The sequence below is a fragment of the Panicum hallii genome, chromosome 2 (genome assembly GCF_002211085.1).
Source record: "Panicum hallii strain FIL2 chromosome 2, PHallii_v3.1, whole genome shotgun sequence".
Lineage (NCBI taxonomy): Eukaryota > Viridiplantae > Streptophyta > Magnoliopsida > Poales > Poaceae > Panicum > Panicum hallii.
This window is the reverse complement of record NC_038043.1, coordinates 48130781-48236535: the sequence shown is the minus strand read 5'-3', so window position 1 is coordinate 48236535 and position 105755 is coordinate 48130781. Positions and strand designations below refer to the sequence as shown.

The window sequence follows — 105755 nt, the reverse complement described above, 5'->3', positions numbered from 1 at the left end:
AACCTTATTAGTGCTAAGACCTCATCGTCTCCTGTTTTGTAACGTGGGCCACAGTACCTCTGTTCTTTGTTTGCTTGCTGACAACTGACGAGTCTTTGATTCCCAAAAGCTAATCCTTATCTGGATCCCCAATTTTGCGTTTTGGTTAGGTAATCTACCGGGACTTCAAGACGTCGAACATTTTACTGGACAAGGACTTCAGAGCCAAGCTGTCAGACTTCGGACTAGCCAGGGAAGGACCAACTGGAGCAAACACCCACGTCTCAACTGCGGTATGTCCTCCTCAGTCTTTACCTGGAGTAATCTCGCTTCATCCATCAATTCCAGGCACTGATGGTGATGGTCAATAGTTGGCAGCCGACCATTGCCCTAGTACGTTGGCAACACAATGCACCTAGGCTTCCATTGTCAATTGCGCCTTCGCTTTCTTTCGACGCGTTCCATGCACGGCACTGGCATTTGACTCTGAAAACAGCCTGCGCTAGATGCCATGCTGAGTTGCTGACGCAGGACGTGAAGATAGCATGAATCTGTCAAGACCGAGCGTGCTTTTGTGCCCGTGAAAGTTGCCTACCGCGATAAAATCTGTCGGGTTTTGACAGCTCCGTGGCGTGATTTCCGTGTCACAGGTCGTCGGGACACAAGGGTACGCGGCGCCGGAGTACATCGACTCGGGGCACCTGACGGCGAAGAGCGACGTGTTTAGCTTCGGCGTGGTGCTGTACGAGATCCTGACGGGGCGGCGGTCGCTGGACCGGAACAAGCCGGCGGCGGAGCAGAAGATGCTGGAGTGGGTGGCCCAGTTCCCGCCGGACAGCCGCAACTTCCGGGTGATCATGGACCCCAGGCTCCGCGGCGAGTACTCGGTGAAGGCCGCGCGGGAGATCGCCAAGCTGGCCGACAGCTGCCTGCTCAAGAACGCCAAGGAGCGGCCCACCATGGGCGAGGTGGTCGAGGTGCTCAGGCGCGCCGTGCAGGCGGCCGAGCCGGATAGCCGGTCGCCCGGCGCCGGCGCCGGCGCCGTCAAGGGGAGGAGAGCGGACGCGGCCGCGCCGTCCAGGAGGTGATTGCTACAGATTCGTCGCCGGCGAAAGCTCTGATTGGCTGAGTCAAAGTTGGTCAGGGAGGGGGAGACTGATATGCTGTCGTCAGACGTGACAGCACGCAAAGAGTGTTATTTTTGGGTGTGTCCGTCAGTGGTGGGGGCCACATTACTTAGATGATTTGGCGGATTGAGGTTTTCCTTTCCCTTCCGAAAGTGAGAATTTTAGAAGAATTTTGCACTGGCTCTAGAAAATCGATTTTGCACTGAGGTTGTTCTCCTGTAGTCATGTATGCTGAGTTGTGCCAAAAAAAAGATAAAAAAGGTAAGAGTCCATCCCATAACAAATGCACATTTTCTGGTGAAAAATGAGTGTACTGGCAACTGAAAAATACACAATTCCTGATGTTTTCTCTTTTTGAATCACAGCTCACAATTGATGGGGTGTTTGGTTCCGAGGGGCTAAATTTTTAGCTTTGTCACGTCAAAATGAATCGAATCTTATTTAGAAGTATTAAATAAAATCTAATTATAAAACTAATTGTAGAACCTCTGTACTCATTCGCGTGACAAATCTAAAAAGGTATATTAATCTATGATTAGCGGAGGGTTACTATAGCTTCACTATTGCAAATTATGGATTAATTAAACTTATTAAATTCGTTAGCACCTATCCGTAAAAATTTTATAAATAAATTCTATTTAATACTTCTAAAATTTTTTTTGACGTGGCGGGTTTCTCCGCGAACCGAACGGGCCTGAGAGTACCCAACAGCTAGTTCCGCTCTCGAACCTTGGCGCACCCTGTGAGCAGAGCTTCAGCGACAGTCCGGTGAGCACGGCGATCTGTCCACGTCGGAGAGGAAGCACGAAGGAGATTAGGAGACGGTACCAGATCGGGACTCGGGGCGGCGGGTCTTGGGCCACTCGATGAGTCTTGGGCCTAAAAACACCGAGCCTGCAAGGCCGCGAACACAAAGAAAAAGTCCGCGCTGCGGGCCAAAAGGCCCATGGACGGTAGGCTCAGCAGGGTCGAATGAAAAGAGCCCGCTAATGAAAAACCTGCTGCTGTTGGACTTGGGATGTTGCTACCGCAGGGAAAGGGATGAGAAAGAAGTACGAGAGACGGTGGAGCCGTGGGCTCGTGGCTGTGGAGGCGGCGAGAAGATGATCTACCGGGGCTGGTCGCTGCTGTCGTCGACGGCAACCATTTGGGGCGGAGCGGCCGCCGCGGGGCTCGCCGGCGTCTTTCTCTTCGGCGGCAAGGTTCCTCCTTCCCTCGTCAGCACCTTGTTCCATCCGATCCATCGTTTTCAGTAAACCTGAACTCATACCGAATTGTTAGGAAATGGCCCGGTCCCGTTAAAATTTGTTCGAGATCTAGAGCTTTCCTTTTGCGATATTCTTTTGTTTTTTACGGTCGTTTTTGCGATCTGACCAAGATTGTTGTTAGGCTAGGTCATCATTTCAAGCATTAGAAATTGAATTAAACAAGTTCAGCCCAATGGTGCCTTCACTGCCAGAGAATGGATTGGACCAAACTACCAGAGAACTGAGGACAGTTGCTTTCTGCTCGAGGGAAGATGCTTGGAGCAGTGTAACGAGCGATGGGGGTTTGATGTGTTGCCTTGATCTGAGAAGGGAATGTGTAACTAACATTTTTCTCTAAAAGAAAATGTGTAACTAACATGAAAGACATCGAGATAATTTCCTTGAAGACGCGAAAGGGGGTTGAGCTAGCACCTGCAGCAGAGCTCCCAAAATAGCAATTTTTAGCGCTGCCGTGGTATGTGTTCTACTAAAGTTTGTTGTTGGAACTTCATGGCTGCCCTCCTAGTATAGTTAGTTGGAAAAGTAAGATTTCCAAAAGTTGAAGAACTTGATTAACAAAACTGAAAGAAAGGGATTTCGGACATCATCCTTGGAGACAAGCGGGGACCAGAAGTGAGTCTTGCAGATAGGCCAGATATGAGTGATATATGCATTGTATCAGGAATAAAGACGTGACTTTACTGCTAAGCACACAGGCTGATCTTTCACATGATGCTGAGTCAGTTTCTCGCCTCATCGTGTCAATGTCACATGCCAAATCTCCCAAAAAGAACTACAGAAATGGACCAAACAAAGACCTGATTTTAGCACCTTTTCCCATGGGAAAATGCTGTCTGCATTACAGACTCCAAGTTGTGCATTGAAAGCCTACCAACCTCACACAGTCGCAAGTATTATGGTGAGCTGTACGCAGCCTGATATCTACGTGGAGGAGAGAGAAATGAAGAGAGGGGAGGCGGGCATCTCGCGACGCGTCCGCTGAAGCCGGCGGAGAGGCACTACGCCTGCTGCTACTGGGTGAGCTTGCTGCTGTGCATTAAATACTAACGGGTCCGCAATCATCAGGGGTGACCTAGCCTGTGTTGCAGACTTGCAGCCCGGTAGCCGGCGAAATCATAAGCCTTGCTCCAAGCAAAAGTTTTGTCTCAATTTTTCCAGTGTGTTTTGTCTCAATTTTTCCGGTGTTCCTTTCTGCGTATTTTTCCTGATCAGCAGTGACGGTTCGTTGAAGAATGCCACCTCAGATAATGAACGAAACATTATGCCTCCTCAGAGAATGAATGAAACATTATGCTTTAATGGAGAGTTTCATTTCGATATTTCCAAGCTAGTTGATCTGGTGTGGCATGTATATCTGTAACCAGTGTAATTAAGTGTAATTAAATGAGCACAGGATCCCCTATGAAACAACGGCGGTCACAGTGGTCGTTTCACGCCATTTCCAACGTCTTTGGAAACGAGTTAGTATAGTTTTGTGGGATGAATATGGTTTCTTCTCTTTTCTCACTAAATCAGTGCTACATCATTAAAAATGCTGATGTGTCATGGTAATTAATGCTACGAAACTCGCCGTAAAACCTGTTATGATTAGCTTTGATGAGGTTTCCACTTTCCAGGAGGGGTTTCAGGACTACCTGTGCCGCGAAGGTGAGAGGCTCCGGCGCCAGGCCAGAGGGCCATGATGACCGGCGCCCATGGACCGAGGAGAGGGCCGGGCCTACGGACAACGAAGTGAATGGATGTCGCGGATGCATCTACCACCATGCTTTAAACATGATGCGCTTTGCTGCCGTCATCCAGTGATCGTGGCCGTAGCATCACTTTACACTATCCGCGCGCTTGATGAACTCCGCTTTCAGCCTGTCAAGTGGCAGAAGCCCATCGGCTTCTCGTCGACAAGTTGACGTGTTGCCGCACTACTGTTCCAAATGTCGACGAACTGCCTCTAGTTGCGTCACATGATTGCCAAATCACACCCATCACTTGCGTCATCGCGTGCTCTTCTTCTTGTGGCCGTCCATGCATTCAAATTGCTGCTTGCGTTTTCTTCCCCTGAATTTGGGTGGAATTTCCTAGTGCGGCGACGGCATCCGCAACCTGAAGTCTTTGATTCTACCACCTATCATTTTTGTATTTGAGTTGCTGCAGCTGCATGACTGCATCTGGTGGATCTTACCTTGAGCTTCAAGTCTCTTCCCATAAGATAAGAAGGCATGATTGTGCTACCGGATGCTATGATCAGCCGTGGACTTGCTCGAGTCGTCGCGCGGCCATGGAGCTCGTGCTGCAATATTTTAGATCGAGCCGCCGGTCAGGTAAAGTCTCCGTCGGCGTGCCTGTCAAGCTGGTGCTGATGTGCAGCCAGGCCCGTTTAGATCGCAACTTTTTATAACATTTGGAACTTTTTGCTACTGTAGTGTTTTCGTTTGTATTTGACAAATTTTATCTAATCATGGTCTAACTAGGCTTAAAAGATTCGTCTCGTCATGTACAATTAAACTGTGCAATTAGTTATTTTTTTACATACATTTACTGCTCCATGCATATGTCCCAAAATTGATGTGACAGAGAGAGTGTAAAAATTTGGAACTCTGAAGTGATCTAAACGGGGCCCCAGTAGCCACCCAATGCATCCGATTGATTGATTGGGCGTGCAGGCTGACACGTCCTCGCTGTGAGCTTTTTGTCCGTCCGATCCCGTCCCCAAGTATCCACCTTGTTCCGACTTCTGCGTACGGTTTATACCCATTGCACGTGTGAACACAGAATACGTAGGGACGAAGGGTCCAACGACTCCGGCTGGGTTCAGAGTCAGTCTGTGAAGTGTTGTATACGTTAGAGGTGTGGCACTTGCTTTTGGTTTTTGATGCTTGTCGTGAGTGATGTACTAGATGTCGATTGAGTGTATAATGTTATATTTGTTTTAGATTTAGATCATGTGGATTTTAAACGTTCTAGTCTTGTGGATGAATCATGCTAGCGTTTTGTTCTCAAATTAAACTATACGGCTTGTTCGGTTTCATAATACAACAGTTATCCTCCTCCATCTTTTTCAGTTGTTGATCTAGGTTGCCTTAAATAATCTTACTCAATCAAGATGCAGGTAAGGTCTATTTGTTTCAGCTTCAATCCATGATCTACAAGCTGTTTTTTCACAATAGCTGAAACAAACAGAGCATAAACGCCTATAAAAACCAATTACATAAACCTTTCTTTCTCCACATTAACTTTAGAAAGGCACCTTGCTAACCTTACCATGAATCCTAAATTCCACATCCTGGTTTTATAGGAGATATGGAAGAAGCACTATTTTCAGCAAGCGGTGGCACCCAACAATGCCGCAGGGGGCTCCTCCGAGTGCCGGAAGGCTCGACCGGAGACGATGATGGCCGGCGGCAAGGATCTCTTCTCATCCAGGGGCAACGCGGCCAATGCTGGCCGGCTTCCTCCCTCTCCTCCTTGTCGACGTCCTCCACGGCTCGTCATCACGCCGTTGGGATCCGGTTCCTCACTAGCCGGATCTGGCGGAGGCAGGTCTCGCGGTGGCGGATAGTGCCAGGCGGGTGAGAAGCCCGGATGGAGGCCGGCACCAAGTGGGTGGGTCCGCTCGGCCGCGGACGGCGACGGCCGATCGGATCTGGAGGAAGCTTGTCCCGCGGCGGTAGCGAGGCGCCTAGGCGGAGGCCGACGCTCTGCGGGTGGATCCACCCGAATATGATCTGTGGCAGCTACAACGAGCATGGCTCGGCTCTGCGGCGGTGGACGGAGGGCGGCGACGGCAAGCGGCCAACTTTGGTAGCAACCAGCGAAGTTTGGTGGTCATCATGGTGTCCAGGTCCTTAGACGAAAGCCATGACCGGTCTTCACCGGTGCCTGCGACGACGGTGCCATGATCCATCGTTCTCGGAGGCGTTGCGGTGAGGATCTTTGACCCCTGCGGATTCTTTTAGGTGAAAACTGAAGAACTGAAACAGGTTCGGGCGGTGGTGGCATCTTTTCTTGAGGCGCCGTTTTGGAGTCCTTAGGATGACGGTACCCGATCAGCTTGATGGGATGGCGGTGCACAGATTATTTCGTGCACTTGATTGGATTGACAGTGTGTATGGTAGAGATTGACTAAGTGTAGTTTCTGCGCGACAGGAGAACAACAGTGGCCGTCAAGCAGGACTATCCTAACTTCTAAAGTTTCTAAGAAAATAGCAGATGTGAGGGATTAGTTGCTGCATAAGCTCCGTTGCTAGGCAGAAGCAAGAGCATAGAAGAAGTGTGAAACTTAGTCATTTTAACTTTTTTTTCTTAGTTACTTGCTTTCTTTTTTTTCTTTTTTTCCTCGTGTTGAGGTGTGAAGCTGTATCTCCAGACTAGGTGGCCGGATTTGTTTGTTTGTGGTCGTAGACAGCACTCATGGATGTTCAAGACCAAATAATTTCCTTAATCTATTTTTTTTAGGCAGAACAAATGTGTGTCATGTTCTTAGCTCCAAATTAGAAAAAGAGGCACAAGCGTGGTGCATTGGCGAGAGCTAAATTTTCCAGCGAAAACAAACGGATGATGCATCCCACGCCCCAAAAACCAGAGAGCAAGAACGAGCGTGGTGCATTGCTGAAGTCCAATGTTTTTAAAGGCTTGTAAATAACTAACTTGTGCATAAACACACTTATTTTGGGCAAGTCCAACAAATCTTTAATTGGGAGGATATTAATATATGCAAAGATCAACAAATCTTTTTGCCCATCTTGTGTTTTTCCCAATGTAAAAAATTATGCGTTCCGGACAAGCTCTTCCACGTGTATTAGAGGTGTTTGGATTCAAGTTCAAATGTATAAAAGTGTTAAACTTTAGTATTAGCATCTCCAAACAGAAGTACTGATGGGATGAGCTAAACTTGAGTCAATACTCAAAATTTTAACATGGAGTATGAGTGCTAGTTTTAGCACCTACTTACCTCGTACAAACAGGCCCTTAGCTATGTGTTGGAGTGTGATATTTCACTTGATTTCCGTGCAAATTAAGTTGTTCTACGCAGATTCATGCAACATTTTCTATCAAAATCTTGCTTTTGATTACTTGCCCATAAATAGCTTCACTATCTTATAACCCTTATCTGTTAATGCATACGGATTGAGATAGAAAACTAACTTTCTTCTTATACATATATAAATTGGAGATGATCATGAAAGTATCCAAAATGAAGGCTAATGGCAAATTCTCGAGCTCCTAAAAGAGGCAAGAATGCCATCTGCATCTAGCGACAAGCTTCTAAAATTATGGTACAATGTCACTGTCCTCCCATCGACTTCCAGCTGAGCTAGGCCGGAGGCGGTGATTGCTCAAACTAGCACGGGACGATCCAATCTGTACGTTCCGGATCACATGGTACACATGGCACAAAGAAGGCAAGAAATACCCACGTGCACGCTTTACAGATCCGTGACGTCCTTCGCTTCGACCGCCCACGAACGTACGGCCCTGATCTGCCGCCGAGCCCGTGCCGTTTCCCAACCGTTACGGCCGTCTGAACGAGCCCGCACCACACGCATCGTCGATATGAGCTAGCCACCGCACACGGATCCGAATCCACCCGTTCTCCTCCACGTCAGCATCCCAGACGAACAGTCCTCCTTTCAGCCAACCCCAACGCGAAGACGATCGGCCACGTCCTCGTCTCCCCGCAGCCGATCCCACGGCGCCACCCTTATCTCCACCAGCGCGCCACGTCCACACCCGAGCCGACGCCCTTCGCTGACACCCGGGCCCGCCGGCACCACCCCTGCCCGGCCTAAACGACTTGCACCCGGAGAGCTCCTACCGGCCGTCCGGGCCCACCACCAGCACCGCAAAGCAACCCTTGACCCAGCCTGAATAGAGCTCGGCTCGGCGGGTCCCATAAATATCCTCGTCGTCCCCCACCTCTCGCCTTCTTACCCTCCAAATTTTCTTCCTTTTTTTTATTCTGCTGCGCCGTACGCCGGTGCGCCTCCCCCCCACCTCGTCTTCGACGCGATTCGCGTGCCCGCCATGGCGGACTCGCCGGTGGAGCTGCCGGGGCGGCTCGCCATACTGCCGTTCCGCAACAAGGTGCTCCTGCCGGGCGCCATCGTGCGGATCCGCTGCACCAACCCCAGCAGGTGAGCGCGCAAAGTCCGCACCGGTAACAACCGCCGAGAGCTTCTAGAGACGCCCGATCAGCCGCGTTGGGATTCGAGTTTGGTTTTGGGGCTTAATTAGCTGTGCTCTCAGCGTATTGGGCGCAGGGTTTTCAGTTCAGGGACATTGTTTTAAACTCGTTAGGTTTTCTCCCCATCTGAACTGTTTATGAGGCACGTGTCAGGTGTGGCATCTAATTACCTCCTCTTGCTACGAATTTGCGACTCGTTATGCTTCAATTTTGGAGCAGTATGTGAATTAAGTAGAATTTGGTTATCTGGTTTGAGAGGGGGCAAATTTATAATTCCTTGTTCCATGCTCTCGTTGAATTCAAGTTTGGGTTTTCAGTGGGCTGTTGCTTTTGAGGCTGACAGATCCTGCGTCCAGTTTTCCACCTTTCGGTTAGCGCCCGACTTTTCTAGGTGCAGTTTGGTCACTTTTGATTGAGCTTCTTTTCGGAGGCGGCTTACTGTAGTATCGACTCGCGCGGAGAGGGCAAAATGCAGGTTGTTTTGGACTTTGACTTGATTTCCGACTTCATTGGCGTGATTGTTTCGCTCTGCAGTGTGAAGCTGGTGGAGCAAGAGCTCTGGCAGAAGGAGGAGAAGGGCCTGATCGGGGTACTTCCTGTGCGGGACTCAGAGGCTGGAGCTGTTGGATCGTTGCTGTCTCCTGGTGGGATAAAGACTGCAGCTTCGAATTTTGTTATATGTGCAAAATGGTAGGCACTGTGGACTTACTAACTTGCTATTACTTTTGCAGGTGTGGGCAGTGATTCAGGTGAGGGAAGCAGTAAGGCTGGCGGTTCTCCGGGAGAGACGTCAAAGCAGGACATAAAGAATGGGAAGGAGCCCATTCACTGGCACAGCAAGTGTGTGACATCAGTATCTTTGCTTATCTGATCCATATATTTTATCAGGAACTAGGTTATGAACATGTTTGACTGTTGGTAGATATTACTATGTGGTGTTATGCTGCATTTAGATGGAGGCAAATTGTTGTTTCTTTATTAACCTACAGTGGTCTAGGATAAAGCAAATTGACTGAATGGATTGGCAGTGAGCAATATTCTTCACATGGTTATCTGTCCCAGGAACTTTTTGCACATTTTTTGTTAACAAGTTTCATCAGAGGAGAGTGCATTCCACTCATGTACAATTAATCATAGGTTAGCACGTGTTTATTTGTGCTCAACCTACTTCCTCCTACATAAGATTAGTTGAACTCTGAACATTTGTCATTTCCAGCTATAACTTAAGCTACGTTCAACCTATGATTACATAATAAGATGAAATATGATGGCTTATAGATAACTTACATTATGCATCTTTTATCTATTCTGATACACCTTATGCATTTTTTTTTGTTTCAATTTAGCCTTAACTTTTCTTGTACCTCCATGTTCAGGGGAGTTGCTGCTAGAGCTTTACACCTTTCCAGAGGGGTAGAGAAGCCAAGTGGAAGGGTCACATACATTGTTGTTCTTGAAGGTCTATGTAGGTTCAGTGTTCAGGAACTAAGTACAAGAGGATCATACCATGTTGCCCGTGTTTCACGCCTTGACATGACAAAGACTGGTAAAATTTTCAAACAAAGAACTTGTTTTATTCTCACAATTTGAATCAACAAGCATCCTCATAAATTCATAAGTTTGTGGCTGCTAGTAGAACCATATCATTTTTTCTCGAAAGTACAACCATATCATAAGTACAGTGTCTTCTCATGCTATAACTTTTTTTTAGCTGCTAGCGTATCTAGAAAAGTTATTTCCTAAATAATTATGTGATTTTATCTGTTTTGTCTTTTCAAATTTACTATTTATGAAACTGACTTTTACATCTCTAATATGTTTAGAATTGGAGCAGGCGGAGCAAGACCCAGATCTTATTGCTCTTTCTAGACAATTTAAAGCTACTGCCATGGAACTGATTTCTGTTCTAGAACAGGTAAATAATTTGAGCAGAAATTTACATATTTTGTTTACTTGTATAAGATTTTAAGTCTTGGTTTGTCCGCTGATGTTACAGAAAAAAAGAAAATTCAATGGAAGTAGTGGGTAGTGACAGGTTAACTTTTGTGCATCTGCATCCGTATGAGATGGTGAAACATTAATTCTGAGAGAAGTATTTCTCTATGCCTATCAATGATGCCAGCTGTCTCTTTATGTGATCCATGGTGCCTGTGTTCTATGTTAGTGAAATACTTGAAATTATGATTGATCTTTGACTTACCACGATACTGTTTTTTCCCCCTAACTGCAGAAGCAGAAGACAGTTGGTAGGACAAAGGTGCTTCTTGATACCGTTCCTGTTTATAGGCTAGCTGATATTTTTGTTGCTAGCTTTGAAATAAGCTTTGAGGAGCAGCTTTCCATGCTGGATTCAGTTGACTTGAAAGTTAGGCTTTCAAAGGCAACTGAACTTGTAGACAGACACCTGCAGGTGAATATGCCTTGTAGTTTGCTGTTTAATGATTAATGTTGTAATTGACTTCTGTCGTATAAGGTAATCATTAATTTGTTTAATTTTTGCTTGTTATGGGTTATGGCAGTCGATTCTTGTTGCCGAGAAAATAACACAGAAGGTTGAGGGGCAGTTGTCGAAGTCGCAAAAAGAATTTCTACTGCGCCAGCAGGTTTGTTAGCTAATCTCCAATTATCCATGCCTGAAGGTCTAGGATTTTTGAGCTGTTTGTATGTTCTGCACATTTGCAAGGGGATGTTAGTAGCTTTAGTTTTCAGGTCCGTTTATTTCTGATGTGATGAGCCTGCTAATTTGCAGATGAGGGCTATCAAAGAGGAACTTGGTGATAATGATGATGATGAAGACGACGTGGTTGCATTGGAAAGGAAGATGCAGAACGCAGGAATGCCTGCTAATATTTGGAAGCATGCTCAAAGGGAGTTGAGGTAACCTCTCCTGCCATATCCTTCTCTTTTCGCATACACATGTGTTACTGGAGCTTTGTATATTTAGCCAGCCTTCTTTTACAGGCGCCTGCGAAAGATGCAACCTCAGCAACCTGGATACAATAGCTCTCGAGCTTACTTAGAACTTCTTGCTGATCTTCCTTGGCAAAAAGTCAGTGAAGAAAGGGAGCTTGACCTTAGAGCTGCAAAAGAGAGTCTTGACCGGGATCATTATGGGCTAACAAAAGTTAAGCAGCGGATTATTGAGTATCTGGCTGTTCGTAAGGTTGGTAATTTGACTTGTATCTTATTCTTATGTGCAGATCTGGTTAATGTAGTTTATGTCTTTTTTTGCGGGTAATGTAGTTTATGTCTTATGGAGGTCTATCAATTTGCTTGCAGCTTAAACCTGATGCTAGGGGTCCAGTGCTGTGTTTTGTGGGGCCACCTGGTGTTGGGAAGACATCTTTGGCTTCCTCCATTGCAAAGGCCCTGAATAGGAAGTTCATAAGAATCTCTCTTGGTGGTGTAAAGGATGAAGCTGATATAAGGGGTCACCGAAGGACATACATTGGAAGCATGCCAGGGAGACTTATTGATGGACTAAAGGTTCGATCCTGATCTTCCCATTTCTGGAGTAGCAATACAGGCAATACCATTGGGAGAACCAATTAGTGCTGTAATTATGCTTATTATTAATACCTGTTCTCTCTAAACTATCTGTTCTTCTAACCTACACTTTTTGAGAGATGCTCATCTAGCCTATTTATATTTATATTACACACTCAACAGCTACTTCAAAAAGATTTGCTGACTGCTGTCAGTGTTAGGTCCCTCTTCCATTCTATTAAATGATGGTTGGTAGCACAGTTTACAAAGTATCAACTAGAAGCCTAGATATGACCTGGATTTTTCAGGCGATGCCATGCTCACATGCTATTGATTAAATAAAAATGCAGAGAGTATCTGTCAGCAACCCAGTGATGCTTCTCGACGAAATTGACAAGACCGGTTCTGATGTACGTGGGGATCCAGCGTCAGCACTACTAGAAGTTCTTGATCCTGAGCAGAACAAAACATTCAATGATCAGTATCCTTTCATTTATCTTTTTATAATAAGTGGAGCTATGACTTGTCTGTTCCTTTTTGAGCGAAGTAGACACAGGTGTACATCTAGATAATTTTTACAATTGGCATGTGTGAGTTGTTCGAGCTCATCATGTCTCCATGACTCCATGTCACTTAGTGTGAGGGTTGCAGATTTAGTCGAATACTTACAATTTGCCTGTGAGATAGTTTATTTATGACTCTAATACTCACATAATTATTTGGCTGAGATAGTTTATTTGTGACTCTAATACTCGCTAGATTCTTTGAGATTGTGCTTTCTTGAACTGTGGTCTTATAGACAATAGTAGAATTCCTTAACGTGTTCACCAGCTATTTGAATGTTCCGTTCGACCTGTCAAAGGTCATATTTGTTGCAACTGCCAACAGGATGCAACCTATCCCCCCTCCTCTGTTAGATAGGATGGAGGTCATTGAGCTACCAGGTTACACACCTGAAGAGAAGCTCAAAATAGCCATGAAACATCTCATACCGAGGGTATTGGAGCAGCATGGCTTGAGTTCGGCATATCTTCAGATTCCTGAGGTATGTAAGAGCTGCAGTTTTTGCTGCACCGTTCCTAGTCTGCACTCTCTGTATTGATTGATTTTGTGTTTCAGAAAAGTAACGAATGCCAAAATGCCTTCATTGCAAACATATTATTCATGCTGCTCCTTTTCTACTATAAAACATGTACTGTTTTGATGGCAAAGATAAGGGTGTCTATGGTCACTTGATAGTGACAACTGCAGATGCTATTCTTTGGCTTATGTATGGGGGCATATTCTATTTGTGGTGATAAAAGTATGAGCAATATTACAGTGTATGTATGGAATGCTGTTGTCCAGTTGATGCTGGAAAATTTTGCTGTATCTTGAGATATCTTTTCATTACTTTTAATTCATTTGGTCACAAATTGGAAATTGTGCTATATTCTACCTTTTTGACATGTTTACAACAAATGAACTTCTACTTCACTATTCGATATAACTGATTTCAGTGTCTACTTCACTGCTACTGTTACAATGGATTGCTCTGCATGGTTGATTTATATGTCACATCTGCTTGTTATTGTTTAATTGGCATGCTTGATCTCATGCATCCCTGTTGCATGGTTCCATCATGTGTGTAGGCTATGGTCAAACTGATCATTGAGAGATACACGAGAGAAGCTGGTGTACGTAATCTTGAGCGGAACCTAGCTGCATTGGCCCGAGCAGCTGCTGTCAAGGTTGCAGAGCAAGCTAACACTCTTAGACTTGGCAAGGAAATACAACCAATTACTACAACTCTGCTGGATTCGAGGCTTGCTGATGGTGGTGAAGTTGAAATGGAAGTTATTCCTATGGGCCATGATATATCAAATACTTATGAAAATCCATCTCCTATGGTTGTTGATGAAGCTATGCTAGAAAAAGTGCTTGGGGTATGTTATTATCTTTAGACATGGTTTAAGTCTTATTTCATGGACAACTTCAAATGCCTAACCTTCTTTTTGTGGTATATGAATTTGTACTTGATATTGTGCTTACAGCCTCCTAGATTTGATGATAGAGAAGCTGCAGATCGTGTAGCAAGCCCAGGAGTTTCAGTTGGGCTTGTTTGGACTTCATGTGGTGGGGAAGTTCAATTTGTGGAGGCTACAGCCATGGTGGGTAAGGGTGACTTGCACTTGACTGGACAGCTTGGTGATGTTATTAAGGAGTCGGCACAGTTAGCTTTGACATGGGTATGGATCTTCTTATCACTTATCTGCATTGATAAAATCCTACTGCTATTTCTGTTTAAACTCTGCTAGCTGAACCTGCGGAATCTACAGTATGTTCCTTTGCAAAATGCTATTCGTAGGAAACATGAGAAGCTATATAGTTCTGTAATTTGTTTTGTTTATTGGGGCATCTCAAACGCCATTTTTGTGTTGCAACTAAGAAAACGATAAACGACCTTGATTTTTTACAGGTGAGAGCAAGAGCTGCTGACCTGAACTTATCACCTACTTCTGATGTCAACTTATTGGAGAGCCGTGATATTCACATACATTTTCCTGCTGGTGCTGTGCCAAAGGATGGCCCTTCTGCGGGTGTGACATTAGTAACATCACTAGTATCACTTTTTAGTAACAGAAAAGTCAGAGCAGATACTGCTATGACTGGAGAGATGACTCTAAGGGGCCTTGTGTTGCCAGTTGGTGGTGTTAAAGATAAGGTAAGCGGCCATTAGTATCGCTTCCTTGGTTTCTTGTTCACTTTAAAACTGTGGAAGTTTTAGTCATTTTTGTATGGTACTCTTCTGCTTTATTAACTTCAATTTTTTCGTGGAATACAGGTACTTGCGGCACATCGTTATGGAATCAAGAGAGTAATTTTACCTGAAAGGAACTTGAAGGACTTGACTGAGGTTCCATCACCCATTCTGTCTGGCATGGAGGTACGCGGTTGCATTGTTGCTTGCTTGAGATTGCTCAGGCCTCCTGTTTGTTGTAGTTTGGTCAATGTTGTGTTGATTGTGGATACTAAGCTACTAACACTAACTTGTTTCAAAGTGCATTTTTCTCATACTCGTGTGTATGTTGTATGAAGTACTCTAACAGACTAACAATACGAAATGTATGAGTAAGGTAGTTACAGAAGAAGTTTGTCATATTCTTCAAACATTCGGTGCTGATTTATATTTATTTTGCTGCTGGCAGATTCTGCTTGTGAAGCGCATCGAGGAAGTACTCGACCATGCTTTTGAAGATGGATGCCCGTTGAGATCGCGCTCCAAGTTATAGCACCGGCTCAGCGTTTGATATGGGTATTTTCTTTGGTGAATCATCATCGTCACGGTACAGGTATCCACGGACGAGCAATGCTGTGAGACAATGAGGGCTTAGCTCTCTGGCCAGCGCAGGTTCTGGCACGCCCTTGTCGGTTAAGCTTCACATCTGGATGTGTATAGTGATCAGAATTCAGAGCAGTAGGGAGATATGCAGACACTTCCACTGGGATTCCCTACATATTTATTTATAGAGATACCAGCTACTGATGGGATACAAAGCTGGGAGGTCCAGTTGTTGGTTTTGCTGTTGTTAGTTTGGGTGTATGTAATCTTTTCCAGGGGAAATATAGTTAATACGCGGTTGTGGAACTACTCCGTCGAAGTTGAATTATGCTGGACGCATTTTGCCTTCAGTGTATATATACCGATGAACTACTTCAAATAAATAAACCGCCCCCCACCTTTGCCATTTCATGGCACTCTGTGTCGGCATGTAACCAGGAATTTATTTATGACAAAGGAAAAAAGTTAAGGGAAAAGCTCGTGAATCTAGTAGGAATGCCGATGTAAGAGTATATTAGAGTAAAAAATTTCAGAAACTACAAACTAACTCACAAAGCTAGAGGCTAACGAGTGGGCCTATGGTGTGAAAGTTTTTTTTTAACCAAATGCTAAAATGGTTGCAGTTTTTTCCCCCATTGGATTCTAAAACTAGTTTTTTGTCCTTAGTTTTCTAACGTGTCAAAATAGTTGTAATTTATTTTCAAAATAATTGCAAAAAAACTATCTACAAGCTAGGGTTTTTCACACCCTCAACTTGTCATTAGGCACCACAATCTGTTATCAAAAAGAAAAAAGCATCACAACTAACACTCTCAAATTTTATTTATTTTCATATTCCCTCTGGACACTATAAATGTGGTTTGGCATTTAGCATCGCCCAACTCATCTCACATACCATGCGAATATGTTAGAGATGCTCTTTTGGCGAATATTTGTACCCAAATTTGATGAAAACAGGGCCGATCTTCGCTCCTTATGGTATTTGAAGACATATTAAATATGTGGATGTCGTAAATAGATGAGATGTAGGTGTGTATTTAAAAACCGCCTAACTTGAAGTTGAAGGTAGGCTTTTCATTATTTTTCTTGAAAAATGTTTGCAAGCACAGCCATTTGAGTGGAAGCAGAGGGAGACTTTTGTTTATGTAATGCTTTGTTTTCAATTCCTCCAAAGCTCTCACAAATATAAAATGTGCAATATTAATCATGTAGGCTTTTCCTTTTTGAAGACTAACACTTTGTCAAGAATGTCATGAGAATTAGCAGCATTGACATTATATTTAATTATGGAAATATCAAAGGTGTTTATGGACATTGTATAAAATACTTTTTTCTTTTATATGTTCATAATAATGCAACTGGGGTTGGGTTCTTTGGGGGGGTGGGGGGGGGGGGTGTATCTTGAAAATAGACGAACCTTATACTCGCTTCTTATTTTCTTTACTCCTATGTCGCTCACTCATTTTGAAAATCGTGCCCCTACCCCTACTCAACCGGCCTCCGACATTGGCTCCCACAACAACTCCTCTCTTTCCACCCATGCACTTTGTCAAGCCCTCCTCCGCCACAATCATCTCGTCATTCTACAAACGTCCTACCCCCAACGTGGGGCCGCCGACTTCTAGAGGTTGGAGCACCGCTGTCATGGATAGATTTGGAAGTTAAGAGTGCTGCAGCTGCCATGGACAGATTTAGAGGTCGAAGAGCAGCTGCCATAGACAGATCTAGAGGTTGGAGTGTTGTTGCTGTCACCAAATCTGGAAGTCGAAACATCATGATCGTTGACGGGTTTGAAGATTAGGGCATCAAGACCGTCAACGGATCCGGAGGTTGGAGCATCATTGTTGTTGACGGATCTAGAGATTGGAACACCGACATTGCGGACTGGTGCAGAGGTTGAAGCACCGCCGCTGTCGATAGATCTAGATCTCGAGGTCAGATTTTTGTTTCTTACTTTCTCATTCCTTCTAATTTTATCCCTTATTTTTTCCATTTTTTATTTCCTCCTTTTGTTTCCAAATACGGGGGGTCTCAATCCGTTGTGATTTTCTTATATATTTAAGTTCAAGACTCAAGATTTACACATTTCAACTAGTATAAATATAAAAAATTGACTAGATTTGTCACATGAAGTTATAACAATGGGTTTTCATAAAAATATTTCTATATCATCTGTATAAATTTTTACTAATATACGTCGAAAATTAATGATCTAATTATGCTTATTGAACCCAGTTACATATAGTCATAAAACAAAGCTACCCGTTCTGCTTGCATCCTCGCACCTGATTGGCCGAATTAAACCTCCCACGGATCACCCCGACGAACTCCATCCCAGCCGTCCATGTCCCTCCCGATCCGGTCGTTCATTGCGTTCGCACGCGGATCGACGGGCCCACCGCTCCTTTCCCTCGGCGCAGACGCGCAGTTTAAAACAGCCCATCCCCCACCCGCATCCCCCACCTCGCATTGGTCCCAGACTCCCAGGCAACCTCTCGCACCCACAGGACTCTCCTCTTGAAGCTCTCGCAGCGCAGCAGCAGCCAGCCATGGACGTTAGCGGAGCTGGAGGCAGTGGGAAGGTGAAGAAGGGAGCGGCCGGGCGCAAGGCCGGCGGTCCCAGGAAGAAGTCGGTGTCGCGGTCCATGAAGGCCGGGCTCCAGTTCCCCGTCGGCCGCATCGGGCGCTACCTCAAGAAAGGCCGGTACGCGCAGCGCGTCGGCACCGGCGCCCCCGTCTACCTCGCAGCCGTCCTCGAGTACCTCGCCGCCGAGGTGCTGGAGCTCGCCGGTAACGCGGCGAGGGACAACAAGAAGACGCGCATCATCCCGCGGCACGTGCTCCTGGCGATCCGCAATGACGAGGAACTCGGGAAGCTGCTGGCCGGCGTCACCATCGCCCACGGAGGTGTCCTTCCCAACATCAACCCGGTGCTCCTGCCTAAGAAGGTGGCGGAGAAGGCGGCCGGCGCCGCCGCCAAGGAGGCCAAGTCGCCCAAGAAGGCAGCCAAGTCCCCGAAGAAGGCCTAGAGGGGCTCTCCATTAGTGCTATGCTATCAAATGTTCATGTTTGGCAGATCTGTAGATGGGATGGTTTCTGAACTTCTGATGTAGGGTACTTGCTGTGAGTGATCTGTGCATTATGTTGGAAGAATTCAGAAATCAGAGTTTGTTACTTGCAAAGGCTCCAATGATGTTTCGTTTCTTGCCCAGATTTGCAATTTCGTTCAGAAACCTGCTTACGGTAGTTTAGAGTATAATCGAAGACAAGAATTGGGAGCATTTTTTTTCCAGGAACCGGTATGGCAACAGTTTCTCGGCAGTTTAGAGTCAATCTCCTTGTGGTGCCATGGAATTAGTAGAAAACAAAGTTGAGAGTTTTCTGAATACTGATGCCTGAAATAAACAGTTGTTTCATTCTCACTTGATTGGAACAAAAATGGTACATCGGATTTCCTGCACAAAAATGATATGTGACAAATGGCAACGATGTGAACATATTGGTGAGACCATCAATTGCCAGCGCAACTGATCCAGTGAAACTTTCAGTGACAAATCTACACACTTTGTGTGCTCCCAAGAACATGTACAATTTTGAAGCTGAGAAGATGGCAAATTTCCATGTGGTTGGACCTCATGTTCCAATTTTTCACAAATCCACAAAAAACGTATTCTATGTACATCATGACAATTTTTCTTTTTGAAAAATTTGCTATGGGATATTGTTATCTTTCGATAATTCCAGATGATATTATCTCTTGGGTGCATTACTTTATCAGTTGGCTTCATACAAAGAAAGAATATTGAACTTAATACAATTTAGATTTTAACTAATGATTACCTGTAAACTACTAGCCTCCGTAACACATAAAATGGTCATTGCAAATGTTAAAACAACAAATTATGGAGCGCCCAAGAACATTGTATTGTACGCCGTAATTTGATAATCATTCATTCATCTGCTCGTATATTTGTTGAAAAACACTGCTAGTTGTCCGTTCTGCTTATTTCCTCGCACCTGATTGGCTGTGCTATCCCTCCAATGGATCGCCCCCCAGAAACCCATCCCTGCCGTCCAAATCCTTCCCGAGCTGGCCGTCCATTTCCTCGCGCACGGATCGATGGGCCCACCACCTCTTCCCATCCCCGCCATTCCCCTTAAACAACACCCCCCACCCCGAATTTGGGCGGCATCACACCTCTCGAGTTCTCGCGCCCAGATTCCCCAATTTTCCCTCCTCCAAAGCTCTCCTGAAGCGCGGCAGCAGCGACCATGGACGCCAGCGGAGCCACCGGGAAGGTGAAGAAGGGGGCGGCCGGGCGCAAGGCGGGTGGCCCCAGGAAGAAGTCGGTGTCGCGGTCTGCGAGGGCCGGGCTCCAGTTCCCCGTCGGTCGCATCGGGCGCTACCTCAAGAAGGGCCGGTACGCGCAGCGCGTCGGCACCGGCGCCCCCGTGTACCTCGCGGCCGTCCTCGAGTACCTCGCCGCCGAGGTGCTGGAGCTGGCCGGGAACGCGGCGAGGGACAACAAGAAGACGCGCATCATCCCGCGGCACGTGCTCCTGGCGATCCGCAATGACGAGGAGCTCGGGAAGCTGCTGGCCGGCGTCACCATCGCCCACGGCGGCGTCCTCCCCAACATCAACCCGGTGCTGCTGCCCAAGAAGGTGGCGGAGAAGGCGGCCAGCGGCGCCGCCAAGGAGGCCAAGTCGCCCAAGAAGGGCACCAAGTCGCCCAAGAAAGCTTAGGCAGTAGAGACTCCATTAGCACTGTGCTGTAACATGTTCGTGTTTAGATTTGTGGATGGGATGTGTTCTGGTCTAGTTTCGTCGTGGCTTGTGATCTGTTCATCACTGAAAGATTTTCAGAAATCAGAGCTCGTTGGTATGTTCTGTTTCTTGTCCACATTTGCAATTCGTGTGGATATACTTGCGATTCAGTTTAGAGTAGTACGGAATGAGCAGTGACAAGAACTCTGCGTCAGAAGAGGCTCAAGAGAAGTGAAAAGAATCGATGTAATCATACAGTTCGATCCTGAAATCACTGTCCCGGCATCTGATTCTGCACAGATTCGGTCAAGTTCAAGGAAGGGAATCCGTATTGGAACATCCCACGTTCACATATCATGCCAAAAGGAGTGCATGAGAGTTGAGAGACCAGTAGCTTGGATCGCACTTGAAAGATGTTGCCAGTAGCAATACATGAGAGATGAGAGATGGGACTACAACGGAATTGCATTCGCGTTTACCTTTGACCATTGCACTGTAGTTGGGGACACTTGTAAATACTTGACAGCTGCATTGAATTACAATTGCTCCACGACGTGTTATTTCCTAACTAGGGAAAAATACAACTGAAAAACGTGTGTACGTGTAGTATATAACCTTCCTTTTCTTCCCTTCTGCACATTTCTGCATTTTGCGACTCTGATAAATTGGCCATCCAACAATACACATCTATGCAGAGTCCAATACGGTGCTCCATTTGCTGTCCACATCATGAGTTAACTACCGTCAGTATTCTTCTTGCGCCTCCCTGTCAATTGGCAATTCCTAAATTAGTTGCCGTGTCAAAAAGAAATGAGTCTGTGTCATCGGTTCATAAATCATACATCTAACATCATATTAGTTGTCCTAGTAACCCTTTTCATTTTACAATAATCATTGGTCGAAGGCACCCATAGTCTCGGACCCTGTCTTACCATTAAAGCCTCTGTTCCAGAGGACCTCAGAGTCAATTGTGCTGAGTTGGGGATCATCAAGCCTCTTCCATGTCTTGATGGACTTCACTCCTTGCCATTCACCGTTGTCTGTCTTCTCAAGTTGCACAGACACCACCCTCGCTCTCCTTGACCACCCAGCCTTCCCGTAGGCATGGTAGCCAAATCCGCCAGCATAGCATAGCTGAATACCTCCGAGCTTTCCGCAGAAGTCATTAAGGTGATCATGTCCAATAAAGGCAGCCTTCACATCTCCAGCCTCCACCATGGAGGCAAAGAACCCAGAGTTGATTGATGCTGAGCTAATTCCCTCCTGTTTTACTCCAGTGATATTGGCTGCTGTAAAGCTGCTGAACTCCGGCAGTGGAATATGGAAGAACACAAGGCCAGGTGCTGGCTCCTTCTGCTTCGGGGTTTCATTCATATACTTTCTCTGCATTTGTTTTAGATGAACGTTTGTGATGAGTAGAATTAAACCTTGAACATAATGATCTTTCTGAACAGAATTTAATGTATAAGCATAAAATCCTGGAGGTTTTATCTGGTTATATTTAATTTAAATTGATCTGACATTTAGAAATGAACAATTTTGGGAACTATATCATCACCAACCATAATTACAATTGTTTCATGTAGCAATGTACTTACTGATTTAAGACATCTGAATGACTAAAGATAGCACTCTGCACAGTTAAAATTGGTACATCATACGAATCAGTATATATTTCAGGAAGCTTGTAATATAAGATATGCTGCCCTTCGATTTCATCGTTTTCTCTCAGTTGATTCACAATGATTTGTTTCTAAAATATAATAGATGTCACAAAAGTGATCCAATTTATATACTAGGAGCAATAGTCCTGACCTGTTTGAGTTATTGAACAAGACAAAACAAAGAGCTAAGATAGATTTTTTTCTAAAGGAATATCACCAACTTACCTGTAGGCTTGAAGATGTTTGTTGGAACCAAACTTGCTGTGAGGCCTTGATCCAACCATAACCTTTGATTGACGGTACAGTAGAATAGTCACCGCTGTCTAGGAAATACAGGTTGAGCACTGATTTTTCACCCATTGATGTTCCATTAACCCCAGAAACTTCCAAATTGTAATTGCCATAGCCATCAATTTCAACTCCTTCGGGGTTGAGTCCTGAAAGGCTGTTCTTCATGCTCACAAGGTGACGCATTACACCCTCACGCGACAGCGTACCCTCTTGGTCATGGTTCCCAATCACAGCAGCCCAAGGAAGTTTCATGTCAATGGCTGGGGCAATCGCTGCATCCATAGACTTGGCTGCGTCAGTTGAATCCGCACCATAGATGTTATCACCTGCCCAATGAAATTGTCATAATTAGTGCTTAACCATAGTCTAGTTGCAGATCCATTAGAAATTTGATTAGTAGTTTATCACGGTGAAGTGTATGAACTGTGGACATCTCTGACATAATTGAGCAAACAACAATAAAAAAGCTAGTTGTTCGTTGCAATTTTGGTTTCCCCCAAAATACATTATCTGCACCCAGCTAGCTTTGCAAAAGTTGCAGATTTGGAAATGTCAAACACAATTGCCCGTGAAACAACACGACAAAGCATGACAGCAACTAGAGAAGATCACAAAGGGGGATGCATTGTACTGTTCTCTGATCCTTTCAGGTCCGTTTGATGCAGTAGTGCTCATTGCCCTCGATCCCTTATGGAGACATGGACACAGCCATCCCAGGCCAATCAACAACCGGAAACTCTAACTGTTTGGCCACGGCGCCATGCGACCGGGCCCCTCGGATAGGATAGGGAATTCCTGAATCCAGTCTGAACTCTGAAACACACAAGCTTCCACTTGCCCTGCCCCTCACGTGCTGTCGCTTGTGAGATGTGAAACCCGTGACATGCATCGTGTTCTGATCAAAGCCACTGGAGCTACGCTTCATTTTTTTTCCCATAACGGGATCTCGACCCCAAAAATTAACTTCAACACGCTGAAGACCTCTCTCATCAATCATCACCAAGCGCACCCTGACTGACTAATCTTTTCACTTATTCTATCCGACTAAATTTGCAAAGCTACTCTATCCAACTAAACCGCAGCGCCAATCTAACCACCAGCAATAGCGATACTGATCCGGATGAAAGTGAGATGAAGAAGAGGTCAAATCGATTGGTTAGCTAATTGTCTAGGAATAACAAGGGATTGGGGGGGAGAGCGGCGTGTGTACCCACCGGTGAAGACGACGAGGTCGGGGTCCTCGTCGCGGAAGACGCGGTAGAGGAAGGCGGTGGTGTTGAGGTCGGAGCACCCGGCCACCTGGGACGGGAGCACGTCCTCGCAGGCTGTGGCCCGGCCGTCGGCGTAGTGCATGTCCGCCACCTGCACCACCTTGAACGTCCCGCTGTCCCGCCGGAACCGCAGCCTGGTGCTGGTACTACCGTGCGCCCCCTTCCCCTTCCCCTTCCCCGCGGCGGCACCGGCCGCCGCGGCGACGAGGACCAGGAGCAGCGCCAGCGGCAGCTGGGCGCCGCGCCGCCGGAGCCCGAGGCCGCCGCCCATGCTGGCGCGGCGATGGGGACTTGGAGTGGTGCAGTGGGACTGAGATTGCAGGGACGCAGTGAGATTGATGCTGCGGCTTTGCAAGGAGGAGGAAGGAATCTGGTGGCTGGCCTGGCCGGGGGTCGTTGGATTTTTTATAGAGGGGGGTTTGGACGCTTCCGATTTTCTTATCGCAGGCGCGTTCTTGGCGGGCTCGGCACGCCTTGACGCGGCCTGGCTCGTTCTGGCTCCTCGCCGGTGCGGTGCGTGCACGAGGCGCCGGCGAAGCGGACCACACTGACGGTTCCACACGTCGAGGCTACTACTGGCGTGGTCCACACGTCGATCGACGCCTAGCTAATAACCGGCTGCGTCCCCAAGGTCCCATGTGCAAGGGCTGCAGGGTCACGGTCGCACCACTCCCGCGCCTGGCCTGATGGTGAGCAGGCGTCCAGTCGCCGGTGCGCTGACCGAACGAAAATCAGAACTCGGGACGCAAACTCGACGCCGCTCGCCGGCAGTGGACGCTTGCCGCTGGCACACATTTGGCCCGGCCCGCGGAGGGGCGGCTATCGCATCTATTCGGCCCAAGAGCCAGGACCAAAGAAGGGCCCAACAAGTGCTTCGCTCCGCCGAGGGAGTTCCGCTGCTTGGGAACGGGGGCGGCTGGCCCTTCCGCGCCAACGGCTCTCACCTTGCGTTTCGTGGATCGGTGCGCGCGTACGTGTACGTTCGTCCTTCAGCGGCCATGAATGCATCTCGTTCGCTCGGAAGAGGAGAGGAGGGAGAAGGCAAATGATTGTCCGGCACTGTTCCTTCGCTCCCCGTACAACGGTGCTGTCGTTTAAAAAAACCAACGGCTATCTATCTATCTATCTATGTGTCAACGGCTACTACCCAAACCGGCCACAGAAAGCATCAGAACCCCATCACGTCTCACTGTCTCGGCCTCAACGTCCACCGTCATCTGCTAGTATAACTACCATGCGACTCGAATCCTACTATTCTTGGCAAGGCGAAATCTATTGTAAATCTTAACGGCGACAAGCATATCCCACATCCCGTTCCCTTCTTCGCCGATGGCGGCCACGAGACCAGCACTGTGCCTGCTGTGCCACGTCCTCCTTGTCGCCGTCGCGGCGGCCGCGGGTGACGACCGCGGCAAGATCGGCATCTGCCACGGCCGCGTGGGCGGCAACCTCCCCGCGCCGCAGGCCGCGGCGGCGCTGCTGCGGCAGAACGGGGTCACCAGGGCGCGGCTCTTCCTCCCGGACCCCGCCGTGCTCCCGGCCTTCGCCGCGGCGGGGATCGACCTCGTGGTGGGCGTGCCCAACGAGAACCTCACCTTCCTCGCGTCCTCGGGGCCCGAGGGCGCGGCGCGGTGGCTGCGGTCCGCGGTGCTGGCGCACGCCCCCGCCGCGCGCGTCCGCTACCTCGCCGCCGGCAACGAGGTGCTGTACGGCGACAGGTCCTACGCGCCGAGCCTCGTCCCCGCCATGCGGAACCTGCACGCCGCGCTCGCCGCGATGGGGCTCGAGGGGAGCGTCAAGGTCTCCTCCGCGCACGCCTCCTCCGTGCTCGCCGCGTCCTACCCGCCCTCCGCAGGGGCCTTCGACGCGGCGGCGCTCCCCGTCCTCCGCCCCATGCTGCGGTTCCTGGCCGACACCGGCGCGCCCTTCATGGTCAACACCTACCCGTTCATCAGCTACGCCAACGACCCGGCCAACGTGCCGCTCGACTACGCGCTCTTCGGCGCGGGCGCGACGCCGGTGCGGGACGGCGCGCTGGCGTACACGAACCTGTTCGACGCCACGGTCGACGCGCTGGTGGCCGCGCTCGAGAAGGAGGGGTTCGGCGGCGTGCCGGTCGCGGTGACCGAGACCGGCTGGCCCACCGCGGGGCACCCGGCCGCGACACCGCAGAACGCCGCCGCGTACAACGCCGAGATCGTCGGGAGGGCAGCGCGCGGCGTGGGCACGCCGAGGCGGCCCGGCGTGCCCGTGGAGGTGTTCCTGTTCGACCAGTACGACGAGGACGGCAAGCCCGGCGCCGAGTTCGAGAGGCACTTCGGCATCTTCAGGGCGGATGGGAGCAAGGCGTACGACATCAACTTCGCGTAGAGTAGAGTGGATCCTGGTAGGACTGACGGGGGCGCTGATGATTTGTGAATCAACTGGTGGTGTATTGTCCAAGCTTTTTAAAAAATCTCTGTACGCCTCTGTAACTTTCGTTCTGCTGTCTCATGGTTCATGACTGGTTTGCAAACCTCTGTGGGTGTAAGAGCTGCTGTTCGTTCTGCTTGATTGCTTGTCTACTCTGTCAGCCTGTTCTATTTAACTAGCGAGTAAATTACAATGGTGAAGAAGTCTTCTCAGGATTGACGGGTGAAAAACTCGTGGGCAACTAATAACATAACACATGCATGGATTAATAACTGATTTTTAGGAAGCATTGTCTTAGGCAACATTTTATAAGATTGATTCGAGTTTGGCGACAATAGCTTCCCAGCATCTGAGTATGCTACTTCAGCCCTGCTATGCTGCTAATGAGTCCTCACTTTCTGTGCATATTCGAGCCTCCTTAAACAAGAGCTCCAGCTTGATTATGTTGTTCAAGACAGTATCACAGATACGGAAACCTGGTACATTGGACGGATCATTCGACGTATGCATGTTTCTTCGTCTAGTCGGGTGCAGATGAACCAACTCAATTCTGCAAGTTGCTGCAAGATGGTAAAACTGAAAAATGGTGAGAAACAGCTATTAATCTATTATGTATTACCCGGCTAGAAGAGCAGATACCACTTTGCTAATACTACCAAAATTTAGCAATGTCGTGGCAAAATGAAGTAGTTTGCATTACCAAATCCTCCGCAGTCACTGCCATGTTGTTAAGAAATGGGTTCAAATTTACAGATGCAGTCATATATATTTCCATTGAAAAGCTTCTCTGCCAATCTCTGATTCTTCACCATAGCAAGCTGCACATAAAGCTCTTGTAAGCTTTTCGACAATATACATGATTAGGTGTAAAGTATCGCTGATCAAAGATTTTGCTCTTTAGCTTGTTCCAGCTCAGCCAAAGTCGCAGATGCAAAACCTTCACTACATCAATTTTTTAGTCTTGCTAAATTCAATAATTACAGTAAAGTTAAGCCACAATGGAATTTAAATCATTGGTTTCCTGTGCCGCATGTCTGGACATGACATTACAGCCCTATGTGTAGCACGACACTGCGACTGATTACAATTATATTTGCCATTGAAGCCTACGACTCAATATAGATGTAGTCTGATTATACCGACTAAATCTGATCTAACCAACAAATATGCGCATCCTTACCTCTCTCCTGAATAAAACCTATACAGTCTCTCTTTTTTAAAAAATGAGGAAATTTCTAGCCCTCAGAACGATCAAGGTTTTAACTGTGAAGCAACTAGTGGGTAGGGTTTGCAGAAAAAAGCACCTTTAGAGCATCACACTTAAACCGGGCATTGAGGTTGGTATGCAGTGCTCGCCCCATGCCCTCTAAAATTAACTGCATGATAAACCAAACCAATATTACAACCACAGAACTATGCAAATGATTATTGCATGAGAAAGAGCATTCAGTTCAAAATGCTATAGCCTTCTTACCAGATCTGCATCTTTTGCAGCAGCAGCTAGTTCTGAGCTAACCTGCCGGAAATCAATACATGGACTGCCACATCCATTCTCAACAACCATTAGAGGCACTGACTCTTGTGCATCCTTGAGATCATCTTGGATGCCAGCCATTGCATCAACTAGCAATCCACCAGCTTCTGCAGCTTTCCGAAGGATACCGCAGTGCTGTGATACATTGAGTTACGTGATCTGAGAGCTAACAACAATAGATAATACAAATAGATGGTTAAGGAGCACAATTTTGTATTTACTTTGTACCTTTGAGGCTTCAGCTATAATTTCTGGAAGTTCATTAGCAGTAACATCATTCAAAGCTGGTAATGAATTTGCAACAAGAACTACCTGTACATACATATTTCATCACCAGATCACGTTAAATTTCTGTATCAGTAGAAGATTTATGGCAATAGGATATTTCAGTATGTAATTACAAAATGGGACAATACTAAAGGTCCGCTTCAATTCCATCGTTATTTCAGAAGGAAGGTCGGACAGCTAAAATAATCTCTTTTACCAGTCTTGTCACAATTAAGCTGTTTGAAAAATAATCATTATCACAACATGCACCAAGAAGGATGATATCCATTTTGCCATGCACATAAAGGAAAACAATAGAACATAAATGCAACTTATATATTAGCATGTAATATATTGTGTGGTCCGGTCGCTTGATAGAATCTCTTCAAAAACATCCTTTCTGCTCTATCCATTTAAATTAAAAACGGATTAAGCCTGAAAATGCAAAAATTTATCAGCGTTTCAATTTATACCTCTGTTCCATGGCGTAAAAGCTCCCGGGCTAAAGGAAGCATTCCAAGGACCACATCAGCACCTGAGTTATCAACAAAAAGCAGTGCTCTTTTGTATGGTTGGTCCTTCCTGTCAGTAAGCATTCTCTTTTTGAACATATCAAAGTCATCAATCTGCAAGAAAAGTACATATAGTTATGATCTAGTTTGTGCTAGCACATCTCGTAAAAAACAATTTGGATAACTCTCATAAGTTGCAATTCAACTGCAACATTTTAAATTTTCAGACTTGGAATACTTGCCCTCCAGGGACGTTGCATCTTCTTGCGGCTCATGCGATAGATTTCTATTATAGTTCCCTTGTGATAAAGTTCCACACAAGCTCGAGATCCCCAATCAAATATGTTTGCAGCAAGGACACCTTCAATTAGCGCAAGCAGCCTAGCTTCCTGGATATCAAGCATGAAATGTACACTCAGCTGAATTTCGAGAGTTGAAGCTTGACTACATTGACAAAAGAAAATAACAACAGTGACAAACTACCCTAACTGTGACAGTGACAAGGTTTGGCAGTAACACATTAAGTGGTATTTTATTAAATATGAACTTATGATTGATACAAACCTAGTTTCTCATAATCTCTATGTATGTGCACTGCCATAGAAAAATGGCATGATTGCAAGTATGATAACCCATGCAGCCATGCTATCATAAAAACAAATATTAAGACGACTTCTGTAAGTGCAGAATTAAGCAGAAAGAAGCCCTGCTGTCATATACCTCATTCATACTATCAAGTTCCATCAGAAGATCAGGTAAAACAGCCAGTGAAGCTTCATTTTCCCTTCATGCAGAAAATATCAAAACATCAGATAAATAGGAGCATGTCTTTGTGCATGAGCCCATATAGAGAAAGGAGGCTAACCTTTGCTTGATGCTAATATATGCATCAACAAACTGAAATTCTCTCAGACATTCTTCCCTCAATTCCAATAGGTTGGCCAAACCAAACTTTCCATACGCAGCAGGCTCCTCCATCAATCTAGACTTAGACACAACACACAAGTTAGGTAGCAAAGAGATAGAGCATATTTGACAGATAAAGAGACTAGCATTATATCCATGCCCAATAATGGTAGACAAAGAAACAAAAGCGTACAAACTAATGCCATGCAGTAGCAATTTATTACCTTGCCAGATGAGCAGAAAAGGCATGCGCAAATGCATCTCCCCTCCTTTTGGCATCGTCAGTCCCACCTTCACTTGCAACTGCCTACAAATGATAAAATGCACAAAGTATTAAAAAAAATATATTACTCAGGATTCCACATACTCCCAAACAGAAAAGAATTAAGCATCCCAAATTCATAATTAGTTACTAGAAAATGCAAAACTGTCCATATACTATCTCAGCCTAAAATTTGCAATCTCATGGTAAATTTGATTGTGATGATAGTGAATTGTACTTACATGTACAAGTGGAAATATTGCCTTAACTACAGTCAAGGAGCTAAGCTAACTAAGCTATGGAAACAACTACTAGTTACTTAAGGAAGCATCCACTAGTCACTTTACAAGAGGGGGATTACTGCTTGTGGAAACCAATAAGGGTGGTACATTTCAAATGCTGCAAACTAGTTACAAGTAGCTGCTAGTTTACAGCCTGATATACTTACTTGTAAGGACCCAACGATGAAACAGATGGATTTTTTTTAGAAAGTGGATTTGGATAACATAAGATCAAAGGTGATAAAATTTCTGCTCCATAAGCGGGCATACAAGAAAGGATAGAGTCCGGAACGAAGAGATTCGAGATAGGGTAGGGGTGGCACCTATCGAGGAGAAGGTGATTCAACATCGGTTGAGATGGTTTGGACATGTACAACGGAGGCCTCCCGAGGCGCCAGTGCGTAGTGGAGTTTTAAAGCGGGGCGATAATGTAAAGAGAGGTAGAGGTAGACCTAGACTAACTTGGGACGAGACGGTTAAGAGAGACCTTAAGGAGTGGAATATCGCTAAGGAATTAGCTATGGATAGGAGCGCTTGGAGATTAGCAATTAACGTACCTGAACCGTGACCTTTGTTACTTTTTGTTTAACCCCTAACTCTTCCTTTGGCTTGTGCCCTTTTTGTGTTTCTTATTCTTGTTTTCTGTGGGTTTCATCTCTAGCCTACCCCAACTTGCTTGGGACAAAAGGCTAAGTTGTTGTTGTTGTTGTTGTAAGAGATGTGATTCTAGTGTTCTGTGGTTACAGACTACTCTATGCTGACTGTACCAGATATGCCATTCCATAGCCTGATTCAGAAACTGAGGAGATACATCCGATTAAGTTGGCAAGTTAGAAACACAGTCTCTGATTTCTCAATTCTAGTAGTGTGTGAGAGGGAATGACAAACATTCAAAAAGCATTTTTAACACCATTTCATGTTTAAAACAAAAGGAACTATGCAGATATCTTTGCAAGAATGAGATCATACCTTGTCCACAAGGTCCGGCAAATGGTCTGACAAAATCTTGAACCAGTACCTAGCAAGATGATCTCAGATGTCATCAAATGAACTCGATTGCTATTATATATCTATAAATAAGAGAAATAGAAGAATACTTAAACTCATCCTGGTCAAGATCAATTGTGTTTGGTTCATAACTGCAAAACAGATCAAATATCAAAATTTACAAGGTCAGATATATGCTGAAACTTTCTGCATTGAGGAAAAAGATTGAAGAAATTTGTTAGTTACTTTAGGTATCATAGCTACAAGGAAATTCTTAACAGAATGGTTATCTGATATGGGAAAATCATCTACCACTAATTTCTGGAGCTTTTTAGGAAATGAAAGTTGAACTCCGATTTCTGCACTGTTTTTACTGCAACAATTTTGCATTATTTGATCTTTTCTGGGTTGAGAAATCGGATTAAACTATGTAGGAAGAATTCCCTATTGATAATCTGAAATTTCATCAACTTTTGGAACAGACAAAACATGGTAGAGATTAAACACATGAGCTAAATAGTTCTCTTACGTCTTTGGGTCCTCTAACAATGGAAACACATCCAATGTGGGTACAAGATGAAGGACACCGACATTTAGCGCTGCACTTGCATCTGAACGCAAAATGTCACCCTTAGAAGTAGGCCTTTCAAAGCCTCCCATACCTGTTGTCGCTGGAACTCCCATAGGTACAGGGGCTATAATCTGAGTACCCTTCTGCACAAACTTCTCCATCCATGATATCTGTAGAATTTTAAAACAACCTTGTGATCCAAGAGAATTAGATTTAATATACAAATGTCAAATAATAAGAAACTGTTAACTCATTCCCGCATAAAGTAATAGCAAAAAAGATATCAACTAATTCCAGCAACCTTTTCAATAGAGTATAAAAAAAATGGGTGATCTTTTTGGTGTTTGAGCACCTCTGTCATGTAGTTAGACTGAATGACATCCATTTCAACTTTTCAAAGGTGCAATTTTATCGAGAATCAGATTTGTCTTTATAAAGGATGGCATAATGAACCATGATCAGAAGAAGATGCCTTGCCTTCTCATTAAGATCTCCAAGAGGTGGCCCATGAATCTTTCCACCAACATATGGAGCACCCATTGGGAAGCGTTCAACCAAATGATGTACCCTTAAGTCATCAAGACCATGCTTCTCATAACTCATAAATGCACCAAGGGCTCCTAAAAAGCCCTCATGGCGCAGAAACATGGCTTGTGCCTCTCCTTTTGACCTTTACCAATACAAAGAAAATGGGCAGGACATTATTTTCAAAATTAACATAACTAATTAGCCAATCATAAAAAAAAAGTAAAAATAGTTTCCAATTTTTACCAGAAATTTACTGCAAAAGAAATTGTGTCCATGGTGTAGGCATGGCCACGGATGAAGAATCCACCAAAAAATATCCTCTTGAGTCCATAACGAAGTGCATTAAGATAGGAGATCTACAAAAAAGAATGAAGAAACAGGATCCATAGCTTCAATGGAGCTGGAAATAGTCAAATAGATCACAATAAACTAGAGAAAGGGGAAACACGCCTGTCTTGGTATAAATTGATACAGTACATCCTTAGACCATCCTTAGACTGAGAGTTCATGATAAAAACAACAACAACAATGGCACTTTGGAGCTTTAAATCAAATGTATTTCTTCCGATAAAAAAAATTACCTAATCATAAGTTCAAAACCCTATACATGCCAAATGACCTAACACTAAGGTTTGCATTTTAGTAAATTAGCATGCAAGAGCAAGTACAAAAAAGAAAAATATCTGAGTACTTAATGTAACAAGCACCATGAAATGCCACTCAATGTTGGGCAAGTATAGGGGGACAGTCTAGACCGAGGTCTTTGGCCCGTGATGTTTTGTTTTTAAACTCCCTTTCTAACTATAATGAAAGGCAGAACCCTGCCAATTTGCTTCAAAAAAAAATGTTGCACAAGTTTCCTGGAGAAATGAAGCGCGCGCACACAAAAAAAAAGAAAGAGAGAAAAGCTCCATGTTTAGATAAGCTTCATTCACTGCTTGGCTTACTTGTTCACATTTTCAAAATCTTTAGACAAACTTGTCAAGTGTGCAAATCTATAGAAAAGTTCTGATGAAGACCACCAAACCATTTGTTTTGGACAGTTATCTCATTAGTCATACACTATTACTTTACCATAGCATATACTGACAACATTGTCATACCTGGCCAATGTTATACGAAATCATCCGTAACAAAGAGAGTGATATATCCTCAGGTCTATAATCCGATAGCTCCTTGTTTTCTGAAATTGTCTTCCCAAAACTAGAGGCAATTGTAGATGCTGAAAGGCCAATCTGCCATACAGCAGGAGCATGAATAATTAATACACAGAAGACAAGAAGTTTAAGAGCAATTGGTCCAACATACTATACACACTGAATGCCATACCAATAACAGGTCAGACTAACAGCTTTGAGCAGTGCACACAATAAGTTACGGGAAACAATAAAATGTTTTAAGAATATTTCCACATTTTATGCTAATAGTAACCTTGGAGTAGTCAAGACCACCGTATATGTCCCCCACAAGCATGTCAATGGTACTGTTGTCTCCACGCTGGCTCAACTCTAGCAACTCATCAAAACTGAAACAAAATTACTAAGTTTAGGAGAAATCAAACTTGTATACAGAAATAGATGTCCATGTCTCCATGAGCAGAAGAACAGTACCTCTTGCACTTTGTCATTAGCCTCCCCAATCCCCAGTACGTACCACCACCAACATTTGTCCCACTTACTCGCTGAAACTTCCCATGCCCATCAACCTTTGAAAAAGAACAGTAAGAAAAGATCCAGTGGCGCTCACAAGAAGAATAAAATACAAAGCTAACCTCAAAGTTACCTTGATGATACTAACACCAGATCCGACATTAACAAGTAGGAAGGGAAACAAATCATTCTGATCAATCTGAACATATTCCTTGTGGCCATCCATGTGTGTAAAAGCTTCATGACGTATAGCCTGCCAAACGCAGAAAAACTGTGTTATTTACTTGCCTGTAATGTGAAACTCAAATGTATGAATGTTACCACAATTTAATGGATTAAGAAACATTAGTTAGCTTGATACATCTCCAATGATTCATCACATACAAGATACAATTGCACAGTAGAATATATCCTAAATAGTGATAATGCAATCCTAAAATTGGAACCTTAAGTAAAAAGTTTGCTCCAGATACAAGGCAGTCCATTTCATCTTCCTTTTCAAGGCTGACTCCCAATCTTTCCTTGAAGATATCCGCATACTTGTATGCTCCACCACCTGTTGCCTTTCCACAAAATACTACAATCAGCAACAAAAATAATCCTAATGCCATAAATTAAATAAGGGCGACTAATTGTGTGTGCAAAACATCAAGTATGTAGTATGATATAAAGAAGGAAGAATCATTAGTGCAAACCCAACTAGTAGTTACCTCCATTAACAAGATAACATTAGGAAGAATTGATTGCATGCTAAAGTATTTGAGTATTATGATATTGAACACTATCAAACATTTTCAGGTACATTTAACAAACTAGCCAAATCGCATGCACATCTGTGCAGTAAGGTTTAAAAACTGCACTTCCATTCACTATACAGCTATAATATCTACAGTTGAATTTATATAATTTGACATGTTAAACAATTGTAAGCACTCTAATTTAGGCAAACTGCAGTTTGGCCCCACCAAAAAATAATAGGTGTGGATCTCTCTCTTTTCCTTTCAATCAATGAGAGAATCTGTAGTTCTTTCCCCATTTTTTATTTGTTCTTTTTTCCTTATTTAAGGACGATTAAGGTGACTTATATTTATATAGTATCAAGGTTGCAAATAGCTGGCTATAGCTCTGCTATAGCTTCACTATTACTTTTTCAGAGGCATGGCGCTACGATATCACCAATTGTTCCGGTATTGCCGCTAACGATGCTTCAGCACCGCTAAATACCACTATTTGGCTTAGCCACTAAATCTTTTTATAACCACTAATCCTATTTTTCAGTACGCGTACTGATGATACATTATTTCCTTGCATTAAAGGCCTATAAGCCTATTACTGTAGGCTAAACACGATGCTGCCTGCTTAAAGTCCTAACTAAATTCCTGGTTATGAAGTAATGGATATGAAGACTTATACTTATAGAACCCAATATATATATATTAAAAGTATTTGTATCATATAAAAGTTACTTAATTCCAAATTTCTATACATAATCAATTGAAAATTTTTATACTTTTGCAAAACCGCTAAATGAAATAGCTATCGCTATATCCTGCTATAGCTTTCTATAGCCTCTAGAGGAGTCCGCCGCTAAATGTTATAGCCCGCTATTTGCAACCTTGTATAGTATTGATCAGATGTATCAATCATGTTGTCTCCATGGTTTTTACCTTGATTACAATGTCATCAGGCTGAGCTCCTGAGCGCCACGAAGGTGAATCAACACCTGCAGCATACAACTAATACAGGTGAACCATGATTTATAGGTGCACAGAAGCAATTGAAGGATCATAGAAAACTGACAGAAACAATGAAGATGATACAAGATTCAAATTATTTACAATCCAAAGCATTGTTTGCATACCACCACGATGTAGTTGTTTGGAAGAAATGAAGTCCAAGCATTCATTTAGCTTCTCAGTCTCAAACTTGACGAAGTGGAGCCTCCCTCCAAGAATTGGGTAGCTTCTCCTGCCACCATTGAACATCCCAAGTCTTCTCTTGGTGGATATCTTACGCTTATCCTCAGTTGAAAGCTCAGCATGCCGCGAGAAGTATACCAGTTTTATAAGAGAACCTAGACGCAAAACACAGAGTTCAAAGTACGAAATGTCAGTACAAATGACAATGAAGACAATACTGTGGACGATTTCAGATTGACAGTGAGAAAAAAAACTTCAGAACCAAATACAGAAAACCGACTGGTATCTCAACAATTCAAAAACTAATTTGACAAGGAACAAAAGGAGTTGCAGGCCACATGCACAGTCCCGCCACGACAGTTTACTGTATTACTGTTGCAGATGGCAGGTTATCACCATGAGCAATTCGCAGGTACACCAGTAAGGTACTTCACATTCCACAATGGTCAGCACTAAGTGACACAGTCATTCTGAGATGCAGTAGCAGCCTGGAACGGCTCAGTGAGGAACTAGCAAGGGAAGTGCCAGCTTCTAAACATTCAACGACCAGTTGGGTTTTTGGGTTCACAAGCTAAGTTGCTAATTATTTGGCATCTCATTTACTTTGAAAAACCACCTGGACACAGAAGTACACTTCTACCAAGCAGCACACACTCTGTTGATGGCGTTAATTGGTGAATCCAACAGTGAAGTGGAGGCGGGGAGATGCGCGTGGCGCACGCACGTACCGCCGATGTCAAGGGCGAGGTGGGAGATGTCGTCGGACTGGTTGGGCAGCAGGATGGTGGGGTTGCGGTCCTCCAGCGTCCCGTGGATCGCCGCGCCGCTGAGGTCCAGTTGCGGCCGCGAGCTCGACCGGGGCAGCATCGTCGTCGCGGTCGCCTGCGCCGCGGAAGACGACTTCCCCTCCCCCTCCTCCGCCTCGTGCTTCACGCCCGCTCCTCCTTCCCCCAGCTCCTCCTGGATCGGGTCGCTATTATTGGCCGCCATTTGGATTGGACCAGTGCAGTGGATGGCGTGGAGCCGCCACCAACAATCCACCAACCAAAATCTTCCCCCGGCGCGCTCGGCGCTGCCGGCTGCCGCCTTTGGGGGGATCGAAAGCACCAAACACGCGAGACGGAAACGGAGAAAGGCGAATCGGCGATGGCGAGTCGATGGCCTCCTCGATCGTCCACTGGGTGGAGACGAAGGCGGATGCGAGGATTCGTTGCCTGTGGTTGTGGGCTTGTGGCTATGGTAGTTTGGGAAATTTTCCTGGGGGAGATGCTGCAGAAAGGTCAAAATCTGACTGATGTTTGGACTTTGGATTCCCTCGGGCTCACACTGCAGTCTCTGTTGCAGGGTCCACCGCACTGTGACCAAGAAACACTGGCAACTGGTTATGAAATGCATTGTGCGTTGTGCCGTTTCTAGCTGAAATTCAAAGGTTGCAGTTTGAGCATAATGCATTGTGCAGTTTCTAGCTGATACTCTTTTAAACTCTTTCATATTAGCGATTGAAAATTTTAGGCTTATGGCTGCATGGTAAGTCGATGTTTGGTTACTAAGGTGCTTTAGGTGGAGGTTTTGTTTTCTAGCAAATATGCTCGTGCGTTGCACGGTTAAGGATCCTGTACGGAGTGGTTTATTTTTTATGGGTTTTCTTCAACACAGAGTTTATTATATTTTCATATTATTATTATATTCGAGTCCATTTAGATTAGATGGTATTCCAGTCCGTTTAGATTACAATATAATATTTATCGATTCTCATTATATATGCTTCGGATCCACCCGTCAGTGACATATATTGGACTAAACTAAAATTTTACATGGAAACGTTCCTTGCTTTAGAATTAGATAAAGATTTATTCAACTCGGTGAAAGATCATGGCTAGGATAAAATTGAGGCTTTCTTTGAAATAAAGGAGAATAGATGGATTTCATAGGGTTGCAAAAGAAATACATTGAGCCCTTTGAGCAAATGCTTTAATCCTCTATAATCCCTATAAATTTTCTAGAAATACTTGTTCCATAGCAATTTTGGAGTACTTGTTCCATAGCAATTTTGGAGTGTTTCTAGAATGAGATCTTACCTCCTAAAAAATTTGTCTAGGTTCTCTCTCTCGCTCACCCTCGTAAATGTGCTATCTATTCAACTGGCTACCGTGTTCTATTCTAGTCATTAATGGAAAGGCTCGGGAGGTTATTCAAAAATATCAAGATTGACCCATGACATGCTACAATCACTATTCTGACCTTTTCTTTATGCAATTTTGAATGAAACAGTTTTTTATTCCTCTCTGTGTTCGAAATGAACCATAGTGAAAAGATTACTCAAAAAGTTGTATGATATTGCATAACTTTTTTTGGTACGAGCACAACTACACATAAACTCCAATCATGAACTTAATTCTAAGTTTCTAACCAAATTCGGGACTATGACAATACTCTCTCCGCTCCAAATTGTAAGTTGTTTTAACAAATCTAAATATATAGATTTTGTTATCTATCTAGATATACGATATGGCTAGATACATAGCAAAATTTGACAAGTCAGAGCGTTTATTAATATTTTGGACCAAGAAGGTACTGAAAATTGATGTTATTTCCTTAAGTTTGCCCATAATGAAGTGATTTATTCAAAGATGATCGAACCCAAAATAGCTCGAGAAATCCAATCTAAGCACAATCATGGTAGAAAAAAAACTGTTTCCTATGCTCATTACTGGAAAACAAAGGTAAATGTATATTTTTATGGGCGCAATTGTTTTCTGCCAAGCTCTCTCTGTCTTGAGTTTAATAAACCGCTTTTTTCTGTCTTCTTAGATGACCGTTGATATTTGTTGATCGGACGATCAATGGTGTGACTTATCCGGCCGAAGTGCCACTTGGGCAGTGGGCACTGACACCAAGACCGTGAGGCACGACCCGGCGAGGGCCGAGGCTGCCCACGCCCGCACCCGGCACGATCTCAGCGCCGCCGGTTTCGCCGCTTCCCGCTCGCCCGTCCGCCGTATCGGCGATGAGCATTGGCCTGACACTCAGCCGTTCCCACCGGTTCGCGCGTCTAACTGCGCCGCTGCCGCCGGGGCTCGCCACTTGACCACTCGCCAGATGCCCAGATCTAGCGCGTCGCATAAGCGGTCGTGCCCGCGCGGTGGCGATCAAGTGACGGCGGAGAGGGAATGTACGCCGCCGTCCCCCTCCTCCCCATTCCCACCGCAGCCCATGGACAGGAGAGGGTTCCCGGAACGGAAGCGACGCACCAGCGGCAGGTATACGCAGAACTCTTTCCCCTGCCTGCGCTGCCGCCTTCTCCCACTCTCCCTTGCAATCCCACAAACCGAAAAGATGACGCAATTCGCTTGGCATTTCCAATTGGAAATACAAAGGGACCAAGCCATAATCTGATGAAATTTGCACAGCGCTGTCCCCAATCCGCCACCGCCATCGAAATGCGGGCGGGCGTTCAGTTTGCTGTTGCGTCCGTCTCCGTGTCACCCCTTTGAGAGGCAGCCGTGGGCCGCGTGGCGGCTGCTGGCGGCCAGGGAATCCGCGGTTGTGAGGTCTTCTTCATGGCCTCCTCCTCTGGTCATCCTGACCCAGTTTCTGCGAGCTCTCGCTTCCGCCCTTTAGCGCCATTCATCTGCCCCTGTCGCTCTCTCATGCTATATCGACGTCTTAATAGTCATCTCCTGCAACTTTTCCTTCGCACTGCAAATTGGCTGACGCATAGCTGTCTTACAATACGATCTTTTCTCAGTTTCAAGCATCAATTCAATAGGCATTCTATGCTGTATGACAATCCTCCCATAAACTGGATGCCTATAACATTCAATTCTTCTTGTACTATATGCCCCCAGCAGTTCTCCTCCTGTGCTATCCTGTTTGAACTAGCTTGAAGGTGTAAGTCAAACAGCTCGGGAGTATTGCCAGTTGTGCTAATAATGCCTTCATACACAATTTAGCTTGTCTTGAGAATGAATTGAGGTATCCTGATCCTTTGGCAGTGTCACATTCTTCGCGATCTTTGTTGTGCCACACATGTCAACTTCCAGAACAAAGCCAATAAAGGCTTGAGAGGAAAGCACTAACTCGAGTTATGTTGCCTTTGCTGCTGTTTTTGTTACAATAGGTTCATCATGAAAATTTAATTGAGCAAGCTAGATTGAATCATTGAGCTATCTGATAGAATCACCTCCTGTCTGTCTGTCAAATATTTACTAATCATCATTTTCTAAGCATAGTTAATTATCATGATTAGGTTTGTGGGGGCATGCCTTACTGAGGAAGATGCAAATAAGCTAAGGGAAGGGAATGAAGATTGGTTTATTTCTCCTAATCAAATATATGCTCTCATTGTCAATCCACATCGGGCTATGCAGTTTCTAGCTGGAAGGTTTGTAATCCAGGTTGTTTTTCATTGAATTTACTGATAGAATCTGATGAGGAAACACCGGGCAATTACTTTCGTCCAAAATTTCTAATTTAGCAGTCTTTTCAAAAAGGTAATCTCCGCAACATGGGCTCCAACCATTTGGTTTGATGTTAACTTGAAACTTTAGAAAAAAATTTGTTGCGTAGCTATAAGACATCTCACTGTGATCTTGGTGCACTCGTCGGTAAGAGCAGGAACAATAGATACCAATTGGTGTTATGAGATGTTTCCTATCACTTTCTAGGTCAACCTTACCATTTACAAATGAAGTTCCCAGAACTTGCGAGCAGGTTAGCTATTAGCTAATATGAGTTTATGCTCAGATAACATCTTTGCCATTGGTTACATGATGACACATATGATCTAGTACAGTTCTTGTCATGGAATAAGCTAACATTATTGATTGGTTATTGTTATTCTTATGGGCAACCAGCATAGATGTTGGGTTTGCAGGGAATCAAACAGTAAACATGCATTTCTTGTCTCTGTCTTTGATCTTGTAGTACAAGTCAGACAGGATGGAATCGACCTACCACCTAGAATAATCTCATTTTTCTAGTGCCATCAGTACTGAAAAATTAAGTTACCCTGCGCCCCCCCCCCCAACCCACCCACCCACCCACAACACACAAATTGGTACAGATGCAAAAATGTTCACAATCTTAAAATGCAAAAGGGAAAACATCATCAGACTTCCACCTTCTAATTTCAATGTACTATGATCAGACTGTCCTCATGAACATTTGCTAATTTGCATTGTGACGTAGCAATGCTATTAGATGTTTAAAAGGGCATCTGCTCTGGGATTCGCAATTTGCTTATGCTATCACTTAACGATCACAGTTCTAGCAAGAACATCTCTATTTGACATGGATGTTTTTAAGCATTATTTATTTCTTTTATGTTTAACATCACCAAGTTTACCCTATGTGATAGGCTAACAGCAGACATTTTCAGGAATGAATGACACCATCCATGCAGGTTTGCAGGACCAAGCCCCCATAATATATTGTTGCAAAATAAGACTATTGATCATGTTCTGGTGCGATGATTATAGTTCTATGAAGTTTCAACCAAAAATCTCTCAAGATGGCAGAATACACAAATAGCATTCAAGCCTTTTTCATCAACGGAATGCAGGTTTTTCAAGATTCGTTCTGACCCTCTTATATAATTGTCTACAATGATCTTGAGGATAGTTACTCCATTTCATATAGATGGGCAATGGCCAAATATTTGTTATTCTACAACTTCTAGGCAACTCTAGCCTATTGTTTCTAGTCTTACCCTTCCTTCATTGCATCATAAACTTACTTCTCTCTGTGCATGCACACTATAGAGAAGATTATTTGAGAGTAAGATGGTCATTTTATCTACCTCCTTAATTGAGAGCAAGAGAGAGTATTATCCATATGTGCTAAAAGTCATTAAATTGTAAAAGGGCGTCATGATTTGTAGAATTCCTCCTGTAGATAGACATGTATGAATAAGCAGCATAAACTTGGTTAGGCTTTGGCTCATAATGTATCTATTGACACATCTGTCTGTACTTCAAAAGCATCTTTATTGCATTCGATAGTTAAGAGTGTTGGTAAGGATGGGCAGAGCCACTAACAGGGATATAGTGCTCGTTCAATCAATTACTTCTGCATCCTAGTGTATTGTATTGCATTTCTCTTGCAACTTACATGAGATTACCAAGGTCTGTAATGCTCCAATATATAGTTTTAAGCTTTAGCTGCAGATTGGTCCAGAACTTGAATCACATCAATCAACATGATCGTGCCAAGGATGTCCTGAGAGTGCCTTCTCATCTAAATTTTCCAAAGCACATATCACTGAATTGACATTTTCTTTGTTACAGAGCCTAGCCATTTCGCCCCCCTTGTCATCAGAATGAGTTACATACCTGCAGAAGGCTACATTTTTTGCCGACCATGTTTCTGACCAGAAGTGAGTCCTGGCCCACCTTCCCTCTGAAAAATTGTGCCGAGCCATTGAGTTAGGAGTTTCTTTCAGGGGCAAATTGTTGATAACTGCATTTGTTCTAGTTCATGGAGCTGCCTTCTTCACCTTGTGAGTTGCATTATAGTCAATACTTTTGTGTTCGCCACAGACTTTGCCTTAGACTGACACCCTTGATGGAATAGTTTATCTGAAAAAAATTACTGATATTCTTCAATACATCCTTCCAGCTACTGCTTCCTCATAAATGTATCATCGTTTTCTTGAATCTTGACAGCTGAACAGAGGCCAGGCCCGTGGTTGGCTCACCGATTACAGGATGTCAATTAGTAACTACAGTTGCGAGCAAGGTAATCGGCAATGTGGCTGATATGCGACCCTGTCTGATCATGGTTCCTCGCACCTTCCAGCTGGCGTTGCCATCGTGTAAATATATTTATGCAGAAGCTAGTGAGACATAGGCACAAAGTAGAAGTGCCGACCTACCACTCTTTTAGAATTTAGACACATCACACCGGTCTCAGCCCTAGTTGACAAGACATGAACGCTGAAACCGTTGAATCTGTCCAGAAGTGGCTCCAGTCTCTTCTCTGTTCCCATATCCTTGTTGGGGATTTACTCATGCACTGATACCAGGAGTTCGGCTCCTCATCCAGCATGAAAACAAGCTGGATTATCCTTGCACATCATTGGTAATAAGCAGTAGTAATTGTGGCCCTGTATTTCTTGAATCCTGGTGCAGTGACAGTGAGTCATCATCTGGTTCATCTTCCGATGGAACATTATAGCTGACAATATTAAAAACTAAGGATAGTTCCCTACAAGTTTATCCAGTATCTGATTTAACCACTGTTCTGCCGAATCTTACGTTTGTTTCTGGACATTGACGCAGGAGCAAGGGGGGCGTCCGACTCCGAGCTCGGTTGGTTGGCTTGCCGGTTACAGCAAGTCAATTTGGTAACTACAGATGGGTGGAAGGCGACGGACGGTATGGCTGTCACGAGACCCTGTCCAACTCATGTTTCTTCGCTGCTTCCTTCGTCAGTCGTCACGTCGTCGAGCAAAGTTACCCCGAGCTAGCTAAGGAGGACGAAACCAGCAAGTGGCGGGGCTCCCGTGCCGACGTCGCGCCAAAGCTTCACCGGTGGTCGGCAGCCGAAGGTGAGTCCCGCCATGCACTGAGCACTGACGGAGTCGCCGCCGGTTCTCTCCTCGTCCCTCTCTACGGCAGATGACGACGAGTGCACCGTATGGTAAGCGATCAAGAGGGGGCCGGGCGGGGTTGCTTGAGCGCCTTGCGCGCAAAGGCATGGCGGCATCTGGGCCCGGAGCCCGGGTGTGCCGTGCGTGCGCGGCGCGCACCTGCACGAGCGTGCAATCGCGGCGCGCGGCCGCAGCCGGGCGGGGCCTGGGGGAGCTCGTGCCGTGTGTCCCGGGCGACGAGGTGGTGGTCTTGCGGCCGGATGACGGAATGGTTGATGGAATCCTTGCGTAAGGATGCAACCGGCCGAGGCGCGCGCGGCAGGCAGGGCCCCCCGTGGGAAACGGGAGCGGCAAAGCCTCGTGGCACACCAAACTGTAGCTTTTGATCGTGCATGGTGGGGCGCGTACCTGACTGATGCTGCGCCCCTGCTGAAAGTTGCGTCACAGCTTTAGTTACCCTGCGAAACAGGGCAAGAAAGCTAAAGGGGTTTGTTTGGAAAACGTCAATTTTACTGAACTTTCGTTCATAGGGGAACAAACAGTTCGATTCCCTTGGGATGTGGTGGGGATTCCGGCGTGTCGTAGGGGTCAATTCATATGTAACAGTTGCACTAGAGAATAGAGATTCATATCTGAAGGCTTCATTCAGAATGTGATTTTTTCCCCTGCATACCAACCCGTATGTGAATTGGACTGGTTCTTATGAATTCGCTGGAATTCATTCATTCAAAGCAGGCACCCAATGACCAGTGTTTCTAAGGATCCTCCACAAACACGACACAGGATCGTTTAAAAAGTCGCGAAACGATTCATGACGTGCATGGAAAACGCCAGTGGCCTCTTTTAATGTTTGTTAGTGTTACCTGTCCAGCGCAAGGGCAGGTAGGAGCTGGCGAGATCGACCAAGCAAGTACTAACCCTAGCTAGGCTAGGCCCGGCTCCCCTTGTGGGCGCGGTCTGCCCCCTCTTTTTCCATTGCGCACTTGCGCTCCGTCGCCGTCGCCAGCAGATAAAAGGAACAGGCTTCGAGGAACTATAAAAACACCCCCTCGCGCGGCGCACGCACGCACGCACACGCTCACCTCGGCTCGCCGCTGCGGTTGCCGGGCACCTGTCACTCGGCCCTCCTTTTTTCTGTCGATGCAGCTACTTGGTTAGCCGGCCCGTCGTCTACCGCCTGGCCCTGCTGCCCCGGCCAGGCCGCGACCGCTATTGGACGCCGGCCGGCCGGCCTCGCTCGCGCGCGCCGCGGCGGCCTTTTTAACAGGACCTCGCCGCGAGCTCACGGGCTGCTGCTCTCGGCGGCGGCGGCGGCGGCGGCGGGGTATATATCTAGGTAGGATAGATGGGGCGGCAGCCTTGCTGCGACAAGCTGGGGGTGAAGCGGGGGCCGTGGACGGCGGAGGAGGACCGGAAGCTCATCAGCTTCATCCTGAGCAACGGCCATTGCTGCTGGCGCGCGGTGCCGAAGCTGGCCGGCCTGCTGCGCTGCGGCAAGAGCTGCCGCCTGCGCTGGACCAACTACCTCCGCCCGGACCTCAAGCGCGGCCTCCTCACCGACGCCGAGGAGCAGGTCGTCATCGACCTCCACGCCAAGCTCGGCAACAGGTACGGTGCCTTCATTTCGCATCCATCCATCCATCACGCCATGCATATGCATGCATGCATTCGTCTCTGGATGCATCTATCCATCCATCTACGGAAGAACATTTTCCACTACAAATTGAGTTTTTTTTAGCCGTGCACCGTATGATTTTGGTAATCACGGTAGGTGCGAGGAACACGTACTCTATCTGTCTCGGTAGTACTTCATTCCACATACTTAATTATATAATTAAGTACTAGCTAGCTTAGCTTGTTGAATTATATATGTGATTATCTGTCGCAAACCACGCCAGTTGACTTGACAAGGAACACGTACGTGAGCTTGCACAATAAGCAGAAAAAAACATGCTCATGATTACACGATCATCTGTACGTAAGGCATACGTACACGTAGGTAATAAGTAAAAGCGAGCAGCTTTTTCATCACGCGTACGGCAGCTACCGCGTGCGTGCGTGCTGTTATTTTTTTGAGCAAAACTACCGCATGCTTTCGCACGCACGCAACGCAACGCAAGGTTGGATAGATTTGCTTGGCCGTGCGTGTGCGTCGTCGATCGTCCGATCCGTCGACGTCGAGCAACAAGGTAAACTAGATCGATCATTGACCAAGGACCGGACCAGTACACATGTCACCTATCATTGCGAAGAAATAACTGAAGCCCCTCGTGGACTCCTTTGCACACGTAATAAGTAGGTTGCTTGTCAACACACTCAATTAGCAGAGAAGAACTATCGCCCTCTGATTGGTAAAACAGAAGGACAGGAATTTTGCCAAGTGTGCATCCATCACACAAATTCAGAGTAGAGCCCGTGCATCCTCAGATGAGGAGGTGAGATCGCTGTCAAAGCGTGAAATATAGGCTAGTAGAACTGTTTGGATGCTCTCTGACGAGACAAAACATGCATAGGTAGTAGTACGAGATTTTTCAACTTAGATGCTTCTTGGAGTGCATGGTAGTCAACAGTTTACAGCTTCATCTGTTCCTGTATACATCTGATTTATCCTCAACTTCAGGCTTTTAGGCAATAATATATAAAAGAAGAGTTGCATGCATATGCATATATGACCACATGTATTTAATATCGTCACTGCTAACAACATGCTTTGAAATCTCCATGCAAACCTGGTGAATGATTAACTATATTTTTGGAGTTCTATTCCGCAACAAAAACTTACACTAAGTACATCAAACATCTTTCATTTTTCATATTTATCCCGGCCGAGGTTGGACCCAGGACTAATGTAGACATTAATCCCAGATCCAATGGCTAGAGGGTAGGAGGGATCTTTAGTCTCGCTTGGTGTCACCAACCGTGACTAAAAGTCTGAACTTCTAGTTTCAGTTGGTGACACCAACTGAGATTAAAAGATGACCCTTTAGTTCTGGTTGGTTTAAAAGGAAAGTATCCCGACTAGAGTCGCATGTGCTGTGTCGGTGTAGGGTGGCAAGGAAGAGAGATCTTAGGTTCGAGTCCTGCGGACTGCAGAGTTTAGGTTGGCTTGAACAATTATTTTTTTATCCCTGCGAACCCTTTAGACCGGGACTAATAGGGCTGAGCCTTTAGTCCGGAAATCGGGATTAAAAGGAGTTGTGGATCGGGACTAGGCCTATTCTGTACTAGTGTGTACTTTTTTATCCCCTTGTAAAGGAAATAGCCCATGTGTGTGTGTTTCATCCATGCTCACAAGTCACAAGTAAGGGCAAGATCATTTTTCTAGCTACGGGAGTCTAAAATTTTTTAGATTATTAATTGCAGTGCTCGTCAAATTATATATATGGTGCTCTAAAAAAGTTTCATAATTTTGTCTTGAGAAGCGATGCATAGAATCAGGACATGCTGGTGATCTATTGCCATCGTACGAGGAAACATGACATGTCACATGACATTAATTAGCTTCTTGTAGAGATTAGCGAAGTATGAACATGTTTCTTTGTGGTCCTTGGTTTTGGTGCTCTAGTCATGTATCAAGTGTGTAGTTTTTTACTTTTAGCAAAGGCAAATCAACGTCCTCAGTCACAATCATGTACCAACTGATGTAGATATATTTCCCCCATAATTTTGGTTCTATAGGATAAAAAATATTTTTAAAGTGAATTGAAAATTAGAAAAGTTAAAATAAATTTTCAAATTTGAATTGTGGATACGGTAGTTTGTGATGATATATCCTTCAGTTTAGAGGTATTATTTCAATTTGTGATGATTATATTTCTTGCATGTATAGTTGGTTCACTTTGTAAGGGTACATCATTTCAAAGATTTGATATATATTTTCTAAAAGTTTTTCAGTTATGTGAGAACTCTCAGTTTAGTGTTAATATAAAATCTTTTAGTGATTCAGCCAATTAAAATGGCAATTAAACCATATCCGTTGGATCTATGACCTTAAATTATATACTATTGGAAAAACCTCGAATAAAAGTTCACATATTTACATTTGATTAAATAGTTTATAGTAGGCTTCCTCATGTTTACACAAAGACCATTAAAGTTTTATGAACTAGACTTATACTTTTTGGATTATTAATTTTTTTTTCACTGCTTCTCAATGATGAATAAATTTGAAAGTGATAAAAAGTGTAATAATATGTAGCCTAGGTCCATATGGCCGGCACTTATATGTAGGCAATTCTCAAGTCGCTTATGGTTGTTCCATAGCCATTGAGAATTCACCAATGGCCATTATAGATTTCCTGGATCACTTTCTTGATGTGTAACCTAGGGCACTGGCCACTATCTTCGCTTGTGTGGCTAATAAACCCTACACGTTGGATTTGGAAATCGCAAAAGCATCGCACTTTGGTCCACTTGCCTCATTGGAAAAATGGAAGGAGCTAGAAGTTTTTTTCTTGTAAAGGTCACTCTATGCACCAACCACTTTGTTGTTTTGTCAGTCACATAGCTTAAAGAAACCGATGAGATTGAAAGGTCGATAGATTGTGACCTTTCATATTGCACTTCAAGCCAGAGAGTAGTTTTCTTTTTAGAAAAAGCAAAATCATTTGTGCGTGCGCAAGTGATGATTCATCATCGCAATTTAATTTCCACGGCAGTGAAAACATGCATATTGAGGAAATATTTGGCTGAAAATCACGTGTGGAGGCAGGTTAATCTCACACACTGATATCTCCCTCAGATTCCCATGATTGAGTAACTCAGTGTTGCTCTGACAAAACAATTAATGCTTTCTTAGCATATTTTTTTAAAAAAAATTCTAAAGCGAAAGTGTCAAAATTTACTTAGTTAAAACCGCCACTAGCTAGATGATCTTTAAATAGTTTGGAATTTGCATTCTTTCCTTTTTCATTTTAGCAACACGTTAGCATACCCAATCTGTTAATTCTCATTCTTAGGCATGCATTCATTCATGGTATGTATGGTACTAATTTTTTTGGTCCTATGTGCGTTGGTGCAGATGGTCAAAGATTGCTGCTAAGCTACCGGGAAGGACTGACAACGAGATCAAGAACCACTGGAACACGCACATCAAGAAGAAGCTGATCAAGATGGGCATCGACCCGGTCACGCACGAGCCCCTCGACGGGAAGACCAGCAGCCCGGCCACAACCTCGCAGTCCGTCGTCACGGCGGATTCAACCAAGTCCGACGAGGCGACCAAGCAGCAGAGCCCGCAGAGCGACGCCGTCAGGGACGACGTGTTGGCAGACGGTTCCAGCCCGACGGAATCGAGCGCGAACACCGTTAGCACGGGCGGAAGCAGCAGCAGCAGTAGCCACGACCAGGACCCGCTGGTGAAGTGGCTCCTGGAAGAGGACCCGCCCACCGGCGACGAGCCGTGGCTCAACTTCACCGGCAGTGTCGACGTGGACGAGCTCAGCAGCATTGCCGCCGGCGGTCCGGAGTTGCCGTGGGACGGCGCCACCGACTGGCTGCTCGACTACCAAGATTTTGGATTGGGGGACGACTCGAGCTTGGTCGATGGCTACATGATCAACAGCTCAAACGGAGCAAACTAGCTAGCTACAGCCGGTGAAGATGATGATGCATCAGCTTGTGTTGCTACCAGTGTAGATAAGTAATAAAAAAACATGCATATGGAGGTTGTGAAAGGTGAAATGACCAGATCGAAGGGTGATCAAGAGTTCTTGCTCTCCTTGATCGATCCAACCAACGGCTGGGATGCATTTGATGGGGGTGTAGTAGAGAGAGGCGTATACGTAGATTTAGCTGTGTTGCTTTTTTTTATCCCTTTGAGGTTAAGGGGTTTGTGTTACTTGAAAGATGTGTTTCTTCTCAAAGAGAAGTCGTAGAACTTCTTGCTGTTGTATGTATATATACATGCTTGCAATACAAAATTGGTGGGTGGTTAGGTGCTGTAGTTATACTTTGGTGTGTATTATTGTTAAGTCGCACCTTACGAATAGGCATTATTGTCTATGGATTACTAATTAATGAGCAAATAAAGATGTGTTTCCTTCTCGGAGAGCAGTAGTTGAAATCATCTATATCGTTTTATGCTGTTGTGGATGGTGTTAGTTGAATTGCTCTGGTATCTTTAGTTTAGTTTTGTAAGTATGTTCAACAAAGATGTGCGCTGTGGGAGCAGGTAGTGTGGATTTGGTCAAACATCGGTGTATTGTTAACTGTAAGGCATTCTTATGTGCAAATTGCATACACATGTGGTGTTTTACTTAAAGATTAGTGATCAAAGATTCAAATGCACATAAGATTTGTTTCTGTGCATGGGTGGTGAGATTCTTGGTCCGTAGTTGGTCTACATATGTTTTCTTAGGTTGAGATACTGTTGAAGTGTTAACGGTTGAGTAGGTAGCTCTTCTCAAGTTCAACGGTGCAGTTGAGTTGGCAAGATAATCAAAGTCGCTTGTATACATGGCACTAGTTGATGAAGACGCTGTTTTTTACTCAAGGAGTCTTGACAATAATTCAAAGGGTGACAAAAAAAGAAAGGGGGTAAATGTACGAAAAGGAGCGAAAATAAGTTGGCAAAGAACAGAAAGCGAAAAAGATTCGCTCCGACGTGAAATGTAAAAGTCTCAAAGATGCGATGGATTTTTACCGTTGTCAAAAGGAACTGAAAAGATAGGAGACAAGACTCGCTAGTCGTGACAATAAGATGAACCTATCTAGAGTCTATAGACCAGACCCATTTTTGTATATGTATCCACCCTAAGCTTCACTTTGGTTATTGACTAATCAAAGTTGCAGGTTTTGCTACGTATTATGCCAGTAATAACACGGGTATTTTTAGTGGCAGACTCCATTGACCAACTCCAGGGAAATGCTTAGGTACGCGTGCTGACAATAACAATGCAGGTTAGCAGCGTACGTCAGTGTGGGCAGTGCCGGCAGAGCCAGAGTTTCATGCAAGTATTATTCGAGTTGGTGGAAACAATGATGGGTGAATAGCTAGATCAACTGACGCAGATTTTATTCTTTGAGCTTGGTCCACTGTTTCGCTGTCAGCCATGGTGCTAATCAACCACCAAATGAACCCTATTCGAATTAAAACTCGCTGCTCAAATGACCTCATCCGATCGAGATTAGCGCCTTAACCTTCTTTTTAAGGAACATACAAAATAAATATATATATATATATATTTACATATAATTGAATGCTGCAACTTTAAATGCTATCCACGTCTGGCGCCAATACGTGCATATGCAGCAAATCGACGTGTCGTCTGAAACTGAGTGAGCGGTTCAACTGAAGTTATGGCAAGCCTTTGCATGCAAGGAAAATGCATGCTGCACGTTCAGTGATCAGATAGCTAGATAGATGTATCCTCTTCTTCTTTATCACGGTTGCTGCTATGTCTTAAGATGCATAAAGATACGTGGATTCCATTCATGCCAAGGAATACAGACGTGTACAAACGATGCAATTACCTGTTCTGCTGATGATTGTAAGATGGCTCTCGAGAAAGAAACATCTTATTCAGTGTCTTTCATGAGTGTTGTGACTTGAAGCAACACATCTTTCCCTGCCGTTTGTTAATTGTTTTAATATGAATGGAGTGTCTGAGTTAACTGGCAGGTACATATGGTCATGTCACACTCAATTCACAAAAATATATGTTTGTTTGATTTGAAGCAAAACAGAGAGCTCGGAAGTGCGGAAACTTGTGAGCTCTACCATATCATTGTGATAGTAACAACTGCTAGAGTAAGAAAACTTCACGGCTTCACCACATGTCCATATCCATTTTTTTTAAAGGTGTGCCCTACTACACTGTACTGTGGGAGAGCTCCAGAAGTTTCACCATCCGGCAGCGCATTTGCCCGGATTCTGTCGCCCAATCTGCGCCAACACACGTCGGTACCCGAGGCGCTAGCGTAAGAACTCGCCAAGAAATCCAGCGACACGAGGGCGCACTCGGCTTGAAGCGGACAGCAAGGGCGCAGCAGCTGGTGGCGCACGAGCTATAGCTTGTAACATCCCCCGGGCGATTGGACCAACGGGACACGGGCGACAGCAACAGAATCTTTAACAATTCCGAGGAGGCTTGTAGAGCGAGCAAAGACGGGGGAGGGCAGCAGGAGTGGTACAGGACTGGACTCCAAGTTGTGGCCATGGACGGGTGCAGGCGACTCCCAGGGCCTATCATTAGAGCGAAGAAGAAGAGGTCAGTAGCCTTGTCGAGATGACGTGGTCACCTGCAACCTGACATCCTTTGGAGGCGGCCATGGACGGACTGGGCGCGTGGCTGTCAGGTTTGGTGAAAACCAGGACAAGGGCCCTGGTGAAAGCTTGCTGAATAGATAAGGTGGGTTGGTTGGGTGATCCCAATCAGAACTTTGTTTTATGGCCTCGTTGATGGGGTGTCTGTGCTCGCCCAAAGATTTTTCAGATGCCCCCAAATAAAGCATTGCGAAATGAGGCTGGAAATAATCATGCTTACCAGGGCTCGTGAGTCGTGACTAGTGGAAGCACTGCCGATTTGCTCCGGGAAAAGGCACTGAATATTGGGCAGCAAAGCGAAAGGGGGGCTAAAGAAACAGTGACAGCATGCGTGATGCGGGGCTGTCATGAGGTGATATCACTCCGGAGAGCAGTGGGGGTGAGTCGCTGTCCGGGAGTGGGAATGCTCGGGTTCTTTTGGCTGGGAGAAGGCGACCAAAGTGACAGTGCCGTCTCATGACCTTGCGAAAGGATGGAAGCACCGGTGATTGGTAGATGGCGTTGAATGGTGCTGAAGCTTCCCAACTGATGTAATGCATACTCAGGATGATGAAACCCAGCTCCAGTGCCGAGAAAGATTCCTTCATACAAAACAAAAGGATTGTTCAGTACGGAAGACGGAGTAAAAATACCATACCAAGGCTTTTAGTCACAAAAGAACCTTTCAAAAGCATCGTGGACCTGGATCCCAAATGAAACATCAAAAAAGAACATGAGCTACTAGTCACACGACTACACGAGATTTGAGAATGAACCTGTAATTTCACAGGAAAAAAAAAAGAAAATACAATGCAAGCGAGAAAGGAAGCATCGCCTCTTCGACATCGAACTTGGTTTCTCTACATGCAATCCAATGTCTTCTGATTAACACAACTAACTTGGATAGTGAGAACTGAATGGCTAAAAAATATCACAGTAAATAGTGTAATATTTTGCATCAAGCATATGGCATGTGCTGATGCAGAAGTTTTGCTCAGTCTTATGTGGATCCAGGCATCCTGCTTTGATCACAAGTTTGAACTTTGAACCCAGATCAAGCTCTGGCGAGTTAGGGCTTCCATCTTATTCAGTACTAACTACTAACAGAGCTAGTTCAAATCCTTCAACAGAAGTTCCAACAACTCACCATGCAGTTGCAGGAGAATAGTTCAAGAGGTGATTACAGTTGGCTTCTCTGAGAAATTTGCACATAAAGGACAAGCGAAAGCACCAATTGGCATGAGACAATAATTAATTGTGCCGCTAAGCTATCCCAATAAAACAAGTGGAGTAGATAGAATGCAAGTACAGTCGTACAGGAGTAACATGATTAAACATTACTTACACAATGGGGGTCAAAAAGCGTAACTATTAAGGGGACCAGACCCAATATACCTTCCCAACCAATAGAGATCTGCTCTAGTCGTCAATCCAAACAAGCCCTAAGTAGGAATCATAGTAAGTTCTCAGCAACTGTAAATTGCATATCATGTCTCCTAACTTACCCAGAAACATGCACAGCTGCTTTTTATTTCTTCTTCTGATCTCATGTATGTTTCATCTCAATATCAGCTGCCAGAAGATGGCATGAAAGCTTAAAAGCCAAAAGTGGTATACATAATTCTGTACAGGGTTAACAACTCACAATACTTTAATCACACAAGACTTGAAGAATTGCTGGCAGCACACTGATAAAAGATGTTACAAAAGTGCTTCCGAAGATCATTTTAAACAATCAACCAATGTTTAGTGTCCACAATTCTAAATGTTACCTATACTGCCTTGGTCTTCTCCAGGGCTGGTTTAACTTCAATCTGTTTCGTCCATTCACACAGTAGGGTATTTACTTCATCTGGAATTTCATCATGTGGAGCATGACCTGTTATATTCACCATAAAAAGAAAAATATAATGATGAACAACACAACTTTTGAAAATGAAATCAGTAAAAACATTAGGATTGTGGGGGGTACCTGCATTCAACTCTCTGATTTGAACCTTGCTGCAATGCTCTCGGAGCATGGTAACAAACGCCTCAGATTTTGTAAGGGGATCTTTCATACCCTTTGTTTCAAAGAAAGTAAATAAAAACAAAATTAACCTCCCACACATTAACCAACTAATTTGGCAATAGTTATAGATATGTCATTAGTGGATGATTCTTTATTGACGAATGATTGTCCATGTATGGTATAAGGTACGTACCTGGATAACTAATATTTTTCCTCCAAAAGAATCAAATAAAAAGTTAAGAGGAATTGAAAGATTGAAGCTGAATACACTCTCAAGAACTGTTAAAGCACCAGGATCATAAGACTGAATTTATTTGTCAAGGAAACTTTCTGCAAACTGCGTTGCATAGACTGAGAGTTAAATGTATGCCAACTATACTGTGCAATATGAGGATACAGCTCTTATAATCTGGTCCACAAGTGGCTTGTCCACCCGTCCCGTTCTCTAAACAGGAAAAAGTATTACATAAGAATGGAAGGTACTGTTGAATTAAAAGAAAATAAAAGTGACTTCATAGCGCACATACAGTAGGATAATATTCTTTAAGAATGCCCTCTACTCTTGATCTCAAGAAGAGCAAAAGAAGCTGTGCCTGCAACCTGGAAAGCCAAGATGTTTTTCTTTCCTGCAGGTGTTTGCATTTACAACAACAATATATTTCAGAGATAAGGGTTCGATGTCAGAGATTTTGTGTTTTCTACACATCAAATGATCATTTCTGAGAAGTATTGTTTTAATGCATGCAAGCACCATATATATCTTGGTCGTGAAAAATATAAGCCTCACCTAGGTTCATTTCAGTGTCACAAATGATTTTACAGTTCCGTATTCAACAAAAAAAAAATCATAGTAAAGGTTTCAACAGCTAGGCTTTTCACATCGACACAGATAATTAATATTACCAGCCAACAAATTCAATTTGTAAGGCACATTTTTTAGATATCATTTGTAGCCAACACGGGCATGGAAATGTATGAGCCAGCTGCATGCATAAATCTATTAGCTCTGCAAATTAATATGATGGAGGTTTCAACAGCTATGTAAGGTTGATGTGCTACATAAAAGCACATCAACACGGAAAATTAATATTACTAGCCACAAATTCAATTTGTAGGGAAATTTTTTAAAATCCCATTTGTAGCCAACAGGAACATGAAAATGTATGAGACAGAAGAATGCATACATCAATTAGCTCAGCAAACAAATATCATGAATGTTTCAATAGCTATGAAAGGTAGATGTGTTACATAAAAGCATAATATTACCAACCAACAAGTTCAATTTGCAGGATTTTTTTAAAAGAAAATGTATGAGACAACCATAGCTCAGCAAATTCATATCATAAAATATTGATCAGCTCAGCTCACAGGTAAGCACTAGGTTGGTTTTGTAATAAAACCATATACGAATGTGAAATTTCAATATCATATAGTAGAGAAGAAGTAAATCAGAATGCAAAGATAGGATACAGAAGATCAGTTGCCTTACTTCATTCAATGGGACAAAGGGGTAATTTGGAACAACCGAACCAGCTGAATTTAAAAGAACCAGAGACTTTGCAAGAGAAGGCCATAAACCAGCAGCAATGGCACAGATATAGCCTGAGAATATTTGAGGACGGTTATGACTTTATCAGGATTTTTTTATAACTTCATTAAGATTGTTCTGTGCAAAAGTTGTATTTCCCTTCATCTGTATAGTAACTTTATAATAGAATCGGTACCTCCAATAGAGTTGCCAACAAGATGAACAGGTTCCCTCACAACATCAATAATAAAGTCTCTCAGTAACTCTGACCAGAAAAGTTCTGAATAGTTGACATTTGGTTTCTCTGATTTCCCAAACCCAACAAGAGTAATTGCCCAAACTCGGTGGCCCATATCAGCAATGTTGTCTATATTGTCACGAAAATGCTCCAGGAAAGCTCCAAAACCATGCACAAGAAGAACGGCTGGACCTTCGATGCCAACAAAAGTGTACTGCAAAGTAGGATTGAAATAAGGAATTTGCGGTAACCAACATAAATAAAGTTGTTTACATAGAAAAATTTAGCCCACAAGCACAGAAAAATATACTGTAAATAATGGTTGAAATAAGGAATTTGCGCTGACCGACATAAATAAAGTTATGTGCATAGACAAATTGAAATGCATAAGCACAGCAAAGTAAGAAGAATACCTGTACAAGATAACCCTTCCATCTCCAAATTCTTATAGGACAATTTCCCTCAACAGATACTTGGGATTTTGATGCCAAGAGCCAATACCACTGTCATATAAACAAATAGATTGTTAAGGGCAAATGAATGTGATGTCTGCTTTCCCTATCGATTGAGCCCAACAGAGGAGAACAAGCTAGGAAAGATATAAAATAAAAATACCTCCATCGAACATATAGCATCTACTGCTGCTTTCACTGTAGGTGTTGAGTACCCAAATGGTGATAGGAAACCAGCATTGCGATCTTTCTCGTATTGAATAGTATCATTGTAAGCTTTCCTCCTGGATATGACTCCAAGCTGAATTGCAGGACCAAACAAGGTGTAGAATGAGGCACCATCTCTGGTTTCAGCTAAACGCACTTTATCATGCAATCTGGATATGGAGTAAAATCAGATCAGCTACGAAAACTCTAGGGATTCGTACAATATCAATGACTGTATTCATGAATAAAATGGAAAAAAGAAGTGGTGGTCCTCCATTGGAATCTAGGCAGCATTTCTAATGGAAGCACACTGTGGATATGTAATCTTTGTAATTTAGATCAAGTCCTTGGCAAGAATTTGATTGAAAGAAAAAATTAGTTGGTGACACATACTCTTGCCAACTAGCATTTCCTGTGCCTTCGAGGTATCTTAGGTAAGCAGCCAAGGCATCCAAAGTAATATCTGTTCCACCCCTAACTTCAAGTGAGTTTTCAGATGCAAACATTGAATTCATAATTCTCCTTCCTGATGCACCAGAATCCATGGGGATATCCTCTATGTTTTCGCCATTGCTGCTGGTGCTTAATGTAGTGTTACTTTTGATCTTTCTTTGACTGAGAGTCCTTTTTAGAATAGATATTGCAGACGTGTTCTTGAGAGGGACCCAAGTATCCTCTCGTGTTCTACTGTCTTTCAGGAAACCTTTTAATTCTTCCAGAGTGGGTAGAAAACCTGATAGGAAATCGTTATAGTAGCTAAAAGAGAACACTAAGATGCTCAAAGAAATGAGCAAAAAAACATACAATCCAAAACAAATAGAATTGAAGTGCACCTGTGCCTAACTCCAAATTTAGAGCAGGCAAAGCTGTAGCAGCAAGAGGTGTGGCCATTGGTAGTTTTGTCTTTAAAAATTGGTCGTGTGACGTTGATACTTCTTCCAAATTCTAGTACAATGTTTAGAGGATATTAGCAAGTCGTACATATTAAGTTATTAGAGGATAACATGAGAGGCTGTAACTAAACTACCTTATAGTCATACAACGGGGCACTCCAAGCCACTATCTTGGGAGGGCTTCCCCATGAGAATGACCCATTAGATAAAGATGATTCAACATTGGCCAGAACATTGCGCACTCTATATTCAACTTCCTCTTCTGTAAAAATAAGACCTGCTTGCACCTGTTATGCCCCATCAATGCATGCCACCAGAAGATATGTATGTTAGATAGCTAGATGTGAACCTACGTGCAAACTCTTAAGCTAAATTTGTAACATAAACCTTGCATAGTGACCTCATTCACAAGCTTCAGCACAACATCTTCAGCATTTCCCAAGCCTATGAGCAGATCAGACTCCTGAGATTTCAACGCCATCTTAAGATCTTTCAGAGCAAATAGCAGCAGTTCCAGCATTTTATCTGAATAACCTGCAAGTGATGAGGGGGAATTATACAAATGCTTTCTGTCAATGTGATTCACTAATTGGTAACACTACTAATTTTAACACTGCAGAAGCAGGGCTGGTGACCAATTAGTCACTAACAACCCCATCCTCATTCTGCCAACCTAACTATTTGAAAAGCAGCAGACGGGTGAGTTCCAGACATCCTATAAAAGTTGAATGTGATTCCTGTGAAGTGTGTAGAATCACTGCTACTTAAGAAATTGCACTACCAACCATCAATCCAAATCCAACAGCACGAGCCACTCCAAAAAAAAACACACAGTAGCGAATTACTGTGCAAATGTCCTGTGCCAAATCCTTGTACATATCCTACTGTACCAGCCTAGCAGGAAATCTAGACCAAACGTCCCTGAAACAAAAGATTGAGGTCGCATGCAGCCTTACTGTCTTAAGTTGTGGGCTATGGCCCAAGCTGGACAGTAACTTATGGTCCTGATTTGGGTGAGAATGCTTCTAAGAAGCAGCAAGAGCGTTGCAGTCTAAGGCAGAAATGGTTTCTACATTTAATGAGTAGCTTTTGATGTAAAGCAACCGAATGTTTACTGCTGCTGAACTTCACGATTAGCTGCAACTAACGAGTTCCACAGTGATTGCAGTTGCAGACAACCCGGACTTATTATTTCGAGTTAGCAGCAGACACTGTGCTCAGTGTTCAACTTCAAACCCCACAGGCCCCAGCTGCCTCAACGATGAACGCACGAGAGACGGTACAGAAGCAGCACGAACGAGCAGTCGATCAAACTACCGCACGAGCACGAAGGCAATGCACCGATCACGCCACGCGCACTATTCCCAAATCCCATTCCTCAGCAGTCAACCGGATCACGGGATCAGACGGGTAGCAGCACCAAACCAGCAACATACCTGCGAGGATGCGTCGGTCGAAGACGTAGAGCGGCACGACGGGGCGCCGCGGCTCCGCGACGGCGGCGGCGAGGCCCGGGTGGTCGTCGATGCGGAGGTCATGCTTGAACCACACCACCGCGGCCGCGCCCCCGTCCCTCACGAGCGTGGTGGCATTGGAGGCGACGATCCGGCCCCGGCACCGGTTCCGGAGGACCCGACGGCGGTGGGTTGGGGCTGGGAGAAGCGGCCCCAAACGGAGCGCGAGAAGAGCCATGGGAGGGGCAGCGCGGCGGCGTCAGCGGCTGCAGCAGCAGGAGCCATAGACGGGGATAATAAGGGCGGGGCTAGGGCGCGCCCATGGCGAAGTTGTGGCGGAGGACGGCTGCTCGGAGGCGTCGTGAATTTTCTGTGGCGGAGGGCGGCGGGGCTACGCAGAGGCGCAGCCTGCGCAGCAGAGCGCAGGGGAATCGCGCAAGGCGCAACAGAAAAGTGGGGTCATGGTCGCTGGGCCGGCGCCGGTAGAATAGTGGCGAAGAAAATGTTCGTATCTGTGTCACTGGAAGTCTGGAACCGCTGATAAATTCAGGCATTGGCCTGTTTGAAACCCCAGTAATTTTTCGCTGAAATCGGAAATCTGCAGGGGACAGTTAAATTCCCTTTGATTTGGGAAAATTACCCTGTTGCAAAGAGCTTGCTATGTTACTACAGGCAAGAATAGCAGAGCAGCAAATCAGTACCATGCGTTCCATCCACGGGATTGAGCCGAAAATGAAATGCGAGAATCACCTGGCACTCATTTGCAGGGGTCCCAGTGCTATAGCATCAATCATGTAGAACTCATTCTTCAGTAGTTAGCTTACTGGGAGTCTGCATGTCGAAGATTGAATGAATGAAGCATGGTTAGCACACAAGATATCACCAATTGAGATCGCTCATAAGTTACAAATTTGCATTCCCCACTCCTTGAATAACTATTATTTTATCCAGCAATCATGGAATTAATCATAACTAAGATGCTTTATGTACTCTTTGGCTCTTTGCAGCAACCATACTATGATTCAGCAAACTATCATTATGGAAGCAGCTTGCGACAGCTTTTTTCTGTTCCTAGCCAGCAGGACCCCGCTGCTTGGCAACATCTCGTCCCTGAAGCTTAAACTCCATACAACTTTGCAGACCTCACAAGTGATTAGTCATGGTAATTTCACAAGAAAAAACAAATATTCCTGTAATGTCCACCCCTCCCCACAAGAAGCAAATGTTGGTGGATAGATGTCCTGCTGATAAATGCAGGTTTTGTTTCTCACAGAGACCATGTACAAGCTTCTTTCTAAATCCAGTAATAAGATGAAACTTCACTTCAACAAATCAGCAGCAGCTGGAGTCCCGTGCGTAAGATCTCTTACACTCTTGGTGCATCAATGCAATGTATTATTGCTGTGTTATCTCCTTGATGGTTGATAAAAACCACACTTGCCAGAAGCCAATGAGGATTTATACCTGAGAAGTCAAAATGTTTCCAACTCATTGTTCGGAAAAAAAAAAATGTTTCCAACTCAGGCGCACCAAAAGCTTTATCTGGGTATAAGAAGATTGGCAAAGATGTATTAGGATGCTGCTGTACTCCATGCAGAAGAGCACAAACACTGCGGTACAAGGAATAGGAGGCAAATGATAGGTTTGGTTCAGAAATTTTATCTCCACAAATTACTGTATGAACAGATCCAACCAAAAGTCTCAACTCTCAACTACCGAGCTAATGAAAATGCCAAACAAAACAAGTTCAAGAATTTGTTTTTACTGTCGGTATAGGATACAGGAATGCTTTAGAACATAACACTACATAGTAATTAGGCTTTGTCCATGCTATATTATGATTCATATTATGGGTTATCAGGAGAGCGCATACCTTCTTTGAAGCTAACCAGCAAGACAAACTGGATAACGCTACCACACTACTCCACTAGAGGCATTTAAGCGAGAAAATTCCAGTTTCAAGATACCTACTGCTATTTTCTTGCAGTACTGTTTCTTTATATCCATCAGAAATTGAAGCTCGCTTGTTTGTTTTGCATCTGTCACGTGACCTCATTTTAAGGTACACCTAGAGATTGTTCTTGAACCATGCCGCTTTCCTGTCACCATCTGCAACAATACTGCCTCAATACAGTCCTCGTTGTTACAAACACACCTGATCACTGAACTCCAGCTCTCAACATGTGGAACCACTCCAAGGTCAAGCATCCAACTCATGATTTCTGCAGCCTCCTTAACTTTGCCAACTGCACAACAGCCCTTGATAACTGAGTGAAACACAGAGAAATGTGGCACAAGCCCTTTACCCACCATATCCACCAGGTAAGCCTCCGCCTTTTCGTATAATCCGCTTTCGCACAGCCCATTCACCAATGTTGCATATGTTGCTGCATTCGGTGTGCATCCACTCTCCACCATATCACCAACAACCTTGCAGGCATCCAGTGGCCGCCCCTCGCGGCACATCCCAACAATGACCGTGTTGTAATGCACAATGTCAGGGGAAACTCCACGGCCCCGCATGAGACAGAGCAAGCGATATGCCTCTCGGAGCTGCTTCTTGCGGCACAGGGCGTTCAGCACGGTGGTGTACGCCAGCGGATCGGCGGGGATGCCCCTGTGCAGCATTTCGTCGAGCAGTGTAGCCGCAGTGCGGACCTGGGCCTTGCGGCAGAGTGACTGGGTAAGGATGCGGTAGGTGTCGGCGTCAGGGGATACATTAAGTGAGCGGAGACGGTGGAAGAGGGAGAGTGAAACGGCGACGTGACCGGAGCGAGCGGCGGCCTCGATTAGCAAGTTGTGGGAGGCGAGGACGAGCGGCGCGGGGAGGGGCAGCCGCGAGGAGACGAGGCGGAGGAGGTGTAGCGCGGACGGGAAGTGGAAAGCGGTGGAGGAGAGGACGCCGAGGAGGCGGAGGAGGAGCTGGGGGTGGAGCGGCAGGGGGCTGGGGCCGGAGACGAAGAGGGAGTTGAAGGTGGAGAAGAAGAGCTGAGGCGGCCGACGGAGGCGGAGCACCGCGATGAGGACCGGGAGCAGGAGGCGCGGGGACGGCGGGGACGGGAGGCGGCGGAGGAGCGCTAGCGCGTGGGGTAGGTGGTCGCGGCGGCGGGCGAGGCGGAGCAGGAGGGAGTGGAGCGTGGCAGGGTGCGGCGTGGTGGTCGGGGAGGTGACGGTGACGAGCTCCAGCGCGAGGAGCGGGTCCGGCTGCGAGGTCACCAGCTTGTGCAGCCGCGCCGGCGAGATCGGCGGCGGCGATGGGAGCATCGACATCGGCGTGGCTGTAATTGGCGGCTTGGGCTGGCGATGGGCTACAAGCCTACAAGCGAGACGAACGACGGGAACAAGACTGGGCCGTGAGGTTGGTTTGGGTTGGTGGAGGCATGGACCGGGCTGAAAAGTGGATCAAGTTATGTGTTGGCCTCTTACGTTCCGTGGACCGCTGTTGTTATAAGAAAATGGAATAAGTCATTTTTACCTCCCTGGATATTTTGAGACGAGCCCGTCTTCCCTCTCTGAATAATAAAACTTCTGGACTCGTCGAACTCGCAAGAAACATGACCTTCATAGCTGATTTTTCTCAGTGATTTTTCTTTTTTTATATTTATTTTGGTTAAATCTTTAAAGAATCATAATTAATTATAAAAATTTTAAAATAAAAAATCTAATTTTGTTGGACTCCACATGAGTAGATCTATGCAGTGAATATATGATATGATATAATTTAGTAAAAAATTATATTATAATTTTAGATATATATTTTTATAATTAATTCATATCTACAGTTTTCGGGGTCCAATTATGATGTATTTTTTATGGTCGGTTAATCATTATATTATTGACCTACAGTAAAAGTTTCATGCTCATTATATCATGTGTGCTTGAGCAAGTGAAGAGCATTGGATATAGCTTGGAATTTAGTTACTCAAGCATACATAATCCAATAAATATTAAATTTTTACGAAATCTCAAGCATATAATGATTAGCCCTCCATAAAAACTTCACCATAATTGGATCACGGAAACTGTATCTATGAATTAATTATAGAAAAATATATATATCTAATAGCACAACAAAAAAGTACTAATTCAATGCATAGATATACTCGTGTGGAGTCTAACAAAATTGGATTTTCTATTTTATAAATTTTTTATTTAATATAATTTTTTCAAAGATTCAGCCAAAATAAATATAAAAGAAAAGGAGAAAAACCACTGAGAGAAACTAGCTAGAGAGGTCATATGCCCGGTATCGCGAGTACAAGGAGTCTAGATGGACGGTTTTATTGTCTAAGAAAAAAAATACTAATTCGTCCTAAAGATTAGGAGGTAAAAAGGATTTTTCTTCTAAAAAACTTCTTGTTGTTACGAGGTTTCGTATCCTTAGGCTTCTTCTTTTTGAGTAAATTCCCTGGTTGCTACTAGAATTTACATTGATCTCTTCATTGTCACTGAAATTTCTTGCTTCCCACCGTTACCACTATTCTAAATTTGCATTCCCTCGGTTGCCATTTTCGTTAAAAACTGTTAACTTGCCACGGCGTGCCGGTGCCGGTGCCGCCTCTGTAGCCATCGCTATCGCTGTCGCCTGTGCCGCTCTCGCCCTCGCCCCAATCTCAGCCAAATCCATTCTCACGTCCTATCCGCCACTGACGCAGAGGACACCGGGGAGCCGCAGCCTGGGCTCGTGCCCCGAGCTAAAAAATCTCATCAGTTGAGATGGACAGGCCACTCGGCACCGAACCAAGCTCCAATTGAGCTCCCATGAGAACCTCTCATCACGGAGAAGCGAGGATCAGTAAGTTGCTACCCCTACCTAACAGCGCGCAGATAGATAGAGAGGTCAAGCGGGCAACATGCAAGCGAGGAAAAAACTGCATGGGTGAAGAATCCATTGGTAGTCTGGAAACAAATAACAGTGAGAGAAGCAGGCAGCTATTCGGCCGCACCGCAGCCTCCAATGCTGGGTGGCGACTGGGGAGGAACGAACGTTTGGCTGGCCTCCTTGCAAGTTAGCACACGAACGGCGCGGAGGGCTGTTCAGCCAGGCCTCGGCTCGACAGACGCCCAGGACGCCGTGGCCACTGCGTGTGCGCCCAGGCTGCACGCTTGCTAAGGGCGCCGGCGCTCGCCAAGATGCTTCTCCGGCCGGGGCCGGTCCATCGTCAAAATCGGATGGGTTTGCCGTGCAGCTAGGAAACGATAACGGAGGGAAAAGTTGCGGGCCCTAGCGGCCAGCGAGTGGAAGTTAACAATTGTTAACGGAAATGGTAATGAAGGAAAACGTGAAATTTCAATAGCAATAAGGGGATCCATACAAATTCTAGTGGCAACTAGGGAGTTTACTCCTTCTTGGTATGTCTGAATCGTCCGATCTTCCCAGTACTCTCTTTCTCTTTCATTTGGATTGTCTGACTTCTTCTTTTTTCCGGCCGCGCCGGATATCTAGGAAAACTATCTGCCTCGGAAGATATTTCCTCGCCATCGAGTATCCACGGCTACTTGTCAAGGAGCTCCCACCGGGGAGAGGCGCGAAGATATTTTCGCTCGTCGTCGCCTGAGCGTGGCGTATCTCCGGAGATACGCATATGCTGAACAGCTGAGGTGTGGTTAACCACTACCCCACCCGTAAATAACAAAATCCGTCTCCGCATCCGGCCTCCACGTCTCCGCCGAGGACGCGCGGATCGCGAGCCGGTGGTGGCCCCCCGGCCAGCCGGCTGCCCGACGCCGCCCCGCCTCTCGTTCCGCTCTCCTTTTCCTCTGGTCCGCGCTCGGATCGGGGCGCCTTTTTCTTCCACCACCACCGCCGCGCGGCGCGCTCTCCTCTCCTCCCTCGAGAACGTTCCGCGTTCGCACGGCACGACGCCGAGCTGGAAAAGTAGAGATGGGTCTCGCTCTCGCCCTCGCCTTGTACCACGGTTCAACCCACGATGGCGACGTCCGGCGCGAGCCCGGCCACCAGTCCGGCCTGCCCCCCGCCGCCTAAAGCGCCGGTCGGGGAGAAAGATATTTGCGTCCCGTCCGGGGGAAAATATCTAGTACGCGCGCGCACGCCGGCGGACCCAGCTGGGTAACCCTCTCAAGTGGCGGCAACGGATCGAGAAAGGCAGCGTCGCCCCTGCCTCGCCCGGGTGGTGCTGGAGTGCTGACCTGGAGTCAAGGATGGCAACGGGTATGAAATACCCGCGTATCCGCGGTTACTAAATTCGGTGGACGTGGGTACGGATTTGGATTTATACCCGCGGGTACGGACGCGGGTACAGATCTAAACCCAACAGATATTTTCTAACGAATTTGAAAAATTAACACCCGAACCTGCAAACCCGCCAAACCTGCCGACATGTGGGTCCGAGTGGTTATATATATACACAATTTTAGATTTCCATACTTCCCATCCGGCCATCCCCGACCTCCCAATTCCCAGCCGCCACCCCGTCTCCCCGACCTTCCAATTCCCAGCCGCCTGCTCGCCCCCATCCCCGCCGCCGGCTGCCTGCCCGTCCCCATCCGCCCCGACGCCGGCCGCCCGCCCCCATCCGCCCCGCCGCCGGTCGCCCGCCCGTCCCCGATCCCCATCCAGCTCGAGCTATTTCAGGGCGCTTGCTGTACCCTATTGGGTAGTTTGCTCTGTACAGTTCTGCTAGGTAATTTTGGTCGGTGCATGTGTGCCAGGTGTTTGCAGCATTAGTCCAATGATCCTGAATCGAGTTGCAGCTGTTTACTTGGGTAGATCATTAGATTTGGGTATCGAGTTGCAGTTGTTTGCGGGTACACGGGTGTGCCCGCGGGTACGCGGATATCCGTGGATAGCGGATACGGGTGTCGTTTCGTGCCTGTGACGGGTTGCGGGCGTGGGTGCAGGTACGAATTTTAGTTCGCAGATATGGACATACAAAATTAATATCCGCGAGGATATTACCGTTGCCATCTGTACCTGGAGGACGGCGGCGTGGCTCGGTGGTTTCGCGACTCGTCTCCTCCCATCCACTGAGGCCACCGCGAGATATTTTCCGCGAACGGCAGCTGCATCTCTCGGCCCGGGGCGCGTCCACCGCATGTCGCCGGCTGCGGTCGTGCGCTCGTGGTCGTGGGCGCACGGGAACGGCGCCGCGCGTATGCTTGGCCGGTGGTCCAGCGTCATCCGCGGGATTCGGGTTGAACGGACGCTTCGCATCGGCGCCTCGCCGGCACAGGCCGGAGCCGAGACTTGGAGCCTCCGGCCTGCATTTTCTTCCCGTCGAGCTCTTGCCAAACCTGCTGGTGCTAGACTTGCTGAGCAGAAGAATAGTAAAAAAGAAGATCTTTCTGTTCGCGCGGACACGACGCTAGCCGTCTGAATCTGAATACGATGTTCTGAGCTGCAGTGTCATGGTCACTTCAGGAATGCTAATCAGAGCGACAAAGTCCATGCCGAACCACGTGATCGCGCTAGGCGCCGCTCATTTCCGACTCGACCGATCGCCCGGCGAGATCTCACTCAATTCTCACATCAGGTATGCCGAGCTCACGGAGAACAGGATTCGAACGCGTGGTGAGACATCCCATCTCGACCTGCTGGTTCGTCCGAGTTCGCCGCAACTTGCAGCCCAAGGATAAGGCAGTCGGGTACCATGCCACTACGACCACGGATCGGGTAGGAGGCATATCGGCGCGCCACGTCGGAGCCCGCGATACCTTGGAGACCCAGAAAGGGAGAGAGCTAGCGGGCGAGGAGAGCCAGACGACGCCGAGCTGCTTTCGGATTGGGACCCCACGCCCGCGGGCCGCGGCGTTGCCTCCTCGACCGCCCACTGGCCGCCTGCCCGGCCGCGGGTTATCCGCCGCCCGCCTCCGGCCAATTGTCTCCGCCCGTCGGCGGCGACCGCGCCAAAATATCTTCGCTTTTTCGCAGATCAGGCTCGAGGGAGAAAATATCTAGCTGCAGTGCGCGCGTCTCGGTTTCTCCGTCAAGTGATTACTACGAGCTAGTGGATGTGGATTACACCTAGTGGCTAGTGCCATGACTTTGCATGGAGCTCGTGGTCGTGGCGCGGGCTCGAGAGTGCGGTGGGAACGGGATAGAATCTTGTTTCGTGGATGGTAGTGTTCTGGAAGCATCGCGGCGCTCCGTGCTTGCCCGTGAGCTCTGGTGTTTCCTTTTTATTCCTTTTTTCTACTGTGCTGATGCGATGGGCGAATCTCCTCCATTCTTTTTCGCGGTCGTCTCTTCACCGCAGGGATGCACCTTTTCGTAGTTTGCTTGCTAGCTGTCGGCACTTGACAAATGCCATTTCGCATAAGATAACGGAGATTGGGATTTTTAAAAGGTCTATGTTTTACTATCTCGGATAATTCGATTAGTCAACTTGAGCTCTAAATTAAGTTTTGGCTTGGGTTACTTCTAGTTATTTCAATTGGTTCAATCAACTCCTCTGTAAGAAAAAATGTGAAGGGGAAAAAATAAAAAGTGATGTATATTCTAACATAGTGTATCATATCATGTATCAACACCACCAAAACTCAAACTTCAAACTCAGATTTTTTTTTGAGAAACAAAATGAGGCATTTGCAAAATGAGACTTTTCCTTTTTTTTTTGGCGAGAATGCCATTTTCAGATGATGACTAGTTTTGCAAATTTTCAACGACAAATGTATAATGACGATTTTCCAAAGATGTGACAAATTTTAAATTACCTCTTTCTTCTTTATTCAACGACGGTTTCTTCTTCGGTGAATGCTACGTGCAGCTCTTATGCTAAGCACATGCATCTTCAGAAAACTAAAAGAAGGATCTGTAGGATGCGCGGGTGCTCAGTCTTCTCCTATACAGATAATATCATATCACTATACTTTAAAACGGTTGGTTGGATGTACACTCAGTACATTCAAAAACTTCGTGGTCCTGCTCCGTAAGCCCTTCAGGCCGGCAATTTTTAAGTTGACAAAAAGTTTGTGGAGAAAAAAAAAGATCGGAGGCCTTGAGTAGAAATTCAGCGATATCCGTAGCTATATATGCGACACACGCAAACAACACAAAATCCATAAAAAAAAAGGCCATCGCCCCAGCCACTCAAATGAATCCGCATCCGCTAAAACCATTTTATTTTGCCACGTGTTAAGGGCTCTTTGGATTCCGAACTAAACTGATTTAGTTTAGTTTTCATCATATTGAATATTTATATACCAATTAGAAATATTAAATACAGCCTAATTACAGAACTAATTGTATGGATTGCAGACGAATCTATTAAATCTAATTAGCTCATGATTTAGCAATATTGTGCTACAGTAAATATAGATTAATGATGGATTAATTAGACTTAATAGATTCGTCTTTATTTATGCAATTAGTTTTATAATTAGCTCATTTTTAATCCCTTAATTAATATTAAATATTCAATGTGATCTAAATTAAAAATTAGTCCAGATCAAACAAACCAAAAAGACAAATCTAACACCAACCACGAGTTCTTCCAGTCCCAGGCTCCCAGCACAGCCGCAAGATATTATCGCCGCCGAGGCGAAACGCCAACCACCAGTGCGTACCTGACACCCGCGAAATAAACATTCCCACCCCGCCTCTCCACCACAACCGCACGATCCAACGAGGCGAGGAGGCCACCCCGTCCTCGGCCACACGATCCCCCTTCCCGGCCTCTCCTCCCACCACGTGTCGCTGTCCCAGCCGTAGATCTGGTCCTTTAGCTCCGGGCCTACCACGTGTCCCTCCCTCGCCGGAAAATATCGGCTCCCGCCCCCGCGCCGCGGCAAATATCCCAACCACTGACCAGGCTCCCGCCACGTCATCGCGAGGCCACGAGGGTCCGTGGACCCATATGGGTCCAACCGCGCGGGCTACAGATCGATCACCTGACGTGGCGGCCGCGCCCGCCGGTCGAGTGGCCGCAGATATTTCACGGGCCCGCGGGAGCTCACGCGCCCACCCGCCACCGCCTCCAGCACCACTGATCAGCGGGGCTAGAGAGCTCCTGGCCCACTTGTCTGTGGAGGGGGTCGTGTGTATGTATATAGCCCGCGGCGCTTCGGCTTTGTCGTTCTCTCACACATTGGCATTTGATTTCGCAGCCCACCAATTCCGGTCTCTTCCAACTCCCAATTCCAATTGGCAAGCGCTAAGAGGGAGAGAAGTGGTTGCCGGACTCCACTCCGGCGAGGAGCGACGAGGCGAGAATGGGGGAAGGAGCGGATGAGGCGGTGAAGGTGGTGGATTTGGAGGACGGGGAGGGGGAGGAGGCGGCGGCGGAGGGGTCGAGCAGGGAGACGCGGATGCTGCCCAGGATGCCGGTGCGGGTGCTGCTCGCCGAGGGCGACGACTCCACGCGCCACGTCATCTCCGCGCTGCTCCGCAAGTGCGGCTACCGAGGTGCGCACCGCCTCCGCGCGCGAATCATCTCGCTTGATTGCCTGTCCAGCTGGTAAATGTTGTAGGCTGTGCGTAGGGTTAATTTGGGGTTAAGTGCAGCTAACCAGTAATCAGACTGGTATGATGGTGAGCTGAGTCGTCTGTGGAATGGAGTTGCTGGTATTGGTTTGTTGGGACGGAATCCATGCGCTGTTTGGCCTGGGGTGAAAAGTTGCCAATTTTGGGAAATGGGAAGTATTTCTGGGCAGTAAATTTGGGATGTCGCTTGTGATTTTACCGTGTGAAAGCAAGTCATGGGGGTATGGTAGGGTGCTTGCTGATGGCGCCTCTTTCCGCGAGACAATTTTTTGTCAGGCAGTTTTTCTTTTTCAAAAAAAAAAATGTCAGGCTGTAATTGTGGTTTCTATTTGACAGTGATTTTGAAGATACTGGATAGTCTCCCTGCCTGAATCTTCTAGTGTTATTGCTGGCCTGCTGTTGTGCTGCAGTGGATGAATGTTAAAAAGAGCATTGCTGTCTTGCTACCATACTGCTCATTAGGACAGTGCTTAAAATTCACATGGGCCTAGTATCAAATAGAACAATAACTATCAGTACCTTCATGATTGAGGACACCTGCTGTTAAAATTGTACAATTAAAAAGTAAAATTGTTAAATCTTGTACTACCACAATTGCTTAGCATGGTTAGGATTGCGGTTGGAGTCGACAATCTTTTTAAATTAATCAACTTACCTTTTTATGCAATTTACATTATACTTGCACTATTGAGTTTGTTCTGGTAACAACTTTTTTTATAATTCAGAAATGATATTTTGCATCAGCCTTATGCATCACATTTGTTCATGCAGTTGCTGCGGCCTCTGATGGTGTGAAAGCATGGGACATACTGAAGGAAAAATCGTTCAACATAGACCTTGTTTTAACTGAAGTTGAACTGCCTTTGATGTCTGGGTTCCTCCTGTTATCCACAATCATGGAGCATGATGCGTCCAAGAACATCCCCGTTATAAGTATGTCCTAAATGGCTAAATCTATGCCACCCATCTCATGTTGCATCTCTTCTTTTAAACTTCACAACTAATCCTAATGTTGTTTTGTTTGTTATCCAGTGATGTCTTCGCACGATTCAGTAAGCATGGTTTTCAAGTGCATGCTCAAGGGTGCAGCAGATTTCCTTGTTAAGCCGATAAGAAAGAATGAGTTAAGGAACTTATGGCAGCACGTTTGGAGAAAACAACTGGTAAGATGACATATCTGTTTCTTCTCAGCATGACTGCACTTCTCTTGCTTTATGCATTCATACTTAGATTTGGCACTTGTCATGAGATTTATTAAGTATCGCTAAATTTCTCTTACCTTATTTGCAGGCAAACGGTGGGCCTGATGTGCAGCATATACAACAAGAAGAGAATCTTGCAGAAAGAATTGAACAGAAGATTGCTGCGACAAAAGTTGATAATTTGAATAAAGATGGGTCCCGTAAAAATAGAGAATGCAGTGAACAAGAAAGTGATGCTCAAGTAAGTTTTGAAACCAGTGAACAGAATGTTGTCTAGATGTCCGTTTTGACCCACTCATGGTAGCCTAAATTTTCTGATTGACTGGTAAAATGCTATTGTGAGTTACATATGGCATTTGCACTCGTTCATTTTACTTTGCCCAGTCAGGATCGAACGACAATATTTCCGTCACCTGATATTTGGTCCAAAGGCAGTTTCATTACCCACACCGTATAGCTGACGCTAGGCCATGTCAGAGGTGTTATTTAACCATTTGGATCTCTGTTAATGTTAGGCAACTAATTTATAGATTTTCCGAGTCAGGTGGGTAATGGAACTGTTTGTTGAATGACAGTAATGTTTCTTATTGGCGAAGTTTCACAGTTCGGTCCTTTTGGGCATGGTAAAATGAAGTGCATCTGCCAAATATTAAGGTAAGTATGTTTTAGCTGCTTGCCAGATCAGAATCTGGTACACACGTGTAGTTTTTGTTGAATGGGCATTTTTAAAGTATTAGATTGTTGATGTGCCATTAAATCAATTTTGCAATATTTCTCAAGACGTCATGCCTTGTAGTCCTTTCAAGTTTTGTTGAACGGGCTGTCATTCTGTTTACCAAATTTAGATATATTTCTTCACTCTGTTCTTCATGGACTGAATTGATACCTCTCATGCAGAGTTCTTGCACAAGGTCAGAGCTGGAGGCTGAAAGTAAGCAAACTAACAATACTTTGGAGTATAAGCAACCAACTGAAAGGCAATTCTCTATTCCTAGCCACAAGAACGGCGAGTTAAATGGACAGACCAAACTTAGAAGTAATAACTTGATTCGAACAAGAGAAGATGATTTATCACCAAAGAAAAGGGCATGTTTGAATCATAATGATTCTGAGAAAGCTTCCAGAGATATTGAGCTAGTCCACATTATTGACAATCAACAGAAGCATGACATGCAGAGGGAGGTGGATACTATGAGAACAACATCTATAGGAAATGATGAGAAGGGCTCCATCCCAGCACACCAGTTGGAACTCTCTCTCAGAAGAACTGACTATGGTAAATTAGAGAACCAGGAGAAAAATGATAGAAGAACGCTCAACCATTCTACTTCGTCTGCATTTTCCTTGTAAGTGATCCTTTCTTAGGCTTGTCATATTAACAATTCTTTTTTCATTCTAAAAGCAGCTGTAAAGTAGCTCATGTCTAGTTACAGGTCAGAACACAAGTCTGGTGGCTATTTTCATGTCAGAACTGTTTTGGTACTAGTGCACATATAGGTTAACAGAATTTTTTCTGATCATTTTAGCATTTCATCATTTCTTTTCCGAACCTGTCTAAGAGACTACTGTTAACATTAACTTGCCATGATATGATCTTGAAGCATAAAAGGCCAAACTATTGTAGCCACAACACAAACTTTGATATGGAACTTCAAGTTCCCTTATTACTGTAACTTACTGCATGATTTGTTGCTTTCACAGTTCCACAAGAGTAAAAATATGAGATCTTACAGTTGGAAATATCTTGTTGACAGGTATAACTGTAGGACTGCGTCCACATTAGGAAATGCTGGCGATGGTCAGTTATGTAGCACCTCAGAAACACAAGCGGACGTGGAAAACAAAAATGGAGATTCAGCAGCCCCCTCTCATGACATTACTGGAACAAATCGTCCTATTAGAGTTGTACCATTTCCTGTCCCTGTTCAAGGTCTCACATTTGATGGGCAGCCATTCTGGAATGGCACACCAGTGGCATCCCTATTCTACTCACAGTCCGCTCCTCCCATTTGGAATAGCAAAACATCCATGTGGCAAGAATCAACCCCACAAGCAACCTCGGTGCAGCAGAAGTCACAACAGAATGAGCCAAATGAAATGGGCCCTAAGCCAGTTGAAAACACAGAGGCACAATCTCACATAAGTCATCCTAGTTCCAATGGGAAGCAACTACGCGTTGAAATTCCTAAAGATGAGGCACGGAATGTTTCTCCTATGACTGGTGAAAGCGGAACTAGCACCGTGCTTGACAGCGCTAGAAACTCTCTCAGCGTCAGCGGCTGTGACAGCAATTCCAACCGGATCCCTGCCCCTACTGAATCGTCCAACACATTTAAGGGTGTTCCTGAAACCCCAAGTGCTGAAGGTTCACGTCACCTGAGCCAGCGAGAGGCTGCACTGAACAAATTCCGGCTAAAGAGGAAGGATAGGTGCTTTGAGAAGAAGGTAGGCAACTAATTGCACATTATCATTTAAATCCAATTATTGATGTCACCTACTAGGAGGTTTGGTTTACACCTTCACACGCATTTGCAGGTTCGGTACCAGAGCAGGAAATTACTCGCAGAGCAGCGTCCACGGGTCAAGGGCCAGTTTGTTCGTCAAGATCATAGCATCCAAGGAAGCTAGGGGTGCAGCCACCACAGGTGACTACCGCACTGCAGATATCCTGATCGTCAGTGTCAGATTTTGCTGAAGAGTTGGAAGCAATCACACTGAGTACTGTTTGCCTTGTATATTTGCTAAAGCTTGTACGATATATGTATGTATAGGCTAACTCTGTTCTTTTCATAGGTTAGGCACAGGACCTACGACTTAGGGTTTGTCATTAGGCGTTAGAAAATACACTGGCATACTTTATTTCAGGTCAAAGATGAGATATGTATGTATCTCTTCCGTAGCACGTCTTTGCTGCAAAACCTTGTAACTAGCCATCTTGTTTGATGTTCCGGATAGAGGTCCACTTGCTGTGGATGCAAGGTGTGAATTGTGAAGAATGTCCAGAGACATGCCCATTTCTGTGCAGTTTGATACAATAAGCATTGTTGGTCAAGTGAAGATCAAGTTTGTGCCAATGCTCTCTTGCCCAGAGTGTTATCGTGAAATTTCCTAAGACAAAATAAACTTCTGCTTTGAAATTGAGTGATGTTTTTGTGATTAGATCCATGTCTCAAGAGTTGCCTGGTTACTAATCTGTGTAGTTTGGTCCGATTTGGACGGGAACGTCTTTTAGTTGGCCTCTTCTGGTATCAGAGATCAGGTCGGCAGGTTAATCGAACAAAGCGTGCCGGCGTGCCACCACAGCCACTGGCAAGCTCACAAGTCTCGAAGCGAGCGGCGCGCCACGCACACCCCCCGTAAGGCCGCAAGCTAGCTTTGCTAACGCTGGGGCGTCACCACGACCACACCACGGACCAGCCCATTTGTCCTTCTTCATGTGGCCCGTAAGCGGGCTGAGAGATTGGTTGTTTCTTGGTGGGCCAAACCTGATCTATACACATCTTTTTCTGATTTTCTTCTTTTCGATACCCACTTAGCTTTTGTTTGCTCCTTCAGAAATATGATGAAGTGAACATAGCAGAGCTAATAAGAAAACGCTCGCTAGGCCCGTGATCTTAAACTGAAGATTTGCAGTGTATCACCGTCATCTGTAAAAGAGGGAACCAACTATATGGACGATGCAACTGCCTCCAATATACACTTTGGTCTGTTGTAAACTGTATAAACGCCATTCGAGAAGAACCTAATTATGATCTAGAGAAGGTGACAAATATTTACTGATATAAATTATACAGGTACCTTGTTTAGCATTTTTCCCATTTTTACCCCGGGACAGGGCTGATGAGTGATGCTGCACATTCAGTGAGGGAGCCCAACGCACAACATAATTGAAGTTCAGGGGTAAAAAAGAACTTACGAATTTAGATGACGATATCTACAAATTAGAACACAATCTGAAGTTTTTTTCTTCTTCTGCAGACCGGATTCAAGTTGGCAACTGGTCCCGTACAAAAGCTTCCCGGGAACTGGAGGTGGGGCTTCAATGCGTATCCTGGCGATAGATGGATCGAGGCCAGGCGTCATCCTTTCTCCACCAGCGATGAGTCCCGCCTCCAATCCGTCGATCGCCGGGATACGCCGGATCGGCTACGGCCGGTTGCTATTTGAACATGGGTGGAGCGGACTTGACTCTGCGACTACCGTATGTGGGCAGCTGCAACCTTGGAACGGGAGATGGAAGCTGCTCCACGATTGCCCGGCCCGGCCCCTGCAGCCTGCAGGGAAAGCCGCGGCCGAAGTGCCTGGGCAGGGCTTGAGGTTCCCGGCGTCCAGCGTCTCCTATCCTACTTGTGCTCTATACTGAATCTCTTCTGGTTGTAGGTTGATAGCTTGGTGCTGATTGCCCCTCGATCGAGTTACACTATTCTGAGATAAAGTGAACAATTTCGTTTACACAGTTCTCAAACAGTGATGGCGCATTACGCATGTAACCACAGCACCTTTACCTAGATCAATAATGAAAGTCTATCGAAATCACATGCAAACTGAATTCTCTCCCGTTTCCACCCTCTGCACTTGACAAAACTGCTATTGCAGGTGCTCATCGCAAATTACTACAAAGGAATCGCCACTCGCCAGCATAATCCTATCTCCCTTTCTATCCATTCCTGCCAGTAATCGATAGAAAGCAAGATAGCGATCGAGCGACATGCATGCAAAAGAGGAGGATGCCAATGCCACGATGATGCTAGCTACTAGTACTACTAGTATCATATGGCAAAATGGCGTGGCTTGAATCCGCCGCGCGCCTCACAGCCTCAGCGTTAGATCCAGGCCGCCGCCGGCGGTGCTCCGCGATGACCCGTCGCTGCTCCCAGCCGTGTCCGTGGACGCCGTGCTGCTGCGGCGGCGGCGGCGAGAGCCGACGTCGTACAGGACTCCCCTGAACACGCGCCCGCAGATGGTGACGGTGGCGTGGTACGCGACCTCCGCACCATCGGGCCCCAGCCGCACGCGGCGGAACACGGCGTCCAAGCTCACCTCCTCACGCGCGAAACTCCCCGGCGCCGCCGTCGTCGGCTGATCAACTGCGCGCGCACAGCGGAGCAAGAAGAGTGCGGGACAAGAGTTAGCAAGAGTAGGACGAGCCAATGCGGCCGGCTAGGTGTGTGGTGTACATGTACCAACCGGACGATGTGGTGGGGGTGGCGGCTGGCGCGCGCGGGGGCGGGCGCGGGCGCGGGCGCTTGTGGGGATTGCGGAGGGGCGCGACTGCCGCGGTCGAGGTGAGCGTCCGCTGGTGGTGCTCGCTGCACGGGAACGCGGGAGTGTCGGAGCAGGAGGGCCTCACGTGGGCGGGGCAGGCGAAGCCGCGGCCGCCGCAGCAGTGGCGGCAGCGAGGGTGCGCGCAGCCCGCCTTGGCCAGGAGCCAGCAGTCCTGGTACCTGATGATCCCGGCGGCCCCCGTGCCACGCGGCGACGATGACGCGGCTCCACGCACAAGCTGCCGCTGCTGCTCCAAGCTCCCATCCGCGCTGGTGGCGGCGGAGAGGAAGGAGGCGGCGTCGGAGGCGTGGTGCATTGTCGACCGGGAGCGGGAGGGACGGCGCGGCGAGGGCAGCGCTAGGCGCTAAGCATGGGAGGCCGGGCGGCGAGGGGAGTGAGCTGAGGCGTGTAGAATGGAGTGAGCTCGGGGGTGGTCGTGCGGTTCTGGCCAAGACCAAACTGGTGCTTGGCTGCCGCTGATCTCACCTCTCTTTTGTGTTGGGCGAAAAAAAAACATACACGCATCCAATGGTGGAGCTCTCCGCTTCTGTCCGGCTCCGATCCTTGGTTCTCGCCACCGCGCGCCCTCGGAAACGGGAACCAGACGCCCGGGAAGAAGCGGCACAGCTAGCTTGCATAGCATAATCATGACGATACGATACGGTCATACGGAACTCAGCGCTTCCCAGTCCGATGGGACTGATGCCAATCGATGCTAGGCCACCGCAGGCAGTGACTAGGCTACCTGCGGTGACCGGACCGGACGGCGCGTACGGCAAACGCTCAATTCTTAAGGCCGTGCGAGCCATTCGGCTGGGCAAAAGTAAAATAGTTACTGTAGGAGCTTATCCGTCTCTAGTAGAATAGGTATAAATATAAGACATTTTGTCCGGTAAAGAAGAGGGAAGCTGAAATGCGTGCTCTGCCAGGCCAAGCCATTCGTGGCTCGACCAACGGTCAGTTGGACGCGAGGAGAGAGAAGGTTGTGCGGCAAGGGAGAACTCGCCGGTTCGGAAAGAGAGAGATTTCTTACCGCAGGCGGAAGCCAACTACCAGTGGAATACAGTATACTTTTTGCCTATGCTGTTGGAGGTAAAAAAAATAACTACCGTAATTATTTTCTAACCGATAGGTAAAACGTGTATTTACCTGCTCCGAATATCCGAATAGCTTCTCTTGTTGGAGACTGACTGCCTTACCTAGCTAGAGTTCCTTCAACCCGCCGGTCGTTGTGCTCGCGCCAAAGTGGAAGCCGGCCATCATGCCTCCCCATGGCCCCCCGCCCATCCTATCCAAGTTTGGTACGTTCTGCTTCCACGAAGAGCACTGGGACACGAAATATCATTGCTCTGCAATGCAAGGACACGACGGATCCTGGGGGCTGCTGGAGGGGAGGTTGCCATCGTCTTGTACCTCACGTGCTTCCGAGGCTCTTCCTCTCCTTTTGACCTCTTTCTATGTCAGTGCCAGACTCGGGTCAATGGTGCCGGGGTAGGAGCGCTGCCGCGCGCTGCACCTCCTGATCGAAGGCAGCAGCACACCAGTTGACGAGACGACGGAGCGGCAGCAGCAGAGAGGTGTAGGCGTCAGGGAAGCACGCCTACGACGTAGCTCCGACGTACGTGAGGTCGACCAGCCATTGATTTACAGGATCCAACCAAATCCAAATGCATGTCAGTCAGTCAGTCAGTCACTCATAACCTACGGTCTGCGACGCTACGGCTCTGCCTGCTCCTTGACCTTTTCTGGCAAAGTCAGAGCAGCAAGGTGCAAGGAGGAGGTTGAGGCAGAGGTAGTCAGGCAGACCACTAGACCTTTACCATCTGCAGCGCCCAGCGCGCCAGTGAGGGCACCCGCAACAGAGCAGGTCTCTATAATTGTTGTCCGTATCAGATATAGAGAGCACTGTATACTAGTCTTCCAATAAATTAGTTATAAGGCCCTCCACAGCGTGTTGCTAAAGTGATGCTTCAAATGGGGAGAGGAACTAAGCATCACTTCCCACATGCAACTACCCATGCCTGCGCTTAAAAATGGAGAGCGGTGAACCTACAAGCTCCGGTTCCAACTTAGTAAAAAAAATATTTTCCTTCCCAGCTACTTACTGATCTAGGAACAGAGGCATACAGCCTTGTGTGCGTGGAAGCCTACCGAAAAATTATTTCTCTCTTTTTTGTTACCAACTGGATCCCGCAGCTATGCTTACACATTGCAACATAGCAAGCGTGATGCAAGTTTTTTTTTACTGTGGGACCTATTTTTTTTTCGGGGCATCACTCCACACTGTGGAGGGCCTAACACTTGTTACAAAACTTTATGGACCGATATGTCATGATTTTTTTAATCAGTCTTTCCACTCACCAAGCTCCTCTCCCAATCTTCGTCCCCTCTCTCCCATCTCAGTTCACACCAACTGCTCCTCACCCGCCGACCTGCCGGCCACGCCATGCGCCGGCGCCCCTCCAGCTGCGCCCCGGCCACGCCTTCGCCGCACGTGGAGGCCCCTCCCGCTGCGCCTCGGCCGCGCGTTGCGGCCCCTTCGACGCTGCCGAGCGCCGCGGCCCTTCCGCCGCACCGAGGCCCCTCCCTGCGGAGGTCGCGTTCTTGCACCGTGGTCGGGCTCGCCGGCCGCGAACACCTCCCCGCGCCGGGATCCGGCTCACATCCTGCAGCCAACTCCCAGTACCGGTCGCGACCGCCGGCCCGCCTCGCCGGCCGCGGGGACGAGCTTGTCCTCCATGCGTCGGAGGCCGAGCGGCGGCCAAGCTCCTGCACGCTCAAGGCAGTCCTACACTCCGTTCTTGTGCCGGCGTCGTTGACGGCGGTGCAGATGCATGGCGAGGGACTGAGGGAGACGGGGCCGGTAGGCATGGCGAGGCAGTGGAGAGAGACGAGTGGGTCCCCGTCGGCGTGGGGAGATGTGCTATCGGCTCTTGCTAGGGCCAGCGACATGCTTTTCTCTCTCTCAATTCCTCTCAGCTCCACGTAAGATAAAAGGTGACATGGAACTGCTATAGTAAGCCACTATCGGCCCGTTGCGGCTGCCCTGACTAGGCCACCGCAGCCCTCTAGCTACAAGGCCTGCTTGTTCACTCTTGCAGAGTTGCAGTGAGATTGCAATCTCAGGCGCCGTTTGGGAGCGCTCCGCGCGAGGGCGGAGGCGGAGCATGCGGACCTCCGTTTTGTGGCTCCGTTTTGTGGCTCCGCCAGTTTCGCATGTGCGTTGTGCAAAAGGCTCCGGCTCTCCCAGTTAGGATGACAGTAGAGCTCCATTCATATAGAGTAGCTCCCTGGAGTAGCTTCCGAGTCTAGGAGTCGATAGAGTCACTGCTAGCACTTCGAGTAGTCTATGCCGTAAGGCAGCTCATGGAAGCATATCTCATCCAGCGGCGTGGTAAAGATCTGATCCCCTACAATATAAATATAAAAATATGTTATAACTGATATACATGATATCGAGTCAAGAGCGAATTCCAGCATTGTAAAATGCGTGATAAAAATTCACATCTTGCTCTTATCAGACCATGTAATTTTCCCGAATAGTTAGCCTGTTAAGTTTAAGCACATGATCACTGATAGCCGTAGCCCATAGCGTACCAAGCTAATCACGTGCACGCGTGGAACATAGGCGTACGGAAGAGTCAAGGTTTCATAGATTAAGTCATGTGCTATCCGAGTACTTTAGCAACCGTTAAGAGAAGATAACAAATGCAGAAAAATAGTCGGCATGCGACAAAGAAAATGCGCGTTGCACATATAGTCCGCGAGAGCGCGTGTTGCAGCGCGCATGCCCGTAGTGTGTAGCCGCTGTGAGCCCGACACAACTCGGTGTACCAAGCGTGTGGGCTGTTAGTCAGTAAACTTAGAAGTAGTCGATTATGGTGTAGCTCCCAAGGGTAACTCCCGTCGAGAGGCGTACAAAATAGTAGCCGATCCTTTGAAGAACAAGTCGAAAAAGGTATAAATAATTTAGCTTGATTTGTGGATGATTGTTGACGAAATCGTGGCGGTTGTCGGTGGAGCCGTGGCGGTTTGTTGATGAAGCCCGACTAGTCAGAGTGAGGCCCGCTCCCAACTAGTTTTCTAGTCGAGACGAGTAGTCAAAATAGTTGTCGGCAGGTCACCGAGCGTCCTCGTGAAATCGAAATAGTAGTAGCATGATCGTAGCTTCCGTGTAGTAGTCGGAGCAGTCATCTCCGACCTTGAGCAGACGATCCAAATCCTCCTTCAATACGGAGAGGTTCTCGAATCGCATAGCCTTCTGGTAAACAATGGCCATGTTGTGTAGGGGTAATCGGGTACGTAGACCCTCAGATCAAATTAGATCCGATCTAAAGAGTCCTGGTGCAGCACGAATTGATGTCGAGTTGAAAACGGACTTCTCCTCGATCTCTCTGGCGAGATCAGGGAGCAGCGTCTCGTCAAGGTTGTCGATGAACTCGTCGAGGCCATAGCGGTGGCTTGCCGCAGATGCCTTCGCCCTTGTGTCGTCGACAAGATACCGATGAAAGCTTCCCGCGCTGTCAGCGACGCAGACCCACGAGCCCAATATGAAAGTTGTGCCCTCATCGAGTACAGCGCTGGTGAAGTCGAAAAATGCCATCGAGTTCTTCGGTGGATGCTCGATGAACATCCCTACCTAGAGCGCCAGCTGTCGGTGTCTAACTTCCAAACCACCGAGGGATACCCCGAGGTGGTAGATTGTAGGTGGGATGTCACCGAGATCAGAAACTCAAAGGTGCAAGGAATACGAAACTTTAGACAGATTCAGACCACCAAGAGCATAATACCCTACATCACATATGGTGATTTGTATTGCCTTAGATATTGATATGTTTCGAGAGAGTCCCTACCCGCCCTTACATAGTCTAGTGGGATAGGGTTACATGAAAATCATAACCAGATACGAACTTAGGAGTGCTACCCGAGTATTACTCGAGTAGTTTCCTTATATTCCGACTAGTTCTGCTACGGTACAAATAGTTACAACTGATGTAGTGAGTGGACTATATTCCATTCTCCTAAAATACGTACGTTATGTACGCAGTCCTACAACCCCGGGTCTGACAGCAGAAGCTGCCAGTGGAGCCGAAGCTGGAGCCGCATCAAACGGGCTCTCAATCCGCACCATTTTATGGCGACCCCTAAGTAGCACCAGGGCGCAACACTCCGCGTAGTAGTCACTACTCAAACTCTCAAAAGTGGAGAGGGTCTGGTGGACCTGGGTGAAGACTGGGGGTATCTGGATACTCTGATTAAATACTTATCACATCAAATATTTGATACTAATTAGAAGTATTAAATATAGGTTAATTACAAAACCAATTGTAAATATGGAAACTAATACGCAAAACAAATCTATTAAATCTAATTAGTTCATGATTTGGTAATATTGTGCTACAGTAAACATATGCTATTGGTGGATTAATTAGGTTTAATAGGTTTGTCTCGTGAATTAGTCTTCATATATGTAATTAGTTTTATAAATAACCTATATTTAATACTAAATAACAGTATAGGTTAATTACAAAACCAATTGCAAATATGGAAACTAATATACGAGATAAATCCATTAAATCTAATTAGTCCATGATTTGGTAATGTTGTGCTACAGTAAATATGTGCTATTGGTGGATTAATTAGGTTTAATAGGTTTGTCTCGTGAATTAGTCTTCATATATGTAATTGGTTTTATAAATAACCTAATGTTTGCCATTATACTGTTCAGCATTTGGAGTTTTGGCCTAACATTTTTTCTCAACGGAAATGGCAATACAGTTGCATCATGAAATCAAAGCGCTTATAATTATTGAACAACTGGTGGTGATATGGACTTTGCTCTGCACTAGTGAGCAGCAAGACTACCATTTTTTGGACGTTTCCTCTCTCTTTTGCATAGGAGTTATACACACGAATTTCACACCTTTTAGGGAACCACGAGAAGTTTACCGTGCTTCACCATTCATCCATATGGCAAAGGTGTAACTATTATTTATGTGTGATTTCTTCCGATTGTGCATTTATATTATTGAGTTTTCATTGAAAGGTTTAAAACTAAAATACGTGAAAATGGACCTTCATTTATACAATGATTTTTCTAAATATATGAAGTGAATTTTAATCTGGAATAGAGAGAGAAACCTTACAAAATTCTTTAGGGAAAAAAAAGAGAAGTGAAAGCTGGAATTCTTCAGGCCCTTTACCAATTGATCTCGTCAGGCCTTTGTTGGGCTATGAAAACCGGGGTCTTTCCAAAAGTTGGCCCGTAAGGCAAAAGCACATTCAACACAATGATTGAGTACGTCCGAAACTTGGAAATAATCCCGATGGCGCGCGGAAATAATGCATGTCACGCATCTGGAATATTTTTTTTCATTACGTTGCGATAATTGTTCCAGCTTAAAAAAACATTTCACGTTAAAAAAATATTCCATCCAAAAATCATCCAAATGTGTTAAAGTGTGATCTTATTTTGAAGATTTCATTGTAAGAAATACAGTTGTGCAGTTGGATTTTGATTTGGATATATATTTGGAAAATATAACTTTTTTCTAGTGTTGGTTTCCACATGCCCAGTCCAATATTACTTTTAATATTATTTTTAAGTGATACCTCTACTACTAGTCACGCATGTAACTCATCGCAGCCCCGCCAAAACTTGGTCATACCCAGCACAGGCGGCGCAGGAACGACGACAACGGCGACGCCGGCTCCGCCCGCCGAAAGCAAAACCGGAGCGCATCCATCCATCCGCGATCCATCCCAGATTTCTGTCGTCTTCGACGGAGAGGAACCAAGGCACCGGGGCCGCGCTTCGTCTCCGCGGCGGCACACGCTCCCCTCCCCAGCCCGCTGCTCGCTCGCATCGCATGCAACTACACGCGCGCGGCACGCCTACCCCGTGATCCACTCCTCTCCTTGCTACGGGATGTGTTCAGTTATGCCTGCCATCGATGCTGTGCACGAAACACCAAAGCAAAGGGAAAAGAGAGGGCGACGCCGATCGAGACGCCATAAAGGAAGAGGGGCAGAGAGCTCCCTGGCTGGCGGCTGCACGTAAGAGTAGCCAGGCGGACGATGCGACAGCCATGGAGACCTCCAAGAATAATCTCTGCGACATGCACCGCTCCCGCCGCCGCGCGCGCGTCCTCGCCACAGCCCTTCTCGCCGCCCTCCTCGCGGGCGCCGCGTTGCTCGCCGTGTACCTGACCTACCGCCCGGCGAAGCCGCAGGTCTCCGTGTCCCGGGCCGCCGTGTACCAGCTGGAGAGCGCCGGCAACTCCTCCTCCTCCTCCTCCGCGGCGGCGCCCTACGCGATCGCGGCGAGGGTGCAGTTCACGCTGCTGCTGCACAACCCGAGCGACCGCGCCGCGGTGCTCTACGACGGCCTCCTCGCCTACGTGACGTACCGCGGGGAGCCGGTGGCGCCGCCCGCGGAGCTCCCCGCGGTCGTCCAGGAGCGCGGCGCCGACTTGGCGCTGACGCCGTCCTTCGGCGGCGCGGAAGCTGAGCCCGTGCCGGTGTCGGAGATCACGGTACGCGCGCTGGCGGGCGACTGCGCGGCGCGCCGCGTGCTGCTCCGGCTCGTCATCCTGGGCCGGGTCAGGTACCGGAGCGGGCTGTTCAGGACCGGGTGGCGCGACCTCTTCGTGCGCTGCGACGTCACCACCGGGGTCGGCGTGGACGCCGCCGGCGCCGGGGGCGTGCCGCTGATCGAGTACCCCCAGTGTTTCGTGGACGCCTGAGTTGAGATCATGAAAGTTGTGGCGGTGGGCAATAAGGAATTGCAGAAAGCATGCCTGCGTCTTGGGAGATCATGCATGCACGCTGATTCATACGTTTATACGGGCTGTTAAAATTTTGCCCTTTCGATTATTTTCAAAAGGCAAAAGTCCGGTTCACCCTTGAACTTGAACTATGTAAAAGTCCAATTTTTAATCTTAAACTATAAAACTGGATAAAAGAGGTCATCTAACTGTCGAAACTGGACAAATTTGGCCCTTATGGTGCTTTCGAAATTGGTTTTTCATTTTATAAAAATTAAAAATATTCAAATTTAAACTAAAAATTCATAATTAATTCATTCAAATCCAAAAAATACTAAATGAGTATCAATTTTTTCCTAAAAATGTAACCTATCTATTGGCATTTATTCGGATCTAATTTTTTTTTATGTTCATAGTATTTGGTTGCTTATAGTTATACCTATTATTTTTGAATGAATAAGATTCAAATAGAGCAATAATAGATATGTTATATTTTTAGAAAATTTTGGTACTAGTTTCATATTTTTTTATTTAAAATAAATTAGTTTTAATTTTTTAGATCTAATTAGAATTTTTTATTTTAAAAATAATATAAAACTATCTTTAAAACCACCCTAAGGGCCAAATTTGTTCGGTTTCAACAGTTGGATGGCCCCTCTTATCTGGTTTTGTAGTTTAAGATTGGAAGTCGAATTTTTGCTATAGTAAATCGGATTTTTCTTTTTTTAAAATAGGCAAAATTTATATGCTGAAACCATGAAAAGATTTGTTTAGAAGTAGACATTTTGGAGGAAGTTTGCACACTGATTACCCCGTGCACCAATACAACCATGCTCTACGTGACTATCTACGTACCAGACTACCTGTCACCTCACGACGAACAAATTAGAAGTAATCAGGCCCATTGTTATATGTCTGTCCATATTGCCGACCGAACAAAGGCCCACTCGCCTCTGGGAGCTGGGAATTCAGGCCCAGTTCTTTCTGTTAGACTATTCATTCAGAGTCTGCAGTTTACAAGGTCTGCAAACAAAACTATTGTATCTACAAAATTTAAGGTCTATAAAAGCAGAGAATTTTCTGTTTTCTAAAAATATGTGTTACTGAATATACGTGTACGCACACTTCATAACTATGAAGATACGCACACAAACTCATATAAGCACCTGCTAGGAAGTATCGATTGTTGGGTAGTCTGCAACATTTCAGAAAAGAAAAAGAAATGCGAACTCTAGGACGCTGATAGAAGAAAAGGGAATATTTTGCATTTGCATGGTCCTATATATATGTCGATACCTGTTGACATTGAGGCCCACTCGCACCAAAGCAAAAACGTGGTCCTATACTTTATGATGAGGGGAAGATTGTCTCGAGAAAACTGTTCCTTTTGGAGTAGAGTACATGAAACCCTCGGAAAACAGGATGCTGGCAGGTGATCCTGTCCGGAGTCCAAACTCGTTCACAAAGGTCGTGCAGACACCACGGAAATTTTCATGGCCCCTAGTACTCGTCGGGGCGTTGCCGCCGCCCGTGGACCGCGACGGCGAGCCTGGAAGTACCCGGAAGGCGGCCAACTACACGACTGCTGCGGCGCGGCTTGGGAAACACCGAGGACTCTACACGCCGCACGCGCAGGCGGGGACGAGAGCGTCTACGTGCGCGCAACGTGTCGCCGTCGATCTTGCTCGGCGGAGGAGCTGGGTCGCCGCCGCCACCGGCGGCCGGGGCATCGTGCCGCGCTCGGCGCTCCTGGTCACCAGACGTGCGTACGTGGACCAACATCTCTCACTCGCAAAGCCCGCCACGGAAGGAGCCATCACCGATCGATACGCCACGCCACGGCTAGGGTCGGTCGACGTGCCTTGTAAGCATGGCGAACACGCACGCTGCAGGCCCGGCTTGACACGTGACCACCGCTTCCCGGAACGCCCGGCCTCGCGAGGATTTGCACCGCGTGGTCCGCGCCCGGCTTTGGATTCTTCTTCCCCGACACCGACGGCCGGCGGCGGCGGGGCCGGGCAGCCGCTACCGGCCGCGGGCGGCGGAAGCGAGGGGGTTCCGTGCTTTCTTCCGGCGGCCTGGCGAAATACGAGCAGAACACGTGCTCACGCTGAATCTCGTACAGAGTTCCTCGCTCACCACGTTTCCTTCGACTCATCTCTCGGCCTGAAAGGAGGCGAGAGACAGACGAGACAAAAAGGAAAAACAAAGACGATGCATCTTCCTTTTCTATTCGTTGGATTCAATAAAAAAAAAAGACGAGAGGTTGCCATGCCCCTGCCTCTTCTTTTACGAGCAAAGAAATAAAGTGGATAAAGTTTTGCAGCTCACCTTGCACAGATCATCATCATCGTCTATCCACAGTAGTAGGCTCCCCGAATGAATTTTGTCTTCCAAGTTGGCAATGTGATGACCGGTTGTGCACCGGGGTTAGTGCGATGAATGTTCCTTCTTGAGCCGGACATGGCACGGAGATTCCACCGCTTTGCTTGCACTCTATGCGAACTAGCAGTAGTGCACGCAACGCATCAATCCAAGTTCCAAGCTATGACGGTACTCAGTACCGAGACTGCCAAAGCAACATGTAACAGCGAACTGCATCCTCACACCACGTAACACCGGACCCGTGCGTGGAGCGTTAACTTTCCTGAAAAATATCTTGATACGCCCTACTCTGACCAGTTAGGATCCTGATGATGAAATTGTGAGGTCAAAAAGAAAAAAAAAACAAAAGAGGGAGTCCTTTTCGTTTCAGCAAAGCCTTTACATATAGGAATTTTAGGTATGTTAGTAGACTTCGAAATAGGTCTATTTTGTTCTTCATGTAGCTGTCTGACCCCACCCCCCACCCGCCCACGCAGTATTCGCCAGTTTGAGCTTGTGTCGGTGTCTTTATCAGCAATTTCCTTCCTGAACTCTAATAACATTTTCACTTGTTCGCTCACCCTATCCTATTAGTCTTCCTCATCCCCGCTAGCTCTGTTCATCATCGTGCTAACCTGTCGAACCATGATGCCACTACCATAGCACTATCTAGCCATAGATCTTTCATCTCTCGCAAATTGGTGTGGCCACCTCCTTACCCTTCATTCGCGTTATTCACAACCTTTGGTTTACCTGCCGCCAACGACCTTTGAGTCCTTGCTAGATGTGGAGAGTTTTCTTAAATGAAGGGAAGGGAAGAACATTTTCGAACTCTGCACCTAGGAATATATACAACTATTAAATTCACAAATATTTAAAAGTAGGAATATATGCAGCTATTAACTGATTAACTGCTGAGTGGTGCCCGAACAAGATGATCTTGCTCTTTTGTCTTCTACTTAGTCTACTTGAACTTTGTCTGTAATGCTGTAGGGGGCTGTGACCTGGGAATCCTGGGTCAATCCTTTGTTGAGTGGTCTAGCCTGAATCAGACTAGGTGCTCGCTTCTTCCCCCCCTCCCCCGTTCTTCTTCTAGCTTGTCTGCTATCTTAAGCGCTACAATGTAACGTACTCTTGGTATTTCCGTTTGTTGAAATGGAAATGGGGTGGAGCCCGTGTCGAAAAAACAAGGTGATCTTGGAATCTGACTGCGCTGCAGCTACGTGGTGGGGCTGCTCCAACAAGGCAATTTCCAAGGAGCACCGCTGAAGTTCGTGCTGGAAGGGAAGCAGGCAGTAGGCTTCCAGAGTGGACGAGTGTTCACGTGAGAAGAGAGCGAAATCGTGCGGCACATGAGCTTGCACAGTTGGCGAAGCGAACCGCACACTCCGCGGTTTAGAGGTTCACGGCGCCAATTTGTGGAGAGCAAGTTATTGCTCAGGAGTGTATCCTTGGTTCCGAGTAATAGAAAGCGCTCTTTTCTCCTAAAAAGATCCAAATCCTTGTTGCTGAAGTCATACACCGTATCCTCTTGCCTATAATTGGAGTGCTTCCATTTTTCAAAACACTTGATCGGTCGAGGTCATTGTTTTATTCTGGCACTTGTCTAGATTTGGTAAGCTCGTTTTCACATCGCGTTACCAAGTGAGAGAGTCAAAGCACGCAACTTAATACACAGCCTACCGAAAACCATACGCCATCTGCTGGTGTTGATTTTTACAGTTCTTGAGTGACCCGTCACGTGCCTGATAAGTGAGATTCACCAGCCATCATTAGCTCGCCACGGTTAAAGTTAAACTTGAATAGAAAGTGAAAGTTACCCGACGACCACACGGCTGAGATGAATTCTGAAACCTCACCGCACCACTGAGCACGCGACACCTGCAACGCAGGGGAGCGGCCACGGAAGCCTCCCGCCTCCACGGGCGACCGCTATTTCTTCTTCCCACTCCCACACGCATCAGCTCGAATCCGCGCCGAGAACAGAGGAGACGGACGGAAGAGAGCTTGGCCGCCCGCGCACACAACCGCGACGTTTCCCGACCCCTCACTCCACCGCCACCTACTCGGCCGGCGCTGCTGCCGAGCCGCGCCTCCTTTTTCTTCTTCTTCCCCTACCTGTCACACCCTACTCATATAACGACTCCCTACGGTCCAGGAAGCCAATCGCGAGCTAGACAACCAGAAGCGCGACCGGACGAGCTCGCTGCGACTGCCAGACGCCATACACACTTGCGTACCGAGCTTCCAAATCTGGTCATCCACCGGGACCCGGCAGAGAGGCGTGCAAGATTCCTTCCTCGCCGGGGGAGCTCGATCCAGATTCTGCGCAGAGTAGGCAGCTCTTCTTATTGGTCCCGATTCGCCTGCTGCTTTCTGGTGCGCCGGTGAAGAGAGCGAGAGCAATCGAGCAAACATGGCGGCGGCCACTTCTGCCTCTACCATGTCCCTGCTCCCGATCTCCCAGCTGAAGCAGCAGAAGCAGCACGGCGCCGTGGTCGTGTTCCGGCGGCGGCCCCGGGACGCGCGGCGGAGGCGATACGTCGTGCCGGTACGTGGTGATCCCCTCGATTCCCCCGATCGATCCCCTTGATAGGAAATTCAATTTTGTTTTGGGGCGTCTTTGAGCTGATGAGTCGCCAGGGGATGTTCTATTCCTCGTATATGTATAGACGGCGAGGCTGTTCGGGCCGGCGATCTTCGAGGCGTCGAAGCTGAAGGTGCTGTTCCTGGGCGTGGACGAGGAGAGCGGCAGGCAGCAGGGCCAGGGGAAGCAGCCGCCGGTGCTGCCGCGGACGTACACGCTGACGCACAGCGACGTGACAGCGAGCCTGACGCTGGCCGTCTCCCACACCATCAACCGCGCGCAGCTGCAGGGGTGGTACAACCGGCTGCAGCGCGACGAGGTGGTGGCGGAGTGGAAGAAGGTGCGCGGCCGGATGTCGCTGCACGTCCACTGCCACATCTCCGGCGGCCACTTCCTGCTAGACCTCATCGCCGGCCTCCGCTACTACATCTTCCGCAAGGAGCTCCCCGTGGTACGCTGCGACGTGTCCCGCCTACTGCCCACACACTCTGTGCCCCCCGTTCTATTATTCCTCGGCTTGACCATATTCGTTTGGCTCGCCAATAATTCAAAGGGCACCACCGCCTGGCGAGCGAGACCCCACGTCGGAACATAATTTTTTGGGTTTAACTAATTTTAACATCCCGTCGGTCAGTCAGACTGAAGTGTTCGTGGATGTGGGCGGCTGATCTCTGCCGCGCTGCAGGTCCTGAAGGCGTTCGTGCACGGCGACGGCAACCTGTTCAGCCGGCACCCGGAGCTGGAGGAGGCCACGGTGTGGGTCTACTTCCACTCCAACCTGCCGCGCTTCAACCGCGTCGAGTGCTGGGGCCCGCTACGCGACGCCGCCGCGCCCGCCGGGGACGACGGCTCCCCCGCCGCCGAGGCGGGCCAGGCGACGACGATGATGCCCGTGGGCGAGTGGCCGCACCGGTGCCCCCAGCAGTGCGACTGCTGCTTCCCGCCGCACAGCCTCATCCCCTGGCCGAACGAGCACGACATGGCCGCCGACGCCCCCGCCGCCGGGCAGGCCCAGCAGCAGTGAGGCCGCGAATGTAAGCCGTAGCTAGACTAGCGCCTATTCTTTAATTGGTAGCCTTAGCTCAGCTCTACTTCCGCAAAGCTCTTCGTCTCTAGACTTAGCTTGGTTGAGGTCAGGGGATGAACTCGTGAACATGGTGGTGCCTTGTACATACTAGCTAGTAGTAGAACGCTTGATCTGGATGGCAAGACTTGCCAAGAATGCGCATGCTGCTGCAGGCTGCAGCTGCAAAGATGGAAGGATCAAGAGCCGGCAGGCAAGTTTCATCTGTACTGTACAACCAATCAGCTCTTGGACTGGAACCCCACTAGATTTGTGTAGTGAAATAATAAAAAAAAGCATGTAAATGGGACTGATTAAATGATTTTTATGCGACCGTCATGGGTAATGTCGCTGTCAGGAGGTGTGAAGATGCGTCTCAAGTCTGGAACCGGGAGGAGAAGTCGTTGCGAGTTTGGTGATTATCGAGTGTACAGGAAATGGACACCGACACCGGCGAGCCCGTGGCAGGAGTCTGGGCTCTGGAGTACTAACCGGTAGCTTTCGCGTCTGCGTGCCGGCTCCATGTTGCAAGGCGGTTTTGGGCGGTAGATCGTCATGGTCTTGCCTTTGCCTGATCGCGTCATTGCTGGAATCGGCAACTCTGTCGGGAGCCGTCGATTCGCTTGATTGGTGCGTACGTGCTCTGCATCGGAGCAGGGAATCACCGGAACCCCGCCATGCCCGACGAAAGAAAAATAGAACCAAAGATATAAAGAAATAAAGAAAGACTACAGTGTACAAAGCACAACGCGTGCAGTCATCAAGTGGCCAGTATTCCTACTACACTGTCATCTATCTTCTCATCGGGGATGTGTTTATGCCCACTTCTGACGATTGACTGATAGATGAAACCGAGACAGGGCATGTGAGGGTTTGCATGATGTTAATTTTTGGGAGAGGGTGTTTTTCTTTTTGATAGCGAGAGAGTAGTCAAAGCTGGAGATTCTGAACATGCAAGGCCAAGGCACACGCAACTCACAAGGCCCATAAGGCCCACATACCGGCCCGATCAAAGCCTACTGGGCATTAAACGCCGCGGCCTCGAGGATTCAGCATCGGGTGCTTTCCGTTACGTTCCTGGCTTCCTCGCCTCTGCACACCGCTCCCCACTCTCCCAAGGAAGCGAAGCGAGCGCACGCGCCCCGCCCCTCCGGGGAGCCCCCGCCCGCCGCCGGCGGATCGGATCGGATCCGGATCCGCGCTGGCACCGCCGCGCAGCCGATGCCGACCCCGAAGCAGCGGCTCCCCTACTCCACCGCCGGCGGGGGCGGAGGGGGGAGGCGCGCCGCCTCCGGCTCCGGCGTGCTGCCCCCCGTGGTGGTCCTCGTGTTCCTCTTCGTGGTCGCGCCTTCGCTCTTCTTCGTCGTGCGCAATGGAGGCCGCGGCCACGTCCACGTCGCCTCCGGTCCGATTCGCCTCCCTTCCCTAGTTCCCTGTGCCCCTGTCCCCTGACGTTGGTGCCCTGAATTGTTAATTTCGGGCTATTGTTGCGCGATGAGCACCTAGATTGGGTGGATGTCGGTTGAATTCTTGTATATTGTGGGATTGATGTGATTTCTAGCAGTAGTTCGACGCGGTTTAGTTGGAGAATGCCATCATCTGTGTAGTTTTGAGTGATTTAGGGATTTATCATTTTAGTACCAGTTGTACTGTTGCTTGCCTTGTCTGTTTCCATGCAAAATTTGAGCATGGTGCTCTGTATAAAAGGGCAATGTGACCCTAGCAATTTTAGGAATGTTATCCTCTAGCACTCCGAAGTTACACTTTGCTGTCGCTAGGTTTGATGTATGAAGTGGGTGACAGTAGGCTGCCACTGTAGAAATTGAAGTGCATTCATATAACGTGATTGTGCTCTAACAAAACTATACACATTTGGGTGCAAACAGAACTGTATAGTGGGTGGTCATAAGCATGCTGGGCATTATCATTGGCTGAGATGAAATATTGTTGATATAAGAACATTATATATGATTCCACAATCCACATTATGTCATTGTTAGCAGTGAGAATACCGTACTGTTTGAATTCACTGTTTTAGTTGAGATAGATAAGTGATGGCATCTTTTGTTTACCTGCAGATCCCAAGGTTAGGAATGGCGATCAGGTACTTATCAAACTCGAAAGGGATGCAATTGCTTCACTATCCTAGTTTTTGAGGATTCATTTCACTTTATGAATTCCCTTGCAGGAAGCAGTGGCAATGGCGAATCTAAAATCTATTTTGCCAAAGGAGGTCAGAACATCTTGCAACCAGTGGTGCAATGTTTTTCTGATATTTTTCTGTTTCTATACTTCTTTTATATTACATTGTCACACATGCTCCTTAGGTCGATTTTCCTTGGATGTTGACTTATCCTGTATTACTTAATACTAAGTCCAGATGTTTCTACTTTTAAATGATGTGCATGTAGCTTATGCACCAAACTATGTGTAGTGTCAATGGATGACCCATGTCAGAATGAGGTGCATAAACCATAGCATTATAGCCAGTTATCCTCTCTCTTTTTTTATCTCATTCTCAGCAACTAATGTTGTTTCCCTGTCTCTGTAATTTTCTGTTATAGAAAATAATTTTCATGATATTGGTTGTACTGTTGCAGTCTATTTATTGCATGTTCGTGTAATTATCCATCATCCTGTTGGTCGCATATGAAACAGCCATTTATCTTTTTTACCTGTCCTCAATTTCTTTGTATTTGCACTTTTTTTGGTCTTCAGGTGATTGATGCTATAGCTGCTAATCAACAAGAAGTAGGCACATTGAGTCTCAACTTTTTTAGGAATCATGAATCTCCCTCATGGAAAACTGATGATCTAGTCACTGAAAAGGGCATTTATGTCAATGACAAGGCTAAAGCTGAAAACAGTGCTGCAGAACATGATTTACCAACAAATAAATCACCCAAAGATCCAGGTACAAATATAAACATGAATTTCAGAAGCTATTTCCATCTTCTGATTAGGTACACCAGGAAATAAAGTATTTTTCAATGCAGATGAACATCAAGTTGACACAGCAGTAAAAATAGCTCGAAGGGTAACAGTACTAACCTTGTATACATATTGCCTTCTTCTGGTCTCTGTTGATAAGCATTTCTCACGTCCTTTTTACTTGCCTGGATACTGTAGAAACTAAGGGAGAAGAGACGCGAGAAGAGAGCAATGGATTTGCTGCATAAAGATGATGAAGCGCGTGTTAAGCTGGAGAATGCCGCTATTGAGCGATCAAAGGCGGTCGATTCTGCTGTGCTTGGAAAATATAGCATATGGAGGAAAGAGAATGAGAATGAGAATTCAGACACTACAGTTAGGTTGATAAGGGACCAAATTATTATGGCTCGTGTCTATTCTGCGCTTGCTAAGTCAAAGAACAAGAGTGGTCTATTTCAAGAACTGCAGACCCGAATCAAGGAAAGCCAGCGGGCTGTTGGAGAGGCTGCTGCTGATGCTGACCTGCATCACAGGTGTGAATCTGTTTCACTTCTTTCCTTATTCTAGAAAAAGATTTTCTTACTTCGCTTTCTTGTAACACAAATCATCTACTTTACAGCGCTCCTGAGAAAATCAGAGCAATGGGTCAAGTTTTATCAAAGGCTAGAGAAGAAGTGTATGATTGCAGAGCGATAACTCAGAGACTAAGGGCTATGCTTCAGTCAGCTGATGAACAGGTCAGGAGCTTGAAGAAGCAGAGTACATTTCTTAGCCAGTTGGCTGCAAAGACAATTCCAAATAGCATTCACTGCTTGTCTTTGCGACTGACAATTGATTACTATCTCCTCCCCCTGGAGAAACGGAAATTCCCAAGGAGTGAGAATTTAGAAAATCCAAGTCTCTACCACTATGCACTTTTCTCAGACAACGTCTTGGCAGCTTCTGTTGTTGTGAACTCGACCATCATGAATGCCAAGGTAATTTGCATGTCCTTTTGTTCAATTGTACCGCCACTACAATTACATTGGTGGTTTCTAACAGTGATTGCTTGGAATGACTGTTTCAGGAACCAGAGAAACATGTATTCCATCTTGTGACTGATAAGTTAAACTTTGGAGCCATGAACATGTGGTTTCTGCTGAACCCCCCGGGCAAGGCCACCATCCATGTTGAGAATGTGGATGAATTTAAGTGGTTGAACTCATCGTACTGTCCTGTGCTGCGGCAACTTGAGTCTGCTTCCATGAAAGAGTACTATTTCAAAGCTGATCGCCCCACCACTCTCTCAGCAGGTTCTTCAAACCTAAAGTATCGGAACCCCAAGTACCTCTCTATGCTGAACCACTTGAGGTTTTATCTCCCGGAGGTCTATCCAAAGTTGGATAAGATACTTTTCCTCGATGATGACATAGTCGTGCAGAAAGATTTGACAGGATTGTGGGATGTTGATCTTGATGGAAAGGTCAATGGTGCTGTGGAGACCTGTGGGGAGAGTTTCCACCGTTTTGACAAGTACCTTAATTTTTCAAATCCACATATTGCTCGGAACTTTGATCCAAATGCATGTGGCTGGGCTTATGGGATGAACATCTTTGATCTGAAGGAGTGGAAGAAGAAAGATATTACTGGGATCTACCACAAATGGCAAACCATGGTGAGATTTCTACTCTTACTGAGTTGCATTGGTATACAGATGGATGCTGTTTTTCAAAACCCTATATTCTTAGTTTGCACTCATGGTATCTCACATGATCCTCTTGCTGTTCTGTTCTTCCAGAATGAAGACAGAGTTCTTTGGAAGCTTGGGACACTTCCGCCTGGCCTCCTGACCTTCTACAAATTGACGCATCCCCTGGATAAGTCCTGGCACGTTCTTGGATTAGGATACAACCCAAGCATAGACCGTTCGGAGATAGACGGTGCTGCTGTTGTTCATTACAATGGGAACATGAAGCCATGGTTGGAGCTGGCAATGACCAAATACCGACCATACTGGACCAAGTATATCAAGTATGATCACCCTTATCTCCGTGGATGCAACTTGAGTGAGTAGATAGACGTGAAGACTGAAGAAAAACTGACGGAGAGGAGCCAGCTGGACAGAAGTGTTTACTCCCATGTCCTTGCGGTACCGTACTTTTATTCAGCGAAACAGTATTACCTGGAGCTATTGATTGCCTTCCCTCCCACTGAAAATTCGCTGATGGATGTTCTCAGGAGTGATGTATATAGCTAGCGGTTTTTTAATTCAATTATATGTGCATTTTGTTTGGCCATCAGAATCATCGGAAGAGAAGCTGTTAAGATGTGCGCGTGGGGTTGGTGTTGCGTGCTCATTTTGAGGAGAATTGAGTGTTGTCGCAATTGCATTGCGTTATGTACCAGATGATCTGAAGTACAAGCCAAAGGCATGAATCAAATGGATTAACTGATACTGAACTATTTCTCTTCTGTCTTATGAAAAGCAGTTCCCTGCTGAGGATGATTCCTGTGTTTAGGGTGTGTTTAGGGTGCGCTTTAGGCCATCACTTAAGGCTAGGATCTCTACGTGCAAAAGAGGCTAAGTTAGGGGTCTAAAAGTTTGTCTGTAAGGTGTAGGGATTTAGTTGGAGCATCTAGGGGGGACTTAGTTGGAGCATCTAGGGGGTAAGCTCCAAGCTCCAGGTTTTCTAGTTCCAAGCATCTAGGAGTTAAGCTCCAAGCTCCAGGAACTCCTTTGATAGTTCCAAGCTCCAGGAACTCCTTTGAAAATCGTAGGGATCTTCTTGTAGTATTTAATCCTACTAATAGAATAAATATAAACTACCGTCTCCTCCTTGTCCGGCCTGTTCTTCTTCTCACTTCACTTCACTTTAATCACTTCACTTTAAGATTATTAAATCTAAAGTTATTAAATTGAGCTTAAGTTTCTTTCCACTCGATCTATCTGGTTTCGGCCAGTGCGAAGCCAACGTCCTGGATCCGTAGCCATTTCTCTGATTCTTAGATCGTGCGTGGCGTGCGTGGTGCTCCATGGGAGCGCGAGCCATGCCTGCCGGCAAAGTAAGGCGCCTTCAAGCCGTGGCTGTGCATGTGCCCGTGCGGCCGCCGTTGGCCCTCAGCCACCACGCGCCCAACTTGATGCCCCTACTAGCCGAACGTGCGGACAGCGTAGCCGTCTTCTGCCGCGTGCGGGGTCAGCAGCTTGAGCCCTCTCCCGGCGCCGATCACACCTCTCGCCATCGCTTGAAGCCCGGTCACGGCACGACGACAGCGCCAGGATGCCCATGATCGGGGCGACCGTCTCCGTCTTCACCCGTGCCGGCCGGTTCTCGCCTCCGCCGCACGGCCAGACTGCGTCAGGCGGCTCCTTCGTGTCGACGCGCCGCGGGCCGCCGCGAGTCGCGAGATGAGCCTTCGACCAGCGTCTTCTGCCCGGCGCGAACGATCCTCGCGACGCCGCCATCCTCGATCCCGTGCGCGCACAGCTCGCCGTCCTCCCTCTGCAGCAGCAGGTGGCCACGCCGCAAGGCGTACGGCTGGGGCAGCAGCCGTGGCAGCCGGCGTAGCCGCAGCCCGCGCGGGTGGGGGGCCCAACCACCGTCCTCCTCGAGGCGCCTCATGTCGATGTCGTCGATGGAGTCGTCGGACGCGGCGAACGGCTCGCCCGACGTCGGGTCGTGCCTCAGGCAGGTGAGTCGGTGACCACGCACGGCGTCGCGTCCGCGTCCATCAGCCGGCAGTAGGGCGGCCTCCGGTGGCCGTGGTACCGCGGGAGCTCAACCGACGCGATCTCCTCTTCGCTCGGATCGAACCGAACGAGCCTCGCCCTTGCCACCATGTGACGCGTGAGCCAGTACGCTGCGCCGTTGCTGTACACGGGGCCGCCGGCGGCCAGGCAGCATGCGGCACCAGAGAAGAACGCACCGGCCTCCACTATTTCGCCCCCACACTGTGCACGAGTAGGTGATGTGCGCGAGGGAGCGGCAGCGGTCGGCGCTCGACGCGATGTCCGCCGCCGCCGGACTACGTATGGCAGGGGAGGATACGATTTTTGTATTTTGCCCCCTGATTCGGATCGATCCAAATTAGGGTAAAATATAAAATACTGTCCCAGTATTTTTCATTATAGCCCCTAGTTTGGATCGTGATTAGTAACCGCGATCCGATATTTTTTATTATGCCCCCTGGTTGCGATCTAAATATTTTCACTTTGCTCCCTATCTTATACAGATTAGCCCCTCCCCCCTCTCTCTTTCGTGCTCGGCCGCTGGCCGGCAGTTCGCCTCCGCCGCCCACCGGAGGTCTCGTCGATCAGCTGCTAGGGGCTATCATGAGCCGCCGCCGTCGATTTTTGAAGGACGCCATGACCCCGAGCAGGCCGGTGCCGCCGACGAAGCGCCACCGCTCCCAGGATCCGTTGCCGGGTACATCCTGTGCCGCCAGCCGTCCCTCGTGGTCGTGTGGAGCTCGCCGCCCGCCGCCCGCCGCCGCGTCCACGTGCACGTCCTCCAGCGCATCCAGCGCCCCTTTCCCCACCTACTCCAGCCTCTGCACCCCAGCTTCCCACGAGCTGGAGCGCTGCGCTGCTCGGGTTCCAGCCTGCCTGTGGACTGCCGGCGAAGAGTAGGGACGCACAGGTAGTTCCGACTTCCGAGTGAGACGGCGACGAGCAGCTCTGATTGCGCGGGTTCTCCGGTGACGGAGGCGGCCGCCTGAAGCTCTGGTCCATCTTTCTCCGAATTCATGCCAGGATGGTCAGAGTCAGACTCTTTCTGGGTAGAAAGTGGAGAAACTGGTTCCTTTGGTTCTGACAAACAATTGGAAACACGAGGCAAACTGATATGGTTCCTAGGCAACATCAGAGCTGCATAACTTCAAAATCGATGTGCTCGCTATCTATGTCAAAGTAAGATGTTCAGTATGATGATCAGAACAGCAACATCATTGTTTTACTTGCTCACCCACCTTAATCTCCTATGTGCATGTTAGCAAAACCTGATAAAATAGATTCAGCTACAATGAAGCTAGCTCCAAATGAATGCCATTGTAGAAAACCTCCCTTCCCAATCATGTCGAAGCGGCGAAAGTTATCATTGGCGTGCCTATACCTGACATCGCCTTTTCAATTAGACGCATTGGATCCATTCGGTCTGTCCTGTGGTCAGTTTCTTTCACAACATGGGATGGCCCTTGGAGAAATAATGGGCAAGGTGAACAAATTTCTCGCAAGTTGCAGCATAAGCCTTGGCATGTTATGCTCATCACCGGTCACCACGGCTGAATATGAGGTGCAGTAGATCAGTGGGTCATGATAACTGATAAGCGCAGTGGTCGTAGCCGGCGGCGTTGTACCAACCGAAGCATGGACGCCGATCTCTTTACTTTTAGACAGACAATTGTCAGACCGTTCTCTTTCCCATTAAACAACGCTTCCAGTCCATTTTTCGTTTTTGCTTACACCCAGCCAGGATAGTGAGAGTAATTGCTAGTAAAAATGTGAAGGGTCCATTCTGCTTAAAGGGTGTGATGGTAAGTGTGTGTGCGCGTGCCGTGTCTGCCATTATATTACTCCAGGAGCAATGCTTATGAAAACGCTTTGACAATTTTACTATTCCACATTGATCTCTGTCGTCCACTCCGTATCGGACGATGGCTATACAACCTAAAGCACGTTCTCTGTGCAACGTAACAGAGGATCTGCTTTCCTTGTGGCATCTGGCAACCAAATAATAGTTGCTGCTTGTTTTCTGCTTTATGTGTTGTGCTGTGTCGTATCTTCTCTTCTTGTTTAATCATTGATAGAGTGAGATTGCTCATGCAGCCTGACTGCCAGAATCTTGAGCTCAGATATGTGCATTCTGCTTAGAGACAATAGACGATGAGCAGCAGGCAAGCAAGCTGACAAAATAAGACTGAATTTTGGCTCTGAACCTCACATCTGTTGCTTCCTCTGCATTCTGCAGATGGGGATTCTTTTTCTTTTTCTCTAGGCTCAAGTGGTTTATTGGCAGGTCTCGCTGCGAGCTTTCCATGGATTTCCATTTCATTGACCAAGCTAAGTGACATCTTCATCCATAAACAAATAGAAGCGGCAGCAGTCACTAGCAGATTAGGTGCGGTGAGTGGTATACATCCCTTTGTTTTTTTGTTCTGCTGCCTGCGCTAGATCGCTTCACTCGGTCTGCTCAGGGAAAGAAAAAAACTGCCGGCTTATTCAAAAGCTAGTATATACATCAGACAAATGCGCTGAGCCGCGTGAAAATGAACAAGGAAAGTTCAGAAGCAGTCTAAACAGACAGACCCCTGTCATGAATCATGACGTGGTGCTACTGCTGTGTCGAGTTCAACTGCCTGACTGACCTGGTCGCTGGTCGCTAGCACGCACGGGTCATCTGCTATGCAATCCATCTGATATTCTGATGAACAGTAGATAGTAGTTGTACTGTCAGGCTTATGAGTGGAGCCTAAATACTCGCATCTTTCAGTCCCAGCACACCTGCCACTATTTTGAGGTTATAAGAGGTGCCTCTTCTGGCTTCTAGAGACCAGACTTCACCACGCACGTCTTCACAGAACAGGAGAGGAAGGTCACTGTTAGAGGAGTGAAGTCTCCAAGGAGAGGCAAGCACGAGGACAATTTTGTAGCCAGCGAGACAAACAACTGGCTAGACCTAGCGAGCTAGCCACCCCTGGAAACATTCCTCTTCCAGCCTCGGTTTCTCACCTGCATCCACATCCGCATAAAGATCGCTCGTCTTCCTCCTCGTCTCCCAGTTCCAGGTCGCGCGCCCTGCCTCTCCGGCGCACGCGCGTGATCCTTCGATCGGCCCGCGGAGATGATCAACAGGTGCTTCTGTTGCGTCTCCGTCGATGACGAGCCGGAGCCAGCCGCCGCGCCCGCCGGCCGTCGGAGGTACACATATAGGCATCAAGAACCGTGCGTGTCTACTAGCCTATCTCGTGATTCTTGATATTCGAAGTTGCACATCGATCTACCGTGCATGCACACGACTTTGTCTCTGATTTGGCGATAAATGGAGCTGATGAATCTTTTTTTGTGACGCGCGCTGTCCTGGATCGGATGAAATTGAAGAACGAATCCGTCGAGGACGCCCAAGAACAGGAGCATGGAGTATCCATGGGAGATCTACAGCCTCAAGGAGCTCCTGCAGGCGACCAACAACTTCAACGACAGCAACAAGCTTGGGGAGGGCGGGTTCGGCACCGTCTACTGGGGCCGCACCTCCAAGGGCGTCGAGGTGCTTGCACACGATCCGTCCATGGCGGTGTTACCAGTTTTACATGCCGTAGTTCGTTTGTTGCCGCCGCCGGCCGGCCGGCGCATCATACCCTGAGAAATATTTAAAGGTTTTTGGTTGGTACATGTCGTGTTCAGATCGCGGTGAAGCGGCTGAAGGCGATGACGGCCAAGGCGGAGATGGAGTTCGCCATCGAGGTGGAGATCCTCGGCCGTGTCCGGCACAAGAACCTGCTGAGCCTCCGCGGTTTCTACGCCGGCGGCGACGAGCGACTCATCGTGTATGACTACATGCCCAACCACAGCCTACTCACCCACCTCCACCCCCAGCGCGGCGTCCCTTCCTCCCAGCAGCATCAACCCCTCGACTGGGCACGCCGCGTCGCCATCGCCATCGGCGCCGCCGAGGGCCTCGCGTGAGTCATTGGTTCCTGCCACGGTCACGATACGCCATCTCGTGATCCTGCTAAGCATAATCCGTGTCCTGCAGGTACTTGCACCACGAGGCGAACCCGCACATCATACACCGGGACATCAAGGCGAGCAACGTGCTGCTGGACGCGGACTTCGTGCCCAAGGTCGCCGACTTCGGGTTCGCCAAGCTCATCCCTGACGGCGTGTCGCACCTGACGACGCGGGTGAAGGGCACGCTGGGGTACCTGGCGCCGGAGTACGCCATGTGGGGGAAGGTCTCCGAGAGCTGCGACGTCTACAGCTTCGGCGTGCTGCTGCTGGAGCTCGTCAGCGCGCGCCGCCCGCTGGAGAAGCTGCCGGGCGGCGTCAAGCGCGAGATCGTGCAGTGGGCGGCGCCGCTGGTGGAGCGCCGCAAGTGGGAGCGCCTGGCGGACCCGCGCCTCGCCGGGCGGTTCGACGCGCAGCAGCTCCGCACCGTGGTCGAGGCCGCCATGCTGTGCGCGCAGAGCGACGCCGAGAGCCGCCCCGCCATGGCCGAGGTGGTCGAGATGCTCAGGTTCAGCGGCGAGCGGCGGACGGCCAAGGAGATCGTCCCGGTGGCGGCCGCGAGCAGCGAGACGGAGGCGACGGACCTGGACGACGTCACCGGGAGCAGCGAGCCCCTGGACAGGCGCAGCTGGAAGCTGACCAAGCTGAGGTGATCGACGATCGTCCATCAGGATTATTCAGGCATGTTATCGCATGCGATTGAGATGCAAAATGATTAGTGCCGATTAGATCGCGTAGTTAATTGATGAGGTTACGCATGCAAGATGGTGTTTGGTGGGAGAAATCAAGATGAGTTGTTAATCACCTCGGCCTGCAAAGGTTTGTTTGCTTGCGTTGTGGGGTTTCTTGCAACTCTTTCTTGTTTGGATATAATACAATGGAGCTAGCAGATGTGCAGAAATGATTAAGGGTACCGGCAATCAGAGGCAGATGACAGTTGTAAGGAGTAGGTTCAGAAATTAAACGCTGAATGGCTGCTTTGCTAATATATTTGGTCTTCTGCAGTTCTCAAATTAATGGCGGAATTCTCAAAGAAGCAAAGGCGTGGTTCAACGGGCGTTTCCGTCTAAAAGCATCTGAACATCAACTGTCAGAAACATAAAGGTGTTCAGAAATGGTTCAGATGTCCAATTTTTTGTAAACTTCTTGTTGTCCAGGGTCTAGCCACAATATTTGGTTTGATATGTTCTTCATCAAACTCAAATTTACGCTTGGTTGAGCAATGGAAGATCGAACGGAAGAGTGCATTTTCTATGTTCTTTGCTTTGCAGTCAGACCTGAAGTATGACTGACAGTAAAACCAGCTAGACAAGTGCAACACCTGCGCTGCGCTATTAGTATGCCTTTCTTTGGCGAAATACAGACAGTAGGGCTTATTTCGGGTGCACATAAGAAATAATTTAGAACCATTAGAACTGTATATGTATATATATTGATAGATTCCAGCAGAGCGTCGTTCCTCCTGACAGAAGTAGTTTTATTGTGAAAGTTTTGGCGGATCATACAGTATCGTATATTTGTGGGGTGCATACAAGAAAATCAGCAGATCTCTGTGTGTCGGCCCATTCCAACAGAGATCCCTCGATAACAACAAGTATATTTGTTGTCAGGTGTCCAAGTGGCAGCCTTGCAGAGATGAGCAAACGCTTGTTCTTTCTTTGGGGACAAGAATTTTTTTTATTTTAGACTTGAAAGCCCAGAATTCAGCTCCGTTTTGTGCCCACCAAGACGGTTTCCACCCACTATCGTTTGTTAATGACTCGCAACGAATAAGTGGGCCATGGGCTTTCGGCTCTTGCGATACAGTATCACATATATGTACCCTACACATGGTGACGCCCGTCAACACCGCTAACGGGCCTAGCTAACTCTATCCCGGACTGAAGGGAAAAGGGCCCAAGCCTTTTTTCCCCCCCAAAGCGCGTGCTCGTTGAACAAAATCCAGGCACCCTGAAATGATGAAATGAGTACTACTCCTGCATAGTATAATAAGCACACGACTTAGCAGTGCTAGCTACCAACAAAAAGAGGCGCACTGAGCACTAAAAGAAGCTCGGAAAGGGCACTCAGGTTAACACCGGTCCTCCAATAACAGGAGCCGGCACGGCAACGACGACACCACGGAGCAATACGTGCGACAGGTTCCCGTCGTGATCAGCGATCACACACCAAAACTTCAAAAAGAAAAAAAAAAGAGTAGAGCCCACCCACAGAGTCACACACAAGCAGCTAGCACTACCATCATCATAGTTATCGGGACGAGCTGGCCGACTAGTCGGCTCGCCCGGGCGTCCGCACGGAGCATATGATCTCGCTTTCCCGTGCACTTTCGGTGTCAACCCGATGGAGGAGGTGTCGATTCCTTCGTCGCGTCCCTGTCACGTGCCAGTACAGGCATGTATGTCTCCCCCGGCCCCCTCTCTCTCTCTCTCTCTCTCTCTGCCATCCGTGACCTTCACCTGCTTGAGTGCTTGACTCCCGGCCGGGTGATCTGAAGAAGAATTGGGGAAGAACAAGGTAGGCAGGATACGGCCGGCGGGGGGCTGTGCAATATGCTCGAGACAAAAGCGCAGGTCGCACTTGGTCGTCGGTCAATGATCGGAGCGGAGATTCGCAGCAAAAAGCTAGCGAAATCTTCCCGGCGACTATTTACAGCCGGTGACTGATAATCCGGTAGGTTTGGCACCGGTAGCCTGTGGAGAGGACTGTCACGTTAGATGTAAGCATGCGGTTAGCCTTTTCTCTTGTATCGCATGTACTGTCAATCTAGCCCCGACACACGTACGCATGAACCCTCTGGACTGGCATGCAAATGAAGCAAGGATTAAACTAGCTCGACGCATGCAGGAGCAATGATCACGCGTACCACTTGCGTCGAGACAGGGAGGCCTGCTGCGTCCGGGGTAGGAGAATGGAAATGGTGGAACAAGAGGCTGCTGTGTTCTGAGCACGTACAAACGTGCCGGGGCCTGGGCCTGGATTAAACAGTGCTGTTTCCCCAATTCTCCGCGGCAGCTTCTCGGCGACGACAGGATCCTTTGCTCCGACAGTACCCCGTTGTATAAAATCGTGCCCGTGCCATGCTTTCTGCCGCTTTCGTAAAGGAACTGTTCACGGCGCAGCGTAACAGGGTTTACTACGATCGATCGGTGCAGAGTGTCCGCGCGGAGTAAATGAGCTGGGAAGGACCTTCTGCGAGTGTGAGTGTGTGTGTGTACATGACCTGCTTAAAATTTCAGCATCTCGTAAGCTTTGTTCCTGAATACTATTTGAGGTTGAAATCCTTTTGTCAGTATGCTCGAATCCAGCTGCACGCGGCGTCAGTCGGAAGAATCAGAAATGTTGGCGCGCCCGGCCCAACCCAGGTCTCCCGGCGGTCTCCCCGCGTGCGAGCCCGCGGGGGCGGGCGCAGAGTCAAGTCACAGACCCACAGTGCGGCAGGCAGCTCACCCCTGCCCGCAGATCCAGCCACGCGTCCCGAGGCCGGCCGCGCAGCCACTGCAGCAGCCGCACGCCGCAGCCCGGCCTCGCGGCCGTGTCTCCCGCACCCATCCCGTCGCAGCGCAGCGCAGCGCAGGCCACCAGTTCGTTACGCGTCGGGATCGGCGCGCGCGGCGCGGCGCGCGCTGGGCCTTGGCCAACGGACGCGCGGAAAGGATCGCGCTGTCTCGGCCCCCCCGGACCCCGCGCCCGCCGCTGCCCACTGTTCCCTCCGTGTCCGCGCGCGCGCCCCGCCCGGGGCAGCGGATGGGACATGGGCGCCGCGCGGCAATCAGCGGCGGCCGCAGCAGCGCGCCTGCGCCGGCTTCCCTCACGCGGTGGTACGGCGGGGGACGGGACCACGAGGGGCCCCGGCCACCCGGGAGGCACGGCGGACGTGGCCGGCACAGTTAAAAGAAACAGAAAACAAGTGGAGGAGGAGAGGCTGGCCTGGCTGCCGTCGCGCGGGGTCAACTCGGCTCGGCTCGGGCGCGCGGGTACAGCGAGTAACAGCGGCGCACGGCTCGAGGCGGGGGTATGCTTGCTGCGGCGCGCAGGCGGCAGGGCAGGCCGGCCGCTTCCGGCTTCGCTTCATTATTGGGGCCCGGACTTTCTCAGCGCAGCAGGCACGGCAGCGCGGCGGCATCGGGATCCTGTTCCAAACTTTTTCCCTCGCCCCAGCCGGAAGCCTTTCCCTTCTATCGCCCCGCGCACCACTTGTGGGTGGGGGCGGTAAAAAAGACCGCGGCGTGCCTGGCGCCTCGAGTAAAATCCTGGTCGTGCTGCTACTGCCGCTGCTGCACACGGCAAAGATGCGAGTGACGCGCCACCAGCAGGCGGCTGCCTGGAGCATCTTGACCATGCGAACGCCAGGTTTACTACTCCTGGGAACTTATAAAATGCCACGTCCTGGTCGTTTCGAAGTTTGATGGTAGCACGCACATGAGTTTAGATGAAATGCCACCAAAAGATTGCAACTGCTCCCCGGAATAGGCTTGTTACTTTGCCGAAGTCTTAGTATTACAATATTTCTAGCACACCGTATAATTTGTCGTGGACATTGATTGGCCTGGAGAGCTTCCGAAGCGGTCGTACGAGTGCGGAACATAGAGGTAACGTTCGCATCAGCACATGTCCGTTCAGAAGCCAGCCGTATCGCAGCGGGTGCTGGCGCGGCGCCGTACGCGCTCGCGCCGGCAGCTGCTCTCTCGGTGGCGCAAGCACGCCGGCCTCGGCATCCGCCTAGCCGTGCGCGGGCGGGGACGTGAGCGAGCACACCCCCTGGGCCTCCACCACCGTCCACCGCCGAGCCGCAGCAGCCTCGGTGCGGCAGGGGAGATGATGAGATCAGAGCTTCAGACGCCGCCGCGTCGCAAGGCGCCGCCCGGACAGAGCCTGATCCCACACGAGCTCCAGGAGCCCTGAACCGGTTCGCCCTGTCGCTTGCGCTTGTTTTGCTCGCGGCCCGCAGGCCGAGAACAGAGGCGCCGTACACCGGTTCCCTCTGACTCGAGAATGAGGTGGATCGGCAGCTCGCGTTCAGAGCAGCGAACAATAAATGGAGCCGCCCGCGGCCGGCCGGCCGGACCACGGCGGAGCGTCGCCGAGCGCAGCAGGAGCACGCCAGCCGCGCCCCGGCCGGCCTTCAATGCGCGCAGCCGCAGCTTGCTGTTTCGACGCACGCGACGGCAATGGTCGGTACGTGGTCCGACACGCCCAGAGTTAAATCTATCTCTTCCGGCTGCTGCTGCTGCCAGCTTCGAATTCATCCCCCACCCATCCAAATGACACCCACCAACACCCGAGCCCAGCAGCGCCGGCCGCCGCGGACCCAAACAGTGGCCGATCGGGCGAACAGTGTCGGAATCGCAAGGAACAGTGGGCAACGTGGCCACGGCGGCTCGACGCGCCTCGTTCGCGCAGGAAAGTTGCTGTACTGGTGCATGGTGGCCTTGAATCCCCGTCCTGCTGCCAACATGGCGGCATCCCGCCCGGTTCCCGGGCTCTACAGCGGCGGCGCTTTTTGATCGTGGACGCCATGCTATTCTAGCGTCAGCAACCGTGGTGGCCATCAGATTCTAGTCCAGGTGAAAAAAGCTTAATCCTGACGCTCGATGGATCGAGCTTTTCGGCAATCATGCGCGCTACTGCTACCCTGCTAGCACAAATCTGCAACGCCGTGAGGCTGCCGGATTGGGTGGCTTGGCCTACGTACAGTTTCCTCAAGCCTTGACAATAAGATGCTCTAGGCTTGTAATTTTAAGCTAAAACATCAAGTTATGGATGGGAATGTCAACGGAGCATCTTCTCAAGCAGCAGCAGCAGGCTCCACAGAGAAAGAGAAACCTGCGTGCAGAATGCCACACTAGATATTTAAACAAAAGAATGCCACACTAGCAATGACCAAAAACTACACAGGCTGGTGTCAAAAGAAAAAACAGGCTTCTCAGGATAAAAAATCCACGTCGATCCAGGCACATACCATCATCCCTTTCCCTGCAAACCGGGACTAGCGGCTGACCGGACCACCACGCGCGTTTGCGTACACGGGCAAGCTGGTCTCCCGCGGGACATGGATTCCGGCTACGTAACGCGTATCTCCGACTAGCTCACCGGACTCGCACTGCCGCCCCCTCCGTTAGTTTATTCAACGCCCCAATGGCCAATCCGACGCCGGTGCCCGGTGGCAGACGGGTGACCCCGGTGGTCGTGGCGAGCAATAAACTAGACGCCGCGAGGCGACAGCGACGCCACCCGCTTTGCAACAACCCGGGCCGCGGCAAGGCTGGGCAAGTTGCGCAAGGAGAGCGGAGGAGGGAGAGGGAGACGGGCGGCGGCGCGGATGATGGAGCGCGACCCGCCCGACGCAGGGCGCGCAAGGACGGGTGATGTGGCCGGACACGAGGCGGGCCGGGGGCTCCGTCCGGGACCCGCGCCCGTGCGGATCGCGCGCATGTTCGGGGGGTTGGACTTGGACCCCGCGGCGCGTCGCCGTGCCCGACTCGGCGCCGCGACCTTGAACTCGCGCGCTCCCGTGCCGTGGCGTGGACGAGGTGGGAGGAGCAGGGCCGGATTGAAAGCAGCTGTCCGCGCGGCACGTAAAGACGGCAGCAAAGGCAGCTCCCGTGTCTCCCGGTCTTGACCAGGGCTGCGG

At 47.6% G+C, this 105755-nt stretch overlaps 16 protein-coding genes and 1 long non-coding RNA gene across 33 annotated transcripts in view; 12 read left to right on the top strand and 5 right to left on the bottom strand.

Moving 5' to 3' along the window:
• The window catches only part of LOC112881899 (probable serine/threonine-protein kinase PBL19), a 4774-nt gene extending 3384 nt beyond the window's left edge, over positions 1 to 1390 (top strand). Inside the window, exons 3-4 of the mRNA XM_025946819.1 lie at positions 150 to 272; positions 630 to 1390. Of these exons, the coding sequence (XP_025802604.1) occupies positions 150 to 272; positions 630 to 1067 (561 nt within the window). The 3' untranslated portion in view covers positions 1068 to 1390. The remainder of the gene's footprint in view (positions 1 to 149; positions 273 to 629) is intronic.
• Positions 1391 to 8296: 6906 nt separating this feature from the next.
• LOC112881893 (lon protease homolog 2, peroxisomal) lies at positions 8297 to 15771 on the top strand. Its single transcript, XM_025946805.1, has 17 exons — positions 8297 to 8502; positions 9087 to 9196; positions 9284 to 9392; positions 9929 to 10098; positions 10376 to 10467; positions 10783 to 10962; positions 11072 to 11155; positions 11302 to 11429; positions 11514 to 11715; positions 11832 to 12038; positions 12389 to 12519; positions 12870 to 13083; positions 13670 to 13963; positions 14072 to 14266; positions 14497 to 14742; positions 14863 to 14964; positions 15227 to 15771. Exons 1-17 carry the CDS (start codon positions 8393 to 8395, stop codon positions 15308 to 15310), a joined length of 2658 nt encoding a protein of 885 aa, XP_025802590.1. The 5' UTR covers positions 8297 to 8392; the 3' UTR covers positions 15311 to 15771.
• A 2062-nt stretch (positions 15772 to 17833) lies between these two features.
• On the top strand, positions 17834 to 18534 carry LOC112881904 (probable histone H2A.5). The gene has a single exon (XM_025946826.1). The coding sequence runs from the start codon at positions 17910 to 17912 to the stop codon at positions 18387 to 18389; it is 480 nt and encodes a 159-aa protein (XP_025802611.1). The 5' UTR covers positions 17834 to 17909; the 3' UTR covers positions 18390 to 18534.
• Positions 18535 to 19527: 993 nt separating this feature from the next.
• On the top strand, positions 19528 to 20255 carry LOC112881905 (histone H2A-like). Its single transcript, XM_025946827.1, has one exon. The coding sequence runs from the start codon at positions 19633 to 19635 to the stop codon at positions 20104 to 20106; it is 474 nt and encodes a 157-aa protein (XP_025802612.1). The 5' UTR covers positions 19528 to 19632; the 3' UTR covers positions 20107 to 20255.
• Positions 20256 to 20506: 251 nt separating this feature from the next.
• LOC112881900 (probable inactive purple acid phosphatase 29) lies at positions 20507 to 23736 on the bottom strand. The gene is made up of 4 exons (XM_025946820.1): positions 23297 to 23736; positions 22017 to 22408; positions 21060 to 21510; positions 20507 to 20893 (listed from the first exon to the last, which is right to left on the bottom strand). Exons 1-4 carry the CDS (start codon positions 23622 to 23624, stop codon positions 20862 to 20864), a joined length of 1203 nt encoding a protein of 400 aa, XP_025802605.1. The 5' UTR covers positions 23625 to 23736; the 3' UTR covers positions 20507 to 20861.
• A 946-nt stretch (positions 23737 to 24682) lies between these two features.
• Positions 24683 to 25898, top strand: LOC112881179 (glucan endo-1,3-beta-glucosidase, acidic isoform-like). The gene has a single exon (XM_025945869.1). The coding sequence runs from the start codon at positions 24683 to 24685 to the stop codon at positions 25721 to 25723; it is 1041 nt and encodes a 346-aa protein (XP_025801654.1). The 3' UTR covers positions 25724 to 25898.
• A 112-nt stretch (positions 25899 to 26010) lies between these two features.
• LOC112881892 (pantothenate kinase 2) lies at positions 26011 to 36465 on the bottom strand. 4 transcript variants are annotated; one of them, XM_025946801.1, is made up of 23 exons: positions 35910 to 36464; positions 35124 to 35336; positions 34930 to 34985; positions 33709 to 33825; positions 33396 to 33515; positions 33224 to 33318; positions 33045 to 33138; positions 32717 to 32848; positions 31857 to 31969; positions 31563 to 31755; positions 31044 to 31255; positions 30625 to 30666; positions 30497 to 30545; positions 29209 to 29291; positions 28944 to 29060; positions 28799 to 28862; positions 28321 to 28467; positions 28040 to 28192; positions 27528 to 27611; positions 27240 to 27434; positions 27070 to 27141; positions 26466 to 26583; positions 26011 to 26325 (listed from the first exon to the last, which is right to left on the bottom strand). In XM_025946801.1, the coding sequence occupies exons 1-22, from the start codon at positions 36169 to 36171 to the stop codon at positions 26494 to 26496; spliced, it is 2703 nt and encodes a 900-aa protein (XP_025802586.1). In that variant the 5' UTR covers positions 36172 to 36464; the 3' UTR covers positions 26011 to 26325; positions 26466 to 26493. The 4 variants fall into 4 exon arrangements, with proteins under 4 accessions (XP_025802586.1, XP_025802587.1, XP_025802588.1 ...); XM_025946802.1 differs by having other exon boundaries at positions 26027 to 26341; positions 35910 to 36171; XM_025946803.1 differs by lacking the exons at positions 26011 to 26325; positions 26466 to 26583; positions 27070 to 27141; positions 27240 to 27434; positions 27528 to 27611 and adding an exon at positions 27626 to 27802 and having other exon boundaries at positions 35910 to 36465.
• A 1834-nt stretch (positions 36466 to 38299) lies between these two features.
• Positions 38300 to 43502, top strand: LOC112881906. 2 transcript variants are annotated; one of them, XR_003226550.1, is made up of 6 exons: positions 38300 to 38441; positions 39431 to 39565; positions 40562 to 41557; positions 41624 to 41680; positions 41847 to 41919; positions 42462 to 43502. It is a non-coding gene; the product is annotated as an uncharacterized LOC112881906 (long non-coding RNA). The 2 variants fall into 2 exon arrangements; XR_003226549.1 differs by having other exon boundaries at positions 40562 to 41680.
• A 349-nt stretch (positions 43503 to 43851) lies between these two features.
• LOC112881902 (protein ODORANT1-like) lies at positions 43852 to 48720 on the top strand. The gene is made up of 2 exons (XM_025946824.1): positions 43852 to 44380; positions 47793 to 48720. The coding sequence occupies exons 1-2, from the start codon at positions 44118 to 44120 to the stop codon at positions 48352 to 48354; spliced, it is 825 nt and encodes a 274-aa protein (XP_025802609.1). The 5' UTR covers positions 43852 to 44117; the 3' UTR covers positions 48355 to 48720.
• A 1698-nt stretch (positions 48721 to 50418) lies between these two features.
• On the bottom strand, positions 50419 to 59814 carry LOC112881894. Of its 4 annotated transcripts, XR_003226544.1 has the most exons (19): positions 59674 to 59814; positions 58551 to 59264; positions 57783 to 58441; positions 56747 to 56880; positions 56481 to 56633; positions 56287 to 56398; positions 55847 to 56186; positions 55410 to 55623; positions 55208 to 55297; positions 54753 to 55008; positions 54518 to 54630; positions 53556 to 53654; positions 53426 to 53473; positions 53222 to 53332; positions 52990 to 53080; positions 52790 to 52896; positions 52523 to 52589; positions 52413 to 52459; positions 50419 to 51619 (listed from the first exon to the last, which is right to left on the bottom strand). XR_003226544.1 is itself a non-coding variant. In XM_025946807.1 (17 exons), exons 3-16 carry the CDS (start codon positions 58036 to 58038, stop codon positions 52790 to 52792), a joined length of 2124 nt encoding a protein of 707 aa, XP_025802592.1. In that variant the 5' UTR covers positions 58039 to 58441; positions 58551 to 59264; positions 59674 to 59814; the 3' UTR covers positions 50419 to 51619. The 4 variants fall into 4 exon arrangements, 2 of the variants coding, with proteins under 2 accessions (XP_025802592.1, XP_025802593.1); XR_003226543.1 differs by lacking the exon at positions 52413 to 52459; XM_025946807.1 differs by lacking the exons at positions 52413 to 52459; positions 52523 to 52589.
• Positions 58109 to 61070, bottom strand: LOC112881178 (pentatricopeptide repeat-containing protein At4g01400, mitochondrial-like). Its single transcript, XM_025945868.1, has 2 exons — positions 59956 to 61070; positions 58109 to 58208 (listed from the first exon to the last, which is right to left on the bottom strand). Exons 1-2 carry the CDS (start codon positions 61068 to 61070, stop codon positions 58109 to 58111), a joined length of 1215 nt encoding a protein of 404 aa, XP_025801653.1.
• A 6676-nt stretch (positions 61071 to 67746) lies between these two features.
• On the top strand, positions 67747 to 72517 carry LOC112881896 (two-component response regulator-like PRR95). 2 transcript variants are annotated; one of them, XM_025946812.1, is made up of 8 exons: positions 67971 to 68163; positions 69013 to 69174; positions 69274 to 69404; positions 69532 to 69684; positions 70341 to 70789; positions 71198 to 71888; positions 71979 to 72088; positions 72237 to 72517. In XM_025946812.1, the coding sequence occupies exons 1-7, from the start codon at positions 67971 to 67973 to the stop codon at positions 72069 to 72071; spliced, it is 1872 nt and encodes a 623-aa protein (XP_025802597.1). In that variant the 3' UTR covers positions 72072 to 72088; positions 72237 to 72517. The 2 variants fall into 2 exon arrangements, with proteins under 2 accessions (XP_025802596.1, XP_025802597.1); XM_025946811.1 differs by having other exon boundaries at positions 67747 to 68163; positions 71979 to 72517.
• Positions 72518 to 74252: 1735 nt separating this feature from the next.
• LOC112881177 (protein SHORT INTERNODES-like) lies at positions 74253 to 75024 on the bottom strand. Its single transcript, XM_025945866.1, has 2 exons — positions 74631 to 75024; positions 74253 to 74530 (listed from the first exon to the last, which is right to left on the bottom strand). The coding sequence occupies exons 1-2, from the start codon at positions 75022 to 75024 to the stop codon at positions 74253 to 74255; spliced, it is 672 nt and encodes a 223-aa protein (XP_025801651.1).
• Positions 75025 to 81796: 6772 nt separating this feature from the next.
• On the top strand, positions 81797 to 82453 carry LOC112881903 (NDR1/HIN1-like protein 12). The gene has a single exon (XM_025946825.1). The coding sequence runs from the start codon at positions 81797 to 81799 to the stop codon at positions 82451 to 82453; it is 657 nt and encodes a 218-aa protein (XP_025802610.1).
• A 4364-nt stretch (positions 82454 to 86817) lies between these two features.
• Positions 86818 to 89406, top strand: LOC112881901 (protein STAY-GREEN, chloroplastic-like). Of its 2 annotated transcripts, XM_025946823.1 has the most exons (4): positions 86818 to 87389; positions 87511 to 87876; positions 88111 to 88459; positions 88847 to 89406. In XM_025946823.1, exons 1-3 carry the CDS (start codon positions 87255 to 87257, stop codon positions 88447 to 88449), a joined length of 840 nt encoding a protein of 279 aa, XP_025802608.1. In that variant the 5' UTR covers positions 86818 to 87254; the 3' UTR covers positions 88450 to 88459; positions 88847 to 89406. The 2 variants fall into 2 exon arrangements, with proteins under 2 accessions (XP_025802608.1, XP_025802606.1); XM_025946821.1 differs by lacking the exon at positions 88847 to 89406 and having other exon boundaries at positions 86819 to 87389; positions 88111 to 88834.
• On the top strand, positions 87745 to 97017 carry LOC112881895 (polygalacturonate 4-alpha-galacturonosyltransferase-like). Of its 5 annotated transcripts, XR_003226546.1 has the most exons (11): positions 89509 to 89653; positions 89696 to 89893; positions 90567 to 90592; positions 90677 to 90721; positions 91207 to 91402; positions 91485 to 91525; positions 91618 to 91952; positions 92039 to 92396; positions 92486 to 93073; positions 93197 to 93558; positions 96537 to 97017. XR_003226546.1 is itself a non-coding variant. In XM_025946810.1 (9 exons), the coding sequence occupies exons 1-9, from the start codon at positions 89710 to 89712 to the stop codon at positions 93470 to 93472; spliced, it is 2049 nt and encodes a 682-aa protein (XP_025802595.1). In that variant the 5' UTR covers positions 89567 to 89709; the 3' UTR covers positions 93473 to 93861. The 5 variants fall into 5 exon arrangements, 1 of the variants encoding a protein (XP_025802595.1); XR_003226548.1 differs by lacking the exons at positions 89509 to 89653; positions 89696 to 89893 and adding an exon at positions 87745 to 87876; XR_003226547.1 differs by lacking the exons at positions 89509 to 89653; positions 89696 to 89893 and adding an exon at positions 88352 to 88459.
• A 188-nt stretch (positions 97018 to 97205) lies between these two features.
• On the top strand, positions 97206 to 100589 carry LOC112881898 (PTI1-like tyrosine-protein kinase At3g15890). 4 transcript variants are annotated; one of them, XM_025946818.1, is made up of 5 exons: positions 97206 to 97519; positions 98495 to 98660; positions 98798 to 99075; positions 99150 to 99770; positions 100127 to 100587. In XM_025946818.1, the coding sequence occupies exons 2-5, from the start codon at positions 98529 to 98531 to the stop codon at positions 100221 to 100223; spliced, it is 1128 nt and encodes a 375-aa protein (XP_025802603.1). In that variant the 5' UTR covers positions 97206 to 97519; positions 98495 to 98528; the 3' UTR covers positions 100224 to 100587. The 4 variants fall into 4 exon arrangements, with proteins under 4 accessions (XP_025802603.1, XP_025802600.1, XP_025802601.1 ...); XM_025946815.1 differs by lacking the exon at positions 97206 to 97519 and adding an exon at positions 97572 to 98338 and having other exon boundaries at positions 100127 to 100589; XM_025946816.1 differs by lacking the exon at positions 97206 to 97519 and adding an exon at positions 97575 to 98314 and having other exon boundaries at positions 100127 to 100588.
• The last annotated feature ends 5166 nt before the right edge of the window (positions 100590 to 105755 follow it).

Excerpts from the sequence above, each read along its gene's own strand:
- LOC112881895 (XM_025946810.1), top strand. The coding sequence starts at position 89,710 with ATGCCGACCCCGAAGCAGCGGCTCCCCTACTCCACCGCCGGCGGGGGC. Across the intron at positions 89,894-90,566 it reads CCACGTCCACGTCGCCTCCG|ATCCCAAGGTTAGGAATGGC; the intron begins GTCCGATTCGCC and ends GTTTACCTGCAG. Across the intron at positions 91,526-91,617 it reads CAGTAAAAATAGCTCGAAGG|AAACTAAGGGAGAAGAGACG; the intron begins GTAACAGTACTA and ends TGGATACTGTAG.
- LOC112881901 (XM_025946823.1), top strand. The coding sequence starts at position 87,255 with ATGGCGGCGGCCACTTCTGCCTCTACCATGTCCCTGCTCCCGATCTCC. Across the intron at positions 87,390-87,510 it reads GGAGGCGATACGTCGTGCCG|ACGGCGAGGCTGTTCGGGCC; the intron begins GTACGTGGTGAT and ends GTATATGTATAG. Across the intron at positions 87,877-88,110 it reads TCCGCAAGGAGCTCCCCGTG|GTCCTGAAGGCGTTCGTGCA; the intron begins GTACGCTGCGAC and ends GCCGCGCTGCAG.
- LOC112881893 (XM_025946805.1), top strand. The coding sequence starts at position 8,393 with ATGGCGGACTCGCCGGTGGAGCTGCCGGGGCGGCTCGCCATACTGCCG. Across the intron at positions 11,156-11,301 it reads AATTTCTACTGCGCCAGCAG|ATGAGGGCTATCAAAGAGGA; the intron begins GTTTGTTAGCTA and ends GCTAATTTGCAG. Across the intron at positions 11,430-11,513 it reads CATGCTCAAAGGGAGTTGAG|GCGCCTGCGAAAGATGCAAC; the intron begins GTAACCTCTCCT and ends CTTCTTTTACAG.
- LOC112881179 (XM_025945869.1), top strand. The coding sequence starts at position 24,683 with ATGGCGGCCACGAGACCAGCACTGTGCCTGCTGTGCCACGTCCTCCTT.
- LOC112881896 (XM_025946811.1), top strand. The coding sequence starts at position 67,971 with ATGGGGGAAGGAGCGGATGAGGCGGTGAAGGTGGTGGATTTGGAGGAC. Across the intron at positions 69,685-70,340 it reads AACAAGAAAGTGATGCTCAA|AGTTCTTGCACAAGGTCAGA; the intron begins GTAAGTTTTGAA and ends CCTCTCATGCAG. Across the intron at positions 70,790-71,197 it reads ACTTCGTCTGCATTTTCCTT|GTATAACTGTAGGACTGCGT; the intron begins GTAAGTGATCCT and ends TCTTGTTGACAG.
- LOC112881902 (XM_025946824.1), top strand. The coding sequence starts at position 44,118 with ATGGGGCGGCAGCCTTGCTGCGACAAGCTGGGGGTGAAGCGGGGGCCG. Across the intron at positions 44,381-47,792 it reads CACGCCAAGCTCGGCAACAG|ATGGTCAAAGATTGCTGCTA; the intron begins GTACGGTGCCTT and ends GCGTTGGTGCAG.
- LOC112881894 (XM_025946807.1), bottom strand. The coding sequence starts at position 58,038 with ATGGCTCTTCTCGCGCTCCGTTTGGGGCCGCTTCTCCCAGCCCCAACC. Across the intron at positions 55,298-55,409 it reads ATGCTATATGTTCGATGGAG|TGGTATTGGCTCTTGGCATC; the intron begins GTATTTTTATTT and ends TTTATATGACAG. Across the intron at positions 53,655-54,517 it reads CCTTTGTCCCATTGAATGAA|GAAAGAAAAACATCTTGGCT; the intron begins GTAAGGCAACTG and ends AAACACCTGCAG.
- LOC112881178 (XM_025945868.1), bottom strand. The coding sequence starts at position 61,070 with ATGTCGATGCTCCCATCGCCGCCGCCGATCTCGCCGGCGCGGCTGCAC. Across the intron at positions 58,209-59,955 it reads AGCTGGAGTTCAGTGATCAG|GCTGCGCCTCTGCGTAGCCC; the intron begins GTGTGTTTGTAA and ends TCTGCTGCGCAG.
- LOC112881900 (XM_025946820.1), bottom strand. The coding sequence starts at position 23,624 with ATGGGCGGCGGCCTCGGGCTCCGGCGGCGCGGCGCCCAGCTGCCGCTG. Across the intron at positions 22,409-23,296 it reads CGACCTCGTCGTCTTCACCG|GTGATAACATCTATGGTGCG; the intron begins GTGGGTACACAC and ends TTCATTGGGCAG. Across the intron at positions 20,894-21,059 it reads CTGGAACAGAGGCTTTAATG|GGAGGCGCAAGAAGAATACT; the intron begins GTAAGACAGGGT and ends GCCAATTGACAG.
- LOC112881892 (XM_025946801.1), bottom strand. The coding sequence starts at position 36,171 with ATGGCGGCCAATAATAGCGACCCGATCCAGGAGGAGCTGGGGGAAGGA. Across the intron at positions 33,516-33,708 it reads GAGCAAACTTTTTACTTAAG|GCTATACGTCATGAAGCTTT; the intron begins GTTCCAATTTTA and ends TGCGTTTGGCAG. Across the intron at positions 27,435-27,527 it reads TTATAGCTGAAGCCTCAAAG|CACTGCGGTATCCTTCGGAA; the intron begins GTACAAAGTAAA and ends AATGTATCACAG.
- LOC112881903 (XM_025946825.1), top strand. The coding sequence starts at position 81,797 with ATGGAGACCTCCAAGAATAATCTCTGCGACATGCACCGCTCCCGCCGC.
- LOC112881905 (XM_025946827.1), top strand. The coding sequence starts at position 19,633 with ATGGACGCCAGCGGAGCCACCGGGAAGGTGAAGAAGGGGGCGGCCGGG.
- LOC112881904 (XM_025946826.1), top strand. The coding sequence starts at position 17,910 with ATGGACGTTAGCGGAGCTGGAGGCAGTGGGAAGGTGAAGAAGGGAGCG.
- LOC112881898 (XM_025946815.1), top strand. The coding sequence starts at position 98,238 with ATGATCAACAGGTGCTTCTGTTGCGTCTCCGTCGATGACGAGCCGGAG. Across the intron at positions 98,339-98,494 it reads ACATATAGGCATCAAGAACC|AACGAATCCGTCGAGGACGC; the intron begins GTGCGTGTCTAC and ends ATGAAATTGAAG. Across the intron at positions 99,771-100,126 it reads TGGAAGCTGACCAAGCTGAG|TTCTCAAATTAATGGCGGAA; the intron begins GTGATCGACGAT and ends GGTCTTCTGCAG.
- LOC112881177 (XM_025945866.1), bottom strand. The coding sequence starts at position 75,024 with ATGCACCACGCCTCCGACGCCGCCTCCTTCCTCTCCGCCGCCACCAGC. Across the intron at positions 74,531-74,630 it reads CACCCCCACCACATCGTCCG|TTGATCAGCCGACGACGGCG; the intron begins GTTGGTACATGT and ends GTGCGCGCGCAG.